This window comes from Triturus cristatus, chromosome 1_2 (genome assembly GCF_964204655.1).
Source record: "Triturus cristatus chromosome 1_2, aTriCri1.1, whole genome shotgun sequence".
Taxonomy (NCBI): domain Eukaryota; kingdom Metazoa; phylum Chordata; class Amphibia; order Caudata; family Salamandridae; genus Triturus; species Triturus cristatus.
The window spans coordinates 366,263,465-366,407,643 of NC_140580.1; positions in this window are offsets into that span (position 1 = coordinate 366,263,465).

The window sequence follows — 144,179 nt, forward strand, 5'->3', positions numbered from 1 at the left end:
TCTCTCCCTTTCTCTCTCTCTATCTCTCTCTCTTTCTCTTTCCGCCAGAGAACAACTGCTTTTCAAACCAGGGGTGGTACCCTCTGTTTTAATAATCCGCAGGGTGTCTCTCATCGGGGTCACTGCTGTTCCTACCTCTGGTTCTCTTCTATACGGGGGTGGTCTTTTATAGAGCATGTCCTCTAAGACATCGTCATCAGACTCATTTGCCCCATATCTCCTGGTCTCTACATTATGTTCTTTCTCTGTATACTTTCTCCCTTCTGACTCCTCTGCTCTTCTTACAGGATATAATCCCTCAGTCATACTGGCATCACGCCACCTTCTCATCCGATCATGATGAGTTTCACGATCATACTTTCGCCCAAACATATACCTGTAACTACCCCCACCCCTCTGCTTTTCTCGTTCATGCATTTCATCTTCCCATTCCGTCAATGCCTCAAACTGCGTCGGCCTAGGCCGAGGCTCTAGACTCATCATCCGTTCCCGTAAGTTCCTCAATATGGCCAGATTAAATGAGCCATGTTCCGGGAAAGCTAAAACCCCATCCTCTCTCTTATACTTCACCCAGTTATCCAACCAAATACAAGTATGATACCCATACTTCGCAACCATCAAGGATGCGGGGGTTCTTATCAGGGGCAGTAACTGTCATTCCCTAGTCACAATATCCTTATCCTTGTCAAACCAGGTCTTAACCTTACTAAACAAGGATTTCTTTTTCTTTTCCTCAGCGTGGTAATACATTTTCTTATTCTCCACAAGCTGTTTGTCCTTTCTACAACTGTACGATCTCCTGTCCAATTGCAGCGCAACTCACACTAACGCACCAATCCTGGAGCGTCTACGTCACTGACTCAGTCCACGAATCCCAGCGCGACTCACACCAGCGCACCAATCCTGAGCGTCTACGTCACCCTGTATGTCTCCCAATCCCAGCGCGGCGTACACTAGCTCACCAATCACCGTACTTTCCACCGTTCTAACCCACTGTCCAATCACAGCGCGGTCTCCCTGACGTCAGCAGTCGCTGCAGCAGCTTCTGCTCCTGTCTCCTGTCTCTCTCGTCTACCCCTCCTTTACAAAACTACTCAGTAGACTTTGTTTCAATTTCTATGAGTCTGTTAGTTACAACATACAAACATCTCCATTGTCTGCTTCGCTAGCCACAGAACAGCAAAAGACCTTTCCCACGAGAATTCTGCCTTTCCCGAGAGCAGCGCTTACCTCTGCCCTACTACAGAATCGTTACTTCCGTTGATAAAGTAGCACATCCCTCTACTCTATCCTTCTAACAAGCACCAATTAACTGTTTTCTCCGGAATGCTCCTAAGAGTTTCACAATTAACCAGAATGCCTTCTCATTCACGCACTTTCACACCAGAAAATGTAGTACATTCACACAGAATTCTGTCTTTCCCGAGAACAGCGAACAGTCTGTCCTACTACAGAATTATATCACACGTTAACAAAGCAGCGCTTACCTCCTTCTAACAAGCTCAGAGAATATCTATTACCTTTCTAATGATAGGCGTTAACGGAATGCCATACGGACCCCTGAGACCTAAGACCAGAACTTCACAGATAACCTTCGCTATCATATACACTTCTCTCACACAGAAAATACGTTTCTAATGGCAACACACAGCGATGCTACCTCATCGAACCCTGACAATGCGACGCGCAACTTCAATTATCGCACGTTTTTCCCTGTCTGCATACAGGGCCAACAATCCCGCCTTTTTCCGAGAGCAGCACTCCCTCTGCCCTACTACGGAACTGTCACCGACTCCCTACATCCCAGAAGCCGTTCACAATACATAAAACTCAACACAACTTCAACATACAGTGTTAGTAAAAATATCAATCAATAATCAACAAGCCTATATACACGCAAATTCACCAGATCAAGACAATAGTAAACCATCATTCTGCTACCAAGAAACTGGTGCAGATCAGAACTTCCGAATCCCCTCAACTTCCACGGACGGAGTGATCTTACAGTCACACACGCACACACACATCACACGCTGGTGAGGCCCATTACACCAACTTACATCCTACCACTCTTATCCGTGCCATGCATAAGGGGAAACACCTTCCTTATACCTATCCAATCTGCATGTACTTTGAGGTCAATAGCATCTACTAGTTGCTTTTAAATCTGGCAAAACATTTCAAATAATATGCAAATAAATTCAATAAACATGACAAGAAAATAACCACCCGACACAGAGATTCAAACAGAATATTTGTTTATCTAAAATTGTAAGAAAAGCCAAATTAAATGCAAATTCATTTCTCTCATATTTACCTATTCTGTCTAAATGTCAGATCCTAAGTCAGAACCGGTCCTTAGTAACAGATTCAAAGTTTCTGGCCGTCATGTAGAGTCACCGCCCTCTCCGTCAGCATAGGGACCTCGGATCATCAGTTCGGGAAGAAGTGGCGCTATACCTCTCTAGTCTACTAATATTTATACCAAAATTGCATTACAAAATGTTACAATCCTCATCCGTTTAGCAGGAAAAGATGTCGTCTTGATACATTAAGAAATTTTCCCATGTATTGATAACTTCAAATTCTGAATAGAAATTATAAGTCCATAGCTAATTCGTTACCTCTACGGATGTCTCTTTTGGATAAATTTGTATCCAGTTGTGAGATCATTACAAGTTCACAAATTCAATATTTCGGGATTGCAACAAACTGCATGTTCAGGGGCACTTGGCAGATTTCCTGGGCTTGTCGTCATGATCATGGCTTTTCAGTTCATCAGAAGTGCAAGGTCACAGGCAGCGCGAAGTCTTTTTGCAAAATTTCCATCTACTCGAATGCAGGCTGCGGGTGGTAGCCATTTTCTGGTAGGCCACATTGGTCAACTTAAGTGAAAATAAACATAAAACAGAATTACTGCACGGAAATGATTATACAGTGTTATTCCCCTGCTAATACCCTTATGTGTATGTATTTATCTAGCCATTTGCGACATCAAAAGCCATTAATGCATATTAATTATAAGCGCAAAACACAATAAGCAACATCTATTTCTGTCAGTTTGCTCACCAACTTAGTTCACTTATTATTGTAGCCATGCAATAGCATTCCCACGTGTAATTCTTCTGTTAATAAGGTTGGTTAGACACGACTTTGACATATCTTTAGTAGTTAATGTTTAATCAGTAGTACTTTTAATTATAACATGCGAAAATGAAAAAGGTATTCGGTTTTAAAGAAAAAACCCTGCTCCATCAAAAGCATGCAGGTGTGAGGGGAACACAGTCCCTGCACATCTCACGCACATGCTGGATTCAAGCACTGAAACACCCATGTAGCCTGCCCACACTCCAGTCCATTTTTGGCTTGAGCAACACATACATCACATGTCGACCTGTGTTTGGGGGTGGACTCACTGTGTCCAAGACTGCGCAGCCAGCAATGTCCCTGTACTGTGAATAGTTGAATGTGTCACATTGAGGGACATGATCACACAAATACAAAATGCCATTCACAAGGGCAGTTGTGCGCAAAATACAGTGCTGAGATGGCCCATAGCTGGAGTGAAACGTGAAAAGACTGATGTCATGCTCTGTAAGTTGAGTGAGGTGTCCTTGTCTTTGTAGGCAGGGACTCTGCAGGCCAGCTGGGCTCACACTGAGAAGGACTACAGGGGCACACACAGCCATCCAGCCAAGCAATCACTGTCCTGACTTCAGCATGAACAACCTTCTGTGTCACTGTATGGCTGACAACACAACAGAGGTCACTCATACATACATGTGAAGGGAGGGACAGCTGTGGCATTGGGTACACACACCCTCCCACTGGAGACAGCATGTCAGGCAGTGCATGACACTACCCCACACTCCCAGGCACCAACTGCATCAGCCCAACTACATGTGTGGCCTCCCTGCCCTACACCACCACTGTTGAAGACTTACCATGACATTTGGGGCACCATATAGCCTTGGGTACTGTGTGAGCACCTCGTCCACCAGGACTTCCGGCTCCTCGCTCGTGAAGGGACTTGCACGGATCTTCACTGTCCTTGCCATCACTGTGGATGTGAGACAACAGCGGCGGAATTGAGTGGTGAGGGTTCTCAGGCAGCAGTCCCTGGAGGCAGCAGCAGGTGAGGGGTCTCAGGCAGCAGTCCCTGGAGGCAGCAGCAAGTGAGGGGTCTCAGGCAGTAGTCCCTGGAGGCAGCAGTAGGTGAAGGGTCTCAGGCAGCAGTCCCTGGAGGCAGCAGCAGTTGAGAGGTCACTGGCAGCAGGGTCTGGGAGCAGTGGAAATGTGAGGCTCACTCCCACACATATATAGCCACCTGGGGTCGTTTCAAAGGTGCCAAGCTGCAGCAATTGGTGGTCCAGGTCTGCCTCTTTCAAATGCATCCGATGACCGCCTCCGCGGTGGCGGAGCACGCCTACCGCGATCTTCAAAATTGCATCATGCCACCGCAATCATGTCTCCCATTGGCTGTATGGGCATGCTCCATGGCGGTGACACACCGCAGGGGCCCGGGGTGCGCTACCACGATTTCAGTGCCAGAGCATGCCAACCACCATTTCCTCATGTCTCCATGCCTCTCACTACCGCACTTGTGTGAATGGGGGAGCTGGTGACACACCGCCGGGGCCAGGCGGTAGCTACCACGATTTGGGTGCCATACATTGACACGAGGCTCCGCCATTCAGGTGGCGGAGCATGCCAACAGCCATTTCCCCATGTCTCCATGCCACTCACTACCGCACTTGTGTGAATGGGGGTGCTGGTGACACACCGCCGGGGCCAGGCGGTAGCTACCGCGATTTGGGTGCCATACAATGGCAATGGCCATCTGTCAAACATCAACAGTGCACAGTGCCAACATGTTCAATGGCACATCATTGTGCACACAATGCCAATGCTCAATTCACTCCACTGATGGCTATACATGCCATGTTTGTGTGTGTGTGTGTAACGTAGATTTGCCTGTACCCACTCACATGTCACTTATGGATTTGATGTTGGTGTAGGCAGGACAGTGTTGTTCTGGACTGTACAATATGTACACATGTCAATGTGTTGAGGTCCAGTGGCAATCCCAGCGATGCTCGTCTCAATGAATGATGATCTATTTAGTATTGCCTCTCATGTCTGCTCATGAACACATTCGTCATTCCAGCGCTGACTGTGGTCATTGTGTGGTGGTAGTGTGCCAGGTTGTAATGACGCATTAAGGTGTGACAGGTACAGCAGCTAGTTATGAGACAGTGGTTTTGATTAGTTACACATATGCTGGATGCTATACTCCCAGGCGTGCCCATGTGAACTGTGGCCATATCCCTATGTGCATTCACATTGACCAAGGTGGTGTTTGAGGTAGTTTAGTTTAATAGTTTATAAAGCGCGTGAATCACCCCCAGGGGGGTCTCTCAGCGCTAGTGGGCAGTGCGGGGCGGCTGGGGAAAAATCATTCTGCAAAGAGGGTTGTCTTCAGTATCTTTCTAAACCTAAGGTAGTCGGAGCATTGCCTTAGGGGAAGGGCGAGCTGATTCCAAATCATAGGAGCTTGATAGGAGAAAGATTTACCTCCTAACCGAGTTCTCTTAATTCTCGGAATAAGTAGCAGAGATTTAGAGCCTGATCTCAAGTCGCAGCTGGGAGTATATTGATGGAGTCTCGCAGCTAGATATTGGGGGCCGGGACCCCACAGTGCTTTGTGAGTCAGGCAGCAAAGCTTAAACGTAATCCGTTTTCGCACTGGCAACCAATGAAGTTGTTGGAGCAGTGGGAGTGAAGCTGATCTATATGGGGCATTGGTGACTAGTCGTGCCGCGGTGTTTTGAACCACTTGCAAATGGCTAAGAGCGGATTCATTCGCGGCAACCAAGAGGGCATTACAGTAATCCGACTTATTCAGTACTAGTGCCTGCACTAGTGTCTAACGGAGCGAGTCTGGGAGATAGGGGAGGGCTTTCCTCAAGAGGCTCAAAGTAAAGAAGCATGCGCTGGCTGTGTAGGATACATGGTCCTTCATAGACAGAGCCTGGTCAAAGCGCACACCCAAATTTTTTGCTGTTAATTTGGGCGGAGGAGCAGGTCCCAATTCCGATGGCCACCAAGCGGGAGACCACAGGATGGGGGCATCACCGAAGAGGATGATCTCCGTTTTATTTGCATTCAATTGGAGGAAGTTGTTACTCATCCACTGCGAGATGGCCAACATACCTGAGGCAAAAGATGAATGGGCTGTCAGAGAGGATTTATTGAATGGAAAAATAAGTTGGGTATCATCCGCATAGGATACGGGGATGAACCCAAGAGATCTTAAAAGAGAAGCAAGGGGGGCCACATAGATGTTGAATAATGTGGGGCTTAAACAAGAGCCCTGTGGCACACCCTTGGACAGACTTTCGGTGGTAGAGCGGAAAGGGCCTAAATTAAGTGTTTGTGTGCGATTGGAAAGGAAACTGGTAATCCAGTTCAGCGCCATTCATCCGAGACCAGTCTCCTTTAGCCTTCCAAGCAAGGTCGGATGGTCCACCGTATTGAAAGCCGCGGAGAGATTTAAAAGGACCAGGATGGCAGACTGTACCTGATCAAGAATAAGTCTAATGTAGTCGGTTACGGCTACCATGCAGTCTCCGTACTATAGTTTGCGCGGAATCCTGATTGAGACGGGTCCAAGTATCCGGTTGCTTCGATATGGTTGGAGAGATGTCTATTCACATGCTTCTCCAAGACCTTGCTCAGATAGGGCAGAAGAGAGATAGGACGGAGGTTAGAGAGGTCATCCATTGGAAGATTCTTGTTTTTCCGCAATGGAATGACATGGGCTGCTTTCCAAGTGGAGGGGACCAGACCGCTATCAAGGGAGGAGTTAAGAAGGGGGCTAACAGAGTCTGCAAATCCATGTGCAAGGGGTGCCGCAGTTTTTGCAGGCATAACATCTAAAGGGGAGCCAGATTTGACATTGCACAGAAGTGTGATGGGTTCATCCCTAGAGAGGGGAGGGAAGGTCGATAATGTTGTAGTGGTGGCATTATGGGGTGTAAAAGTGTCATCAGGCAAGGGTGCGTGACAATTACTGGCGAATTTATCATAGATAGAGTCAATTTTTTGTATAAAAAAAGAGCTAATGTTATTGCAGAGGGACTGGGATAAGTTGTTATCCACTTCACAGGCTTTAGGACATATAAAATCTTGCAAAATTTGGTGAAGAATTTTGGGAGAATTACCTGCCTGTTTTAGTTGTTGGGCTATATGCGATCTACGGGCTTGTTTAATTTCATTATGGTAAAGGGTAAGTGCGGCTCTGTAGTTTGCTTTATCCGTGTCTTGGTGAGTGCGACGCCACCTTCTTTCCAGTTGTTTGCAGCGGCTTTTTGTCGTGCGTGATTCGGGGGTAAACCAGATAGCTAAAGTGTTCCTAGGGGCTGTGGTACACGTCTTTACAGGGGCGATGGAATTAATGGTTGCTAGGACCGAGTTGTTAAAGATAGTGAGATTTCCTTCGATATTATTAGTCAGGGGATAGCTAGGGGGTATGAAAACCGATGAGAAGGACTCATGGTTAATTTTATACCATTGTCTGTAGGTAAGTTGTGTGTGTGCTGCCGTTATAATGGGCATCTGGGAACACTGCACTTGAAAGTTAATAAGTGCATGGTCCGTCCAGCACATGAGGCGGGGGGCACCACAGGTAAGCCGCTCAGTATTGGCGCAGATAATGTCAAGGGTGTGGCCTGCTGTGTGTGTCGGGCCATCATTCTTTTTTGTGAGGTGGAGGGTAGAAAGATCAGCAAAGAAAGATGATATTTCGGGAAGCAAAAGATTTTCACTATGTATGTTAAAATCTCCTAATAGTAGGAAATTATTAGAGGCAATGACATGAGAGGCTATTATTTCCATTAGTTGTGTGGAGAAGTTCATAAAAGGGCCCGGGGGTCGGTCCACCAAAGCCCCTCTCCATAGGTCGTGCGGACCGATTACCATCTTGAAGACCAAAATTTCAATTTGGGGGTTGATACGCCGATCAAGCATCGTGATTTGTACATGCTCCTTATGAATAATTGCAACCCCCCCCCCCCCCAGTTTTTTGCTGCCGATCAAGCCGCAAAATCCTGTACCCTTCCGGAATATCGATTTTAATATCGGGGCGGCTGGAGGGTTTCAACCAGGTCTCAGTCAGGAAACCCATATCAGGAGAGTCAGTATTTAAAATATCCCAGATCTCGAGAGCGTGTTTTGGAAGCGACCTAATATTACCCAGAAAGCCCTTCAAGGAGTGGCCCTAAGTGGTCTGAGGGATCGGGATATTGCCTGCAGTATTAGTGTCTGGGGGAGCCGAGAGTATAATATCACACTGTCCAAAAGCCGGTGGGTTAAGGGCAGTTAGAGGGGTTTCAACATCGCAATTGCTTTGAAATTTGCAATGAATACATGAAAAGGGCCCTTCCAGTGGATACAGCCCCCTATAAGGGCAGGTCAGGCGACACTCACCTTGAAGAAGCTCGAGTTCAGACCTACTGTATGCATATATGCATTTCAAATGGTTATGTGTCGAGTTTGCATAGTCCCTGGCGGCTGGCGGCGTCCTGGCACAGATGGGCGCAGATGGGCTTGCCTTTGGCGCGCCTTCGGCGTGCCGCCGGAGTGCCCGCTCCGCGCGTCCGCTGCGCGCCTGCGCCATAGCCCTCTAAGGAGTGTGTGGGAAGCAGACACTAGACTGCTCCCCACGTTACCTCCAAGATGGCGGGCGGGCAGCCAGGAGACGTGAGTACAGCGATTGAGATGTCTCGGGGAGGGGGAGCAAGAAAAACAGTTAGTATGCCTTGAAATTATACCTTAAAAGTGAGCCAGTAAAATGTTTAAAAAAACGAAGAATAGCAGTCAATGCCCACGCTAAAAACGGCAGTAAAATACAATAATAAAACAGCCACACAGCAAGAGAGAACCTCCAGTACCCCACGCACTGTGCAACAGCCTCGATCTCCCGGCTCAAGCCTCAGGAGATGTCGAGGTACTTGTCTTGTGTAAGTTGACAAGGGTGCCCTTTGTGTAGCTGAAGGTGTCATTCCATGTAAGCTGGTCTGTTAGTCACTATAGATGTCAGTCATTGTTGTTGTTGTGTCATCCAGAACATGATATGTTGTGCACATCTCATGAAGTATTGCATTGACATGTGTCCACTATCATCTCAAATAGGAGGAGGCCAAATTTGACTCGTCACTTGACGGTGCTGGAGGACATGGAGGATGTTGCGATCATACGGGAATGCCGCCTGGACAGAGCCACCCTGAAAACCCTTTGTGATCTTTTGGAGCCCCACCAGCAGACCCGCAGGGCATATTCAACAGCTTTCACCCCACTTATAAGATGATGGCAGTCCTGTATTTTTTTGCCACTGGATCGTTCCAGGAGACTGTGGCCAGTGCTGGTGGGATGTCACAACCGATGTTCAGCATGCTGCTGTGTGATGTACTGTCCGCCATGATGCTATACAAGGACAGATATATCCATTTCCCCATGGGGGCTGAATTGCCAGCTGTGAAGGGAGACTTCCCTCCCCTTGGACACATCCCCAATGTTGTTGGGGCCATTGATTGCACCCATGCTGGTCTTGTGCCACCACAGTCAAGTGGGCACATTTACCGCAATTGCAAGCATTACCACTCCATCAATGTGCAGGTGGTGTGTATGGCAGATATGACCATCTCCCACGTGTGTGCCAAATTCCCAGTCTCAGCCCATGACTCCTACATCCTGCAGAACAGCATAGTGCCCCAGCTGATGGCTAATCTTCTTCCCGAGCGTGCATGGATTGTGGGTGAGTATGCCTAGTCGTGTGGCGTGCTGTGTGTGTGACCTGCTGCCCTGAGCCTCAGCGATGTTGCAATGTCTATTTGTGTTTGTCATACCTAGGTGACTCTCCATATCCCAACCGTCCCTGGTTGCTGAGCCCACTGCGGAAGCCCAGGACACCGGATGAAGTCCGCTACAATGAGGCCCATGCGAGGACACGTCGTGTGGTGGAGCATACTTTTGGTCTGCTCAAGTCACGTTTCTGCTGCCCGGACAAGGCCGGAGGTGCACTGGCATACTCGCCCAGGAAGGTGTGTCAGATTGTTGTGGCATGCTGCATGCGCCACAACCTAGCCATTCGCAAGGAGATTCCCCTGCTCCTGGATGATGGTGAGGACCCAAGGCCCCAGCCTGCAAACCAAGCCATGTCCAGTGATGAGGACTGTGGAGAGGAGGAAGGTGTTGACCTGTGTGAACAGCTCATCGCCCGCTACTTCACTTGACGGTGGGTGTCAATGTGCAACATACCCATTGTCTGCTGATATTGCTGTTGTCGTGAAGGAGCATGTGAGAATTGTAGAATCAGCCAGTTGTAGACTCAGTGGTGGTTGGAAATGTTTCTGGGACATGTCATTTGGGAACATCAACAGGACGTGTATGTTGACACTTGTTGGCCATTGTGACATGTGCATGTTGGGTTATCCTGATGGTAGGGGTTGTGTGATGTCTGTGATGCCACACCCAGACCAGTGACAGTTGTTCTGTTGTGTTTCCCTAGGTGCCTTCAACTTCTCCTTTCCTACATACAGCCCATGCTCCTGGTACATTGTGATCATGTTGAAGACTGTACATCCTGCAATAAAGACGGAGCAGATACACCATCATGTGTGTGAGGATATTTTATTTACAATGGTGAGATGCGAGGGGGGTGTACATTTCATTTGGGGGGTGGGGTGGAGCAGTGAGTTAGCAGTTGTGGTAATGAGATAGTCGAATAGTCACCACATTGCTGGGGTGACCCAGTCCAACAGACAGATGCCATTCACAAGACAGTGTGGGAAAGGACAGTCCAAAAAGTCAATGCAGTGGTGGAGAGGGTTGCTATCATGGCTGGCTCCGTGACTGGCGTCTGGCAGGTGCTTGGCCTCCAGGTACTCCCAGGGTCTTCTTAGGACGGCCACTTCATCTTTTGGCAGGGGGGGCCCTGCCGCAGGGCCTGTGGGGTCTGAGGACTCACCCCTCTCTGTGGGCACAGGGGAGGATTGTGAACTGTCATTGTGCAGCCCACCAGAGGGAGGTGGAGGTGTTGTCTGTGGCACATGCCTGTTCCTCAGTACCGCCACTTGCTGGCCCAAGAGGTCCACGATTTGTCCCATGTGGGTGTCGATGGACCTCATCAGCAGGATGAGCTTGTGCAACAGTTCGTCTGACCGGCCCGTTCGTCCCTGGGCCTGTACGTATGCACCCAGGACTCTGGTGATGTGTTCCAGGGAGTGGGTCCCAGCCTCCTGGTGTCCCTGGGTGACCCTGTCCCTTCCACCTGCCCTGCTGCCACGGACCTGTTGCCTCACCACTGTGGGCACCCTCATCCTCTCCCTGCCCTCCTCCGTGGATGTTGTGTGCTGGTCATCCTCTGGGACAGGGAGAGTGTTGCAGGCAGCACTGGTGGTGGTGGTGGTGGTGGTGGTGGTGGCCGCACAGGCCGTGACAGCAGGGGTCTGCTGTGGAGTTGTTGATGGCGCAGATTTGGTGGGGGGGAAAATAGGGTCCTGGAACGTGTTGCTCCCTGGCACACCAGATGGGCCGGCCTCGAGCTCAGCGTGCATGGAATCCTGGGAGTCAACATCCAAGAGTCCTTGTACCGGGGCTGGAGACTGGCTCTGCAGGTTACTGGTATTGTCCTCTGCAGTGAGTTCTTGGTCACCTGTGAGTCAGATGTGAAATGGTCATTGCAGTGCACCCAGCAAGCTTTGTGTTAGCTGTGTTTCATTCACTTTTTGTACACTGCACAATTGATATATCATCACATTGTTGACTATGTCCAGTACTGTGCTTCCTGACATGATGCAGTGGTACGGGCATTACTTGTCCATGGTGTGAGGTGTCAAGGCATACCATGCGACCCGTGCACAATTGAGGTTTACACAGACTTGTTGCCATCTAGGGCCTGGCACAACATGTGTTTAATTGAGAACTCATTGTTTATTTGTCTGACCTAGAAGACGTCACATCTGGCCATGGACTGGCCATTGTCATCTCCTGCATCCCTTTGTCCTGTCATGTGCATATCTTGATTTGTACCACCACACATGCTTTCTTATTTTTCGAATGGTCCTTGTTGCACTTGCCCCATGGTGATGCACATGTAACTAGGTGCTGTGCATGGTTGTACCCTGACTTTCTTCTACTTATGCATTGGTGTGTCACACTTTGGTGGCTGTGACAGTTTCCTTAGCTTACCTATGTGCACACTGTGCTTGGCAATGGGGTAGGTATGCCTCTTTGTGCAATGAGAGGGCTGGTGTTGTCATATGGCACCATGTAATTTTTGAAAAATGGGTGGGTGCACGTACTTGCTATTTACCTGTAAGTTTGTTTGGTGTACTGCAATGGCTTCCAACTGCTCCTGGGTGGGGGAGTGCTCCATCCTGCTCAGGTGTGGGACCGAGGGAATGTTTGGAGTAGTGGTGCAGGCCACCCACCCACAAACACCCTCCCAGGGAGGATGGCTACTTACCTGTAAGTTTGTTTGGTGTACTGCAATGGCTTCCAACTGCTTCTGGGTGGGGTGGGGAGGGCTCCATCCTGCTCAGGTGTGGAACAGAGGGAATGTTGGGAGTAGTGGTGCAGGCCTCCCAGGGAAGATGGCTACTTACCTGTAAGTTTGTTTGGTGTACTGCAATGGCTTCCAACTGCTTCTGGGTGGGGTGGGGGAGGGCTCTATCCTGCTCAGGTGTGGGACACGGGGCATGGTGGGAGTAGTGGTGCAGGCCTCTCCCCCAAAAACAGCCTCATTCTGAAGATGGCTAAATACCTGTACGTTTGTTTGGTGTACTGCAATGGCTTCCAACTGATTCAGGGGGGGGTGGGTGAGGGATCCATCTTGGTAGGCTGTGGGACAGGGGGTATGGTGGGAGTAGTGGTGTAGGCCCCACCCCCAAGCAGCCTCATTGTGAAGATGGCTACCTACCTGTGAGTTTGATGTGGGTTGTGTAATGGCTGACACATGCTTCTGGGTGGGGGGAGGGATCCATCTTGGAAGGCTGTGGGACAGGGGGTATTGTGGGAGTAGTGTGGCAGCCCCCCCAACAGCCTCATTGTGAAGATGGCTACCTACCTGTAAGTTTGTTTGGTGTACTGCAATGGCTTCCAACTGCTTCTGGGTGGGGTGGGGGAGGGCTCCATCCTGCTGAGGTGTGGGACAGGGGGCATGGTGGGAGTAGTGGTGCAGGCCTCCCACCCCCAGACACCCTCACTGTAAAGATGGCTACCTACCTGTGAGTTTGATGTGGGTTGTGTAATGGCTGACACATGCTTTTGGGTAGGGTGTCAGGGGAGGAATCCATCTTGCTGATGCTGTGTGCCAGGGGGCCTGGTGGGAGTTGTAGTGCTGTCTGTCTGTACACATGCCCCCATGGTAATGTTGGTAGCTACGTTTGGGGCGAATGGAAGTGGGTGAATGTTGGATCTGTGAGCCATGTTTTTGTTAGTGTGTGGTGCAGATGGATGGTATGTTTCCTAGATGGTGTAGCTTTGTAGTTGTGCAAGACAGTACATAGCAGAGTGGCGATAGTCATTTGTTTGTACTTACCAGCCTCCACTTCCCCGGCTACTCCTGTGAGACTCTCTGGATGCAGTATGGCAAGCACCTTCTCCCCCATGGTGTGAATGGTTTTTGTGGAATGGGAGGGCCACCGCCAGTCCTCTGAGCCAATTCACCGTTCTTGCTCCTCCTCTCCTTGACCACCCTCTTCAGATCATGCCACCACTTCATGATCTCCTTTTTGGATCTTGGGGTGGCCCCTACTGCATTGACCCTTTGGACTATCCTTACCCACATTTGTGTCCTTGTGGCTAATGGTGTCTGTTGGACCAGGGGACCAAAAAGCTGTGGTTCCACTTTGACTATCTCATCTACCATGACCTTCAACTCACTCTCAGTGAATTTGGGCATTTTCTGTGTGGCCATGGTGTGTGGTGTGCAAAGTGATTGTGGGTGTAGGAGTGTGAGTGGTGGTTGTGGTTGTGCTGTGTACGGTGTATGTTATGCAGGGGGGTTAGTTGTGCTGGTGTGGAGGTGTTGGTGATGCTATATGTGTGGTATGGCTAGTGATGTTGTGTCCTTTGTTTTTCCTGTCAGTTGTGGTATGTGTCCCTTCTCTCCTGGTGTTTTGCAAGGGATTGTGGTCAGGGAAGGGGCTGGTTTTATACTCAGCTATGTGGGTGCGTCCAATTGGGGTGTTGCTGACAGGTGTGTTGTCCTGGCATTTGTATTTTTCGTTTTGCCATGTGGTTGTGTCATTGGGGTGTTTATTGTGTATTTTGGTGGCATGGCTAGTTTTCTGTGTGCACTTTTTGGCCTTCTTGTGGGGATTTGGCTTCGTCCGCCATATTTTTTACAGTTCGTCCGCCGCGGTGGCTGTGCTTCAGCTCTTCCACTAGCTCTCCCATTCATCCCATTGTGCGACCGTGGCGGTCGGAGACGGCGGTACGTCCCGCGGGACCGTCGGGGATATCCTAATTTACGGTGCGGTGTCTCTGCTATACTTGCAGCGGGTTGGTGTTTTTTCCGCCGTGATTCCGACCACCGCGGACGGATTTTGGCCATCTCTGCCCGCTATGGGCAGTTTTTCTTGGCCTCGTTCCGCCGCGGTCTAATTATTTTGGCGGTTAATCCCAATTTGGCTGCCGGTTGTCCCACGGTGTCGGCGGGTGGTTGTTTTCCGCTTCCATGGCGGTCGGGGTGTCTTTCTGCCATCCTAATGGACCTCTTAATATATATAACTTAGTATTCTCACTCCAAACTACATTCAACCAGGGTAGGTGCAGGACTCTAAACATTTATAATTTAATATCTCTACTTCAAACCACACTAACTCAAGGAAGGTGCTGGACATTAAACATATATAATAAGATATTCTCACTCCAAACCACATTAACCCTGGAAAGGGGCTGGACACTAAACATATATAATTTACTATTCCCACTCCAAACTACATTAACCCAGGGAAGTTACTGAACACTAAACATATATAATTTATTATTCCCACTCCAAACGACATTCAATCAATGAAGGTGCTGGACATTAAACATACAGAATTAGCTATTCCCACTCCAAGCTACATTAAATCAGGGAAGGTGCTGGACACCAAACATGTATAATTTACTATTCCCACTCCAAACTACATTAACCCAGGGAATGTGCTGGACACTAAACATGTAATTTAATATTCCCACTCCAAACTATGTTAAATCAGGGAAGGTGCTGGACACTAAACATATATAATTTAATATTCCCACTCCAAACCACATTAACTCAATTAAGGTGCTGGACATTAAACATAGATAATGCGCTATTCCCACATCAAACTACATTAAATCAGGGATGGTGCTGGACACCAAACATGTATAATTTATTATTTCCACTCCAAACTACATTAAGCTAGGGAAGGTGGTGGACACTAAACATATATAATTTAATATTCGCACTCCAAACCACATTAACTCAAGGAAGATGCTGAAAATTCAACATATATAATTAGCCAGTCAGTCAAACAAGCTTTATTCGACAATTTGTCATAAAAGTGAAATACAGAACGTATTACTGGAAGGATATTTTGATATCAGTAAACAGAATAATTAAGCATGATTGAAAGACTGCCTTAAAATACAAATTTATCTTCATGACATTGTCTTAAAAACCATAAAACAATGCTAAAATAGCATTAATAGCTTAAATAAAGGACAACCATTAAAAAACCATTAAAAACAATATATAATTAGCTAGTCCCACTTCCAAACTCCATTAAATCAGGGAAGGTGCTGGACACCAAACATATATAATTTACTATTACCACTCCAAACTACATTACCCAGTGAAGGTGCTGGGCACTAAACATATATAATTACATTTTCCCAATCAAAACTACATTAAATCAGGTAAGGTGCTGGACACTAAATATATATAATTTACTATTCCCTCTCCAAACTACATTAACCCTGGGAAGGTGCTGGACACTACATATATCTAATTTACTATTCCCACTCCAAACTGCATTAAATCAGGGAAAGTGCTGGATACTAAACATATGTAATTTAATATTCCCACTCCCAACTACATTAACTCAAGGAAGGTTCTGGACGTTAAACATATATAATTAGCTATTCTCACTCCAAACAACATTCAACAAGTGAAGGTACCGGACACCAGCACACTAAAATATTAAAACAAAATAAATAATTACATCATAAATAACAATTTTTAACCCATGTGCATTTATAATTAAAATATACAAATAAATAAATTTTTACCTTATTATTTATTCAAAAAAACAATTTAAAAAAAAAAAATTAAAAACCAAAATGACAAAAAATTAAACAAAAAATAACACAATTTTCTAGAAAATGTTCCTTTTAATTATTCCCTAAAATAATATTAAAAACAAAATCAAGAACACAACCTAACAACAAATTAATTTAGGAAAATTGAATTTTCTAATTTAAAAATAAATAAAATAAAAATAAATAATTTGCAATGTTTTTTTATAGATTTTAATATTAAATTTTAGTTATAAATACCAATCATCCCCCATAACTTTAAAAATAAAAATTATCACAACATTGTACCCTAAAAACCATTATTAAGTAAAAATAAAAAGTGTTTATTAAATAATAATTTCTCTTTTTTATCTTAAAATGTTCAAATAACTCCCACCCTTATCCCTTATAAACACAACATCCCTTAATAAAAAAACTTATAACAATTCCTTTAATTTTTACAATTTTTATATACATATTTTAAAAGACTCCCCACCCTTATCCCCTATAAACCCAACATCCCATCCCTAAAAGTAATTAAAACTTTTTTTTATAATTGTTACATTTTTCACATTTTTCTGTATATATTTTAAAATACTCCCAACCCTTAAACCCTACAAACCCAACATCCGCTCCTAAAAATATTCAAATAAATAAATAAATACAGTTTTATATATTAAAAATGTGTATATACATATTTTAAAACACTCCCCACACTTATCCCCTATAAACCCAACATCCCGCTCCTAAAAATAATGAACCAAAAAAGAAATTAAAATATTTCAAAAATATAAAAAATAAACTACTATATAAAAAATAAAACTAAACAAATAAAAATATATAACATTGAAAAACGATATTTTTAAGAACATTTTCTACATTGATATTTTTAACATTGATACTTAATACAACACATAAATTATATATTCCTGACCTCGATATTAGATACCACGATATTTTGAAAAAAAGATATTTAAAACACGATATTTATGTACAACGATATTTCAAATTCTATTTTCTGTCTAAATACACTAGCTCACAGTGCCATTATATGTACTCCTTAACTGAGTAAGGTATCAAATGGTTTGGGCAACCTCAGAACATGACAATCCTGACTCCCCACGGAATGGTGGCAACATATCTAGAACCTTTTCGCTCAGTCACTCGTGCTTACTCAGAAAGATACACAAAGGGGGCATTTCAATATTTATTTAACCGTTGTGATTCTTGTATAAAATATTTGAGCTGCAATAATTAAGAAGCAGAGAAAGGTGATTAGCAGTCTAAGAACAGTAAGAAGGATGAATGATTTGAACCATTGTGTTAAAACAGTGTACGTATGCGTCATATAAGTATTGGGTATAGTGTACTCCTACTATGCGCTACCCTACTCAACTTAGCTAGGGCAAGTGTTCTGCCAAAAATCCCGTACTGGATGATCTAACTCCCCATTACCTGAAGGCAAGGTATGTAAATCCCCGTCTTGGTCACAATGGGACATCCCTCCTCAAAGAGTGTAAACAGAAATCATCTGGGATGAGACTCTGACATAGCGATGACCTTGAAAGGACAGCAGAGGGCTCTTCTAATTTGAGCACGGAAATGCATGTGTATTTTTAATAACATCATCCGTGCTTCCATGTCGAGGCTTCAGCTGGGCCGACATATATTTTCTTTGTGATAGCCATATTGACTCATAAATGAATAACAAACAACATTTGCACAGTGTGGGCCCGATTCACAGAACTAACTTAAGACAAAATCCTAAACTTACTACCATTTTGGTATTCACAGAAGGCACTTACTCATTTTGGTATTCACAGAAGGCACTTACTCATTTCGGTATTCACAGAAGTTAGGAGTCCTAACTTTAGGACTCCTAAATGCCTTCTGTGAATACCGAAAGTCTTAAAATTAGGATTTTTCTCAGTTTAGTAGTAGTATAGTTAGGACTCCTAACTTTAGGACTCCTAAATGCCTTCTGTGAATACCGAAAGTCTTAAAATTAGGATTTTTCTCAATTTAGTAGTCCCAAATCTAAATTTAGGACTACTAAATTGAGAAAAATCCTAATTTTAAGACTTTCGGTATTCACAGAAGGCATTTAGGAGTCCTAAAGTTAGGAGTCCTAACTATACTACTACTAAACTGAGAAAAATCCTAATTTTAAGACTTTCGGTATTCACAGAAGGCATTTAGGAGTCCTAAAGATAGGAGTCCTAAATTTAGGACTACTAAATTGAGCAAAATCCTAATTTTAAGACTTTCAGTATTCACAGAAGGCATTTAGGAGTCCTAAAGTTAGGAGTCCTAACTATACTACTACTAAACTGAGAAAAATCCTAATTTTAAGACTTTCGGTATTCACAGAAGGCATTTAGGAGTCCTAAAGTTAGGACTCCTAACTTCTGTGAATACCGAAATGAGTAAGTGCCTTCTGTGAATACCAAAATGAGTAAGTGCCTTCTGTGAATACCAAAATGGTATTAAGTTTAGGATTTTGTCTTAAGTTAGTTCTGTGAATCGGGCCCGCAGTGTTCAGGCCTTGTACTAAATGTTCAAGGTGTTGTGATAGTGTACTTAGGAAGTGGAAATGTAAGCAACGTGGCTTCAGAGAAACTAATCCTGTACTGTCATGTAAACAAATGTGTGCCAAAAGCCGTTGTGTAGAAAAGAAGGCAACATAAGAAATGTGCACATGTAAAATGGCAGTGTTTCTTTCCAGGCCTAACCTAGCCACGTGACACTCTGAATGCTGACAAATGTGAATTCCACCAAAAACTTTTGAAATTCTTTGGCCATGTCTTTTCTGATGGGGGTGCTGGAGCAGAGTTTTCTTTTAGAAAATTCTGGGGCTTTTGAAGCTCTGGCATGTCTATGCGTTTTATTAATTTATTAATAATTAACAATTAATTATTTGTCTTGTGCAAGTGTGTTTTACTAATCAACCCGTTTGTCCTAACACAAGAGAAGGTTACATGAGGGTTAGCTTATTTGTGCTGTTCTTGTATTTACAATAACGTGCAAGTTTGTATGTTTAAACGTTGCTGTGTGCTATTTATTTTGAGCACAAAACGCTGTCTGAATTAATGCTTTTTATGTCGCAAAGCTAGATAAATGCATACACATAAGGGTATTAGTGGGGTTAACACTGTTTAATCATTATGTTGTAGTAACGTTGTTTTTATTTCTTTTAATTGAGATGGTCTATTGTGGCCTATGGAGGCCTAATCCATGATGGCTAATTTTGAGAGCCTGGCCTCGAGTGAATATGTGAAAGACGTGACGAGAGAGACCCCTGCTGGAAAAAGGTCGAAGACAACTGACCATGGTCCTTCTATGAAATTTTCCATAAGGACGGCAGCAGCTTTGGGTGTACTCCAAGAAAAGTGAAAGTGTCCTTGGCAATCTCGAAAGACAAAGGAGCCTTAGAGGGAAACTCTGAACTGTGGCTCGATGGCCGAGGAGAAACCGGATTAAATGTGTTACATGTTTTATTTTCTTGGTTCCTGTTCCGTAGTTCACGTCTTGTGACTTTTCCTGAGCGGAGATTTCCAGATGTAGCAATGTTACATTTCTTCCTTCTCGTTCTGCTCAGTGATACAGTTTATTCGGCCAATTTTATGTGTGTTTCTATTGTATTTTTTCACTATAAAAACTGTTAGTTTAGGGAGGGCTCTCCCCACTCTTTTGGTCACCTTCACGCGTTGCTGAGGATTGATGCTGAGGACTCTGTCTTGACAGACTTTACCGAGAGACTGGTCCTGACCCGTTCTGACACTTAGTTAGAATAGGTAACTATGAGAAATGATTTATTCTGATTTACTTTGACTAATTTTAGATAAAGCAATATAACTTTAAAACATGGTGTTGAATATTCTTTCTTGTCAATTATTGAGTATATTTTGATTATTGTTGTATAGATTGTATAGAGTATGATTAAGGATAACCACTATAATTAGGTCCTATCGTCCTAGATATAGATGCAGGGTTTTCTTCCCACAGGTCTTATGCTGGTAGAGTATTTGAGCGTATGTTAGTGTAATGGGCCCTAGCGTATGATGAATGTATGTGCGTGTAACTGTGAAATTACTCTATCCGTGGTAGTGGGTTTATTTTAGGTACCCTGATCTCTATCAATTTCTCTGGTAGCAGAGGATGGTTGTAGATGGTTGTCTTGATCTGATAAGATAAGATTGCTTATAAATTAGCTTATTGATTATTGATTTATTTTGATGTTGTTGGTATATGTACTAATACTATATGTTGGAGTCGTAATGTTGAGTTATATGTAGTGCTTCTGGAACTTGGAAGCTGGAAGCAGTTCCGTAGTAGGGCAGAGGAAGGTGTATATGCTGCTCTCGGGAAAGACGGGATTGTAAGGAATTACGTGTGACAATTGAAGTTGCGCGTTCACATTGTCTGGGTTCGGAATCGGTGACATCGTCGTATGTTACTATTAGATATTTCTGGTATATAAGGAGTGTGTATCGTAGTGAAGGTTATCTGTGAAACTCTGGTCTTAAGTCCCAGGGATCCGTAAGGATTTCCGTTAAAGCTTATCGCGGGAGGAATAATAGGTATTCTCTGAGCTTGTTTGAGGAACTGGGCAGAGGTAAGCTGCTTAGTTGTTGAGTTATAATTCTGTACAGAGACAGATTGTGCTGTTCTCGGGAAGCAGGATTCTGTGTGCATGTACTATATTTTTCTCGTATGAATGTGCGTGAATGCATATACATTTATTTACTATAAGACTCTTTGGATAAGTCCTAGAGGAAACAGTTATGCGATGTATGAAAGTTGTTGATTCTTGAGAAATAGACTCTCTTTTACTATTCTGTGGTTAGCGAAGCAGACAATGGAGATGTTTTTATGTTGTAACTAATAGATTCTGTAGAAGTTTTGACACACGAAGTCTACTGAGAGTTTTGTAAAGGAGGGGTAGACGAGTGACAGAGACAGGAGACAGAGACTGCAGCGACTGTTGACGTCAGAAGGTCCGCGCACTGATTGGATAGTGAATCAGAATAGGGTTCGCGCTGGGATTGGAAGAGCTGTTTAGTGACGTAGACGCGCTAGGATTGGTGCGTTAGTGTGAGTCGCGCTGCTATTGGTTGAGAAGCTTGTATTGTATATTTATAATACGGAGAGAGTAGAGAGTTTAGTAAGCGCTAAAAATGTATTATCAAGAGGAGAAAAAGAAGAAAACCTTTTTTGGAAAAGTTAAAAAGTGGTTTAGCAAGGATAAAGAGGTTAAAACGAGAGAGGGTGAGTTGTTACCTCCAGCGAAAACACCTGCATCCTTCATGGCTGCGAAATATGGATTGCATACCTGTATATGGTTGCAGAATTGGGTTAGGTATACTAAAGAAGATGGTATTCTAGCATTTCCAGAACATGGTTCATTTAATTTGGCCGTGTTGAGAAACTTACGGGAAAAGATGTTATGCTTAGACCCGAAGCCGAGACCTACACAGTTTGAGGCTTTAGTGGAATGGGAAGAGGAAGTTCATGACCGAGAAAAGCAAAGGTCTGGAGGGTATTACAGGTACATGTTTGGGAGGAGACATGATCGTGAAACACATCATGATCGAATGAAAAGATGGCGAGATGCTAGTATGACAGAGGGATTATATCCAATGAGAACAGTTGAAGCTTCTGCTCCTTCGACAGAAAGAGTTTCTGAGTCAGATATGAGAAGATATGGAGAGTATGAGGATGAGGTCTTAAATGATATGATTTACAAGAGACCACCTCCATATAGAACAGAACCAGATGAGAGTACACCAGTTGTTTCTCCGATAAGAGATACAGTTGAGAAAGAAAAAATGACACCTGAATCAAGAGGTAGTAGTTCTTTCAGGGAGAGAGAGAATCGAGGTAGTGAGGAAAATGCTAGAAAATTAGCAAAGACGACAACAGAACTGACTGAGAAAATTAGGGAGTTAACAAAGAATCTGGAAGCTGTTACGGTGCCTGTAACAATAGGTCCAGTTATGCCTGTGTTTGATAAACAGAGAGCAGGTGAGAAAGGACTGGTAATTCCATATATTGCAAATGAATCGACAAATTTAGTTGGTCCTTCAGGAGATGCAGATAAAAGAACAGGGAGAAGTGACCTGAGACAAACCAGACATGACACATGTAGTGAACTATTGGATGTTAGTGAACCTAGTTGTTCAGGGATGCCGATTTTAGAACCGCAGAAAAAAGTGGTTCCAGTGAGAAAAACTGCTGAAATAACAGTTGATGATTTGAATGATTGGATGAAGGTTCTTCAGAAAAAGGACAAGGATTCACAAGTTATTGATGTGGTTAAGTTATGTATAGAATTAGAAGAGCTTGTGACAGGAACAGTTCCAACAGAAATCCTGAAGAGTCATCATGATGGTGAGCTAATGTTCATGTGTAAGAGCATAACATGGAGAGCAAGAAATACTCATGATAGACTAAGAGCAATAGCAAATGAGCAAGGAGTTGACATTGATAGAGTAAAGGCTTTGCAGAAAACGTACAGGATGGAGTTCACAGAAAAGGACATAGAAAATTTGAATACTTCTGGTAGAACAGGACAGATTAAAGAAATGGTGGCATTATTGCGAAGATGGGGTGATGTAGAAAAGTGGAAGGATAGGTGGTATAAGAAAAGAGAGGAATCTGAAGATAGAACAACTTATTCAGCATTTCCAGTGAGAGAAAAAGAGAAACCAGTGGAGAATTATCCCATGAGAGAAATACCTGGAGGAGGATATGTACATGTTCCATGGACCAGACAGGATATTTTATCATTTACGAATGATTTCCCTCGATTGAGAGAAAAGCCCGTCGAGTGGTATAGGCAGGTAGATAGGTTTGTGAATTTGTCAAAAGTGCTGTGGGTTGACCTGAATAGTCTGTTTGATATAATTGTTCCAGCAGACTTGTGGACTGAGTGTAAAATAGTTGTGAGTTGGCCTACTGAGGAATATCCAAGAGATTCAAGAACAGGGGCACCAGATCCAGAAGTAATGAGGAAGTATGATCAGGTGATGGTATACCTGAAGAGTAAAGTTCCTCCAAAAGAGACAGACTGGGTTAAGATAGATCGAACACAACAGGAAGCAAAAGAATCAGTTCATGCTTTTTACGAAAGGCTGATACTGGCTTTTAAACAATTCAGTGGAGATGAACACCTGGGTGACAAAGACTTGAGTCACTTTGTATACAGATTTGTATATGGCCTAAGACCTGAAATTGGTGAGAGAATTCGTGAACATACAGTGGATTGGCAGAGTAAAAAGGTAGATGAGATTCTGAGACATGCAAAATACTTTAGTGATGAAATTGAAGCAAAACAAAGAAAGCTGAAAGAGAAAGCGATGTGGGCACAAGTGAAAGTTGCGGAAAGACAGGAAGCACAGTTGGTGGAACAGGCAAATAATCCAGGAAATAATGGAGGAAATAGACCGAGATTTGCAGGAAAAGGAAGGGGAGGTCTTGAGGAAGCCAAAAAGAAGTTCCCTTGTCACAACTGTGGCCAGCTGGGACATTGGAGATCTGAATGTCCTAATCCACCATTAAATGAGGGTAAATCCTTAAATCAACAGGTGCAGAATGATGGGAATAACCAGCAGCAACAACAGCAGAAAGTTGTGAGACAGCAGAGTCAAGAGCCAAAACCGCCCTTACCGCAGAATAGAGGGGTACAATCAGGACTCAGGATTCTACAATGATGAGCAGGTAAACAAACCGAGACGTACTAACAAAGTACAGCAGTACTTGTTAAAAAGTGAAGGGAGTGAGTCTGAGGGTGATTATTGACGGTGCCGAGGAGAGGAAGAAGAGTGCATACTTGGTGCAACTCTAGAAATAGACAAGGCAGGACCATTTGTGGATGGGAAAATAAATGTGGAGGGTGTTACTTTTTTGGTAGACACAGGTGCGACAAGATCAACTGTCAGGTCAACAGATGTTAAAAATCTTCCTCTCTCGGATGAAGCAATCCAAGTAGTTGGTGTAGCCAATACACAAATCAGAACACGTCTTACTGAACCAGTAAAAGTACAGATAGGGAAATTTTCAGACATGCATAGATTTATTGTCTGTGACACGAGTCCAGTGAACCTGTTAGGTAGGGACCTATTGTGTAAGATGAATTGCACAATTTTTTGTACACCAGATGGAATAGCTTTTGAAACACCAGATGATGATGTTTTCTACCGAATGACTCTAGAAAATAGAGAAAATGAGTTAATTGGTGCATTTCCAGTGTTAAATCCGGAGGATTTGCCTCAAGTGCTGAGGGACACAGTGAAAAGAGCAGTTTGGGATTTTACAGGAGAGGATGTGGGATTGATGAATAATGTAGATCCAGTGAAAATTGCAGTGAAAGAGGGAATTACATATCCTAACATTCCTCAGTACAAAATGACACCAGAAATAATTGAAGGGATAACTCCTATAATTGAGAAAATGATTCAGCAAGGAGTCCTAAGAGAACTATTGAGTAGTCCGTGTAATTCACCGATAATGGGACTGAAAAAGCCCAATGGCAAGTTCAGGATTGTGCAGGACCTGAGAAAAGTTAATCAAATTGTGGTGGCATGTTGTCCTATTGTGCCAAATCCATCAGTGATTTTGTATCAAATTCCACATGATGCTGAATGGTATACAGTGATTGATTTGTGTCATGCGTTCTTTTCAATTCCATTGCATCATGACAGCCAGCCGATTTTTGCATTTAGGTTTGGCCAGCGTATTTTAGCATGGTGTCGTATCCCACAGGGGTATACGGAGAGTCCTTCGATATTCAATCAATTATTGAAAAAATCGTTGGAAAGTCTAATCATGCCTGAGAGCTCAGTGCTAGTACAATATATTGATGACCTACTTGTGGCATCAAAGACACGTGAAGCTTGTGAAGTGGATACCATAGCTTTACTGAATCATCTGGCAGATGGAGGGTTAAAGGTATCTCCAGCCAAATTGCAATTTTGCAAGAAAGAGGTTCATTATCTTGGACATAATATTGAAAAAGGTCTGAGAAAAGTGACTACTGATAGAATCAGAATATTCAGAGAAATGAAAGCTCCAAAAACCCAGAGAGAAGTGAGAATGTTCCTGGGTATGGTGGGATATTGTCGTCAGTGGATAATTAATTTTTCCCTGATAGCAAAGCCATTGATTAAATTGACAAAAAGTGAAATGACAGATCCGTTGGATCTGGATGCAGAACAATTGGCAGCATTTGAAGAGCTCAAAACTAAAATGTGTGAGGCCCCAGCTTTGGGTATGCCTGACTACGAAAAAGAATTTGAATTGTACTGCAGTGAGAGAAATGGATGTGCACTTTCAGTGTTAATCCAGAAACATGGACAATTGAGAAGGCCTATTGCATACTTCTCATCGACACTTGACACTGTAGCCGTGGGGTTACCAGGTTGTCTGAAAGCTGTAGCTGCGACATGCAGAAGTCTGGAACAGAGTGAGGGGATCATAATGGGGTATCCTGTAAGGGTATTCGTACCTCACAATGTGTCAATTCTTTTGACAAGAAGCAGAACTCAGCATATGTCACATAGTCGGCTGACTAAGTATGAAAAAGTGATACTGGGAGCATCAAATGTGACTCTTGAGAGATGTGTGAATGTGAATCCAGCGACACTCTTGCCGGATATTGAAAATGTGGGTATAAAGATGGAAGATGATCATGATTGTTTGGATGTGCTTGAGTACTGTACAAAACCGAGACCAGACATAAGGGATCTTCCCTTACCTGAGAATGACCATGTGTTGTTTGTGGATGGATCATGCCTGAGAAATGATAATGGTGTGTTATGTGCAGCATATGCAGTGTGCAAAGTTTCAGAAGTCATGGAAGCATCACCATTGAAAGGAGTGAGATCTGCGCAAGTTGCTGAACTAGTGGCATTGACAAAAGCTTGTGAGATTGGGAAAGACTTGAGAATAACCGTGTTGACAGATAGTCAGTATGGATTTGGAGTGGTGCATGACTTTGGCCAACTGTGGCTACAAAGAGGTTTCTTGACATCGGGTGGGACTCCGATAAAGAATGCTGAGTTGATTGGAAAATTGCTGCACATGGTTCAGGGGATGATTTTATCACTGTTGGTAACAGGTATGCCAACGATGTGGCGCAGTATTGCGCCAAAACAAACCAATCGATTAACAGGGATAGGATGGAAGAAATGTCTTTTCTTTCTGTGATGTTTACTAATGTCCTAGAAACGTGGGATGAAGTAAAGCAGTTACAAGATGAGGCAGGAGAGGAAGAGAAACAAGATTGGGTTAAAGCAGGTTGTGCTCCAAGAGAAACAGACCATGTTTGGGTCTACAGAGATGGCAGACCAGTAATGCCAAATTCAATTTTGTCGTCAATGGCAAGGATGTATCATGGCCAGGGACATCTGGGGAGGGACGCGATGGTAAGGTCCTTTAAACAAACCTGGTACAATGCAAAGTTTAGGACAATTGCGGAGAGCATCTGTCAAAGGTGTTTGATTTGTCAGCAATTCAACACAGGGAAAAAGACAGTGGTGAGTCTAGGGACAATTGGCAGAGAAGGAGGTCCTTTTACAAGAATGCAGATTGATTTCATTGAAATGCCCCAAGTGAACAGATTGAGGTATGTTCTAGTGGTAGTCTGTTTGTTTTCAAGGTGGGTGGAAGCTTACCCGACTAGAAGAAATGATGGATTAACAGTGGCAAAATTACTGTTAAGGGAATTGATTCCTAGGTACGGGTTTCCAGTTACAGTTGAGTCTGACAGAGGTAGACACTTTCAAAATGAACTTATTGGTTTGATTTGTGAAGCATTGAAAATACAGCAGAAGTTACATTGTGCATACCGACCAGAGGCTTCTGGTGTGGTTGAGCAGATCAATGGCACAATCAAGAATAGAATTGGAAAGATGTGTTTAGCCACTGGCATGAAATGGCCAGATGTGTTACCTCTAGTCCTGATGACAATGAGATCTACTCCAGATAGAACTACAGGTTTGAGCCCGCATGAAATAATTATGGGGCGTGCAATGCGCCATGCATTCGTGCCTGTAAATAAATTGGTGGCAATAACTGATGACATGATTTTGGATTACTGTAAAGGCCTGGCTGACGCAGTTCATTCTGTGTTTCACCAGATTGGAGAAGAAGCTACCACACTTGAGAAGAAGCAAGCCCATGATCTGAGTCCAGGTGACTGGGTGAGGATTAAGGTGCACAGAAGAAGAAATTGCTTGATTCCAAGGTGGGGAAGGCCGAGACAAGTCATTCTGACTACAACAACTGCAGTAAAGTGTGCTGGAGTGAAGCACTGGGTACATGCAAGTCATACTCTGAGAGTTCCAAGCCCGAGAGAGGGAACTGGTGAAGAGTATTATGAAGAGTCAGATTCCAGTGATGGTGAAGATCCTGAAGATACGGAATCAGTGAGAAAAGAAGCAGAGAGAGCTTCAAGAGATTCACTGCGAGTATCAGAGGGAAAATCAAATTCTGTTACAGAGCCTGAAGTTTCGAGTAGCAGTGGAGAAAAAAGAAAAGAAAAGAGAAATAACACAGAGATTACTCCTGAATCAGAAGAGGAGGAGATTGAAGAACCACTTGAGATTATTCTTGAAGAAACAGGGTCAGAAGAAGATAGAGACTGGGACAGATTGCGGAAGACCCCCGAGGAGGTGTAGGGAACATTGATGAGGAGCTAGGTGAAGGGACAAGTAGACAGCAAGAAGATTGCGTGTCGGAGACCCGAGGAGGGACAGAAGTAGGGAAGTCTCAAACAGTGGTGAAAAAATCTGTGGAGAAAAGAAAAGCTACTGGGAAACGGAAACAAGAGGCACTTGAAACAGATGATGAAGATGAACAAACAGAAAGTCGAGTTCTGAGAAAGAGAACTTCGATTGGAGAGAAGAGTGTTAAAGAATTGAGGCCGAAAAAGGTTGTGAAAGGAGATCGTTGGCCTAACAACCGAGTGAAAAGGGTGAGATACAGAGTAATAAGAGCAAATTCATCAAAAGCTGAACAGGTGAATGAAGTATCAAGCCAAACTTCGAGAGCTGAAGAAGGAGAATCAAAGAAATCAAAAGAACCAGTAGAAATAAGAAGAGTTAAAAGACCCAACCAAAAGTACAGATCACCGGAATGGTCTTATGTGACACTGTCTGAAGAAGGAAAAGAAGAAACAGTGACTCGAGATAATCCGGAAGTGGTCTTGAGAAAAGTGGTTGAGGAAGATACTGGTGAAATTCTGAAAGTACTCTTGACTGACATTGGAGAAGAGTCGAGTACTGAGGATTCCGACGTTGGAGATCTAATACAATTTGATGTTGAAGAAATTGAGGTGAAGAATGACAAGTATCCAAACTGAGTGAAAGAAGGATTCACTTGGATCAAGCGAACGAAGAGATCATTTGGATAAACTGAAAGCTGAAGAATTGTTGGAGAATTGAAGAAGTTCGAACAGTAGTGGAGTAGTAGAGGCTAAACTAAAATGGCTAACGTAGAGGAAAATAGAAATAGATGTGCCTTTTTTAAGATGTGGTGCAGAATGTGCTGCTGTTGTACTGGATTATTAATGCTTCTATGGGGTGTTTTAATTTTATTAGTAACTTTTAAGGTTGAATTTGGAATGAACACAGAAAACATGACTAATATAGAGAGGAATTCACAAAAAGTAGTTCCAATTAGAAGTAGTAGTTACATACACAAAGATAGGTGAATTAATAATTTTTCTAGTAATGTTTTTTCTAAACTGTTATATGAATATGTGAAGACGATGGAAGTGAGGGATTGCTATGTCTGCATGCAATTACCATTTATTTGGAGTTTACAAGAGCGACCCTTGTGTCCCTGCGAACCGGGTAAGTACAATGTACTGTAAGACAACGTTTACAAGGAACTCATTTACAAATTTTTTCAATAATGTACAATCTCAATGATTGCCTTGAAATTAATCTCATACCAAGAAGTCAAGAAATGAAGAAACTCAATTATTTCAAAAGAGAACAAATCATTAATCAACACAGTAAGTCTGCACAGCAACCTTGTAACACTACTGAAATCTACTAAGCCTCAGCCGAGGTCTTTATTTATTAATCACTTTTTTATATCACAAATAAAACCACATTTTATATATACACAAAATCTCTCTTATATTTACAGTGAATGGTGAGCCCCAGTGAAACAAACCATAACCTTATACAATGTGACAGAACAAAAAAGATTGGTAAAAGGTTATTGGAAAAAACATATATAAGGACAGTTTATATACAATATACAGTGATTCAGTCTAGGCTGTCTCTTATTTTGTTGTCGACGGCGTTTCGACCCACTTTGAAATACCGGGTCTCATCAGGACTGTAATTCTAGGGGCGGTTTAAAACATACAGTTGTCCATGTAGGATCCAGTATGTATAGAGATGAGATGGATGACAATTGTATCCAAACTTAGGTTCTTTTCTATCCTCCAAAGATAAGAGGCAGTACTACTCCAGGTATAATGGGAGATTTAGAGTGTTGGTATGACACTTATATTCAGTGTCAGAGGAACTCATATACTCAATAACGGTTCTTCTGTATAATCAATAAGGCAGTGTTTTGATAGCACCACGGTCGATAAGTGTTCTCCACGCAGTGTGCTCAGCTGAATTAATCGAGCCCTTACCTACATCCGTTTCAGAGGGTGTTACTTATCACCATTTGCCAGCTACATATGGTATTTCTTGTAGTATTTTAAGTAGTGTTTTTTATTTGTTAGGGAAAATAGATTATAAGATGTCTAACAGAGATAGTATTTTTGGGCACTTGCCAATGAACAAGGAGCTGAATCCAGCTAAAGAAGCTAACACTTTTGGTGAGATTTTTATTGAAGAAAAAGGATTAACATTAGATTACATTTTTAAGAATAATTTAACTTGCAGTTTGAAAGAAGAGGAGAGAGCTTTCCTGGATATGGTAGAAGAAAGGAGAGTGAACATGCATGAGAAAGGGGGAAAATATGAAGGGAGTGAGACAATTTGGGACATGGAGATGGGAAAAGAGTTAAGGAATGGGGCTAGTCCAACTTTGGCTCTAGATGCACCGCAGAAGGGTAAACTATGCATTACCAGAAGGAAATCCCAATATGATACATATTTTGTGGGAACTAGTGAGTGCCATGATACATACTTCATTGCGACAGGTTGGGGTTTCAGAGGTGGAGAAGATACGATTTTTCCAGGAGTGTACTATGTTTGTGGGAATAAGGCTTATTACAAGTTGCCTGACCATTGGTATGCAACGTGTTATGTGGGCCTGGTTTTTCCTAAAAATTTTCATACAGATAAAGTAAAAGATGTAGAAGATATTAACTTGTTAACACGTTTTAAGAGGGAAACTTGGTCTGAAATTGTGGGTGATATTTTTGGGGTTTTGATTCCAGCAGTGGGAATTTCTTTGAATGCTTATGGAATTCGGAAACTGTCCACAGTGGTTGATCGCTTATCGACAAATACCGCAGGAGGGTTTCTTTTGGTGAATACGGAATTAAGTGCCGTACGTGCCATGTCAATGCAAAATCGACTTGCCCTTGATATTCTTTTGGCCAAGGAGGGTGGAGTCTGTGGAATTTTGAAAGTTCAACATTGTTGCACTTACATTCTTGACGAAAGTAAAGACCTGAAGGTCTATATCAAAAATATTACTGATTTGCATGAAGAATTAGTACCACTTGAGACTGGGAGTTTATGGACTAAACTAGCTAATAAAATGATAGCTGTTAAGGATTTTATTGCAAAAATAGGTAGTACTATTATAGGTAGAATATTGTTTCCTTTGTCTTGTATAATTGTTGCTTTACTGATACTAAGATTGGTGTGTGTGTGTTGTAAAAACAGGAGAGGGAAAGAGAAATTGAAAAATGAAAAGAAAAACAAGAATTCGAAAATTTCAAAAAGAGAACCAGAAGAGATTGAACTAGAAGAATTGAGGGAGAGTGTTTATTTAGAGACAAAGAGAGATGATGAAAGAGTGACTGGTGTTTAATGTTGTCTAAAGGGAAGAGACATTTCTGATTTCCTAAAATGGGACTACATTTTCACTAATTTTTTTTTTTGGGGGGTTTATTTGGTGATAAAATCACCAAAGGGGGGATTGCTGGAGCAGAGTTTTCTTTTAGAAAATTCTGGGGCTTTTGAAGCTCTGGCATGTCTATGCGTTTTATTAATTTATTAATAATTAACAATTAATTATTTGTCTTGTGCAAGTGTGTTTTACTAATCAACCCGTTTGTCCTAACACAAGAGAAGGTTACATGAGGGTTAGCTTATTTGTGCTGTTCTTGTATTTACAATAACGTGCAAGTTTTCATGTTTAAACGTTGCTGTGTGCTATTTATTTTGAGCACAAAACGCTGTCTGAATTAATGCTTTTTATGTCGCAAAGCTAGATAAATGCATACACATAAGGGTATTAGTGGGGTTAACACTGTTTAATCATTATGTTGTAGTAACGTTGTTTTTATTTCTTTTAATTGAGATGGTCTATTGTGGCCTATGGAGGCCTAATCCATGATGGCTAATTTTGAGAGCCTGGCCTCGAGTGAATATGTGAAAGACGTGACGAGAGAGACCCCTGCTGGAAAAAGGTCGAAGACAACTGACCATGGTCCTTCTATGAAATTTTCCATAAGGACGGCAGCAGCTTTGGGTGTACTCCAAGAAAAGTGAAAGTGTCCTTGGCAATCTCGAAAGACAAAGGAGCCTTAGAGGGAAACTCTGAACTGTGGCTCGATGGCCGAGGAGAAACCGGATTAAATGTGTTACATGTTTTATTTTCTTGGTTCCTGTTCCGTAGTTCACGTCTTGTGACTTTTCCTGAGCGGAGATTTCCAGATGTAGCAATGTTACATTTCTTCCTTCTCGTTCTGCTCAGTGATACAGTTTATTCGGCCAATTTTATGTGTGTTTCTATTGTATTTTTTCACTATAAAAACTGTTAGTTTAGGGAGGGCTCTCCCCACTCTTTTGGTCACCTTCACGCGTTGCTGAGGATTGATGCTGAGGACTCTGTCTTGACAGACTTTACCGAGAGACTGGTCCTGACCCGTTCTGACACTTAGTTAGAATAGGTAACTATGAGAAATGATTTATTATGATTTACTTTGACTAATTTTAGATAAAGCAATATAACTTTAAAACATGGTGTTGAATATTCTTTCTTGTCAATTATTGAGTATATTTTGATTATTGTTGTATAGATTGTATAGAGTATGATTAAGGATAACCACTATAATTAGGTCCTATCGTCCTAGATATAGATGCAGGGTTTTCTTCCCACAGGTCTTATGCTGGTAGAGTATTTGAGCGTATGTTAGTGTAATGGGCCCTAGCGTATGATGAATGTATGTGCGTGTAACTGTGAAATTACTCTATCCGTGGTAGTGGGTTTATTTTAGGTACCCTGATCTCTATCAGGGGTATAAAACCTGATTCAGCAAAAGTGCTAGCATTGTCTACTGCAAATACCCCACATGACATTTCTATGTTACGATCCTTCATTGGACTGACCAGTTACTGTTCGAGATACGTACCAGACTCTGCTATGATCAGTGCACTATTACAAGAATTAATGAAAAAAAGAGTATTTTTTCATTGGTCAAATGAGTGTGAGAAGAGCTTCCAACACATCAGGCAGGCCATTGAGAGTGCCACTCACATGTCTTACTTTGATCCCAAACTGCACACAATGGTTGTAGTTGATGCTAGCCCTGTGGGATTGGGTGCAATCCTTTCACAGCCCAGAGACATATCATGGCATATGCCAGTAATAGCCTGTCACAAACAGAATGTGCCTAATAGCAACCTGAGAAATAAGGTTTGGCAGGGGTCTGGGCTTGTGAATATTTCCATGTTTTCTTGTACGGAACCCCTTTCACTGTAGTGACTGATCAACAAGCACTGTTGATGGTATTTTACAGTCCCAAGGCCAAAATCCTTCCTCAAACTGAATATTGGGGTTTAAAGTTACAAGAATACAACTATACGTTTAGTTATCGTCCAGAGAAAGATCAGAGTCCGGCTGATTATTTTTCAAGAGTGCCATTAAAATGCCCTGGTACCCCGTCTAAGATAGCAGAGGCCTACATCAATTTTATTGTGAAATCGAGCACACCAACTGCCATGTCTTTAGAACAAATTGTCACTGTCACGAGCGAAGATAGTGACATGTTGAAATTTTAAAGACATTATTGCTCATCCACCATGGAACTAGCACTCCAGACCTTTCACTAATAACAGTGAGGATTTGAAGTTCAAAAATATAAGAGATGGACTTTCAGTGACTTAAGAAGGCCTCATTCTGCAAGGAACATGAATTGTTATTCCTGAGAGCCTACAACAACAGATAATCGATGTCGCCCAGGAGGGACATAGAGAAATAGCTGTCTCCAAGAGAGCTCTGCCTGACAAAGTCTTGTTTCCGTATCTGGATGAAATGGTCATAAAAGAATTAAAGACTTGTCATTTATGCTACTGTCTTTCATCTTAAGTCATTTGACACCCTTTGAACATGTCAGAATTTCCGCATCATGCTTGGGAGAGAATTGCTATTGATTTCTTTGATCCTCTTGAGAATGGTCATCATCTTCTAGTCATTGTTGATGAATACCTCCGTTTTCCATTGTTGGAAGACATTTTATCCACTACACATGAAAAGGTCATTCAAAAACTAGATGGCATCTTTGCGACATAGGTTGAACTTGCAGTATTAAAGTCTGAGCACGGCTCACCTTTCAATAATCAAGAATTTAAAGACTTTGTAAACCACCTCAATATAAAGCATCAGAAAAGCACTCCTCTTCGTCCCCAGGCCAATGACCTGGCAAAAGGTGCATGAGTACTCTAAATAAAGCTGTTCAGGGTGCTCCATTAGAGAAGCTCGACCTCAAAGCTGTTTTTAACACTCTTATTCAAGGTTACCATTCAACCCCTCACTCAACGACAGAGGAAAGCCCTGCAACTCTCATGTTTGGAGGACCAATTATGACCAACTGACCCAATGGCCCAACCTCAGATCTAAGAATGAGGGAGACATTCAAACTACAGACTTTGGTCACTTACAGAAGATGAAAATATATGCTGACCGATGACATCATCCAAAGTACATCCCTTTTATAAGAGGAAATTGAGTGCTTGTTAGACAATACAGAAGAAGTAAACCTGATGCTCCTTTTGAAGTTGAACCCTTTTCAACTACCAACACCAAAGGACACGTGGTGACTGCCCAGCATCCTAGGAAGTCCCTTATCAGTGATTCCTCTCGTTTTCAACATGTGGCCCATCACTCACCAAACATCAATGCCAATTTAGAGACTGGGTCTAGACAGACTGTTCTTGACTGTCTGCTGATAATTCCCCATCACCTGTGCTGATCACTGACACTGCGACTGCCTGTTCCTGGTTTCCAGTGACCTGATCAGGACGTGTTATTCAGGCACCACAAGGCTTAATTAAAGAATTGCAATTGCTTGGGTATCTGTGTATTTATTTGTATTTTTATTTATATATTTATTTAGTTACCTAGTTTTGTAAGTTGTGACTTTTTTTTTTTTAACAAACCGGGAGATGCATTTTCTTGTAATAAAAAGAACGCTGGTACTATTTGGTTCCCACTGAACACCGCGATTAGGGGATGAGTTGAAGACAGGCATAGAATGTTGAGTTTTGATTTACATGCAGCAGAATAAAGATGTGTGTAACTACTCTGCTTGTTTGGTGTACTTATTGGTGAAGGCCTAGGCTGGAAAGATGCTACAGAAGGCATGAAAACCACAGGTGAGTCAGATTGCAATACTTAATAAGAACTCATCAGTTAGATTAATAAGGAATAGGCAGTATAAGAAGGAAACCCTTCAGAAATGGGTCAGAAAACCATGCTAAATGGAGTAACAGCTTAAGTATGAAACAAGTTAAATGGAGGAAGACAGTCAGTTTGGAAAGATAAACTCATGGATAATCTAGGTAAGAACAAGCTGAACTCAGGATTTAGGGTAATGGCTAGTAACCTGCTGTCTTTGAAGAATACAGGTAAAAAATATGAATTAAAATATTATGGATCCATGATGTCAGGAGGAGGCTTAAAACAGTGCAACCTCAGAAGCCACAAAGCTACTGTGAAGTCAGCAGGCAGGTGGACCGAGGGCTGCCACATGTTTCAGAGAAAAATACCAGCAATTTGTTCATATTTTTGCATTCTGGAAAGTGAAAGAGCTGGAACTTGCAAAACACTTAAGTAAAGTAATCTGTAGTGTTTTCTAGCATTGCAATTATGTGCCATTATACGTAGAGTGTAGTGATGCAGAATAGAATGGTGTGGAGTGGAGTGGAGTGGAGTGGCGCAGACTGCATTGTTGTAGAGTGCAGTAGAGTTGAATAGAAATGGGTGGTGCAGAGTTGAGTGCAGTGGCATAGAGGGCAGTGTTGCAGAGTATATTGGCACAGTTCAGTGGCATAGAGTGCTTTGTCATAGAGTGGTGCAGAGTAAAGTAGAGTGGCACAAAGAGCAGTGGCATCGAGTCAAGTGGTGTAGAGTAGAATAGAGTGCCATAGAGTGCAGTGACGTAGAGTGCATTGGTGTAGAGTGCAGTGGTTCAGAGTAGAGTAATGTAAAGTGGAGGGGCATAGAGTGCACTGGCATAGAGTGCCGTGGCACAGAGTGCAGTGACAGAGAGTAGAGTGGGGTAGAGTGGAGTGTCACAGTGTAGAGTGGAGTGGTGTAGAGTGGAGTAAAGTGGCGTAGAGTGCAGTGCTGCAGAGTAGAATGTTTGAGGGTAGAGTGAAGTGGCATAGATTGGAGTGGTGCAGGGTAGATTGGAATAGTACAGGTTAGAGTGCAGTTGCATAGAATAGGGTGGCATAGAGTACAGTGACGTAGAGTAGAGTGGCGTAGAGCAAGTGTTGCAGAGTGCAGTGGTGCACAGTGGATTAGACTGGCATAGAGTGCAATAGCATAGAGTTAAGTAATGCAGAGCCGACTGGCATAGAGTGTAGCGGCATGTAGAGCATTGGCGTAGAGTGTAGTAGGCTGGACCAGAAAAGAGTGGTGCAGAGAAGAGGACAGTGGCTCAGAGTACAGTGGTGTAGAGTGGTGTAGATTTCAGTGGCGAAGAGTACACAGGAGTGGCATAGAATTCAGGGATGTAGAGTAGAATAGAGTGGTGTAGAGTGCAGTCGTGCAGAGTAGACTGAAGTAGCATGCATTAGTTTTCAGTAAAGTGGTGGAGAGTGCATTGACATAGAGTGCAGTGGTGTAGAGTGCAGTGGTGAGAGTGGAGTGGTGTAGAGTGGAGTGGTGCAGCGTAGATTGCAGTGGTGTAGAGTGCAGTGGCATAGAGTGCAGCGGTGTAGTTCTGAGTTGCATAGGGTGGAGTGGAGTAGAGTGGCGTAGAGTGCAGGGTGTAGAGTACAGTGGCATAGAGTAGATTGTTTCAGAGTAGAATGAAGGGACATAGAGTGGAGTGGTGGAGGGCAGAGTGCCGTGGCATAGAGCAGAGTGGTGTAGAATGCAGTGGTGCAGAGTGGAGTAGTAGAGAGTAGAATAGAGTGGCGTAGAGTAGATTGAGGCAGAGTGTACTGGCATAGAATGGAGATGTGCAGAGTAGAGTGCATTGGCATAGAATGCATTGGCAGAGAGTGGAGTATTGCAGAATGGAGTGGCATAGAGTGGAGTTCTGTAGAGTAGAGTGGAGTGGCCTATACTGGAGTAGTGTAGAGTGCAGTGACAAAGAGTGCAGTGGTACAGAGTAGAGTAGAGTGGCGTAGAGTGCATTGGCATAGAGTAGAGTGGTGCAGAATAGAGAGGCATAGAGTGGAGTGGCGTAGAGTGGAGTGTCACAGAATGGAGTGGCAAGGTGTGGAGTGGTGCAAAGTAGAGTGAAGTGGTGTAAAGTAGAGTATGCATGGTGTGGCAGAGCACTGCCATTGCAGACAATACATGTTTAAATGAACTGATCATTACCTTTGCACAGACATACAGTTTTACTGATAAGAGTATACAGCATAACAACGATAATGTGTGGAAATATCATCACTTAGTGTATTTATTTGTTTTGATCGTACGAAAATATTTGTTTCCACCACACCTCAGGATTAGCAAAACATGTGCTTCATTTGTGCTTTCCTAATTCTGATACATTCTAAAAAATCTGCACAGTTCATTTGCTGAAATGTCAATGTTGTTGTGTGCAAGAAACAAATAACATCTTACAGTGCTTCCCCAGTAGCCAGCATGTTTGTCACATAAATCTTGTCACTTTGAAGTCTGAGGAAAAAAAGGTAAACTCCAAGCTTGCTTGGAAAACAGTGCCTGTCATTTGACATCTGTCTTTGAATGCACAGCATATGTGACAAGATAAGAACAAGATTTAAAGGCCTGTTTACAGAAATTGAGCACTGGTGGAAGGATTTAGTAAGCAAGGAGTGCCCTACTGGTGGGACGAACTCAAACTGGACTTCCGACAACAAATGAAGCCAGCATATATAGAAACCAAGCAAAGGCGAGTTGCAAACCACAAAGTCAAGTCTGGCATTCCCAGAGAAGCTTTCCAATTGTTTCTCCAAGATGTCTAGGCTTCGACCTAAAAAGCAAGAAGAAGCTCTAAAGTGACAAGCCCAAATCATGAGTGGGATTATTAAAGAAAATCTGTGCACAAGCCAATCAAGATCATTGCCAGAAGAAAAGTTAAAAGTTAATATTCTGTGAATCACACTCAATCACCCAGGGGGTCACCCTACAACGATGATGGAGTGAGCTCGGAAAGACAAGGCAAGGCACACATTCGTACAGTTCTATAGAGAGACTTCCAAGGAATTGTAAAACAAAGCGAGTACACGGTGCCTAAGGCTGAGATCATGGGAACAGAAGAAGACGACCTCCATTAAAGTTAAAATATTGTAAACTCTTTTGTTTTAGCAAAAAGAAAGTCATTTCTTGTCTCGGGACCAAAGATACAAAAGTGAATGTCTAAAGGTTACAGACAAGTGCATCCCTTAGGCATGGATCAGAATGAGCAAAAAACATGTCTGAATCATTTATATTTACGCTATGACAATAATTCACATTTCACAAGACTTAATCTGCCAGTTGGAACTCTTATTAGAAAATTGTTTCAGAAGGCAGGGGAGCCCCGCCCACGGCCTCCCAGATTCTGTTGTAGTGTTACTCTGCAAAAAGGTTTACGTTGCAAGAATAAAATATCATAAAGCACAGGTGCAAACAATGCTCTTTATGGGAATAACAGAGGATGCATGCTTCTTCTAATTAACCTTAAAAATAAAAAGCGAGCAGGGAATTGTGAGGACTCTCTAATGTACTTTTTTCACTGCATCTCGCAAAGCATTTCTGTACCTATTTAATGGCCTGAATTGAATTGAAACGTCGTTATATCTTGCAGCTGGGCATTTCAGAGTATCGCTACGCCCACACAATGTATCTTAATGCATCGCTCTTACTGAGAAAATATGAGATTAAATCGCAGCGTACATCAACTAGATATTGGTGCCTAACTCCTGATCTAAATAAGGTGAATACTTTAGTTATTTTGCTTTCATATATATTGTTACAGACATAAAGGAATGGTGCCAATTTTAGAATGGGATATGGATGCCAGTAATGCCAGGCTCTGACGTGTATACAGAGCATTGTTCAATGACACCTCATGCTTGCATATGACAATTACATGTGTGTAGGAGGAAACATGTTTATAAACTCTGAAGTTCCACAAACAAGTTGTTGTTAATGTAGTGAAACTTGGCGGTCACCAAACTGCCATTGATGTTCCAGTGATTGAGCGAATGGAAATTCCAGATCTATAAAGTGTGTTGCAATTTCAGAAAATGAACAGTTGAGAAGGAATGAGTTACAAGTGTTGAAGTCAAAGATTTATTGGAGAAAAATCATATATATATATGCAATGCATACAGCACGGTTTTATTTTATTGTATTTATATGTCTGGTTTTACACATGAGGGCAGTCCTGTTTGGGTGATTGGTGCCATATTTTTTTATGCATGACATGTTCCCTAAATAGGCTAATGATATATATTTTTTTCTCTGCGATTTTCTGTGTACATGTTTAGACGCGTATTATACCAATTGAGTGTTACTTACATCCAGGCTGGTTACGCACTTCGCTGTAATTTGGTGTATAATCTGCTGTACTATGCATCTGAGTAAATATATATATATCATGTAATTACATGTTTGACCAGCCACCTTTCCTGGCATTTTGTCATTATGTCAGGATATTGTTTGCACATTGCAAAGGGTCTATATTGGTGCACTGTTGAAACATATAAGTATTTTCCTTATGTTTATTGATGCCTAAAGTGGGACGGGCTATAAATAACTTACATGTATTTGGCGCCAATCAGATTGAGAAAGGCTTCTGCGAAGCGAAATGCGTCTCTCTAACAGCGGGGGTCGAGGGTGACCCTTGATAATAAAGAAGCCCTATACTTACAGCCTTGAGTACGTGCCTTCTTCTCTTCTGGAGCATGATTGGGTGTTTGATATATATATATATATTCACTGAAAAAAACCATAGGTTTCAGGCACGCTATAGTTAGAAATTATTATTTAAAAAACCTTACAAATTCGCTGAGAAAACCATAGGTTTTCAGGGACGGTGTAGTTATTTGGACATTTAACTCGTACAAACCATAGAAATTCCTCTGTTATAGTTAGTTCAGCTAACTATAACTCGCACCCCGCAATGCACTGTTGATGACGTCACATATTACATCACTCATGACATGGTCAGTGACATGGTCAGTGACATCACTGATGACATCATTGATGGGCAACTTGGTGGAAGATGTGTACGCGGCACGTCCAAGCCGCGAAGAACTGCACCACTTTCAAATTCATGAATTGACTTTGGGGGCTGGAATTATCTCGAGTCCTGTGGCAGCAAAGCAGCGTTTGTTGAATAAACCATTGCATACATGCCTGTAGCCCACTGGAGGGCAATAAATTAGCAATAATTTCCACAACTGAAACGGAACCTACTAAAGAAAGAAATGGCGGATTAAAACCACGAGTACCAGCATGCAAAGCGGAATGAATTACTCACCTGAGAGACATTACCGTTGTATTAAAAGGACCCACTGGAGGGTTGAAATTAATGTATGCTACTTTGCGGAAACCCCAACAAACAATCTGTTCTTTTGTGGTGCACGCCTCTGAGAAAGGAGCTGGGGGCTCCGAAACCGGTCAGGCACGAGCATTGCAGACATGTATGCGTTGGTTCCTCCAATAAAATTGTCCTGTGAATCCGTTACTGCGGAGTGCATTCTTAAGCTGTTGGGCAACTTTTATCAGAGGGGACAAGCTTGGATTTTACAAATGAGACTCCCATCTTTACCATGTGCCTCTCAAACAGCAAAGATGACTGCTGCAGGTCGAATGCTCTTGCATCTACTCTACAGCTTACTGCAATCACATCTAAAAGTAGCTTTCGACCAATACTTCCCAGAGTACCACTGTGCCCTCACAAATTTCCTGATGCAGAGATAAGTGGAAGCCATAGATACTGTCTTCTTAAGTAAGGACACTCTCAAGCCATCATCATCCTTGACCTTATTCAGTTCATTGTTTCAATACTCCACATCCCCTGGTTCATTCTCTTTTGCATACTTGATGGGGCATCTGGTACGTCATCTGACAAATTGGCATAAGGGCTTTTGTAGCAAGCCTCTTGTAGACCCAACCATATTCCAGTTGCTGGTGAGTGTGTGTTCCAAAGATTGCAAGCCTCTTGTAGACCTAACCTTATTCTGGTTGCTGGTGAGTGTGCGATCCAAATATTGCAAGCCTCTTGTAGAACCAACCTTATTCTGGTTGCTGGTGAGTGTGCGTTCCAAATATTGCAATCCCCTTGTAGAACCAAACTTATTTTGATTGCTGATGAGTGTGTGTTCTAAAGATTTCAAGTCTCTTGTAGAAACAACCAATATATTAGTTATTTGGGAAACTGATGTGTCTGAATTGAGCTGCAACTGTAACATACAGTATATCAAACATCAATAATGGGAGCTGTTGAGCATCTTAATTTTTGTGGGTTGCATTGACAAGTAAGAAAACTTTGCATGGTGAATTCTTTCACGAGCTTGTCACGTTTTACCATCAGATCTCTTAAAGTGCTTTTCCGGGACAATTATTATCATGTAAAGTATGGAGTAATTCTGAGCTTTCCAAATGGGGCCACAGTTTCTATTGTACATCGCAACTAAACAGCAATAATGAGAAAAAATCCATTCCTACAAGAATCATACAAGAAAAATCGCAACAAATTTTGGTTATTGGAAAATGATTAGAAGAACCAAGAGACTCGCAGCTCAACTGAGGTCTCGTGGATTACGTTCTGTGCTCCTACCCTCCACAATGCCTGCCCACTCAGTCATGAATGTTATACCCTGTGTGTAAGAAAATTAACTTAATCTGCAACCACATGACTGCAGATGTCAACCCTTGATTCTAAGCTGGAAGTAGGTTATCCCCATGCATTACTAAGCTTTGAAACCCACTCTGGCTAAATCAACACGCAACTGAGTGCAGATCATGAACATTGTGAATTTAATGGTTCTCATTTTGCACCATGTTCACATTGAGTTGTGCTTGAAAACCCTTTTCTTTGACTTATTTCCCTCCGTATTCTGCTGGTGTGGTTACTGCCTAAAAAGCTATAGACTCATTGAACCTCACATATACTTAAGACAAAGAGAAATCAATAGGTGAGAGCCTATGCCATATTCTTTTTTCTGACCTCTATTGTAACACCACCTGTCTATGACAAAAGTTTGTAGAACAAAGCACCACAGACTAGCTCCTCACAAATAGTTTGAGCCCAATCACAAATGGAGAGACTATAGTGGGACTCAGCAGTCAACCATTGATGCCAATCAATGGGTAAAATAATTATTTAAAGAGATTGGTCTGAAAATACAAGCAATGCTACAACTGGCTCATCAGCTTACAAATATTCCAACTCGGTAATACAGATAAAAACCTAGTTCCCCAAACTCTCCTAATTTCCAAACCCTCTTTGGCCTACCAGCCCAGCTTGTCACTTTTCCTTATGGTCCTACTGGATGTCCTTCTAAATTTTGAATCTCCAGGACCTACTTCCCATTCTGGAGATACTAGTGTACATCACACCATCTCTTAATCAGTCTATTCAGTAGCCACAAGCCCCATGCAGACAAATGAAGTAAGGTTAACCTTCCTAATCCCTTCTTCTCTGAAAAAACAAAAACTAATAATAGCCTACCGTAGTACAAAACAGAGGTGAACAGCATTTGCACAACCACAAGCACACCAGCCCAAGGCCTGCATTTGGTGCAGAAGTTCCAAAATGGCTGCTTTTGCCAATTGAGCACAGGGCCCATCTAGATTCCATGGTGGGAGACAATGCCAAATTTTCTTCCCATACCTCTTATCTACTCATTTAGAATTAATTTAATTAATTTCCATTTAGCTCTTATACTTGCTTCCAAAACATTCCACTGGCATTGGTCTGAACTTTAATCTAACTGGATAAAAAAAACTGTCATACATAGAGCTCAAGACACGGCTGTTTGACACCTCCACAATGATACGCTGGAAATGGAGCATTTGCACACATCCATCACTTGACTATTTTTGAGTGCGTTCACTCTTTAAAAGGTCAAAATGTAACTTTGACCTAAAAAAAAATCAAGCCTTGTAAAACCACAGAATGCATAGGAAACACATTTTAATAAAATATGCTGAAAGAAAGGCTCATCAAAAGGAATGAATCTTGCATTTAGTGTGTACTGACCTAAGACTCAGACCTACCCTGGATGCAAAAAGATAGTTTTCATGTTACACATCTGGGGCTGCAATGGGGAATTGCTGTCTTTCCGAAGCAAAGCACATATATTTATGGTAGAGAGAAGGCATAAAGGCAACAACTTGCCCCTACTAAGCAAATCTTGATTCTGGCTTTGCAGAACACATAAGGTCAGAGCAGCACAGTTAGAGAGGGGTTCATAGTCCCAAAGCAGGAACCCCAGGAATGAGGATGGGATGTTTGAAGCAGCATGTAAAAATATAATTTTGTTGCTGTTCAGCTCCCCATCAAATTAATTGCAGTTTTTCAGTCCTTTTTTTCCCTTGTAATTTGGCGGCACCTGCGAGTGGCATGCTAACAGTGGTTGAAGTGCATTAAAAAAAGTATGGGAACTGTGATGCTGCATGCAATGGGGCTGAGGACAGTAGGCATGGGTGCAGGGTCAAAGGTGTGGCTAAAAAACAATACATTGTGTACGTTTTTTGGGTCTTTCACCTTCAGGTAGCTACATTTAAAATAATGTGCTGCTTAAAAGAGAAATAAATAAAAAAATGTTCTTAATTAGTGGGAAATGTATTATAGTACATTATGAAACTATTAGTTAATGCTCTGCAGAGGTCTGTGTGTAACCATGGAGCCACAGGATTAAATCTTGGTTGGTGCAGTGGGAAATAGAGACTTGTGTATTTTTAGCAGTAGGAGGGGTCCCAGCATGCAACAGAAAGCACTGTAACTATATTTAAGTCATTGTTTTAAAATAGCACTCCACAAAGTATAGGATAGACTGTAACAAAATGCACAAAAAGTTTTAGGGTGAAATGGTGATTCCAATATATAGATGTTAGAAAAACCCAGACATAGGTAATGCAATTTTTGTTCCCTAAAACCGCACACACTTCACAGCTCAGCTGATAACTCTTGCACTACTATTCAAAAAGATTAAATCTTTGTCATCACAAAGCTTTCCGTGATTTTATCAGTTAATAAAAGTACCGGCTCCAAAGCACCTTTCCCATTCGTAGATTGGCCAGTAGCACACATTTGCATTTCCTTCAGGGAAGGGGGCACCCTGGCAGGAAGGCTTGTGTCTTCTTTAGCTGCCTTGGGTTTCACAGCACAGGAAAGTCCCTGAATGACACTTTAGCTGGGGCATTTAAACTATGGGTATTACCTGTCACAGGACGGTTGCCTTATCAGTAGGGAACGGTTTTTCATAGATGAAAAAAGTATGGACATGTCCTGCCCCTCAGATCCCGCGCATCTCGACCTCTGCCTGCTAAAGAGGCTACCTTACGTCACCATTTCGAGGCGTAGACTCCGAGAGACCCTGCTTTACTCAAGCTGATGGCTTCCGGACAGAATGAAGGGAAACTCTTCGCGGGGCTTTACTGCAGACTGAAAACGATAATTTGATGGAAAGACGAACATCTGCTCACCCTCGCACGGAAATGCCTAGTTGAAGTGTAGTTGTAACATTTGGGATCTTAAATTCAAGCTTTCATCGAGGAGAACCTCATGGTTACAAAGAACGGGGTCAGACCTCATGAATTGATGACAGCATGCACTTACCTTTCAATTTCCGATCATACTCGATTCTTACTAACAGCATGTCCGTCTTGTCCTGACTGAGCTTCAACCATTTCTTTCTCTTTCATCCAATTAAAAGTGGGCGAGCTAGAAATTTTGCACTTGAAGTTGAAACTGGTGTGTGTAATTTTGCTCCAAGAGCCACACAGCAGGCCAAATCATGAAATGATTTATATCTTAAACCTGCCAACAAAACACAACATACAAAGAGTCAAGTAGTGCAAGAACAGCATTTTTGTTATTTCCATAGTACCCGCACAACGTGCCACTCGCACCTCCCATAACACCCCCAGCTGTGCTGGCATGCTCAAGAAATATTTTATTCATGTTATGGTTGTCCAAGGGGTACCCTTTTATTTACATCACACAAGGTCATTCAAACCAAGACGAGAAAGAGAAGTATTCTTATACTTGCATTCATTTTTTACAAAACAAACATTCAGTGGCATCAAAAGGTTAAAAAAAGCAATAAGGAAGATAAGCACATCATTAAACATGACCGTTACATTCTAGGCACATCCAGCCCCTCTTGTGTAACATCCGCAGCGCACATTGTGCCAGAAGATTCCAATGCGCAGCAGCCCTCTCCCGGTTCCATCCAGGACAACCATGCAGAACCATGCTGCACCCTTCAGTGAGCCCTTGACAGGAAGATGATTGCACTACTTGAAATCCAGCGCACTGCATAGCAACACTGGCTCACCAGGGTACCTGAACACAGGCAGCCTCCCTAAAGTTCTAGTCAGTCCATACATCACGGGTTAGGGCAGGAGAGTACAGGACCGCCAGCCGGTCAGTCCACCCCCCGTCTGCCCGGTGTACACACGAATCATACCACCTCCTGGGGTCAGTCCAGTCCCTGAATCTCCATTCTTGTGCATCCCCATTTATTATTATCTGCCAAGGACTCGCCCTTCTGACAGGGTGGGTGGGTGGTTGATGACGCGCTGCTGCTGGCTCTGCTTCCAGGCAGGATCCGAAGTGACAAAGAAGCCGGAGACCCTGGTGCGCTGCCTTAAATGGCCCCCCAGGTTTTCGCTGCGCCTTAAGATGATGTCACTGCCCAGCCCTACATACCCTACACTTCCTGTGCCAGGTGGGCTCTGGCCTGTGATTCGATTAAAGGTGCCCAACCCCTAGGCGGGTGGGGGTGCCTGTTCATTAGATTAAAAAAGCTTGTTTTTAATTTTGTAATTCAAATTGAAAAAGTTGTAGTTTCAGTTTCAAAGCTATAGACTGCCTCTCTCTCTCTCTATGCATAAAAGGAAAAGCTAGCCCAGTATGTGGTTTGAGCTGAGTTTGCTTTGTAATTAACTTACCCACTTCTGCATTTGGGTGTTGAAGGTTCTTTTTATGTAGTTTGGTGTTGTTTTGGTAGTTTAGTGTTTGTTGTGTTTGACGTAGTTTTGCAGAGTATTAGAGGGTTACATAGTGTTTGTTATGTGATGTTTAATTATGTTATGTTGTATTTAATGTGTGTGGGTTTGTATATGTTATTGTAGGAGGGTCTTGTGTTTTTTTTGCATGTTTCCTGTGTCGTTAAGGTATGGTGCAGAAGACGCGTTTTTTAAATAAAAGGAACATGTATTTTGTTTTTTTGAAACAAATTCGTTTTTTACATTTCCTTTTATTCTTCAGATTTGTTGGAGCATGTTTTTTTTAAAAACTATTTTAATTTTGAATTTCTCCTTATTGAGAGGATTGCGTCGTTAGAGCCTTTTTTCTACAGTGTATTTTTAAATTTTTTGGGGCATTCCTTTTTTAACGGATTTGCCTTTTGTTTTAAACACTTTGGGGCTCATTACGATGGCGGATGGACTTCTGTCCGTCCATCCGCCATCGTTTCGGATTTGGGACCGGCCACCCATGAGGCGGTCTCCCCATAATCCAACTGACGATGTGACCGCCACCACGGCGGTCGCATCACCTATACTTTGCATTGTGGTGGGGATGCGTTCAACAGCTCCCCGCCGCAATGCAAAAATAAAGGCTCTTGCATATCCCTGCCCTATGTGACAGGCACCAATGCGGTGCCTGCCACATGGTGCAGGGATATGTAGGGGTGCACCATAGGTGCCCCCCAGTGCCCTTGACCCAGTCCCAGGGATTAAGGGGGGCTAGCTACGGGCCCCCAAATCCATTTCCACCATTCATTTTGCTGCAGTTTGTCCGCCGCAAAAAAAATGGAGGAAAGGGATATCATAATCCCTACGGCAGTGCCTGTTTTTGTTCCGACAGGCGGTCGGAAAATGTCCACCTGTCAGAACCGTGGCGGACGGTCTTTACAATCACCACGCATACCATGATAATATGGCGGGGGGAAAACAGCAGTAGGATGGCAGATGGCCCGCCACCGACCGGCTGTCGGTGGCGGGTCTTCTTCCGCCATCGTAATGAGCCCCTTGTTCGTTTTTGAGGACCATCTACTGTGACACAACAGTATGTTATTTTTTATTACTATGGGTGAGAAACATGTTTTGTTAACTTTTGGTTTGCTTGTTTCTTTTTTATTTTAATAATTATATTATGTCATACATTTTTATGTACGTTTTTAATTTTTAATGACATAATTATAATTTAAATAAAAAGAGTGGAAATATGTTGTTTAATTGTTTTGTAATTTTCAAATGCTGCATGGTGTTTGCTATTGTTTTTTGTTCAATGTATAGATTTGGCTATTGTGTCCAGGTATTCTAGTCCTTTGGTGTTTGGGTAGAGTCTAGTTTTGTGTTCTAGGTATTCGTACATTGTTTTTGTTTGTTTACTAAGTTTATGACCTATTTTAGTGAGGGATTGTTCTAGCCTTAGTTCTTGATAACTTTGAGGGTCATTACAATAGTGGACAGACTTTAGTCCATCCACCATCATGTCGGGAAGTGGGATCGCCCACCTACATGGTAGCGGTCCCACCGGGGGTATTATGATGCAACTGCCACTATGGCGGTCGCATCTGCTAGCTGCAGCACCCGCCGCAATGTTAAAAATGCACTGTCTACATTTCCCTATACTGCGTAGCAGGCACCATGCGGTTCCTGCCACTTGGTTCAGGGAAATGTAGGGGGGCACCATAGGTGCTCCCAGTACTCTTTTCCCTGGCTACAGGCCCTGAAATCTGTTTTCCGCATGTCGTTTCGTGGCAGGTTGACCGCCGCAAAATGACCGGCCAAAAAGGGACATCATAACCCCTTCATTACCAGCATCATATTTTGGCGTCAGTACATTGATGACATTTCGATGATTTGGCACAATAATGTCGAAACCCTCAACCAATTCTTACACAGGTTGAATAATAATTGTCTTGGCCTTAACCTCACCCTCACACATGACCCATCATTGATTCCTTTCCTTGATCTCACCATTTACCACTCCAATGGCGAACTACTAACCAAGCTCTACAGAAAACCTACAGAGCGTAACACCTTACTCCGTTACGAAAGTAATCACCCACGAGCACTACGTGACTCTTTACCATACTCCCAATTCTTGCAGATAAGACGCAACTGCTTCACCAAAGATTACTTACGCGAAGCCACAGTCTTATCCACCAAATTGAAAGCGAGTGGCTATCCCAAACGTTTGGTGCGCATGGCACAGAAACGAGCCTGGTATTGCCCTAGAGAGATCTTGCTCTCCCCCAAAATCAAGTCTGATAACAATCGCATAGTTTGTGTGACCACATTCTCTCCTATCTCTAACCCCATCCTCAAATCTATCATAAAACACTGGCCCACTGTGAACGCAGGCAACCTTAGCATTGAACGACCACTCTTTGCTTTCCGCGAATGCCGCAATCTTAAAGACCACCTTGTACATGGCAGCTCTACCTAACCCCCAGCCAGCCACCACCCTTGATGCACACTGGGGTCTTGAACCACTAATTGGACACGCTAAATGTGGCAATTGTAATGTCTGTGATTTTACCATGCAAGGTAAAGAATTCACCTTCAATAATGTGATAATCAAATCAAGATCATTCTCAAACTGTAATACTTGCAATGTTATATATTTGATTCAATGTCCCTGCCTGCTTATTTACATTGGCCAAACAACACAAAAAGTGAAGACCCAAATTGGACAACACCGGAGTAGAGTGCGCTGCCAAACTCCCAACGCGCCTTTAGTGGATCACTTCACTGAGGCCGGCCATAAGGAGGATGACATCAAATGGACAGTCATTAACGTTGTGAAACAACCTCCAAGAGGTGGAGACATTGCGCAACTCCTGAATAAAGAGGAGCTTAGACTGATCATCCGCATGAACAGCATTAGGAATGGACTGAACCGGAATGAGGATTGGACCACTCTGCTCTAGACCTCTCCATTGACCCATAGTATGGTTCTAACTCTGAATATGGTTTGCTGCCAGCGTGCCACGTTAATACAATCTCATTAACATGTTTATGATTTTAATCGTTCACTCACTATGTCACTTTTATGCCATTACTGCAAATTCACTTGTCACATACGGTTTTTATAGTGGCATAAATTGTTTTAAACACTTTAAATCTATGGCTTTCCCTGTTCTCTGCTCAATAATTCGTATTTCCAATTGAATCTGCCCTGAGACACTTCTAACTAACACCCCATGCGTTCTTATGGCTCAACCCTGAGCGTCTCAAATGAAGCAAGGGCTCGATTCACTCCACGCGGATTCTGCTCCCTTTATTATGATTGTCAGCAGTATTTTATTAGTACCATTGAGTTGGGTTAACTAACCCTCTATCAAACCATGCAACCGATTGGCTCTCTAGTCTTATCTCTGCCGTGGATTGTCTGTCCTCTTTTTTCTGCATAAACCCTCACCCAACATAGCCGCCAATACGCTGAGTCATTGTTCCCTATAAATACATGCAACATTATTGGTCGGCTGGTTCCCAGCTATTGAGCATCGGATCTCACATCATTCTGGTAAGCGTGCAGTCCTGTTCAGTCACCTGACCCCCTGCTACTCCTTGTGATATGGGTCCTAAACATTTTTTTCCTTCCTTACCTTGCAGTGCATCGCCACATGCTAATTTATTGAATATACTATCACTCCCGAAAATCTTCACCACCTTATCCACAGGTGAGGACTTTCGCATAGCTAATCACGTTTTTACACAATATTGGAACAGCCATCACAGCACCTAACGCATGGTTCGCCATTCCCTTAGAACCATCATTTCTGCGGCTCCGGCCCCTCCTGAGTCTGCGTACGGCTATCCTTTTCCCGCAAGCACTATCAAGGTGAACCTTACCCTTAATCCACTATTGTTCGCCCCTATCACTAGCGTGCTACATTCTACGCCTTCTGCCTTGGGCTTATCTTCACCCCACCCGGCATACCCGTATTTGTGCAGAGTTCACACCATTAATCGCTCTCTTGTACCCTAGCGCATCTGACACTGCCTGAAGTTCTCCTTGCACCGCTTGGTGCAACTCTCACGCTCACAACCAAGCCCTCAGGCTATCAGCCACTCGTACCTTCTGGGCAGAAGTACCACGTGCAAGATATCACCCGTCGTACCCTTGCGCAGCCCACACTGCCTGTCGTTCTCCGCTTCCCGCTTGGCGGTGTTCACTCGCTCACAACCAAGCCCTCTGTCCATCAGCTACTCGTACCTTCTTGGCAGACGTACCCCGTGCATGTTGTATATCTTTTGCTGCAAGCATTCCGGTGATTTTATCCTTTATCCTTTATATAGGCACTTCATTAATTGTCACCGTGCATCACCTTCCTAAGTCTAACCTTTCGCCATTTCATAGTTGGAGTGCACTTAACCACGTGCATGTTGCGTATGCTTCACACCTTGACTGGCCACGGCTGGCACAATGTTTTACGTCTCTGTATTAGATGTTCCCTAATCTCCTTCCCTTTTCCTCATTTTCCACAGGCTATTTCCATTGATTCAGGCTTGCACCTTAACTGTCCTGATGATGATCCTATTATTGTTTTTAAAGGATCGAAACGTCCTCGACTAATGTAAACAGTTTCCACGTTAATCGCACATGATAAAAAAAGTGCAGTTACTGCTTCTCTAAGCATGTTAGTAATTGTGCTCAATATTCCACAAGCTACCCCGTCTTGCCTGATATGTTTTTGTTCTAAATGTATTTGTCATGTGTTCATATAGGATGCAGGATTGTGTCCCACGTAATTTGTATTTTTGTTCTTTGACAGTTTTGATTTATTAAATTGATTGTCCGGCTGGACACTCACATTATAGTACTGATTCAAGTTTATAATTATCATATTTACTCAAGTGTTGTGTTTAAGGACCACTGTTTTAATACTAAATCATAATCCCGATGGCAGTGCCTGACATGCACCTCTGCCATGCTGGCCTATGCAGCTGCTCCAACAGGCGGTCAGAAAATGACTGCCTGGCCGGAACCGTGGCAGTCGGTCTTTCCGACCGCCACGTTTCCTCTGCCGCCTGCGACATGGTGCAGGGAAATGTAAGGGGCACCATAGGTGCCCCCCAGTGCTCTTTCCCCTGGCCCAGGGGCTTGAGTACAATGGTGGAAGGCCCACCACAGACAGCCTGTAGGTGGCCGGCCCTCCGCCATTGTAATGTGGGTGTGCGCCTGCCAGATTACCATGGTGGCAGAAACATGGCGGTCAGAAAGACCGACTGCCGCGGTTCCGACAGGTGGTCATTTTTTGTAGGCGGGCGGTCCCACTTCCAGACACGATGGCGGATGAACTGAAGTCCGTCCGCCTCCGTAATGACCCCCTTTGTTCTTTCTTGATGGCTTCTATTAGTTTGTGTAAAGTTGGTTGTCCTCTTCCTATTGTGGCTTGGAAGGCATTATGCCATCCTTTCACTTCGTTATTTGTTTGAGCTTTTTGTGCTAGGGTGCTTTAATAGATGTTCCACTAGGGGATTTGGAACTTGGGTTGTCTTTGGTGCCCTGACCTATGTAGTCTTCCCAACCAGGTGTCTTCAAATTAGTCAAGGAAGGATGTTAGCTTTGTTTCGTTGCCTTGGTAGAGAGGACTTTCAATAAGTATATTATAGTGGTCGGCTACTTTTGTTGTTTGTCCATAGGCCAGGGCTATTCGTTGTTTGATTTGATAAGCAAAGTTCCTGTTTGTGGCATAATCTATACTTAGGGTAGATTTTTGGAGATGTCTCCAGATACTTTGGTTGAAATGATAATAGTAACCTTGTATTGCAGTATGTGGATATATTTTTTAAATTGCCTGAATCATTGCGTGCTCGAAATCTATTCTTATTTTTTGAGGGAAATAGTTTTCTCTCTGTTGTTTTATTATTGTATATATAGCTAGTATTTTGTTTGTTGGGGAGTAGTGTGTATATGAAGGGGATGTATTTCTTGAATATTCACCATGGACGGTATAGTGTTGATAAAAGGGCTTAGGGCAAACTTTAAATGTGCCATCCATCATCCATGTTTCACATTACTTTAACTTTTGAATGTTGGTGCTGGTGGCAAAGGTGAAAATTCTTTGTTCATGGCAGTTATAAGAATGAATTGTTCATCTTTGTATGTGACTGTGTATTCTTGTAAGATTTTGATTTCTACAAATGTTTGGGGGATGGGTGGTGTTTGAGCAGTAGATCTTTTAGTTCTGGCTATCACGCGTTTTAGAGTTGGTATGGAAGGTAATTGTCCTGTTACATGTTCAGGAGCCCTAGTTAGTACATTTTTAATATATGGGTACTGGTTTGTTGGAAGCTGGCGCTTGCTTCATTGATGGCTTCTAAAGCATCTCTCACCTAAATGTCTGTGACGTTGGGGGGATGGTTGTGTTTCCTAACATTATTAACTTTGTTTCTATTATTATTGCTCTCCCATAGCAAGAATTGGAGTAGTATTTACTACATTTCCAATGGGTTTTATTTTCTGTTAGCTTTTCTTGTGTATATGTATAGCCCATGTAGCACAAAAGTAGTTTTCCTTTTTGTGAAGGGATGAACTTTGCCCCTTCTGTCATTTACTTTGTATATCTGTGAATGTATTTATTTATGTGTCTTTATTAATTATTAATTATTGAAAAGTAAACATGTTCATATAATTATTACATTTTAAAATATACTGACTTATATCTTGTTTTGCTTTTCTTGTTGGTTACTATGTCGATGTTTTATTCACAGGTTTCTTTTTTTTCTGTTGGTTAAAAAAGAAAATGTTATTTAATTGAAGTGTTACATTTAGTTTGTTAGTTTTGTTTACTTAGTCTCTATCTTTATTTTAGTTGCTTTAAGAAAAAATACTTACTATTTTTAGTTGATGTTGTTTATTTCGTTGATGTTGTTTTGTTGAAGTCTGTAGAAGCAAATACAATTAAAGTGTTTGTTAGTTATGTTTTGCTTTTTTTTTTTTTTAGTTTAGAAAGCTTTATTGAATATAATAAACCAAGTAAAACATCAATATAGAAGAGAATCAATAGGCAATAAGATAAAACAAAAACAAAATCAATTGAATTCATACAAGATATTAAAGAATGCCATAAAGGAAATAGGGAATATACTTAGGGAAAAATCTTTTTTTAAAGATATTATGTTTGGTATGCGAGGGAAGGCAAAGGGGAAAAAAAAGGAAGAAAGGTAAGGGAGGGAGGGAAAAAAGCATTCAATATACGGAGTAGATTATCTTGTAAATAACCTAAGCAAGTAAAAATATATATAAGGAAAACTAAATAACAGCTATAATTAGAAAATAGTGCAAAAATAAGGTAGTCAAGGGACAATTCGAGAGAGAAAATTGGTTAAGGGCAACCATAACAAATCTTTTTTGATCAAAAGAAGTACAGTGGTAGCAAAAGCACAATCAAGTCTATGGTGATGACACAATAAATTCCACCAGGCATTGTATGAAATCTTCGAAGTGTCCTTCCAATTGGTAATAATTATCTGTAAAGAAATGGCTCTGTTTAAATCTATAAATTTGCGTGCATTACAGTGAACATTCCATATAGGTGAGGCAACACCCAGAAAAATATGTACAATCTCAAAGGAGTGGTCAGTAGCTAATATTTAATTTATTTTTAACCAAATACGAGACCAAAGAGATTTAACTAATGGGCAGTGAAAGAACATGTGAAAAAAAACACTATCAGTATGAGAACAAGACCAACATTTTTTGGAATCAGACAATTTGAAATTATGTAAGTCGGACGGGGTAAAGAAAAGTCCATTGTAAAAAAAATACAAAGTCTGTGTAGTACTAGCAGAGCGGGAAACAGAGTGTAATTTAGACCATAAGGAATTCCAAACCTGAAGGGAAAATTCTTGAGCTAGATCCTTTTCCCAGGAGAGTTCAAGTTTAGATTTATGTCTTTCAGCAGAAGGGCAGGAAAGTAGTTTATAAATAGCTGCAGCCTTGAGAGGAATAGAGAAATCTGGTAATGATAGGGGAGGGGATGTCAGTAGTGGGCAGAGAAGCAATATGAGAGATAATGAAAGCTAGAGAATTTTTAGGCAAGGGATATTGAGAGGAGTGTGCATTGGAAAGGTGAAAGGAGGCACGAATGTCAGAGAAATCTCGTAAGGAGTTATTGACAAGTAAATGATCGAAGGTAGTAATACCTTTGTCAATCCATTCTTTCCAAAAAAGTGCTCTGTTATTTATCTTTACGAATTTGTTATACCAAATTGGAGCTGAGGAAAGAAACTCCGACTGCGAAAGGAAGGAGCGAAACACTAAGAGAGCAAATGCTTTGGAGTGCTTAAAGATATGGGGAAGAAAACGCGGCAGTGGCTGAGATAAGCGAGTAGCCGTATTGAAGGAGAAAGGTGAAAGTTGCGCAAGTTCTATGGAGCTCCAGGCAGTTAGAGGAGGATCAGATGAATCAGATAGAAAAGGCCAGATTTGTTTTAGAGTAAAGGCAGAATGAAAGCGAGTGAGGTTGGGAAAGTTGACTCCACCTGAATCTTTGGGTTGTTGGAGACGAGAAATAGAGATTCTAGCTTTGCGTTTATTCCATAAGAATGAAATGAAAATACGGTTTATAGTTTTAAAGAAATAGAGTGGACGGGAAATTGGAAGCATAGAAAGATAAAAATTTACAATGGGAAGAAGCATCATTTTGTTAGTGGCTAACCGCCCCCACCAGGATAGGAAAAGGGGAGACCAGAGAAGAGAGCTTTTTAACAATATCTTTCTGATTAAGCTTGATGGTTTCTCTAATATTGTTAGCATATAGAATACCTAGGCACTTAATATTACCAGACTTCCATTCAAAGCCTGAACCTTGAAACATATGAGGAAGGCAAAATGTATTAAGGGGCAAAACCTCAGACTTGTCTATATTAAGTTTATATCCAGAAACCAGAGAGTATTCTTGCAGCAATGAAAAGAGTGAAGGTAAAGAGGTGGTCGGATTAGAGATATAAAGTAAAATATCATCTGCATAAGCGGTGAACTTAATATGAATATTACGAAATATAAAACCAGTATAGGAAGATGAACGTCAAATTTTTTCTAAAAAGGGTTCTAACGCAAGAATAAAAAGAAGAAGGGAGAGAGGACAACCTTGTCTGGTGCCTCTATGGAGAGAGAAATAATGAGATTGAGAACCGTTAACCCAAATAGAAGTACAGGGAGCAGAATATAATAATTGAATGTGTCGAGTAATGGAAGGGCTAAAGCCATGCCACTTCAATGCACCAAACATAAAATCCCAGCACACTCTATTGAATGCTTTCTCAGCATCCAATGTAATAGCGGGAACCGGGGAGTCCATCTTTGAGGCAAGGTGAATGATATTGAGTAAGGTTCTTGAATTATCAGTAATGGACCTGCCTTTGACAAACCCAGATTGATAGTAAGATTACGAATGATTTTATTAATACGAGAGGCCAGAATGTTAGTGTAAATTTTACAGTCAATATTAATTAAAGAAATAGGTCGATAGTTTTTACAGAGGGAGGGATCTTTGTCCTTTTTAGGGATCAAACATAACCTTGCCTGTGTAAAGGAACCTTTGGATTCTCCTTGAGCAAGGAAATAGGTAATCAAAGAAAATAGATGTGGTAAGAGAATATCCTTAAAGTGCAAATAAAAACGAACCATAAAACCATCTGGGCCAGGTGTTTTATCTTTGGGGAGAAGAGTAATAGCATTGAGTATTTCTTTTTCTGAGAGGGGGACATCAAGGGAAGAAAGATCAGTAGAGCTATCCGGAGATCTGGAAATAGACTGAAAAAAAGTTAATTTGAGCTTGAGAGGGAACGAATTCTGGGGTATAAAGTGAAGAGTAATATTGAACAAAACAATCAAGGATTTTGTCATCAGCATACTGATGTTTCCCATGTGAATCAAAGATATTATTTTGGATTTCTGCTTTTTAATTTTGAGATAGTTAGCAAGAGATTTTCCAGCTTTATTGCGGCCCCCGTACATTTTAGCATGGAAGTTAAGAAGGTTGTTACACGCAGAGTCCCAGGAGTGTTTAATATATTGCATTTTGGCTTTAATGAGGGAAGAAAGAGCTTCTGAGTAACTTTTGGTGAAGTAAAGATGCTCCAGGTCTTTAATTTGTTTGAGAATTTGAGCAAACATTGATAGGGCCTTTTTCTTTTTTCTGGATACAAAGTCAATAATAAATCCTCTGGCAGCAGCCTTAAAAACATCCCAAATTAAATGAAATTGATAAGTAGAATGAAGATTAGTTGTGAAGTAATCCACCGCAAAGATCTTAAATTGTTCAGTAAACTGTGAGTCAAGTAGGAGCGAGTTATTAAAGCGCCAGCGCCGAGAAGTATGAGTAGGTGAGGGAAAATCCATGTCAATTATAACAGGGGCATGGTCAGATATAAGAATAGAACCTATTTCTGAATTAGTCATAAATTGAAGGGCATGTTGGGTAAGAAAAATATAATCAACACGAGAGTGAGAAGCGTGTACTGGGGAGAAAAAGGAAAATTCTAAAGTGTCAGGGTGAGATAGTCTCCATGAATCTATAAGACCTCTAGAGGAGATGGCTTTAAAAAAGGACTTTTGCATCTTATTAGGTACATATCTGGTGAGTGATTTACGATCTGGAAAGGGATCCATAAGTTGGTTGCAGTCACCACCCCTAATTAAGTCATCAGTCGCATGAGAAGAAAGAAACATGGAAAAATCATTCCAGAAAGTTAAATCTACACCATTAGGACCATAAACATTACAGAAAGAAAATTTTGTATTATTAACAGTTACATCTAAAAACAACCATCGACCACAAATATCATGAAACTCATTCTGTAACTGAACAGACAACGATTTATGAAATAGAATAATAACACCATTTTTGTTGTTTACTGCCGGAGAGCAAAAGGCCTCTCCAACCCATTGCTTACGTAATGAGGACAAATCCTGTGAATTAAGGTGAGTTTGTTGTAACAATGCAACATGACATTTCAATCTTGCTAAATGAGATAAAACACGCTGTTTTTTAACAGGATTTCGAATACCTTTAACATTCCAAGAAATAACACGAAGACCGTTCATTTCTGGAAGTAAAATAAGAATAAGCAAAAAGAAATAGAGAATTTAAAAGAGAGTGGAAAAAGAAAGAAAAGAGGAAAACAAATGTTGAATAGATGTAAATGACAGTGAAGAACCAAGAACAAGGAAACTAAAGCATATGTCCACCACGGAAATGGTGACAGGAATAGAGGAAAAAAACAACGGAGTACCATAAACCAAAATAGGAGAGAGGAAAATATAGGGTGGGGTAGGTAATGTAACAGTTGCCAGAAAAATAGAGAAGAAGGGGATAAAAAGGAAAGGAAAGGTGAACTGAGGGTAGAAAAAAGGAGAGGAGAGGGAGGGGGAAGGGAAAAGAGTAAAAAGGAGAATAAAGGGGAACAAAGTCCCCCAGAAAGTATCAAAAGGAGGATGGCAAAAAGCCAAAGGGCTTTAGCCACAAAGAACAACTGAACAAAAAACATTAATGTGAGAGGGGGCAACGAAAAACAAGACAGCCGGACTAGGAAGAGACAGCTATAGAAAGCGGGCTACCCTAAAAAAGGAGAAGAATGACTGTGAAGTAAAATACTGAACGAAAGGCAACCACATAGGATAAATGAAGGAACTTACCAAACATCTAGGGTGAAGAAAACAGCAGCGGGATGAGACGTACAGTGAACACAACAGAGCAGTATGAAGGGTGACATTGACAACAACACCGGAATAGGAAGATCTGCAAGAAAAAGAAGGAGTGAACAAAGGAAACATAAGAGCGAAACTAATACAACATAGAATAGGAATAGAACAAGACTTGATACTCAGACATTAATAAAACAGTTAGGGTTTGCTCAATTCCATGAGTTCTCCTTTGTGAGTGTGAATGAACTTCTTCAAGTCTGCAGGGTCTTCGAAACTATAAGTTCTGTCATTATAAGTCACTTTGAAAAAACAAGGATGGATTAGACCGTATCGTGCATTCATGGATCTCAATGCAGGGCGTAGGTCCAAAAATTCCTTTCGACGAGAAGCAGTAGGTTTGGAAACATCCTGAGTGAAAAAATCTTTGTGACCAGACCAGATCATTTGCTTATGCTGTTTTGCAGCTTGGAGTATTGTCATAAGGTCTGAGTATAGAAGGAAATATGCAATGATTCCCCGAGGTTTAGATGTAGATGTATTCCTTGGCCCCAGAAGATGGGCACGTTGTATGTTGAGGTCTGAAGATTTTGGGAGACCAACAATTTGAAGAACTTGAGTTTTCAATAATTGGATCATGTTCGACCCCTCAGAATCCTTCGGAATACCATAAATGCGAAGATTATTGCACCTATTGCGATTTTCCAAATCTTCCGCAACCCTTTTAAGCTGGCTGACGTCCTTGGTGAGTGTGTCAACTCTGGAGACCACATCTTGAGCATCACTGATCCTCTGCTCTACTTCAGAAAGCCTCGTATCTAGGCTAGACCTTTTATCATCCAGCCTCTGAAGTGTAGTAACAGTGTCTGTCATATAGGGACGAATAAGACGTAGCTCCTCCATGATGTCCTCGAGAGTGAGAGGCAGCAGAGATTTATTTGGGGAGAGCGGGTCTTTTTTGGTACGTTTGACAGAGGAGGCGTTAGAATCTTTACGACTTCCTGAGGGGCCTGCATGAGATTTGCTTGAGTGCGCAGTATCCATATTGAAGGTGTCGCAGCAGATAATGACAGAAGATGGCAAACAGGGAGAGCAGGCATAACAACAATGATGGAGAAACAGCTGTGATAAAAGTAAGTATGGCGCAAAAAAAAAGTGACAGGACCCAACACAGCACAGTGTTGAAAAGCGATGAATGTGGGGCACTAGAGAAGTGCCTCAGGGAAACAACCAGTAGTCAATGAGAGCAGAATGAAGAAACCATCAGCCTCAACAGCACCAGAATAATCATGTAATAGAGAATAAAATTATATTATTGGAGCAAGCTGAGGGCGTCACTTGATAAGCACATGCTATAGTCTCCTTACGTTATTTATTTAGGAGGTTAATATAAAAAAATTACTGTAGAGGCACTGAATGAGTCCAAAAGCATCAAAAACCACAGTGAAGAAAGTCTTGCGATAAAAATAGACATTCCTTTCAGTAGTAGCGTATAAGTTGCAGAAGAGAATGAGCCAGAGAAAAACATAAATGCAGCAGAAGAAAAAAATAAAAAGCTGCAAAAGAGACAAAATGGCAGCCGCTTGTCTGAGGGAGACACGAATCAGCAATTAAAATGACAAAAAGACCGCATTTCGGTCTAAAATCTTGCCGAGTCAAGTATTAGCATATCCGGCATTGAAATCCATCCTTTTACCCTACGTAGCGCTGCTGAGGTGAAAGTTCCTCCTGAAAAGCCGGCTCGATCGAGCGGAGCTTTTCACATGGCGGCCATCTTGATTCGCCGTGCCGCGCGCTCCCATGTTTTGCTTTTTTAATGTGTTAGTTTTAATCAGTTAACTCTATTAGTTTATTAAGATATAAACTTACTTAGTTTTATATTTTTCATTAATGTTGATTTTGTAGTTCTGTTGGAAGTAAATCGTTGTTTTGAATTTTCTAGGTGGAGTTTTAGTTAAGTTTAGGCGGTGAAATATAAAGGAAAACATATTATATTTTAAGTTAATTTGTTTTGTTTTTTTAAGCTAATTCAATTTATTTATTTAAAAAGTTTTGTTTTTACCTTTAATGAGAGTTTTTCTGTTTAGTTGTTTGTGTAGTTTGTATTGTTTGTGTAGATGTTTTTTGTTCTGTTTTCTGTCTCGCAAAGTTTCGTCCTCATGCAGTGTTTGTCAGTTTCACTGTAAATTTTGTGCTAATTATTTTATTGTTTTTATAGTGTTTATTTAATTAGAGTTTTCTATTGGTTTGTGTTGGTGTATTTTAAACACATTGGTTGAGATAGCTATTTTTGAATTTTTTGGCAGTTATAATTTAATTTGTTTAATGTTAATTATGTTTATTTAATGTTTGTTTAGTAATATAATTATAATGTATGCATTAATAAAAGTTATATATTTTTATATATGTAATGAATATATGTTTATTTTTGATAGTTGTGATATATTTTTATGTTGTAGTGTTTATTTATTTATTTGTTTATGATTTTTAGGTGAATTTATTTGTGTTTTAATTTATTAATTTTGTGTTTGTTTTTAATGTTATTTGTTTGTATTATTGAGAATAGTTTATTTTTATGTTTAAATAGTATTTTTTGCATAGTTTATATGTATTTTATCGATCTTTGTGTTGTCGATATTCTGCATGTCGATGTTTTTGTTGTAATATATATTATGTTATTTTAATTTTATCTATATTTTTGTTTTCTTTTTTTGTTGTCAATATTTTTGTCATCACATTTTTTTTAATGATATTTGTTTATCGATGCTTATGTCATTTTAGTTTTGAGTATTGAGTGGCGATATTTTTACATACGATATTAGTGACTCGATAATTTTGTAGATCGATATTATAGGAGTCAATGTTGTGTCAGTGATCCCAAGAATGATGCCTAGAAACCTTTAGAGTCCGGAATGAAACTCCTGCTGGAATCGGTCTTCGTGGGCCTGTAGCAGGCCCAACCTCACCCAGGGCCCTCCGCATCAGGCCCGTGGGGGTACCCATGGGTTTCCTATTTCTCAACCATGCACAGTGTGGCAAGCACCATGGGGTGCCGCCACAGGATGCACGTTTTTCCCCAGCCACCCGTTTCTTCAATGAGAGCCTGTGTTCATGTTCGAAGCACAGGCTCTCATTGAAGTCAATGGGAGTCCGACCGAATCGGATCTGGATACATACAGATGGATCATACTCGTCCGGCTGAACTCTCCCAATCTGAGTCGTATGAAATGTATTCCGGAACTGATTTGGTCGGCATGCTTTCTGAACGAGATAGTAATCGGTCCCTAAATATTAGATTGGAAGCTTATTATATGAAGGATAGTTATCGATGAGGATTTGTACTTACTGGGTGACATCATGTCTACATATAACACAAACTATTTCTGGAGAAGACAGACTGGAATTATTACACACTAGGAAGAAGATAGTCCAATGTAAAAGGGTCCATACCGTGAGGTCCAAGATCACCAGTTGTCTGGGAATGGGAGGCTGTGCCGTGTGTTATCTACAGGTTTGTTTAAACATCTAATATAGTGAGGCCACGGTATGAATGTGGAATGTGTGATATGTTAGGGCTTGAATTGAGATTCAATTTTTAGAGGATGAGTTGCTTCTCTAGTTCCTCACCTTGTAGATACATGTTGTGGCAAAATCTAATAAATAAACTGTTGGACTAAATACTTATACTGTCATCCTAGAAACAGGGGCAACACTTTCATTTCAAAATTACTGTATTCGGCATAAAACAATACCATAAAAGTACAATATTAAAAAGGTATCTCAAACTTTTTTTTTTTTTTGAAACCATGCTAAAAATCTTTTTACCAATAATACATAAAGTATAATTGATTCCACACAAGGTTCATCTCATGGAGCAACCATAAAATGTCCTAAAATAAAAATAATTCCTCCACAATATAATACAATGAGCAATTACAGAATCAAGACACCGATAAACCATTTTCAATATCTGAAGGATACCCTTCCTTTCTCAAAATGGCATAAAGTAAATACACAGACCTTTATTCCTCCCCTCTGCTGGTTCTAAATCTCATTGCCAATCAGAAAATTGATTGTACAGAAAAGCGTTAGAGGCTCTGCAGACAATTTCAAGAACAATAGGGCCACCTTAGCATGTTTGAACTTAGCGTTTCTTAAAATATCTTTTAAAAATAATCGCCTAGGGTGAGCATAAAAAGGACAAAATAAGACAAAATGAAGCGTGTCCTGCGGAGACCGTTGGTCGCAGCCGCAAGGATCCTTCGACTCCAGGAACGTTATATACCCTGCTCGAACTGCCAACTTATAACGTAACAAGTTTAGCCTGAAGCGGGTCATAAGAAATCTGTCCTGGGGATTATAAATAAGGTACAGATATGGTTCCAAGCCCAAACATGACTTCGTTATCTGGTGTGTTCTCACAGATAACTTAATCAACTCCCTATCTTCCCTATTAGATTTTACTCTATTTAAAAATTCTAACTTAATGGGGCCCTTGTCCTTAGATAACAATTTTGTTGGGTGCATAAAGTGTTCAACATGACCCATGGCCACCAGGTTTTCCTTAACATATTTGAGCCACGGAATATTATGGCCCTGGGCCCGGGACATGCAGTCCAATATTATCTGCTGGCTTAACATCGCCTCTGGGTTTGTCCATATTTTGATCCAGCATGCAAGGGGTTTCCACTGCAACCTGTCGCACAAATGGGCTATGCCCAGTTCCTCATAAACAACATAAGAAGACGTACTCTGGGGGACCTTCAATACCCGCCTCAGGTATTTATTTTCCTCTATTTGTAACTTACGTAGGTCTATAATGCCCCAAACTTCACTACCATATAGGATTTTGGCACAACTTACAGAACTGTAAAGGTTCAGGATTTGCTCAGGGGACCACCGGCCTAACCTGTTTGGAAAATTCATAGTTGCCCCTGTGGAGTTAAATAGTGTATGACATTTCTCCTCCACAAGGGCTTTGAAGCTAAGTCGACTATCAAATAAGATCCCCGAATATGAAAATGACTTGACCTTCTCCAGTCCATGTGTGCCTATTGTGAACTTAGTTTTCCTAGTTGGTCCTTTCCCTATCTCCGTAACACATGATTTAGTAAGGTTCGGTGACAAATCTAGATTATCCATAAACTGGACAAAGCCGTCTATAAGACGCTGCAATCCACGCGCAGTGCGAGCCAAAAGCACAGCGTTGTCCGCATACAATAACACGGGAATCCCTCTCCTTCCTATCTGTGGGCAGTCCACCCCTAAGGCTACCAGCGCCTGTGCTAAGCCATTTATATATAGAGTAAATAGGAAGGGGGCCAGAATACACCACTGCCTCACTCCTCTTGAACATGGGAATCGGTCAGTAACATTTCCCTCCTCATCATATCTGACCTGTGCAGAGGTATTCTGGTGCAGTGCTCTTAGTATATATACCAGTCCTGGGTCGACTCCCAAAGCCCCCAATAATTCCCACAATTTCTTCCCATTTACCCGATTAAATGCCGCCGTGAGATCCATGAAAGCCAAGTACACTGTCCCCTCACTAGCCACAGTGTACTTGGCTGCCAGGAGATATAAATTGAGACATTGATCTGTAGTGGAGCGGCCATGCCTAAAACCATACTGGGTATCCGTGATAATCTCATGTTCCTCCACCCAGTCCAGCAATCGGTTAAGAATGGCCCTACCTAAAACTTTCATGGTAACATCGATAAGTGAAATTGGCCGATAACAATGTGGGCTATTTCTATTCCGTTTCTTAAATATGGGGACCATTGTGGCCGTAGACCAGGACGCTGGCATTGTTGTCTCCACTGCGGTGTTTATTATTACCCTGGTCAATATGGGCGCCCAAAGTTCTTTCTGGCTCAGGAAGAGGTCTGGGGGATCCCGTCAGGGCCCGGCGCCTTATTACGTGTCAGCCCATCAATCCCCGCCTTTATCTCTCCTAGGGAAAAGATAATCTGCGATGGGCTCACACTTTCCTATTCTGCTGTGATCAAATCAGCAGTAGTACCATAGTTATAAAGGCCCCGATAGTGCTCAAGCCAGGTTTCTGGGAGAATATGACAGGCCAACTTGGGTTTATTTAAATCCTGAAAACATGGTTCATTGATGACTTTCCAAAAGGCAGTCGAGTCCTTTGTCTCGGCTGCTTCTCTCAGGTTTTCCCATGCCTGATTCTGCAGTGCGGTCTTATGGCATTTCAGTGTCTTATTATACCGTGCCCTGCACCTCAACACTTTCATCCCATCTTTGGGTACACATTTCAGAGCTAACTTCAATTTCCTCAGGGCGAGGGTGCAGTCATGATCAAACCACCCGGGGTTACTATGGTCCCTTTTAATCTTCCTACCCCTAAGTAAACCATCAATTTGTAGGGCAACGTCCTCAAATGCCCTGATCAGGTCTACCCCCTCGACTTCTAGGTCCAGACACTTCCAGACATCGGATTCATCCTGTGTTAGTAAGGTTCTGTAAAATACTTCGCTGTCAATGTTGACCCACCTTAATCTCCTACCCTGGTCAGTGGCTTTCTTTATGCCTCCGGCCTCCCTTTAGCATAATTGGTTTACCGAGTTTGGATCTCTAATACATAAGAGCAGCAGGTTGTGGTCACTAAAAACACTGACCTCTATTTTGAACCTTATGACTTGACACTTTAACGTGATTGTGACAAAAATAAAATCAATTATAGAATCCTTTCCCCTACCTTTAAAGGTTGGGGTAACCAAGGTTGGGGTAACCATACTGTTTCCCTCCCCACCAATCAAATCCATGGTGTGTGTGAGTGCATGCCTGCCTAAGACCTTGTTCAGCGCTCCTCCATCCCTTGTATGACTCAAGTGCCACCCCTCTACCATCGGGCAGGCCGACCAGTTCCCCCAATTCATACTTAAAAAGGGGCACTGGTGACAATTAAAGTCCCCCGCTAATACTAGCTGGGGACTTGATGCCCCTTGCTCCTCCATTCCTGCCAGCCGGCCCCCAATTCAGTTAAACATAAGAGGGGTTGTCCAGGGATAATAGCATTATAGAAGTTAATGAGGGTTAGATTAAGACCCTTATTGCGGTACGTAACCCCCAGTATACAATCCGAAGCCCAGCTTAATTCATCCCATCTTCGACAGGTCGACATAAATAGTCAGCCCACCTTTTGCCCGCCCCGAAGTTGACTTACGTGCTGGGACAAAGAACATTTTACATCCTTCTATTGCCTGGGCATTACTTTGTACCTCCCACGTTTCTTGTAGGAGGATTATCTGGTGTTTCTTTATATAAATTAGCCAATTATGGTTTTTGATTTTTGACAATAGACCCGCAATGTTCCAGGATATTATCTTAATCTCTCCCACTGTTTGGTTACCTGCAATATCAATTGTAGACCTAGAATACATTGCAGGAAGTTCACCCAGTATGCCCTCATTTTCCCCTGGGCCCCTTCCGCCGGGCTCTTTACCTCTCACATTAGAGTTGGAATCATCCAGCTGTATGTCACCCTCCTCATCATTTCTTCCTAGATGAAACAGCCCCTCTGAATGACTTTTTTCCCATATGACAGCCTCCCTGTCAGTCAGTCTATTTCGTTCAGGGCTGAGGCACAGTGAAGAGGAGCATATCGGTTAGTTAATGGAGCTATCCAATCCTCCCCTTGTGGTGCAACCCAGTTCCGCCTATGGTCACCTTGCGTATTCCTATGCACCGTATTCCTATAAAAAAGGCCAGGGGGAGGATTCTGATACTAGACCCTCCCTCCCCTCGGTATTGACCCCTCGATTGGTTATAGAGGAGGTCTCTAACTAGCTCTGAGTGTCTGAGATTTAAAATCACACAGTCACCCGCAAAGCTCTTCCTACTGGTTCCAATCCAGGCCACCCTCCTTGCCATCAGGAAATGCCTGTGTTGTACGATATTAAAACCTATATTTGTAGCTAACTAATGGGCTGTCTTATTAATTAGGGTACGCGGGGTTTCTTCCCTATCATCCCCGCAAATCGGGACACCTACTGAGAATACCGTATAGGGGCATGAGGTTGGCGGGAGATACAGTGTTGGTAGGCCCCGGGTACTCTGCACAGGGTCGGACAATTTTGGCCCTATATCACTTTCTGTTGCCCTTCTTCTCTCAGTGGCCCTCTGGGCTGTGTCAAGGTGAGACATATAGGTTGGCCCAGTTCTACTTATGCCTTGATTAATCCCACTCGATGTTCCCAGCAAAGGGCCCTTATTGTTGACCCCACTAACTTTAGCAGACTGCCCACGTTCACTTATCCCCCCTCCATGGCTGTCATTACTTATGACTAGCTTTAGATGTGGTGCGGCCTCTATTACCCCTTCTTCTAGCCCCATGATTCTACTAGGCACATTTCTGTGCTGATCACAAAACAAGGAAAGTTTTTCCTCAATCGCCTTAATGTTCTCCAACACCGGCCCCAAGTGAGTGACAAAGAGCAACTCTAGCTTAGGCCATAATTGGTGTTCCGCTCCCTGGTCAACCTCACTCTTCCCACAGTTTGAACAATGTGCACTATCTGTGGGTCCCACTGAGGTTTTGGCCCCACTCTTCTTTACCACACCCCTCTATTTTGGCTTATGTCTTGGTGGGTGCTGACCCCTCCCCCCCGATCGTGTACCCCGATTCCTTATGTCAGCTGACGGTGATACCAACTGTGGGTTGCCTACAGCTTTTATAGCTCCCTTTGATCTTGTGACCACCTCTCCACCCTCCCTGGCCGTGGTCCCTGTACCTAATTTGGCCCTGGGTACTGCCAACTTTGCTCCCCCCCGTTCTCTCCCATCAGTCAATTGTGCGGTTGGGTTAGAATACCCCTCCGCCTCTTCGACGATAATCTGGGACTGATCTGAATCAGAGATGGGCATATCAACAGGAAAAGTAGGTGAGCCAACCTCCTGTGCCATGAAGAGCACGTGAACTATGGCACTAGCACAGTTACTACAGTCTTCTTTCGGTTGGCATTGATGAATACCTTTATTTGGGGATTTAGACCTAGCTATAGCACCCATAGATGATCGCTTATGATCTAGAAGTGTATCTAGCGACAATCTTTTTTCTGTGAGTTGGATTTCATGAAGTAGCAGTGATTCTGCTCTCAGCAGAAATGCATCAAGAGTCCCCTTTACACCCCTCCCTACCCCTGCAGGTTTCGCCTTCCGCTTACTCATACTGGTAATTGTTTGAATTAAACAACAACCTAAATATACTTTAGAACCTAGTCTAGCCTAATCAGACACTGCACAGAGCACTAACGACTAGGCTAAATTCTACAAAGGCACTGACTCCGGGTCGGTTAATCGACTGGTGTGTTCTAACTCCAAGCCCCGGACTGTCCTCCTATCAAGACGGGGCTCGACCACAATATACACAAATAAGTCCGATTTTACCTCTCAGAGTCTTCCATTCGTCCCTTTCGAATTGTCCCAAATATAAGTACACGGGGTGGCCCATCCCGGCCTTCGACGGGCATGGACGGGCCCACCCGCAAAGTATGCTGGGTATTGGGGTCTCCTGGCTCCCCCGGCGTTAGTACAGGAATGTTGGCCCTCGGCGCTTGGCACGAGTCCTCCTTCCTCTGTGGGCAAAAACAGCAGACAGCATACCAGGTAATTGGCAGAAAATGACTCCCGCACTGCAGGAGCCCTAGACATGCATGAGGTGAGGTGTATTCCACCTGAAAGAAAACTGGGAAGAGAGGTGAGGGAAACTGAATCTTTTTTCACTATGAAATAATCCATTATTTACAAATTACACCTTGAAGTCATCCCTCATCCTGCCATATCCACATCCAACGACACCTTTCTAAATGACTTCAGTGCATTTCTGGAAATTCACATGTACAACCAAACTCCCACCTAAAACATGCATGTGCATGTGCAAGCCGAACCCTACAGCATCCTGCTTAAAAATTGTCAACAACAAGCGCTTCATACACAGACAGCAGCGACGGCCCGTATAGGGCGTGTTACCGGGGCGGTGACATGGGGCAGAGGAGGGGCAGGGTGGGGGGTTGCAAAATGCGGCATACGGCCGATTACAGGTAAGTTACGAAAAAAAAAAAAAAACGATTTTCGTTGCGCGCATCATCGCCAAACTGAAAGCCTTAATTGTAATCAACCTATTTTTCAATTTAAAAAAACTACCCATCAGACAACACATTATCAACAACAGGCCTGCATTTAGTCTGATACCGACCCCTCTTTATATTTCAAAATGGTTGTCCTTCAGGCTCACAGATCGTGTATGCCTCTCCAACATACTCAACTTCTTCAAAGCCACCTTGCATGAAGAAGATGTCTTACCAGTGCTTCATTAATGGTCTCTTTGGTGAATCTCTCTCCCTCCTACTTACCATCATCAATGCCTCCCTCTGTTAAAATGTCTTCCCAGAAGCTCTAGAGACTGGCCAGACCTTTTCACCCCTGAAAAAATACGAACTAGACCTTGATGACCTCACCAAACGCCAGCCAGTCACTTATCTACAATTCATCGACATGACCAATGAAAAAGCAGTCTATGTACTTGTCACAGATCACGCTAGTGCTAACAATTTTCTGCATGACTCCTAATCTAGCTTCAGATAATACTGTAGAAAAGATACTTCTACATTACAATTCATGCATGATATCCTCCTACCCACAGACAATGATGCCACTTGACTACTTTTATTGATGGACCTCTCAGCCACTTTCAACATCATTCATCTCTCTTTCATCGACACCCTGAAGACATGAATGGGATTTACTGACTATGTCTTTACTGGTTCTTGCCACACCTATCTAACCAACACCAGTTCCATCACATTTACTCCGTGAGGTCTCCAGCGGCCCTATCATGTATCGAGTTCCTCAGGGTGCCATTTTGTAGCCCATCATCTTCAACCTCTAACTGGAGTCCATTGGGACTCTCCTCAACAATATCTGCTTAAAAATGTACCAATACATAGACAACACTCAACTCTCCTTAAATTCCGACTATTCGCCAGGAACAGCTTTTAACAACGCCATCAATCACCCAGTACTAAGTTACTCAGATTCACCCTGGAAACCAACCACACCCTTGAAGAAACACATCGTCAAGAATAACAAGACAGCCTAATATTTTCTGTCGCTACTAGAAAAGGTGAACCACTCCTCTCAGGCAGCTAATTCAGAGCAGCCATCCAAATCCTCGTACTCTTGCATCTGGATTGTGGTAATGCCTTCTTCTACAGTCTCCCAAAGTCTGCACTGGCCATTACTAAGGGCATTCTTCATGACTGAGCATGCCTGCTCGAGGGCTTAAATAACTATGGTATCACCTACACACACTGATCGAACGTCACAGGCTGCCTATGCTGCCTGCATTAACTTCAAAACCACCTGCATCATTTACAAATCCATCAAAACCACCACCACTGCATATCTTGCTGCTGAGCTCTCCACCTCCTGAGCACAGTAAAAAACAGGGAATATGCCTTCTGCATTAACGCACCCAGGATCTCAAACAGCATCCTTGCATCCATTAGAACAGCCCCAAACCTGCTTCAATTTAGGACAGAGCCTAAGACATCTAAAAACAGCCTAAAAACTCTACCACAGGTCAAAGTAATAATCCACTTCTTCTCTCAGAACATAGCCTCCCCTTTAATCACTCTTTGACGGCATCCTTGAAACTGACTATGAACACCGCTCAGCTTCCTTTTGGTTAGGATTGTGTAATATAAATATCATGTATATGCACATGTACATACACAAGAGTTTGACTAAAACTATGAGAATTTAAATGTATTATATTGCATGCATGTGCACACATCACTTACACAACTCATGCTAAATATATATAGGAGAGGAGACTCGTTGAAGCAGAAACTATCTCTCGCATACATTTTTACCCTTCCCACAAGAAATTTCCTGCTCAAACCAATCTCCTGCCAGCAAAAAGTACATGGATTAGGCCAGCTGGGAAATTAAAAAAATTGCAAAATTCATGAAATTCAAATAGCACAAAATATGCACCGTAGCCTGACAGGGAGCAAGCCATCACATGAATGCCATGATGTTTGTAACTCTGGGATTTTGCAGAGTCCCGGAGCTAATTGTTTTGATAGATGCTAAGGTGGCATGTTGCATGTTTCTAGTGGTTTTCAAACTAGAGCACACCACAACCAGGCCTGCACTGCCTAACAACAGTGACTGGGGTTCTCTGTAACCAAGGTTGATCCATAGGACAGTGAAGGAAGTTGAAAATCAAAATATGGTAAAATAAAGAGGAGTGGGTGTTTCAAAGACTAATTGGTACCCAATGGTTGAGTCTTGGAAGAAAGCAGTGAATTGTGTTTAGTCTAGACTTCTTGTTCAGGGACTTGTGCGAGAAAGTTTGGGTCTCATCATCAGTTGGCGAAAGGAGATGAGTGCTAAGATTGGCACTGGTGGTTCACTGACAGAATATCGAGGAAAAAAATACAGAAGCAAAAAATGTCTAGTAAAAAATATAGAATACAAAATAGGGACTGCCTATACTTAAAAAGGTAAGAACTAAAATATCGAAAAAATATATAGTTTACAATTATATAGTTGTGTTAAATATCGATTTTTAAATATATATTATTTAAAATATTAAGATAAACATAGAATAAATACTAACAGTAATTTATAAAAATAAAATATATTTAAATGTATATTTTAACAAATATAACAAATAAACTTACTTTAAAAAATGTAAACACACATATATATATTCACAGAAAAAACCATAGGTTTCAGGGGTGTTATAGTTAGCTGGACATTTCACTCGTACAAAACCATAGAAATTCCTCTGTTATAGTTAGTTCAGCTAACTATAACTCGCACCCCCGCAATGCACTGCTGATGAAATCACATATTACATCACTCATGACATGGTCAGTGACATCACTGATGACATCACTGATGACATCTCAAATGACATCAGTGATGACATAATCCAGTGTCTGTGTGTTTCTGTAATGTTTAAATATGTTTATGATATATAGGGAAAGGCATATTGAAGAATGAGTGGGTGTATAAATGTGTGAATAGATGATTTTGTAGGTGTGTGACTGACTCTATAAGTGAGTGATTAAACATATCATACTGAATGCATGGGTTAGTGACTAAACTATGTGAATGTCTGTATCCGTCTGTCTGTTGGTGTGTAAGCGGCTGCATGGGTTTGCAAATAGCTACATGAGTGTCTATATGGGTTATAGATTGGTTGTCTGAGTAACTGTATGGGTGCCTGAGTGTTTGTGTGGGTGGGGTGTGTATGACTCTGTGCATAGATATGTGACTGGGTGATTCACTGGGTGCATGGTTTCAAGAGTGCATCTGTGATGGACTGTATGGGTGGGTGAGTGTGTGTATGGTTGTGTTAGTGAGTGAATGTATATTTCAGTGGTACATGTGTGAGTAGCTACATATGTGAAAGGCAGTATATATGTGTGTTGGAGTACATAAATGGCTATAAGTGAGAGTGTGTGATTGTGAGAGTGGCAGTATGGATGAGTGTGTGCTTGTATCATTGATTGTATAAGAGCGTAATAATGTGCTAGTATTTGTATGAGTAATTGAGCTGGTGTGTGTATAACTGGATAGGTGAGTAAATGGCAGTGTGATTAATTATTTGCATGACTGAGTAGGTGTGTGAGTACCTCTATGGATGAGTGGCAGTGTGTGAGTATCTATATAGGTGTCTGAGTGCATATGATAGTCCTGTACTGAGTGACCATAAGTATGAATGACTGTACCGGTGAGTGAGTGGATGCGTGTGTAGACCTAAGAAACAGTGAGTGGGTATGTAGTTATTGGTGTTGGAGTGTCTATGGTTTTGAGAATGGCAGTCTGTAATTTAGAGTGGGTGTATCAAAGGTTATATTAGGGTGTGCGAAGATGCATCAAATTATCACATGGATGATGTCATCACTGATGTCATTTGAGATGTCATCAGTGATGTCATGAGTGATGTCACTGACCATGTCATGAGTGATGTAATATGTGACGTCATCAGCAGTGCATTGCGGGGGCACGAGTTATAGTTAGCTGAACCAACTATAACATAGGAATTTCTATGGTTTTGTACGAGTGAAATGTCCAGCTAACTATAACACCCCTGAAACCTATGTTTTTTTCCGTGAATTTCTAAAGTTTTTTAAATGCTAATTCCTAACTATAACGTGCCTGAAACCTATGTTTTTTTAAGTGAATTTGAAAGGTTTTTTAAATGGTAATTTCTAACTTTAACGTAACTGAAACCTATGGTTTTTTAAGTGAATTTCAAAGCTTTTTAAAATACTAGTTTCTAACTATGCCTACAGAGGTAGGACACGTGAAGAAAGAAGAAAAAACACACAGAAAGAAGAAAAAGAAATGCAGAAAGAAGCTACAGAAGTCCTCAAAGACGAAGAAAAGTGCAGGAAGAAGGAAGACAAGCAGAAAGAACAAACAGAGGAGCAGAAAGAGTGTTTGTTCAAAATCATCCTGTACCCTCAACTTTTTCAGATGGGTACTGGTGGTAACTGACTCTGACTAACCAGTCCTAGAGCCAGTGCTATGCTAAAAGACACTTAAAATACAGTTAAAACACCTACATACACTAGGGAACACTATGCGTTGGGGTACCCCTGTTATTAGCATGACCTCCTCTGTAAGCTCCTAGTTTATAATAGGGCAGGGGTATTAAAACTACCTCTTAAAACGCGCCACAGGGCGCGTTTGCACACTGGTGAAGGGAGGGGGGCTGAGCTGACGTGTGCAAACACGCCCTATGGCCATTTTAATTTGGGCGATAAAGTCCCCTTGAATCCTGAGTGTTCCTTGGGTACATCTAGCCCATCAGGTATCTCTAATTAGCACCACAGAGCTGCGTTGCAGAGAAAGTGGGCACGGCCTGGAACACCTCTCTGCAACGCAGCACAGTGGTGCTTACTGGAAGCACCTGGTGGACTAGTTGGCCCCCATGGGCCCTCGGGATTAAAGGGGAATTATTTCCCCAACTTAAAACGCGCCATAGGGAGTGTTTGCACACGTCACCTCAGGCCCCGTCCCCTCCCTTCCCCACTGTGTAAACACGCCCTGTGTAGCCATTTTAAGTTGGGAGATTAACTCCCCTTGAATCCTGAGGGTCCCTAGGGGCAAATTAGCCCACTAGGTACGTCCAGTAAGCACCATTGCAGAGAGGTGTAAAAAGGGCCACAGCCTGCACCACCTCTCTGCAACGCAGCGCAGTGGCACTTACTGGAAGCACCTGGTGGGCTAGTTGGCCCCCCGGGGCCCCTTAGGATCCCTTAGGTGCCTTGCATAGAGGTATTCAGAGGCAACACCCCTTTTTACAACACTCTGCAACGCAGCTCCGTGGCGCTTACTGGAGGTACCCAATAGTAGCATAGCCCCCGGGATTTGCCCCCCCCTGGGGGCAAATTAGCAACGAAGCGCCCACGCTTCGTATTTTTTTTTTATCAGCAGGATCCGTGCACCCAGCGCGGATTTTGGTGATTTTTAAAAAACAAATGTTTTTTGGGGCCTTGGGGGTTCTTGTGGGACCCCCTAAGCAGGCCTAGGGGGTCAGGGTGTTTCTACCCTGCCCCCTTTTTGCGTTCTGCGCATTTTTTCTTCTGTTTTCTTGTGCCTCAGTTCTCTGCCAACACTTCCTGGTTTGGAGTGTTGACAGCCAATTAGCATACAGCTCGTGCTCGGCATGGTGCGCGGATCCACCGCGCCCATAGATATATCTATGATGTTACTTTTGATTTTCTCAGGAACTACTGAACGGATTTACACCATTTAAGCAAAAGGCACGAGTGTGAACCTAGGGCTATCTTTTTACCAAATTTGGTGTAATTCCGTTCAGCAGTTCGGGCTGTAGCTGTGATGAACGGTTCCTATAGAAAATTGCATGGGGAAAACATGTTTTGGGACCCCCCTTTTTCTCAGCCCCCGCTTAACGAATCACCCCGAGACTTTCAGGATAGGAGCAGACCGGAGCGCCCCATCAGTTTTGAAAATTTTGCGAAGATTCGTCAACCGGCGCCAAGGTTATTCCAAATAGAATGTTGCAGATTTCCTATTGATAATAGGTCCTAACTATAACTACCTACTGGCGACCAGTAAGTAATATATACACATATATATATATATATATATATATTTACATACATACATATATATATAAAAAAGGAATAATTTAAATAATAACATAATTTAGAAAATCGTATATAATATATTATTATAAATAATATATTGATAATATATTATCAAGAACATGTAAACATATTCAAATATACCACACACATAAAATATTAAAAAAGAAAAGCAATTTTATTTCAAATAAAAAGTAAACACATATTTTTTTAATTGAATTATGAACAATTTACAAAAAGAAACATTGAAATGTTTTAATGGTGACTGCCACATAGTGCAGGGATGTTTACAAACATGCCTCGTAGCATTGAGTCTTGTGCTGCAGCCCTTTTTCGGGCCGCAGCACAAGCCTCAATGCTATCAGGCATGTTCCCGACCTCCTCTACAGTGGTCAGATCGTAATTGGCATGAGAGGACCGCCGACTCCTTGTAGGACAGTCCTGTTCCCGACAGATTGGCGGTCGGACTCTCGCCCAACCACCATCATAATCAGGTCCTATGTGGAGAGATTTACACCTTATAGGAGGAGTTCAGGTCCCCAGCCCCTAACATGAGGGGTGAGAACATGTACACCTCAAAATAAGACAGTATTTTAAATTATGGTTGCATTTTAAGCACAAATCTACCAAGTTTAGTTCCCCCCAGAGTTGTCCGAGACCTGCAAAAGCGCTACATAGAACTATAAATTGGAAAGAAAAGGAAACTAAAATCAATTGGGAAAAATAACACAATCCTGTCAAACATTATTATTTGAAACACATAACTAGAGTGTCTTTTGATTTTATTGCTGATACCATTATGAGAAATTCTTATCATACCCCGAAAGCTGCTCTCCGTTATTAAACAACACTGTCACTGAAGCCAATTACTGCAAAGTCATTACACCCCTGAGACTGGCGCTTCAGATATTGCTGGAATAATAATAAGCAAACTTTAGAAAATGTGTTAATTAACTGATCCATTTAGATTAAACAATGGGCATTTAGCGGCTGCCTTGATGATGCAGTGATAGTAAGGACTTTTATCAGCAGCTAAGTTTCTGCTGCCTGCAGTGCCTCTGTACTTCACAAGAGCACAGGAAGCAAATAGAAAATAGTGGTTGGTGTATATGGACAGCCTTTACCTACAGTATTGATCTGCTTGTTTACATTCAGCCTAGTACAGTTGTGGGCACCCGTACTTCATCATAGGAGTGGATTGCGCAACAAGGACACCTACGGAGTTGCTATGGAAAACGGTGACATTTAAAGATGGACAAAGATTACTTTCCAAATATAACATATTCTAATTAACAAATCGATGCAACATATTTCTTACACAAGTCTTTATTTAGTACAAATCACTCCAACTTCGTTAGCCTCACGACTCCCAGTGAGAAGACATGTGCACTCAAACCTCATGGTCTCTACAACTACCCCAGCCCTCAAAGTCAAACATCAAGGCTCAAGTCCACCTTCAATCACCTTGAATGAAATTCCCCTTCTTTCTCCAATAGGCCCTAAAGCCTAGATATTTTCCCATGTTGACCTTGTTCTCTTTATGACCTAATTACCATATATGGATAAATGTTGTTACTCTGTCTGTTGCATTGCTTTTGAAAAAAGCTTCAAACATATGGAGTTTTTGCTGACTTTGCTTTTCGGAAACTCGCTTACAATTTCCTCAACTGTTCAAAAAAAATGTGTGCCTCGATAATTGATAGCTGGACCCCCCTTAATATCTTTTTTTTAAAACTGCGACACCCTATCGTAATATTTTTACACAAACACTCCTGTCCCCATTTTCTGCAAAGTAACTTCAGCCTCAGGTTTAACATCTTCCTAGGTTTGTTTAGGGGTGTCTTCTTAGCACAGTAACCTATTTTGCCCTATTTAGTTAGTCAGCCAGAAACAACTTTATTTCCCCAACACAATGATGGCATAAAACGTATACTACAAATAAAGCATTTGTCATTATTGCAATAAGCTTAAAATACAAGGGTTACAGCAAAATTACCAAAGAAGGAAACACGTTAAAATATATTATTCCTATTACAGACGTAAAAAGAAGAAGTTCATAAACACACACAGTTATTTACACAGCCCTATTTAGTCATTTATGTTATTTAATGCCTTACCTCCCATTCACTAAGTAGGCAACTGGTACTTAATTGATATATTTTTATGAACCTACTATTTGGCCAACAACCTATTATTGATGTGTGTTGGTATGGCAAGAATGGACATGCATCTTCCACACTATTGAATTTGTTATAATATAAGTATATAATATTTAAACCAATATAGCTAAAGCAAACAGAAAACACATGCATGCACACACACATTCACACATCCACAAACATTACGGGCCCTATTTCAATGTTGGTCAGAAAGCCCCCGACCTCAGTTTCACTTTCGACTGCCGCATTACAATGCCAGTGGTCGAAAGTGAAAGCGAACGGTTATTCCGATGCGTTCAAGCACCCAGTTGGCCAGTTGGAGGCTCCATCATAATCCCTATGGACGGCGTTTCCTCTGTTGGGATTATGATGTCGCAACAGGCTTTCAAAGTCAGGCTTTCCGATATGGAAAGCCTGTCAGAAAGTGACTTTGGGGGTCCCTAGCCGAGCCCCCTTCCCCTGCATCTTCCGGTTGGGGGCCGAGGGGGCCCTCTGCTAAACCCTGCACCACATAGCAGGCACTTTAAAGTGGTGCGAGATTAACAGATTCTCCCATTTCTCTATGGGAGCTTGTGCTGTGGCCAGTTTACGGCCACAGCGCAAGCTCCCATAGAGAAATGGGAGCATGCGACCACACCATGTGGGGTCGCATTGTAATGCTTCAGTCAGGACCTCCAAGCAGAGGTCGGTCGGTCCCGATTTTTACATCGTAATGAGGCCTTGAGTGTTTGGGTACTTTTACTGCACAAAATGCGGGGGTGCAAAGCTAATATTTCACATGAGCCATAAATTACGAAAAAAAATTCATTATGTCTTGCAAAATATGGATTCCGTTATCATAATAACTAGTCCCAAGTGACTCTGCAGATCTTTATTATTGCCAGAGCTACTAGGTTTATGCATCATGGAGGACCAAAATATGCTGTTGGCGATCTAAATTATGTTGCAAAAATGCAAATTATGCATCACAATCTTTGGCAGACTAATTTCCATTCATTCTCTCTAGAGTCAATATTTGTGGAATTTGCTGTCAAATGTGGTATTTACCTAAAAAGGGTAAACCCAAATGTAATCTCTGGTACCTGGGTGCAGAACAGTACATAGGAACAATGGTCCCAGAAAACAATTATACAACACACGTAATTCACATGGATCAAAACTGTTACATCACTTACGCCGGGGTCTTCCTCAGGACAGAGGTGAGCGGGAAGGGATGGGGAGTAACCTAGGGATAAAGCATAAAACACCTTAAGACTGGGGTCATCCCAAAGGATCCAAATGTAAAAAAGGGCCTATGTCCAAAACGGTTATTACCATGTAAAGCCTTTCAATTAAGGCTGAGGACGGAGAAGGGCGCGTAGGCTCCTAGATCACGAGAGTGAGACCAGGAACCTGAAAAGTTAAGGTGCAGTATCATGATAAGAAACCCATAAACTGATTTGGGGAAAAATACAAACCAGAAACGGTCACTTACTTTATAGAGAATTAAACGTTAGCTGGGCCATGCTGGATTAATCGGCTGGACCTGACATAATTAATGAAATCTGAAAACATAAATTAACAAGCATTGGCATAGCCAATAGGTCTCGCCTTTGGGACCTTATAAGTGTTTAGCCATGCAACAGTTGCATAACTAAACACTTATAAGGTCCCAAAAGCGAGACCTATTGGCTGTGCCAATGCTTATTTTAACTGCTGCAATCTATTGAAGCCTCACGGAGAACATCAAAGCAGCCCAGCGGCCGCAAAAGTGATCGCGATTAAATACCATAGCGGCCGCGAAAGTGAAAGTAATCGTGGTAAAGCACGACGCGCGCTCCCGCGCACATGCACTGTAGCTCTAGGCTGGCCTGGTAGCACTTTTTGGAGCCCTCACAAAATGTCTCAACAGACCAGCGCATGCGCTGGGTCAGGCGAGACCTAAAAAGCGCTATTAAGGACCTAAAATTTGACATCACCACAATAGCTAAACCGTATTGTATTACAACACGCGCTGCAAAAGGTGGTGAAATACCTGAGTTATTTAAAGCAGTTAGGCAGAAAAGTCCCTTGTTCCGAGTGAATCTATCGACATATACAGAAAAGGTCACGGTTAAAAAACTGAACAGTAGAGGGTATTGAGAACATACGAAGCAGCTGTGCGCAAGGTAAACGTGTCGCATGGTGCGCCTTGTATTCAGCGAAGGTTTAAATTACCTGAGCTTAAAAGTGGAGGCCAAAATAGTCCTGTTTCTCCTACGACTAGAATGGTAGAAACAAAAGGGTTCCAGTTAGTAATCCTGAACTTCGCACTCAGAGTGTGCGAGAAAGATGATTAAAAAGCCGAACGCTTCATGATTACTCACCGCTGCTCGTCTGGGATGTCTCCGTGCATGACCAGCGAACCAGAGCTCAAAACCCAGCTGTTTAAATAGAGCCGTCAGCCACGTGTGGCAGTCAACCGTGCAGACGCTCAGTGCTAGGCAGCAATGACAAGGGGGGAGTCAGTGATGAAAGACTCGCGGTGAATTACTGAAAGGGAAAGATTCTTCTGTGGGATACCGTGTTCAATACTAACAAGCATTTACAATGCAATGGTCTCGGCATTGTTAAAGTTAGAGCTATTGGCATTGCTCATGACATTATTTTTGTTCATGTTTTTGTTTTTAAAACATTTAACCCTTTCGCTGCGGCGGGAATTCCGCCGCAGCGCTGGGGGGTGCGGGGGGCAGCGCGGTGGCACTGTGCTCATGACGGAGCGGCTCCGTCATGAGCGGGGAAGGGGTTAAAGAAACTGCATTGTTATTTACAATGTCAATAGCTTAATCACTCTCAAATGCGAGACCTATTGCATTTGCACCCACACACAAAGCCACCCACACACACAGAGCTATGCTCTGCACCCGGCGAGGCGGATATCGGGGAAAAGGGTGTGTGGCCAGAAAGTCCATGTCGACAAACGACCACATCCGGTGTGAAAAGGCTGTATGAAGTGCAGGCCACAGGGACATTTTGGATGCAAAACAAGGGAGATATGAGTGCAAGGGAAGAATAGTGCCCTGCACACCACAACACGCAGCACTGCCACCGGGTGTATCGAAGAATGAGGTGTCTGACGTGGTGCACAAAGGAATGAGGTAGCACACAGAGAAACAGTGCAATGGCGAGTGCTGTTCAGTGCAAAAAAAAAAAGTAAACAGGCTGTGTAAGTGGGTCAGGGTTTTGGGCAGAGCTATATTTGTATAGCGCTCCCCCCCTCCGTAGCTACAAGTAAGAAAATAACAGAAGATGAAATAAAAATAGCTAGTTCGGTAACCTTCCTTCAGTTCATTAACCACCAATACCACTTACACATTTTACTTGTGCACACATAACCTGCCAAAGCTGGAAGTTAAACTAAAACATTTTAGCTGAAACCAAGTCATAAAGCAACGCTTGCATGTTTTGTATTAAGAAAGCAGCTTGGTGGCATAGTGCTCCTTTATAATGTCATGAACCCAATAACGCTAATTCCTGAAGTTTCAGCTCCCTCGAGGACTGTTACCGTACCAAGAAAACTAATTGCGTTTCTTTCAGTTATCCCTCATTTTGTTGATATACGTTTGTATTTGTGTCTACAGGAAGGCATAATTAATTTTTAGTGAAGACCTCAAATGGCTTTGGCGGTTCTTAATACTTATTGGAATCAATTCTCTGTTTTCCAGTTTACTCCTAATGGTTACATCACTGGTTCTGGTTACAGAAAGCCGATGTGACAGTTAACACTTATTTCATACGGGCGCAAACTAACAAGTGTCTATGGAGGAAAGGAGATGGCCCGAGCAGCAGTGTATTAGAGATGTGCCTACTACTGATCAAAGTCAAAAGTGGATTTGCAGAAGGGGAGGGGAGTTCGATCGATATATATATATATATATATACATACATACGCACACAACAATTTTACAACCAGACAATATTATTGTCTTTCAGCAAAGATGGTCGAGAAATGTAAATGCCCTAGAAGAGAAAGATAGTGTAGCTGTCCTGATGCATCCTAGGGCAATGTTCCACTTTGTCCAGTTTAAGTTTCTACCTAGAGTATAGTTTGACAGAGTCAAACTGTATAAACTGGAGAAAGTCCCCAACACCTACTTGTCTGAGATGCAGCAACGCAGAAGGCACCTTTCTTCATACAATATGGAGCATCCATAAGATCCAAAGATATTGGTATATGATATAAGGAGAGTTGAGCGATATTATCTCCCCCCATTGTTGCTCCCGAGTGTGCCTGTCAACGCTGATCTTCAGATAAAATTATTCTGTATGCTGAGTTTAGTAGTGGAGCTACTCACCGCAAGGTTGAGGAGTGGCAGCACAGGGATGGCTATATGTTTGTGTAACAGAAAAGTGGTCTTTGGAAACAGGGGGTGCCCCAGAACTTTGAGAAAGTATGGGGGCGATTTTAAGAATTCTATGTATGAAAACATGACGGTATCAACATATTAACACACTCAAAATTGAACTGATGGTTGCAATGAACACAATACCCGACCTTAGGTACTATCCTAAAGTGGCAGATTAGACAGTCCACACTTGATACTGTACACTTGAAATGTAAACATTGTGTTAAATGGTTTAAAAGACGTGGTCACTGCCCTCTGACATGAAATGTTATGAAGTGTGGTGCTTTGCCGCCACTAAACCCAGCAGACAGAATTGTTTTTTTCCTGAAGGTAGTTAATGTTCACAGGGATCTATGCTCGTTCTGTAATATACTGACTGTCTGATATGAAAAATACAAATAAAAACAGCTATAAAAAAGGGAAAAGTAATGGAGAATTAAACATCATAATTCATGCTTAGGATACAGACCGAAATTAAGTCTCATGGTGATATTGGCACAGCAGGTATTTCAAGTTTGCCGTTACTGTAGGTGGGATGACTGGCAACTCAGTAAGAATACATATAAAAGTAATAAGTGAAACTATGTTCCAAGAAGTATTATGTACTGTTGCAAATCATAAGTAAACTCCAAGTGAAAACACATAGTTTAATGTCCACCCATCAAGCACTATAACCAGCATGAAATCTCAAGTAACCAAGTGGTGGGTGGGACAGCCTGGACACTCTTGGCCTGGAATCCTTTGTGCTACTCAGTCGTGGAGAACCCCACTCACCTCACTCGCAGTGGTCTCGGGTAGCAGCGCACCCCTGGCCTGGTCGTGTGACAGCAGAGTAGGAGACGGGCCGTCCCGGCAGGGGTACCGCGGAGACCAGTCCGCACTCTGCGCACCCAGAAGCTTTCACAACAGCAGCATTCGGAGGCACAGAGCAGAGAAAAATGTGCAACTGGATAAAGGGCCTACGAGAAGGCAGGGAGTCACAGAGCCCTACCCGTGCCCAGGGAACCACTCACAGCGGCGGCGGCACAGCATAGGGCGGGACGCAGAGCGGAAGAGACCATAGGACCGGAGGTCGGTAGCCGCGGGAGGGAAACAGGAGATGACGCGTTAGTGACGAACGTATCGGTCGGCCGGCTCTCCGGTGGCGGAGCGCGCCACAAAAGCTTCTGCGTGGCTAAGCTAAAGTCCAGTCAGACTAAGCCTGTTGTGGTGACGAGCCTAGTTGCCTGCACTGTTCACATATGCACGAGGGGAAGGTGTCTCCCAGATGGTCTCACATACGGGTGCTGGCTGTTTCGCACCGGTAGGCACACTGGGCCCGGGACGTAGGTTTTCTCACACAACAGTCAGTCACTCAGTAAAAGGCCAGGATCTCAGCCCTCGCGTCGATGAAGCCCGCCCACTGACGAATGGCGGGACGTGCAGCAGTTCTCTACGGAGTCCCACAGCCAATGGAAAACTGATGGACGGTCCACTAGCCAATGCGAGGGACGATGCCGTCTTCATGGCCCCATAGCCAATAAATAACAGATGGCAGCTGTGCTAGCCAATCGTTGACCGCTGTGTACTTTCTGGGGCCCTATAGCCAGTAATCAACTAACAGAAGTTCGAACAGCCAATACTGTCACCCGCATTCTTGCAAGCAATCTCCTTTCACTACAATGTTAGCAGTGCTAATAGAGTACGTTTCCTCTGAACTGATTGGCTTGGAGCACTTGGGTGTCCCAGCGCTGGAGGTGCGGTTCGCTTAATTACCGTAAGGGACAATAGCCGTCAGTAAGGGTGCATTGGTGTCCAACTTGTTTAAATCTCAGCTGAGGACTGCGCAGGGAAACTAGACACAAGTGATCCTGTTATTTAATTTGGGAAACTGACTCAGTTTAACCACCGCCTTTCTCCGAGGTGAAGCAGAAATGCCTCGGAGAAAGGCAGCGGCGGTTTCGGATTCGGGGGCGTGTTTTTCTTTTTCTCTCCTCTTGCCATTGGCTGGAGGAGAGAAAAACACGCCCAGCGAAAAGTAACAAAAAAACACACCCCCGAATCCGAAAAGGATGGGGCTTGTTTTGCGAGACAAGCCTCTCCTCCAATGGCTGGCCAGCATTTAAGAGGCCAGCCAATGGAGAAGAGGAGAGAAGAGGGACGGGTTAATCTCGCGAGCGAGACTGCGCAAGCACAGCCTTCGCTAGCTGAGACCTAAAAAGGGGGAGCGCCTGCATACCCATCACTATAAAAAGAAATAACGAAAGTGGCTACGAATGTTTGAACATTTACATACATGCTCACTGGAAAACTCGCTGTGAAAAGGTGTGGACACGTCTATCGATCTTAGCATATTTGGAAATACAGATACATTGTTTAAATAGAGCACGTGGCTGAGGAAGACCCCGGCGTAAGGGATATAACAGCTTACATTGTTCTTGGGGTCGAAACATCGACATCTATTTTGTTAGCTTGAACAACAGAGATTCAAAACTGTGTTATTGTTTAAAACTATGGCTATTTATTGTTTTGATACATTGTGAACAATAGGCTCGAGAAATGAGCCGCGTGTTTTTCTAAGTAACTGACTTGTGATTTACACTTGATTCTGCATTCACTTCCTTACCCTCACTTGAACCACAATCACCCCACTTCCCTTCTCTCCCTTTCCTTTCTAGGGGCACTTTATTTGCAATAGTGTTTAAATGATGATATTAATTGACCTATGTCCAGTGTGATAAAATAACGCAGAGTACAACAAATATCTTTTATGCTTTCTGAATTTTTGTTCTGATCCATGTGAATTACGTGTGTTGTATAATTGTTTTCTGGTACCATTGTTCCTACGTACTGTCAAATGTGGTATGTCCGGGGCCAGTGGAATTATGTGATAGTGCATAACAAATGATTTGCAGCATTTGCCACATAATCCATCCATCGGCCACATAATCGGTAGATTTTAACACAAAAAAATTGTTTTGTAGCTCAAACGGTTCAAAAGTTACTAAAAATGCAGCAACACGTGTTGCCGTGTAGTGAAAGGCCCTTAGCAAAGCTGGACTTGTCACCTTTCTGCTGCTTATTTCTGTATGTGGGCCTTAATTTTGTATAAATGACCTTCAACCAATGCCCATGCAGTTACCAACTTTAAAATTGACAACATAATGAAGCAACACTATTACTAAAAGAGCCACATTTTGCTGCATAATTTGCCTTTTCTTGCTGCTTAGTTACTCAACCCTGCCACAGAATTTGTCCCTCTCTTGCTGCAGAATTCCAGTGGCCCTCTGTATATCCATACTCATAGAAGAAAAAAACTGTTGCAATACTCACTAGGCCTAGCTACCTTAATTTTTTTTAGTACATTCTGGCTAAGGGAATTTTGTTTTATATATATTTACTGCACAAGAAAAGCATAATCTCAGAAACCATACATTCAGATCCACTGGGTTCAATTTGCTATTTGTGACTAATAATGAGAGAGAAAAAAGTATTATGCCCTACTTTAGGCGTCTTCGCCCTTCCCCACACTCCACTTCAACCTTTTAAATAAATATACATATATATGATTTATTTTAAAGTCTAAATAAGATGAGATGTTTTCAAAAAGCTATCACAGCCCAAGAAGAGTTTTTATGCCCAATTTATACTGGAATCAACTAATTCTAACAACAAACATTTTGAATTCTTTATAGAAATGTGCTACCTAAATTTCCTGGCAAACAGGCCCACTCCTTCAAACCAGGTATGTAATGAAATAATTACATTTTTTAGGAAGAACATTTCCAAAACTTATGACAAAATAAATAGTATGCCTGAAACTTCCAACGTTCTAGCTCCAGTCGCTCTGCCTCTCAGAACATCATATGGACCTGGCCCAAGTGCAAGAATAAAGCCTTCAAGTTATCTCACCTACCTTTGCACAGCTTAGTGGATAAGAGGTTCTTCCTTTCATTGGCATCTCAAGTGACAGAAATCATCAACACCTCCATTGACAAGATAGAGTACCTGCTATGTTAAAACATGTGCCAATCATTTCCTTGCTAAAGTAGATCCTATTGTACTTTCCCGCTAAAGAATAATTTACAATCTGCTACTTATCATCAAAATTTTAATTAGAGAAGTTACCCCAAAAAATTAGATATTAACTGAAAACTAGCATCCTTCTGCATGAACACTAACAAGGCGTTAGTCGGAAGTCGGAGTCGGAAACATTTATGACCGGCTGATTACAATAGAAGTTACCCGTTCAGTCTTTCTGAATCGGTTCCATCCGGCATTTGGAGACTCTGAGTCGGTCGAAGTCGAATCGTACATCTTTATGGACGGCGTTTCTGACCGACGTATTACGATGTCAGATTTGGACAGCCTTTCTGAATTGGTCTGTCTGACATGGAACGGCTGTTGGAAACTGACTTTGGGGCCTGTAGCATGCCCCCCTTTACCTAGAGGCATCCGGTTGGGGCCTGTGGGGGTACCCATGAGACCCCTCTTTACAACCATCCACAATGTGGAAGGCACCATGGGGTGCCTGCGAAAGGGTGCAGGGTTTTCCACAACCACACCTTTTTTCAATGGGAGCCTGTTGTCGGCCGGAACACATGCTCCCATTGAAGTCAATGGGAGTCCGACCGAACGGTGTTCGGAAACATCATAACAGGTCGGTCAGACTCGCCGAACTCAAGTCGGTCTGAATTGATTCCAACAAGGAGTCGGCAGAAATACTTTCCGACAGACATCGTAAAGAGGCCCTAAGTAAAGTAGTTCACTTCACCCCATAGTTCTCTTAACTGAATAGATGAAGTGATGGCTGGCATGGATGGTAGTGCACTAACAGGGAAGGCATCACAGCAAGGTCCCACTCCCACCTAGGTGATCCCCAACTGTAGGATTAATCAAAATGATCACAGGCAACCTGATTGAGAGAAAAAACAGGAGTTAGTAGGCTATGCATCTACATTTATATTATAGCTTCAGAAAGACTCAGGACAGACTACTACCACCATGACACATAAAAAAAGTCCACATATTAGAACAAAAACTAGCAATAGTAAATTATTCTGAGCAATGGTGAGCGTGGAATTTGAAAACCAAAGATATTAAATCCTCAATCCTTAGGAAAAATGTACTTAAAGACAAGGTTAAGCATTTCATTATGAAAAACAAAGGCCTTATTGATGATGTTGACGTTGAGGAATGACGTTCTTACTTATACGTGGTTCTGCAAGTGGAGCTGTGTGGGCTATTGCTCACGTAATAGAAGATCCCACAGTGAGTGGGCGTTGCATTTAACTACAAGTGTGTGATCTATTTGGTGTATATTATGACACACCTCCAAAATAATTACACAGCCTGGGTGAAGAGGGTTTAGGGTTTGATGAATGGATGGGAAAGGGGATTTGTGGCAAGGGGTGACAAACACAACACAAAAACAATATTCATGAGGGCGATGTGCAGCACATCATCATCATCATCATAAATCTGTTGTGGAAGGAAACGAAGGAATGAGTATTGGACAGTACAGTTAAATGCATTGCAAACAGTCCTTCTGTCCCAGAGACCCAAATTATGAGATATCTAAATGTTCTATCTTCTAGGTTTGAAAAAATCTAATCATGGAGGAGTGAATTGAACCCACCCAGTTCTAAACATATAATTGTTAAAAAGAAAATTATATTGTATTGCCAAATCGGGTGGTGCATCTGCATTCTCCTCAGGAATGTCCAACACTCTTGAGTGCCTGTCCAAATCAGTCTGGTAGTTAAGCTGGAATATTGAGCTCTGCTTCTGTCTTTTGTTAGTGCAGGAAAGGAGAAGGCCTGCAGATTGCAAAACAGAAACTGTATTGTAGAGTCAAGTAAGCTAAACTTCATGAAGAGTGTACCAAGAAGAATCAGAGGCAGAGCAAAAAAGAAGAGGACTCGTTTTCACTTTTGGCACCAGGGCCACACACACACTCAGCAGCTTTCCCAAATGAACACACCTCCCTCTATTTCACATAGCTGAGTATTAGGCCTCAGAGTCATGGTTTCCCTTTGAAGTTGATAACCTCCTTTTTCTAGCTGTTGATGAGGTAGACCCACCCGAATTCTTCCATCCTCCTCCTTCTGACTCCAAGTTCCTCCTTCCCAGTCTCGACCCAAGCAACATAGACGTGTAGTGCACTGCTGTCGAAGAACAAGTAGGGAAAAAGAATTACATTATTTTGTATAGATTTCTGTTTGTTGACTAAAGTGACTGGACTAGTCTCTGAAGAACCTGAAAAAAAGGAGTTGACCACACAGGTAAATTTTCACTAAATAAGTTTGTAAAGGCCGATCACCTTCAAGAGAAATGATCACCCATCAGGCACCAAACATTGTGATTCATCAAAATCAACTTTACTAATAATTGAACACCCTCTCTCACTGTTTGCCACCACATAAATCATCAATCATCACTCCCAATCACTCATTCTTTGTTGCATTAGTTGTAGTTACCTCTTTCAATCCAAACATGGGTAGGTTAGGTAGTAGTTACACAATTGTATCTTTGATGCAGGCAACACATTGCAATTCAGTATTGGTACTCTTGTAACTCAATGATCCTCTGGGGCAACCCTGCTAAGTGATGTAAAAAAAGGATAGGCATGTGAGGGAGGCTGGCATTGTCTCCAATGTTTATGAATGAATTGTAGAGGCTTCTTCCCTGCCCACTGGTCTAACTCCAATCTGGCCATATATGGAACAAAAAATGGCGGACAACAAGCCATAATATACATAATAATTAAAAAAGCACATACAAACTAATTAATATGCATAAAAAGAGCCACCAATATAAAATTAAAAGAATAATTCCTAAAAGGGAATCTTACACAAGACAACAATTGACCTATATTTATTGACCACAGCTTATTCTAAGCCTAAGAGCAACTCTTAAAAAACAAAGAACATTAAGAACACTATCTCCCGAGGGCATTTGTAAATAAATAAATGCCTAACAGACCTGAGTAAAATGTGTCCTTTTTAAAATGGGGAGGGTATAGATCTTGCTGGGCTCCACATAAAAACTATAAAACATTGCTAAATGTAACATGTCCTATGGAGACTTACTGTCGCAGCCACGCGGTGAGAGGTTATGGTCGCTATTCATCCCATTAGGGTAGGCGAAAAGAAAGGCAAATAGGTCCAGTCGAAACCTAGTTACTAGAAAGTGATCATATCTGCTTTTAATCCACAGAAGATAAGGCACCGTAGTGGGCACAGTTTTCAAAATGGCATATCAACAGATGCTGGACTTCATCAGAACGCCTTCTTCCCTATCCAACAGTTGCCTTCTAAAAAAGTGATCTTTCACCCAAATGTAATTCTTCTTGCAAATCTTGTTGGATAAATCACCCCTGCCTAGGTTAAAAAACATTCCCTGATATATTTAAACCAGGTAATGTGATGGAATTAATCCAGGGCCAAACAGTCCTTTAAAATCTCTTTGCTTTGATGATTTTTGGAGTGACCAAATTTTCAGCCAAAGGTAAAGGGGATGAAAAGCTGTAATATTGGATAAATAGGTCCACCCCCATTTATTTATGCACTACAAATGTGGGAGTACCTTTTGGAACACACAGGAACCATTCCTAAAAAGCATTTTCAATATTTTTTAGCTCATCCTAGGTAATGTATCCTCATATCTCACTCCCATAAATTTCTTTGAAGATAAACTTAGCCCTTTAAATCTGTAAAATGGCCCCAGTCGGTCTACTGCCCAGTCGTGAACCAAACTTAAAAACAGCATTGTTCGCCTGAACGAAATCCTCTTTTTCCCATGTACCACGGGACGCCAATTCTTGGTAGAATTGAACAGAACTCTTGAGTAAGATAATACATAGGTCTTTGGCACTGAGGCTGGCCCGACTTTAAAGGTATGCGATTTGGTGGATCGAGGTCCCACAGCCATCACATAAAACTTGTTATTATGAATCAATAGATCCAAATCCTTTATAAAATGGACAAAAGTGTTCAGCAGGGCCTGCAAGCATCTGGCTGTCCGGGCTTAAAGAACTGTGTTGTCTGCATATAAAAGTACCAGCAGACACCACTGTCCCACCTGTGGACAATCTACTTTTAAGTGCGATAAAAGCTGCCATAAATTCTTAAAATAAAGATTAAAAAGACATGGGACCCAGATACAACCTTGCAGGACCCCTCTTTGTAGGTGGAACAGCATAAATCTGAAACAAACATAATTTTCCAATAGCTACTTTTTTTGCACAGAAAGAAGCTCAAGGAGAAATAAATATATTGTATGGTGACACTGGCATACTTAGTCTGGGAAGTAGATTTGTTCTCAAACTCAGGTGGGTCACCCATAAAGTTGTTCAGCTAACACACTTGTTTCTGACCAATCATCTCCCTCCTCCTGTGCTGTTTCAGGAAAGTGTAATTGTGTGGTATGACATGTTAGCTCATTTTGATGATGGTCAATTTCTCCACATTTTGAGGCGAGAGACATTCATAGAATAGCGTGTAATGCCGTGCTTATTAGTACGTTTAATCAGCAAGAGTGGCAGATTCAAACATTTCCAGCACATGAATCGCATGAAGGGGTAGTTCTCGTGGTCTGGGCATAACTTATAAAGTAGTGCAAATACATGCCATGCCGACATTGATAAATGAGAACGCCTAACCTATGGGGCAACTGCTTTTGAAGTCTTGTTGTGAAAATTGGTGGGTGTACAATTATGAAGTCAAGCCCCTTTTCTTGCACCGTGATGGCAGGGGCATGGAGCAAGGTATTCCGTTTACTTGTATTAATTGAGCCTCACGAGCAGGGGGTGGTCATGTGACAGTTGTATAAATAATTGGTTTCATTTGTGATAGGTTCTAAGACAGCCTAGGGTTTTTGAAACTGGTGTGAGAAACTGCCATCTTTCCAACTCTATGTTTAAATACTAGATAAACCACGACAGGACAATAATTAGGAAAGAGTTTATTTACAAGGAAAGAAAAGGGATATTTTTAAACAGTTTACAGGCACCCATCCGGACCAATCAAGAGTTGATGCATGTAATCACATCTGGACCTAACACATAGTGGAGACTGCTTAGTCCCACACAATCTAGGTATAAGGAACTGCCCAAGAAATACCAGGCATATGATCCTAATATGCTATCAATGGGGGGAAGGTCTGACATTTTAATGGTATCCTGATAGTTTTTTTGCAAACACATTTTTGTTTACCATCCCAAAGTTTGCAATAAGGATCCACATGTTTATGGGATCACTGGGGAACCTTTACGAAGAGAAAAGACCTGAGGTTTCACCAACAAGGAGCAGTGCATGCTAAGTACCACCCTTGAACTATTGGCGTGTAATTCCACCTTTCTTTACACATTGGGATTGAGACAAAAAAAGAGTATAGATAGGTGCAATTTTGTTGTGTGAGTGAGGAGGCATATGAGTAATTTAACATGTGGAGATTGGACTGACTTCTAAAATGGATTTTGTTTTTCTTTATATGTTCTGTGACAGACTTTGATTATGGTTGTTTGGTTTGTAGTCAGCTCAGTTTACTTGAAGTGTTTACATCTGTTTACACCCAAAGGAAATCTTTGGTTTTGGCACACATATAAGTGTGTATGAACAGGGTTTTAACCCGCTGTGCCTTCAAAGTGGTGGGAAGATACACCCTACTTCCCTTAGTACAATCCTAGGCTTGAACAACCATGGTTAGCCTCGTGAAGCATTTATGATAATAGTGCTGCAAAAGGCACAAGGAACAGATGACCTCTGGCACAGGTTAACTCACGCCATGCAGGAGGTTTGATTGCCGAATAAAGTCAGACAGAATAGCACTGATGAAGTCGTAGGAATACTTCCCAGAGACGACGAAGCACGTGTTGGCTAAAAGAAGGTCTAACGAAGAAAATAAAGAACGGCAACACCAGACAAGATAATAAATCTTTCGTGTTTATTATACTATTTGTCTGAAATATATTGATTAAGAACAAATTGAGTGTGCTTCATGGGGGTAACCTTTCCCTGATTGGTCATTGGTGCTGCCGCTTGCTTGACCTCTTTTGCCTTTGCCTCTGAACTGGACATAAGACCTGCCACTTGAAACCAAGCCAATACAGAGGTTTGGTCCAATTCTTCTGTTGGCAATGTTTTTGTTGCTGTAATTGGCTGCTGTGAGACAAGACTGCCCTCTCTGAAAATTAAAGGTGGCACCCCAGAACTGTGGAGTGGAACTAAGTTCCATCTGTTCTGCTTCTAGGTCTCCAGCTTGCTCAAAAACCCACCTCTTCTTCCAGTTCTCCGGCTTACTCATTAATCCACCTCCTATATTTTGAAACATCCCCTTCAGAAAAGGGAATGAAAGAGGGCAGATTTTTTTTGTACCATGGATCATGTAGTGTGGAACCGATGTACTCTTTGGATGAGATTATGTCATTTTGCAGTCTTGCATTACAAGCTAAGCGAAAGATTAAGCTCTCAACCAAGGCTGATAGCCTTGACTATGTTGCTGCCATTGTTTGTGGCAACAAATCCTGTTCTGAGACCTCTGGGTCTCAGCCATTCAGACACCTTGCTGTTAAATTCGACCAAGATGTTTGCAGCCCTACTGATTTCTCCATGGCAAAAATGGCTACTGTTGCATGCCGCCAAACGCTCTTAAAACTTTTTTCGGGGCCAAGACCTGTAGATAGCTTTTGCTTTACCCCTGCAAAAGAGATCCAGTGTGCAGTGATGCACATGTAATCTGTCACCCAACAACTGCACTACATGTCTGTTGCCAGGTGGATAGTGTGAGCAACACTTTGCTGCAAAGCTGCCCAACCAATTGCAGCCCATCATGATGCAGTGCTGGAACAGAAACTCTGGCAAAATAGGTCTGACTTGGAACGTTCTATTTCGGGGCAGATGGCTGCCACAAATCCTCAGAATCCCACTTCTTCCACAAAAGTAAAAGGGTGGCGGTCCAGCGCTAACATTGTACAAACGCGCTGTTGGGTGGTTGCACTTGTAGGGCTTCTCCTACCAAAACTTGCCCATATTAATAGTTTGTATTTTCTTCTTACCTGGGGCCACTGACACAGGCAACTTTTGAGAAGTAGGTAGTGGTAGACTCAGTGTGCATCATGGTGGAGCAGTCACAGTATGCTGAGGTGTCACCATCTGACTGGAAGTCTTCTTGTGCCATTGTGAAGTCACTGAGGTGGGTGAATCTGCTGGTGCACTGCTGGGGACAGGGCTGCTTTGCATGAGGATGACACCCTCTTCTTTCTCATTACCACCCACCGTGATTCAACCTGTAGATGATGATTCCAGGCTCTTCTCACCTTCACCACCAAGACCACATTCAGCAATTTTTTTAAGGTAGTTCTCTCACTGGTTTGTGTGATGTTTTTCATGTGGACCATTGGGTCTCCATTACCAGAATGTGAAGCAGGCTTACCTAGACGAATAATTATGTCGCACATGGTTCATATTGCAATGTGCTCCTCGTGGTTAATATTCATAAAAAAGTCCCAAACTGGGGAGAAATACTTTCTTACTGTGCCACTGCCAATGCCTAAAAAAGAAATGGGGGTAGGTGGGTATGTTGTCGATTGCCTCTCTGCAGTGCATACTTCTACTGAGGTAGGGGTTGGTGCAGGTCTCAGCTGGAGCTTTGCAAATATGGGGCCTGGCAGTGCTACCTGTGCCACATCCCTCGGAGCATGTTGATTAGTGATGTCGGACTCCTCTGTGCCAGGTTCCACAATGACTTGCTCATCGTCATCATCTTCCTCATCATCCCCTTTCATAATTCCAAGGCCTTTAGTTTTTTTGATTTGCCCTTCCCTTAATTGATGTCTCCCGGACTTTGCCGCGGTCCACTTCATGCCCCTATCATCATCGTCAGAAGTTGTGCTTGGAAAAGATGGTGGAGTAGCACCCTTCCTTTTACTTGCAAGAGATCTGGGAGGCAATGATTCTAACAAGGGAGATTCTTGTTCGGCAGGAAGCTCAAACACATGTTTTGCTCTTGGTTCAGAAATAGCTACTATTGCTGGCTGCGACTGCTGTCCACTTTGCGATGTTTCCTGAAATGATTGGGTAATACTTTGCAAAAAGGACAAATCAAATTCAGCGTCTCTGCTCATTGGTGTTGCCATGATTGCAGTGGCTGCCTCACTGACAGACTTGTTCTTGGGCTTAGGTTGGGGTAGTGCTGTTGCTCCCAGGTCCCCCCCAGATGCAGGTCTTACAGGTACACGGCTCCCGAAAGAGGTCATGGTTGGCATGCCGCTAGTGAAAAGCTGCTTCTACTCACTAACCACTTTCTTGGGAGCAACTTTCTTTGGGGCCATCTTAAAGCTCTCAGTTGGCAGTGAGACTAAGCTGCACAAGTGGAAGACATTGGAGAAATGACATCCCTGTACAGACATTCAGTTTGGCACTGCTGTGGGCGATGTCTCTTCTTGTCTGTGCATTTAAAAGCAGACTAGCAAGAAAAAAAAAGTGTGATATGTGGTGTTATTGCAGCTTGAATTAGTACAGACAAAGGTAATATTAGTGTGTTTGGTTACTTGTGTAATAATAAATCAACCACTTTAAAGCCATACCACACCACCATACCATCAAATTTAATTTCCAATCACGATAACACAACATATAGATATAGCTCTTTGGTTTATGTCCCTCTGTTCTAAAGGAGATACCTATGGCACTCAGGAAAGTGTATGGGTAAATGGAATAATAATAGTTCAAAAAATGAAGATTAGTGTGTGCCTATGGCAGGCAATGTGGTCACAGGTAAATGAAATGATCATTAAAACAATGAATGATGCACCACAGCCAGAGTGTCCAGGAGAAAATGGAATTATAACTAAAAATACTGCATGCTGTTGCTTGGCTGTGTGTCTACTGTGTTTGGTTACTTGTGTAATAATAAATCAACCACTTTAAAGCCATACCACACCACCATACCATCAAATTTAATTTCCAATCACGATAACACAACATATAGATATAGCTCTTTGGTTTATGTCCCTCTGTTCTAAAGGAGATACCTATGGCACTCAGGAAAGTGTATGGGTAAATGGAATAATAATAGTTCAAAAAATGAAGATTAGTGTGTGCCTATGGCGGGCAATGTGGTCACGGGTAAATGGAATGATCATTAAAACAATGAATGATGCACCACAGCCAGAGTGTCCAGGAGAAAATGGAATTATAACTAAAAATACTGCATGCTGTTGCTTGGCTGTGGATGGATGGCTAGATGGATCAATGCAATATGCAAACAAGTAAATGAATAGAAACATTTTAAAAAAAGTAACAAAAAAGTACAAAATCCAAAATTATTTTTTCACAAAATAATATTTAAAAAGTTAAATTAAAGTAAACAGTAAAAAAAGTTAAAACCAAAAAGATACAAATAAAAAAATAAAAATTGAATTTTTGTTGTTGTTTTAGCTTTATTTTGACAGCGCATGTCATAAAAGCTATAAAAACACCATTTTATAAAAGATTTAAAATTGTAAATTAAAAAATTCAAATAAAATAAATTAGAATAAATATTCAAATAAAAATTAACTATTAAAATTAAAAGAAATAAAATTAAAAAATTCAAATTAAATCAATATTTTTTATATTTGTATGGGAGGATGAGAAGAAATCTAGTGTGGGGCTGTATAAGCACAATCATATTCATGATGTACATATATTCTAATGAGCCTCAAGCATATTTTTGAACTAGCATCATATCAATTCATGCAAGCCAATGACAAAGGCACAGTGGCTGGATGCACAAAATGGCAGATAGCCACATGGTCAAACAACAACAGCGAGCAAGAAGGCATGTGTAATAAAGAACACATGCAAGCCTATGGCAAAAACACACTAGCTGGATGCACAAAATTGCTGCCAGCCAGATGGCCAAACAACAACACTGAACAAGGAGGCATAGGGAACAAGGAACACGTTCAAGCGTATGGCAAAAACACACTGGCTGGATGCACAAAATGGCTGCCAGCCACATGGTAAAACAACAACAGCGAGCAAGGAGGCATGGGAAACAAAGAGAATACATTCAGGTCTATGGACACAAACTCCGCAAAATGGTCCCGGGACACATGGCATGTAGAACAAAGACAAATGGTGGCCTATGGCAAGCACAATTACTGGCCAGACAAAAAAAGCATGGTAAAACTCCAGAAAATACTATCATTAATTTAGCAATTTCCAAAATGAAAATTAACCGAGCTATAAAAAAAATTACAACACAAACCCTCCCAATACATTTAGGGTCCGATTCCGATTCCGGCCTCAAAAAGTACCGACCGACACGGACCCGGAACGGAGACCGACCGACACGGACCGACGCTGTACGACCCGTGCAGTACGATGTAACGCGTGAGAATTGCAACCGACACATACAGAATACAAGCCGTACGATCGAGCCATAGGGAAAACAGTGATTCACCCGGAAAACGGACGTGAGTAGCACCGACCGACACACACCAGGAATGAACCCGACCGACACGTACCCGCGATGTCCGATCCGCGCACTACGATGCAATGCGTGTAAAACCAGACCGACTTGCACGGAGCCCAAGCCGCATGACCGACACGCACAGAAAACTGGGACCTGAAGCAATAGAGATCTCTGCGACCGACGCTCAAGAAACACAGAAGAAAGTCAGCGTGAAAGACCCGGAGAAGCCCACACGAGCCAACATCAGTGTCCGTCTGGGTCAGAAGAACGTCTCATTCATGCCTAGAAAACCCAAAGGAAAAAATACAAAAAAAGGACCAAACAAGCAATGACAAAGTCAATAAATATATTTAAAAAAAACTTTGAGCAAAGACACACCCACAACTCCACCTATATAAAGGACACCAATCAGTACCATGATCCTTTGCAAATTCAAGACAAGAGCCAGCAGAGAACACCATCAGACAGCAACCACAGACACACCCACAATTCACCCATCATACAACTTTCACACCATTAGCACCTCACCAAAAGCACTCACACATACACCTAGCAAAACCGACACTCACCCACCCTCACTTGCACCCTCACACACACATCACTCACCACCACCACCCATCACCATGCCCCCAAAGAAGAATCCAAAGTTCACAGATAGTGAGTTAGAAGTGCTGGTAGACGAGATCATCAGAGTAGAGACACAATTGTTTGGTACATTGGTCCAAAGGACCCCCATATCACAGAAAAAAAAGATGTGGGCGAGAATTGTGGACAAGGTGAACGCACAAGCACCAATGTTGCGTACAAAGGATGATATCCAGAACAGGTGGTATGACGTGCGCAGGAGGGTCAAGAAACTCATTGAGAAAGATCGCACCTTGAGTCAGCGCACTGGTGGTGGCCCTCCTGCCAAACCAGTATACTTCAGGTCCTGGGAGGAGAAGGTGCGGGGCATCCTACCACCAGAGAGCATCCATGATCTATCAGACATACCAGAGTCTGGTAAGTACACAACTAAAATACTCAATATTGTGTGGCAAGGGGACAGTGAAACCATGCACAGTTAGCAAAGCCACAGTAACCAATAGATAATCATCCCAAGATGTGTATGCTAGTCCGACAAACACAATACCTGCCATCTCATAGTGACTTGTAACTGTGTCATGACATGTACAAACCTACCAACAAATAGAGCAAGGCAGTGGCACAAAGCTAAATAAACACTGTCAGACAGTTTGCCACCACAAACACACTACCTCACAGTGCATCTGACTGACAGGAAGGAATAGTGGGTATGCAGGTGAAGTGGGTGTATCCAAAAGCATGATGGGGTTTGTAGTCACAGATAATGCTCCCCCTCCCAATTGGCGCATCAAGACCTCTCTGAACCATGCCCACATCACAGGGAGTGGAAAATGACTGACAAGATGGCTGACACTGTGTCCTGCTGTGGGGAGCACAATGCCCTGGTAGGGGTTGTGCGTAAATCAGAAGCAGGACACCACTGCCTGACATCCTGAAAGCCAACTTGCACGCCCTCCAATGGAAGCACGTTTCATTGTGGGATGTTTGGCCGGGTGGGAAGGAGGACTGACAGCTCTGACCATACTTACCAGTATGTGTAGACACACACACCCCTCAACACAAACGCCACACAACTCACCGGGTATAATGCATTGACTCACACTGTAGTGAAATATCACCCAAAGATGCACCGCACTGGGTGCTGCCATGTGAAGCACAGGGGCTCTCTTTGGATTTGTAGCCAAACAAACACCAGGACTTCACAGTCAGTCATCTTGCCATTGCTGTCACACTCTCTCACAGGGAAGCAGAGTCAAAAGGAAGGAAGTATGGGCATGCTGGGAAGGCCGGCGTAGCCAAAAGCATGATGGGAGTTGCAGTCAAAGACATTCCCCACCCACCCACATGGCCCAGCAAGCTCACACTGAACCATGCTCACCTCACAAGGAGTGGGAATGGACTGACAAGATGTCTGACACTGGGCTCTGTTGTGGGGAGCACAAGGCCATGCTGGGAACTGGGCACCAACAAACACCAGGACTGCACAGTCAGCCATCTTGCCATTGCTGTCACACTCCCTCACAGGGAAGCAGGGTCAAAAGGAAGGAAGTATGGGCATGCTGGAAAGGGGGGTGTAGCCAAAAGCATGATGGGAGTTGCAGTCACAGAAATTTGCCACCCACCCACCCACATGGCCCAGCAAGTGCACACTGAACCATGCTCGCCTCACAGGGAGTGGGAATGGACTGACAAGATGTCTGACACTGGGCTCTGTTGTGGGGAGCACAAGGCCATGCTGGGAACTGGAGACCAACAAACACCAGGAAAGCACTGACTGACATCTTGCCATTGCTGTCACACTCCCTCACAGGTAAGCAGAGTCAAAAGGAATGAAATATGGGCATGCTGGGAAGGGGGTGTAGCTAAAAGCATGATGGGAGTTGCAGTCACAGACATTCCCCACCCACCCACATGGCCCAGCAAGCTCACACTGACCCATGCTCGCCTCACAGGGAGTGTGAATGGACTGACATGATGTCTGACACTGGGCTCTGTTGTGGGAAGCACAAGGCCATGCTGGGAACTGGGCACCAACAAACACCAGGACTGTACTGACTGACATCCTGAAAGTTACCCTGCACCCACTGCAATGGTGGCACGCTTCATGATGGGATAACTGGCCTGGGGGAGAAGGAGGTCCTGACTTGAAAACAAATAACACCGATGCTGGCCATACGCACACCTTCTATGCTAAAACACATTGCACACGTGGTACCAGTCACTCACAAAGATAATGCCCGGGCAAGATGTCTGACACATGGGCCTGATAAATGATGTGGCTGAAAATCACACATATGCACTGGCCAACCCAAACACGGTCACACACAGCCATTGCAACCGTATATTAAAACTCACTGTCTGGGGATGCAGTGTCCAGGGGTGCCCCCTGGCCTGGCTGTGGAGGTGTGTCTTGCAGATGACAAGTGTGGAGATCCATATATAGTACATTGCACAAAACACACAGGAACTCACAGATACATCATTGACAGGGGACATCTGACAGTGAATAGAATGGACACATCAATATAGCCGACACCATGGCATGGTCTCATTCACACTCAGTGCTGTTGTGAGCTGCATTCCACTCCTACATCGTGCTGCAACATATGCATCCTTCACACAACACACCACTCACTGACATAGACACTGTAGACACAAGGTCTTACCTGGACTGCATTGTAGGAGACATGCTACTCACAGCAGCCAAACCGCAACACACACAGCACCGGCTCTCACTGTCATAAGCATTGAAAAGCCAGAGTACTTCCTTGCCCAATTCATGTCACCATAGAGAACATTGACAAGTCAAATCACATATGCACGTTCACAACTCAGCACCAGACTCCTTAACGATGGTGACATCATCACTTGTATGAAATGAGATGGGAACTAGGAACACTGTAAAAAAACACTTTCTCCCAAGAGATCATAGGCATACCGGACTGTGACCATGTCGTACCAATACACCAATGTGACACACAAAGACTAGCAAAATCTGCTACCACACATGCCCCAATCTTACAACATATCCTCAGTGGAATTGCACGTATGTCCTTGTTAAAGGTCAAATGTGTACAGGGATGACACACCTGTGTCAGCAACGTGATCGCCCTTGAGTAGTAATGGCCATGTACAGCCAAATCTATACATGAGCTGGGCATGTACACACTTCGACATGCACATTGAAATGTTTCATGTTGGCTGGGTAATGTGCCACAACAATATAAATCTCTGTCCGTGACAACTTTGGACAAAGCAGTGTACAGGTACGCATCCTGACATACAGTAAGTAGCAAAGGTCATGTATGTGAACCATTGATGCCTGTAGAAACATAACTTACATTGTGTGTGTCTTCCAAACACTGGTGGTGCTGGGGACACAGCAGCAAATGAAGAGGAGTCCCTGTCCCAGACTCTGGTGGACCCTCAGCTCTCTGGTGTGGATCCGTCTCTGTCCTCTTTGGATGACGAAGAACAACCTGGCACCTCTGGTGTGAGTCATCATGCAGCACCAGCAGTACCAACATCTGCACCCCCTATACCCACGCCTCCAGCATCTGGCAACAGACAGGGCACCCCCGCCAAAAGGAGAGACCAAGGAGACAGAATACCGACAGCACAGGGACACAGGACCCCCAGGAAGCTACAGCCACCAAAACCAGCAACAACACCCAAGGGGTCCCAGTGTCACCTGTGCGTGCCCCCGCAGGTCCTGCCCGTGTGGCTAGGGGTGCTGGGAGGGGTGGTAGGCAGAGGGCGCGGATTGCAGAGGGGTCTGGACTGCATGATGACCCCCAACTGGCACGCATCATAGATGTGTACCAGGATTGCACATGAGGATTCGGCCAGGTAGTGGGGCTGCCAAAATTGCATCAGATCTCTGATGAATGAACAGCTTGGGGGCTCTTGTATCTTGAATCACCGTTTTTTAATGTTTTGGAAACGATTTTTAAAACGGAACGTTTTATTGAATGTTGTGTATTCAATCTGCCTAATTTTAAAATATAGCATAGCATTTTAGAAATGAAATGAAAACCTTTTATTATTGAATTTCGTATTGCTTCTTAAAAAAACGCACTACTGCACCTTAAGCTAGGACTTTGGAAACCTGAATAATTTACCTCAGAAACGGTCCCGCGTTTTGCTAGCGGGCCGCCATCTTGGATTGGGGTTAGCACTCTAGTTTGCTGGGCTGCCTGTTTGACGCCACCATAAAAGGCATGCTCTCGCGACCGCGCAGCGCTGCCAAAATTGCATCAGATCTCTGATGAATGAACAGCTTGGGGGCTCTTGTATCTTGAATCACCGTTTTTTAATGTTTTGGAAACGATTTTTAAAACGGAACGTTTTATTGAATGTTGTGTATTCAATCTGCCTAATTTTAAAATATAGCATAGCATTTTAGAAATGAAATGAAAACCTTTTATTATTGAATTTCGTATTGCTTCTTAAAAAAACGCACTACTGCACCTTAAGCTAGGACTTTGGAAACCTGAATAATTTACCTCAGAAACGATCCCGCGTTTTGCTAGCGGGCCGCCATCTTGGATTGGGGTTAGCACTCTAGTTTGCTGGGCTGCCTGTTTGACGCCACCATAAAAGGCATGCTCTCGCGACCGCGCAGCGGACGCGCGCAGCGGGCGCGCCGGTGGCGCGCCGAAGGCGCGCCAAAGGCAAGCCCGTCTGCGCCCGTCCGCGGCCGGACTGCGCCGTGCGCCACCCCCCCTGGCCAAAACGCTTGCATTACATATGACTCTGCAACGCTACTAGAAATGCGGCATAACGCCATAAATGAGAAATGCTGTCCTATCTATCCTTTTAATGAACTCCAAATCGGTAGCTGTCCAGCATGTCTTTTTACCCTGAATAAGGAACATCACATCACCCATCTGCAGAAAGAGGTGGGTCACTCTCGGTCCGGCAAACATCTAGGTAATGAGCGTACCTTGATGGCTGTCCTTCTGAATGTTAGATCCCTGCCTAAACATAGTCACGAATTAGCAGATTTCCTAGATGTTCACAGGCCAGATATAATGTTTCTTACTGAGACCTGGACCCATAGCGCGTCGGAACCGGATTTAAATGTAGCAATACCCCAGGGATACAACATTTTTAGAATCGACAGGATAGGTAAAAGAGGGGGAGGGGTGGCTATTGTATATCGTTCTCATCTTAAAGCTACCTTCTCAGCTATACCTCAATTTGAAGAGGAGGCTATTCTTTTCTGTTTTAAGGCCTCTAATACGGATGTCTTCAATGGACTCTTAATTTACAGGCCACCTGGGCCAAGAAACACTTTCATTGGGGCCATCATGAGGATAATGGAATCATGTATGGGACAATCTAACTTTTCGGTGCTGGGCGATTTTAACTTCCACCTAGAGGCATCAGAAAACATAGATACCAAAGAGCTATTGGATTGTTTCTCTAGTCTAGGCCTGAAGCAAATCGTCACCTGCCACACGCACATGGCAAATCACACCCTAGATGGCTTTTTTACAAACCATAGCCAGATAAAACTGACTAAAACTCTTGCTCTACCCTGGACCGATCACAGTGCTGTCTTTTTTTAGGTCCCCATTAAAGGACTCCAAGACAGAACTGTAGGGTCAAAGAAAACAGGGTTTGAGTATGCCTGGAATCAAATAAATGGCCCAGTTCTTGAAGCTAGTTTGCTCTTACAGAAACCCAAAATGCTCTTTGGAACTGACACTGATATAGATAGAGAAGTAACTCTCTATCATACATGGATCAAACAAGCGATTCATAACCTAGGCCTGGAAACCCGGACGCGGACTAATATTAAACAGATCTCAGCCCCCTGGTATAATCCCGATCTAAAAAATCTAAAGAGAATATGCCGAGCCAAAGAACGACTCTGGAGAAAGGAATACTCAGAAACAGATAAAACATATTATAGAGAAGCACTGACAACATACAAGGAGGCCGTTGTCGAGGCTAAATCCAAATATTTTGCTGAGAAAATTATGGCTGCTAAAAATATCTCCGGTGAGCTGTTTAAGACAGTCACTAAACTGGCCACATTTGGAAATGCAAAGGTAGTAAAGACAACAAAGCAATTTTGCGACAAACTTGCTAATTTCTTTCACGAAAAAGTGACCAAAGTCTATGATGAATTCTCTATAGGTGGAGAGAATGTCAGGCAAGCCATGTTCATGATGGAGGAATCTGACAATAAAGTTTCTTTAAGAAACTTTTCCTCCTTTACACAGGATAGAGTTGAGAAAGCTATTCTTGAGATTAAATCAGGCTCTTCTCTGGATCCATGTCCCGTAAAGATTCTTCACATGGTCCCAAACATAGTAGCACAAATTTTAACACCTCTTTTGAATAATATTCTCATATCTGGGTATTTTCCAGTAGAGTGGAAAAACTCTCTGATTAGACCCATTATCAAAAAACCCACCCTTGATCCTCTTGAAGTGGCCAACTATCGTCCCATTGCCAGCTTACAATTTCCTTCAAAAGTATTTGAAAAAGTGCTAAATGAGGAACTTCGGTCCTTTGTAGAAGACAATAATAAACTAGATATAGCTCAACACGGTTTCAGGCCACACCACAGCACTGAGTCTGCATTAATTGCTGCGACTGAAAGCTTACGACTACACCTAGATCAAGGTGGAAAGGCTATATTGGTAATGCTTGATTTATCCGCCGCGTTTGATACGGTGGATCACCATATTCTCCTTCAGCGTTTGGCGGAGATAGGGATAAAGGACAAAGCAGCAGATGTTCTTCATTCCTATCTGAAAAATAGAAAGCAAGCTGTGGTATTGGACGAGCACACATCCTCTCACTTTGTAATGCCATGTGGAGTACCTCAGGGATCGGCACTTTCACCCACCCTGTTCAACATATACGTTTCTCCTCTGGCTAAACTAATTCGCTCACATGGCTTTAAGGCCGTTTGCTATGCTGATGACACACAGATTATTATCTCTTTAGCCACAAATCCTGAGACTGTGGCTGAGCGTTTTAAGTTCTGTATGAGCCAGATCATTTGCTGGATGCAAAATAACTGCCTGAAATTGAATACCGGGAAGACGGAGGTAGTTACGTTTGGAGGTGACATGTCTCTTTGGAATTCAAATTGGTGGCCGGAAGCAGCAGGACTCTGCCCCCAGCCAGTAAAGAAGGTAAAAAACCTTGGAATTCTCATTGACGACCAACTCTCCCTTATTGACCAGGTAAATAGCATAACCTCCTCCTGCTTTTACACAATTAAAATCCTTAGAAAAGTCCTTCCGTTTATTCCCATGCCATTGCGGAAAATGGTTGTAACAGCACTGATCCTGTCAAAAATTGACTATTGTAACTCACTCTACATTGGAGCCAAGAAGAATGTAATCCAAAAGCTCCAGACCCTGCAGAATGTTGCTGCCAGACTGTTACTGGATCTACCTAAATTCAGCCCTATTAGTCAAATTACGCGTGAACAGCTACATTGGCTGCCCATAACCGCGAGGATTCAGTTTAAATCAATGTGCATGATACATAAGAGCCTGCACAGGCTAGGACCGTCACAGATAGGTCAATACTGTAAACGGTATACCCCTTTGAGATGTTTACGTTCTGCGTCAGCCCACCTGCTTGTGGTGCCAAAAGTAAGGACTCTGAAGTGGGGGGGCAGAAGTTTTCGGCACCTGGCTCCTAAAGTTTGGAATACGATGCCGCTGCATCTTAGAATGCAAAACGATTTACTACAATTTAGAAAGGGACTAAAAACATGGCTTTTCACAGGTATCCCTACAAAATCGTAAGTTTATCTGATCTAGATGTAATGGCAGTAAGCGCTAAGACGCCACGGCAAACATGCGCTATATAAAAACCAATTTTCATTTCATTTTCATTTCATTCAAGGACATTCAACAGGAGCAGGCTGCCCATCATGCCCGCATGGAGGCAAAGTGGGATGCACTTACTGCAGTGCATCGGGACATACTCACATGCCTCCGCCAGATAAGCACCAAAATGTCCACACCTCCCTGTGTGGCCACAACATCTGTTGCCGCAAGATCTGCCAGTGCCACAGGGAGGGAGGATGACTCTGGCGGAGAGTCCTCTGCACCACAGACACCTGCACCTGAGGATCCCCACCCCCCCCGAAGAAGAAGAGGGGTCATTCGAAGGCGGACAAGTAAGACGCAGATGTCCATGCACAGCCCCCAGGGCATCTAAACCTGTTCTGGAAAATTTCTTTGTGCGCAAACCGTTCACTTTGTCGTATCTAACACAACTTGTCTACATGACATGGAGGGTTCATGTTGGTCCAATGTAGCAGATGACTGTGGAATTTACTCTGGACATTTCAGCTACCAACACTTCCAACTCTACTGTGAACCTTGGATTCAAAAAAACCCAATGTACTGCACACACCATCCTGTGCACTATCCTCACACATATTTGAAAATAAACTCACCAGTACACTATACTTGCCTCTGTTGTGATTCCAACTTGTTATGTGTCATGGAGATGTTAATCTGCTAAACAACACAGTGCATGCCAACTACTACAGCAATATGATCACCGTTATGTGAGTCATGGTGATGTGACACATGTGAGGGAGACACACCACTATGGCACCACAACACATACTCACCATGTCCATGTAACTCAACCCACACAATGATGTTGACCTGAAATACATTGGAATGCACAGACACCACACCTATCCACAGTCAGTGGTAACAATCCCACAGGTGTGGTAAGCAAATGTCAGTCAGATGTGGGAAGACAGACAACGCACATAACGAAGCATAGTGCAGGTTCATTACACATCAGCAACATGTTAATTCCACAATAGTTGCAAGGTAATTCTACGTTACAGTAGGTACACGGTCATAAAGTGTCGGAGAATTGAAGTCCAGGGGTGTGTGGTACATCACGCTGGTTTGGCATCTGTGACATCAGCGTTGCAATGCAACTACTCCTCATTATGTAGGCATTGTGCACAGAACCGGGGAAACGTGCACACACATGTGTGATACACATGTCCGCTAGACATACCACCAGAGCATTGATGGAGTGGAAATGTTTCCTGTTGTGGTATGTCTGCTCATGTGCCCATGGTGGTACCAGGGCCACATGTGTACCATCAATATATCAGATGACTTTCGGCATCCTCCCCAGTGTATAAAAGGCATCCTTTATGTCAGTGAGTTGACCTGAGAGGAAACTTGATGTACAGGTCAAGGAAATGCAACATCCCCTCCAAGACATCACGTAGCACACGAGTGAAAATAGTTTGGGACATACCACCAGCAGTAGCCACAGTGTACTGGAAGGTACCGGTAGCAAAGAAGTGCAGGGCTGACATCACCTTCACATCTGGGGTCAGTGTTGTCGGGTATGTCCGGCCAGGTAGCAGATGTGGCGCCAAATGCTCCGCCAACTCCTCAATCAGTGGCCTGGTGAAGCTGTACCGTTGGATGCATTCGCGTTCCTGCATGGGTTCAAGGTCTGGGAACAGTCTATGGACAGCTGGTGCCCTGCAGTACAGAGATGAACAAAGGAAGATTGTCGATTCATCCACCCATGTGGCTATGAACAAGCAAAATATCACATTATACATCATTACAATACACAATGTACTGAGGTGTGTGCTGTTGGGTATGGACACATATGTCACCTACATGCCCATCTTATCACATCTCAAGTCCACATGTCTCCATAAGTTCCATGTAGTGCAATGGCCAAGCATTGGACTGTGTCACAGTACCTTTGTACTGCTGTCACGTTCCAAACACACACCACAGTGAAAAGTGAGGCCTGATGTCTCCCAGGCAACACAGCTCTTTGACAGGCAGATACCCAGGGTCCCTGTATTGCCACATGGACACTTGCATGACATGGCGTATCATGTACACGCCACCAAACAACCATGAGTCCCACAGGTAGTGGCCAATGTTGTCCCTGCAGGCCCTACATGGACGCATCATAGACACACACACAACATCAATGTTGATTCACAAACCACATGGATGTGGAGACTGTCTCCCATTTGGCACATTTGCTCAGACACATCTGAGACACAACATGCACACAGACTGTGTGTGTACATCAGAATTCTAGCTATGGGTCTCACTGTGACGTACATACCATCCCACCCAGGACTCAGGGTGTATGTGACGTGTCCTAAACATATCCAATCTGCAACTTTGTCTATGACTCATGCCTATAACTGTACAGTTGCACATCACAGTGGTAATGTGCACAACACACAAAGGATTCTGCCCCCATGAACACATGCACAGCCTGGGAGTGGCTGCACCAAAGTGCCACACAACAAACCAAATTTTGCCCCCCCTAGACACACAGGTAATGCATCCTTACATGCCATGGGACACAGTGTGGCACATGCTGTAGTGTGGTAGGTGTGCACCTGAGTCCCTGGCAGGTAACTGTGTATGTAAGCCGTCAAAAAGTCACACCAATGTCAACCGATGCGGGGGACTTCTACAGAGATGCATTGCATAGCACGGGACCGAGCCGTGCGCACGCTTAGCCATTGACTGCAATGCGAACCGATGCAGGTGACTATCATGCATACGCGTTGTGCAGGCATGGACTGAGCCGTGCGCACGCCTTGGCCATTGATTGCAATGCGAACCGATGCGGGTGACTATCATGCATACACGTCGTGCAGGCATGGACCGAGCCGTGCGCACACCTTGGCCATTGACTGCAATGCGAACCGATGCGAGTGACTATCATGCATACGCATCGTGCAGGCATGGACCGAGCCGTGCGCACAGCTTGGCCATTGACTGCAATGCGAACAGATGCGGATGAATATCATGCGTTGCACAGTTCGGGACCGAGCCGTGTGCACGCTTTGGCCATTGAATCGTATGGAGACGGGTGAGTGTGGATTTTCAAACTACGCGTTGTACAGTCAGTTGACCGAGCCATGCGCACCGATTGGCTCGGGACTGTCATGGAGACAGACACGGATTCAAAACTTGTATGAGTCTTGCGCAGGAAATTCAGTTAGATGCCTACAACAATGTTGCAATTTCTAGGGTGTCATGAAAGTGAAGATTTGAACGATGCGGAAGACGTGTACGAGTCGTACAATTCCATGGATTGGCCAGATTAATAGAATACAATCGTGTTGGACCTATCACTTGGGATACATGGCACAGATTCTGCCTCTGAAGCACAGATATAAGGCTGGCTGGCCCCTAGGAAGCTCAATTGCCTGCACTACATGCTACTGGACCATATCTCTGAAACCACTGCTGCTGTCTCTGCATCCTCTGGCTACTGCTATTGCACGTACTCTGGAGAGGGCCCCAGCCTTCACTGAGGAGGAGAACCAGGCCCTGCTGCACGGGCTCCTTCCACAGTACAGCAAGCTGTATGGGAAACCAGGGGAGCAGGTGAGTGTGCAGTCCACTGCCTTCCTAATTGTTCATGTTGTCTGACTAGCAGTACTAGCAGTGTGTACACCAGTGGCATGCATACTCACTGACTACTTTCAACCCCCAAAGTGTGAAGGTACATGTGATGAACAGGTGTTCTGCAGCAAAAGTGCATTTGTGCAAATTCCAGCTTAACAGGTAATGTTAACATGTCAGACATGCAGGCCATTTGTCCATTTCCATGGGTGCACTACCTGTGTACCTCTTTTTCCTTTGTGATGACTACATGTATATCCAACTGTGTGCAGCACAAATATGTGGCATGTGTGTTAAAGGACTTTTAACTTTGTCATCCTCACAGGTTGATGCCCACCAGAAGCAGGAGATCTGGCTGACCATCGCCCGGGCAGTTTGATCAGTGGGGGTCTACAAGCGCCGGATCCGCAACTGCCAGAAGAGGTGGCAGGACCTTTGGGGCTGGACCCGAAGGATCGCAAGGGTCCAGCTGAAGCTGTTGCCTCCTCGCAGGAGGGGCGGACACCGGACCCTGACCCCCCACATGCTCAGGATTCTGGCAGTGGTGTTCCCGGACCTGGATGGGCAGCTGAAGGCCAGACAGCAGCAGGGAGGGGGTAAGTCCATGCCTAATCTGTGTACTATGTCTGACATGCTATTTGCAGTCTTTTGGTCTGGTCACACTTCCACATTACGTAGGTCTTGTAGTCCAGGACTCATGTCCCTCAATTGTGTGATGCACCCTCCTCATCTGATCCACAGGTGTGGACCCTACAGTCTGTGGCTTGTGTCACTAGGACACTGTGTCCCTGCTGTCAGCTATGCTTCAGGTTCCAGACAGCATCTGTCACCGTGACTCTGTTGTGTGTTTCATGGGTGGGTCAATTGTTTACCCAATGCCTGAGATCTGACATGTGACATGTCTGTGCCCTTGATATGTGTTCCAATTGCTGGTCTGACTCGCCCCATGTGCCTGGGATATTTCAAACACACCCATGCAGCAGGGGACTCCACAAATTGGGCCTCAGGAGTATGTATATCAAGTGTGTCACACTTGCTCAACCACCTGACTACTGTCCAGGGCTATACACTGTTTCACGTAGACCTGGGCAGTCATGCCCACTCCAGGGCATTTAGAAACGCTCTGTAATCCCACTCCTGTGTATCAACTTACAGGTTGTGCTTAGTGACATGTGCCTTCAGGTGTCTGCCCCTGTGTCATTGTGGTGTGGCTTCCCTTTCAGGACAACTGGGGTGTTCATGGGTTTGAGGGTCAGCAGGACATCTGAGATGTGACTATAGGAGACGACATCTGTGTGACATAGAGGTGTGTGATCACTTGACAGTACACAATGGTGTATGCAAATGTGGAGTTCAGGCAGCTGTGTTTCATGCATACCAGACTGTGAGGTGCTCATGTTCAGTGAGTTGTGTTCGCAGACACTCATATGTCTGATTTGTATGATGTGGGGTCATCTGGGTCAGGGATATGTTGTTTGCAGGGGGTGGACAAGTGCACTTGTCAGCTGCAGAGTTTGCTTTACCCATGACCTATGATTGTGACACAGTGCATACTGTTGTTGTCTGTATACCCTGCTTCTGTGACAGGAGACAGTGATGACTGACTTTCCAGGCATGCCTGTGCCATGGCATTTAACTTGATATGTGTGACCTTGTATTGGGGTCAAATGTGTTCCATGCACCCCATTGTGGCATTGACTATCGGAACATGAGAACATCATAGTGTGTGTTGCTGGTATGCATCACAAGCATGTGAAATGGGACTCTGGCCGTCCCTTCTTCCTGACACATGTACTGAGTTAGTGGCAAGAGATGTGATGTGTGTATAGTAACATACTCCTACATGTTCACTTGCATGTCCCACAAATGTGTAGGTGGTGCATGTCAGCACATTGGGGTATTAGCATCCAACATGCAACAGACATATGGGTGCAAGTCCAGGAGGGATATGAGTGCCATGGTTGATGGTGAAACTGACAATTGTCTTATTCAAAACAGTGTGAGCACTCTGAGCAGTGTTCAGCTGATGATGCCAGGGCTTGCCCTGTGATGTGCTGTACTCACTGTGTTGTGTGCGGTCAGTGCAGGTGACTGATGTTGTTCATTCTTTTATATTTATATCCAGATACATCCACGGCCACAGGAGGGGACAGCTCCACGGACCAGGAGGAGCCAGTGAGCCAGACTGGGACAGAGAGCGAGGAGTTGGAGGGACCCAGCTGCACGGAGGGCGAGTGGAGCCACACCGAGGAGTCCTCAGCACCATTCACCCCAGCTGAGGGCCTTAGCAGCTCGGAGGATGACTCCCCTTGTGGTGGCGGGTATCAGCAGCCACCAAACACCAGCTAGTGAGGCTATCCCCGCCACCCCCACCCCCACCCCCACCATCACCACCCTCCCATCGGCTCCCATCCCAGAGGTCCGTGGAGGATCCCATGTTTGGGAGCATGTCCCCGTTGTGCCAAGCACAGCACCCCCTGCCCCTGTGTCCCCTGCTGCCCAGAGTGTGGAGTCTGTGGACTTGCTTCTAGGGCATTTCATCAGACATGTCTGCCCTACAGAGGACCAATCAGTCCATGGCCTCCTCCCTGATGGCAGCAGTGTCCCTCCTCCAACAGTCCCTCACCCCTCCTACCTCTGCCCCATCCACGATTCCTAGCAGCCTACCTGTCCCAAGCACACACACACCAGGACATTCACCCAAACCCACAAACACAGGCAGCACACAAACACCCAAACCAAGGTCTAGACGTGCACACAAGCAACCTCAGGGGACTGATACCACACTCACAGGGGATGGTTTGCAAACACACACACAGGCATTCACAACCACTCCACAGTCCTCCGATACCTCTCCCTCCAAGACCCCTTCCCTTGCCTTACCTGCAGCCCCATCTCCGAAGCAGCTCTTCCTCTGTGAACTTGGCCTCTTCCCCACCTATCCTGCAGATCCAGCTTACAAGGAGAAGAGGAAGTCCCCACACACAAAGGGGAGTGCCCCTCACACCGGGACACCCTCCCCCAGGCGCAGTCAGACTGAGGCCCCCACCCGCAAGTCCCCCTGGAGCAGGAAGAGCAAGACCCCACCCCCACCCCACAGCTCCATGACACAGTCGCCGTCCTCCATGTCCCAGGCCACCACTCCACAGGTTCCCCCACCACACCCTGCCCCAGGTTCCCCCGTCCACAGATACACCATCCCCAAAATGCTCATGTCCTCCCCCCCTACCACTTGCTCTTCCACCCCCCCGGTCAGCCTGTTTGTGCCACTGGTGTGAGGACCGGGTCCCCCCTCTCTGTCCTGCCGACCTCACCTGAAACCCATTCTGCTCCCATGGAGTTGGGCACTGCAGTGGAGTCCACAACCACCCTGTCTGACTTGGGCACTGCAGTGGGGACCCAGTCCACTCCATCTGACCTGCCCACTGCAGTTGTGCCGGCACCCACCCCATCTGACTTGTGCCCCGCGGTTGTGACTGCACCCACTAATTCAAACACCTCCACTGCAGTTGCCAGTGACTCTCCTGCACCCCCCACCCCTTCACTGTCTCCTTCTGCTGAGCCCTGATCCTGTCCCTGCAGTGCCTGGCCTGCCCCCAAGTATGCCCCTCTGAGTGGATGCATCGTGTCCTTACCAGTGCTGGCAAGCAACGTGTGACCGTTGTCACTCAAATCACATAGTTGAGTTTTGGATATGGACTGGCCACTGGCCTTTGTTTTGAAATGACTTTGCTTTTGCATTTAAATCTGGCGGAATAAAGCATTTATATTTATCCTTGTGAATTTGATTTAGCTGTACATTATGTTGATGATGTTTAGCATGACCTTCCAGTTATAATGCTGGATTTCCAATGTTGAGTACTGAGGTGTTGATGTGATGTACTCCATGTGGCCCATGAGATATAAATACAAAAAGCGAGAGATGGATATGCTAAATTGATCTGCACATCATCACTGTACATTTTTCATCATAATTGGTTTGTCATAAAAAACAAATTAGTCTAGGGTGCTGATACAGTGCTCAATACTTATCCATCTCCCGTATTGTACTTTGCTTTATGACCACAATGTAGTCAAAAACCATTAAATTGATCCAATAGGCACGGCAGCACACCAAACTACAGTTAAATAATTTGTGGTCCAGATTAGAGAACTTCCTCATTGGTAGATCTCAATTTGTTCAACTCTGTCAAGTACCCAGAATATTATAGAAGATAGTCCAATTCCATGTTGTGATGTCAAAATATATTTTAATTCCAAAACCACGTGACAGCCGACGCGCTTTTCGCCCACAGGGCTTTTTCAAGGCTCCAGATAATTATTCCTTTGGACATAAGTCCTCCCTGAGTTATTCCAATAAAATCCTGTTATACATACTCTGATATAGTTTTTTCAAATTGAATTGTTGACATCAAACGCCACAAGTATAGGCTTATAAAGCCAAGTAAAGGACCATAATACGTCCTAATCTTCCGCTGTCCTGTATTCCGACAGCCACGTTCTCCAAATTGTTCCGCGTTCAACTTGGAGAACGTGGCTGTCGGAATACAGGACAGCAGAAGATTAGGACGTATTATGGTCCTTTACTTGGCTTTATAAGCCTATACTTGTGGCGTTTGATGTCAACAATTCAATTTTAAAAAACTATATCGGAGTATGTATAACAGGATTTTATTGGAATAACTCGGGGAGGACTTATGTCCAAAGGAATAATTATCTGGAGCCTTGAAAAAGCCCTGTGGGCGAAACGCGCGTCGGCTGTCACATGGTTTTGGAATTAAAATATATTTTGACATCACGACATGGAATTGGCCCATGAGCTATGTATCCGATTCTGTTCGGTATCCATGTCATCCTTTGCAGCTAACTAAGTGTGTCATGATTAACAATTTGTGAACATCTCTGTAAACATTTCATTTGCATGGTCACATATGTGGCTTGCACCCATGCACATATGATGTGCTTCCCAGTTTCCAATTTGTCTATTTCCCTGACTGTGGGCGCATCTCCACTGGACCTGCAGGTGTGGGCATCATTGGTGTGTGGGCAACTGGGTCCTCTGTGCAACTTGCTGGACATATGTATTGAGTATGTGCAGATGAGTTGAGGGACACTCCTGTACCCAGGCTGTTGTGACCAGAACCTTCATTGTGTGGTAACTGATGGCTGACTGACCAAGTGTTCTGCTGTCATGACTGAGACCTGCTGGGACTATGTTTGGCACAGCTAAGCTTTCACAGGAGTTGAGTGCCCTCAAGTAAGTGTGTTGTTCCGTGACATTGCCTGGGCCCATGGTGTGTGTTGTGTGAGCATGTGTGTGTATGTTCACATCCCTTTTTATACACAGGCAGTGTTCCCTTGATATGTTCCTGTTGTTGATGCTTGCAGATTTGGACTGTGTTCATCCCACATCTTTGTCCTGGCCTACCAGATGTGTGGGTGCATGGCACACTACTGTTAATTGATGTTTCATCATTGTGATTTGTCGGTTCTGAGTGGTGATGATGTGGTCAGACGCAGATGGGACACAGTCAGGGGTCCCCAAGGCACTTGTTTATTCTCAATATCATGTAGTTGTCCCTAGCTGGTACCTTTCGGTGATTGGGACATGTGTATGTGTGTGTGACTGCTCCCACCCGTCATGTTCAGGGCTGCAATGTTGGCAGGTGTCAGCATGTGTGCCTTGTGGTTCTCCTTGGCTTCTGCATTGTCCTAGTACTGTGGCAGGGATTCCGAAGGTTACGGGAGCTTTGACGTCATGGCCATGTACCACATACTGTGCAGTATGTCTGTCATTCACCAGGGTTGTGGAGTGTCCTTGTGTGATGAGTCTGTGCACCTTAGTTCCTCCCAACATCACTGTGTTTGTCATGGGTGCATGTGCAATGTCACCAGTCCATGTGGGCTTCACAGATGCACATTGGTGCAGTTCATGTTGTGTGGTGTTGAGGGTGGACAGATGTGAATGTTTGCAGGGATCGGCACCTACCTCCCATTTGTCCCTGGATGACGGGCCATGCTGAGTGATATGTGTTTGTGTAGGTTTGATGTACGTTTGTGGCACAGGACACATGTCTGGGTTTCACAGTTTGTACGACATCTACCTTTGTCATCACAGTGGATGTATCATGCATGCTTGTGTCACCCCAATGTATGGTCCCTGGTGGTAGTGCTGTTGTGTGTCAGTCTCTTGCTGTTTAATTTGCTGTTCATTCCAGCTTGTGTCACATGTGTCTGTTGGGCTCCCTCTCATCTCACAATGCCTGATTGCCCACTGAGAGGGGCCCAATGATGGGTTACTTTTGTATGGCACTGTGTCCAGATCTGTCTCACTGTGGTTCAGCCCCCCTCATGTGTTGTGTATTTGCCTGTGGATACTGAGACACACACATATGTCGTTTCAGATGTGCAGTGTGAGGTTCACTGTTTGTGTATCTGCACCAGTGCATTGGTATTGCTGTTGTGGGCCATTGTCTGGATGTTGTTTTGGTGATTTTGCATGCTGTCCCTGAAAGTCATATCACATCATTCTGCACATTCATCCTGGTTGTTAGGTCCCATTGCTGCCATGGAATGGGAGTTTGTGACCTTACACCTACAGTCTACACAGGATGTATTGAGTTGTGTGTCTATTTTCGAGATGTGTGTGTGCATTATGATGGTCACTTCTGCTTTTGTGTCATTGTACACTGTATGCAGTGTCAGCCCCCATGGGTGGTGCTTGTCTGCACATGGCCGAGAGTATGTTAGATTTTCATAGCACTGTTAGCCTCACCACATCTCTGTGGGTATGGGACACAGCCACTACTGTGCCACATAAGTGTTTCATGTGTTGGGACCAGAAATCATACATGCTGTTTGTTCTTTGCAGCTTTGACCATGATGTCACTTACCTTTTGGACACTGTGATGAGGGGGGTTTTAGACTCCATCACCACAATGCTCAACATTTGCTGCAGTTTGGAACCCCACACTTAACTTTTGTTCTACACAGTGATGGGGGTTTAGACCCCATTACCACAATGTTCAACATTTGCTGCAGTTTGGAACCCCACACTTAACTTTTGTTCTGCACAGTGATGGGGGGTTTAGACCCCATTACCACAATGCTCAACATTTGCTGCAGTTTTGAACCCCACACTTGACTTTTGTTCTACACAGTGAGGGGGTGTTAGTGCACATTGACACAGTGCTATTGTCGTGCTTGCCTTGTATAGGCCACACATGTGATGGTAGTTACATTGTATGTTTGAAGTCATATTCACAGTTGTGGGAATTTGTCACAGACTACACACTGTTTTCATGATGTTGGGGGCATGTATTTTGCTGACATACCTAATGTTGGTGTATGATAGATGTGTGGCGCATCACCCATCCTATGGGTGGGGGTGTTGATATTGATAGTCACACAGCACCCTATGGGTGGGGGTGGCTGTAGTGATGGGCTACATAACCCCTATTAGTGGGGGTGGCAGGAGTGATGGGCAACATAAACCCTATGTGTGGGGGTGGCAGTAGTGATGGGCAACAGGTCCCCTATGAGTGGGGTGGCAGGAGTGATGAGCAACATAAGCCCTATGTGTGGGGGTGGCAGTACTGATGGGCAACAGGTCCCCTATGGGTGGGGTGGCAGTAGTGATGGGCACCATAACCCCTATGAGTGGGGGTGGCAGAAGTGATGGGCAACATAAGCCCTATGTGTGGGGGTGGCAGTAGTGATGGGCAACAGGTGCCCTATGGGTGGGGTGGCAGTAGTGATGGGCAACAGGTCCCCTATGTGTGGGGGTGGCAGGAGTGATGGGCAACAGGTCCCTTATGGGTGGGGGTGGCAGGAATGATGGGCAACAGGTCCCCTATGAGTGGGGGTGGCAGGAGTGATGTGCAACATAAGCCCTATGTGTGGTGGTGGCAGTAGTGATCGGCAACAGGTCCCCTATGGGTGGGGTGGCAGTAGTGATGGGCAACATAACCCCTATGAGTGGGGGAGGCAGGAGTGATGGGCAACATAAGCCCTATGTGTGGGGGTGGCAGTAGTGATGGGCAACATAACCCCTATGGGTGGGGGTGGCTGTAGTGATGGGCAACAGGTCCCCTATGTGTGGGGGAGGCAGGAGTGATGGGCAACAGGTCCCCTGTGGGTGGGTGTGGCAGTAGTGATGGGCAACAGGTCCCCTATGAGTGGGGGTGGCAGGAGTGATGGGCAACATAAGCCCTATGTGTGGGGGTGGCAGTAGAGATAGTCAACAGGTCCCCTATGTGTGGGGGTGGCAGTTGTGATGGGCAACATAACCCCTATGAGTGGGGGTGGCAGGAGTGATAAGCAACATAAGCCCTATGTGTGGGGGTGGCAGTAGTGATGGGCAACAGGTCCCCTATGGGTGGGGTGGCAGTAGTGATGGGCACCATAACCCCTATGAGTGGGGGTGGCAGAAGTGATGGGCAACATAAGCCCTATGTGTGGGGGTGGCAGTAGTGATGGGCAACAGGTCCCCTATGGGTGGGGTGGCAGTAGTGATGGGTAACAGGTCCCCTATGTGTGGGGGTGGCAGGAGTGATGGGCAACAGGTCCCCTATGGGTGGGGGTGGCAGAAATGATGGGCAACAGGTCCCCTATGAGTGGGGGTGGCAGGAGTGATGTGCAGCATAAGCCCTATGTGTGGTGGTGGCAGTAGTGATGGGCAACAGGTCCCCTATGGGTGGGGTGGCAGTAGTGATGGGCAACATAACCCCTATGAGTGGGGGAGGCAGGAGTGATGGGCAACATATGCCCTATGTGTGGGGGTGGCAGTAGTGATGGGCAACATAACCCCTATGGGTGGGGGTGGCTGTAGTGATGGGCAACAGGTCCCCTATGTGTGGGGGAGGCAGGAGTGATGGGCAACAGGTCCCCTGTGGGTCGGTGTGGCAGTAGTGATGGGCAACAGGTCCCCTATGAGTGGGGGTGGCAGGAGTGATGGGCAACATAAGCCCTATGTGTGGGGGTGGCAGTAGAGATAGTCAACAGGTCCCCTATGGGTGGGGGTGGCAGTTGTGATGGGCAACATAACCCCTATGAGTGGGGGTGGCAGGAGTGATGGGCAACATAAGCCCTATGTGTGGGGGTGGCAGGAGTGATGGGCAACAAGTCCCCTATGGGTGGGTGTGGCAGCAGTGATGGGCAACAGGTCCCCTATGTGTGTGGGTGGCAGGAGTGATGGGCAACAGGTCCCCTATGGGTGGGGATGGCAGTAGTGATGGGCAATAGGTCCCTTATGAGTGCGGGTGGCAGAAGTGATGGGCAACATAAGCCCTATATGTGGGGGTGGCAGTAGTGATGGGCAACAGGTCCCCTATCGGTGGGGGTGGCAGTAGTGATGGGCAACAGGTCTGCTATGAGTGGGGGTGGCAGGAGTGATGGGCAACAGGTCCCCTATGGGTGGGGTGGCAGTAGTGATGGGCAACAGGTCCCCTATGAGTGGGGGTGGCAGGAGTGATGGGCAACATAAGCCCTATGTGTGGTGATGGCCGTAGTGATGGGCAACAGGTCCCCTATGGGTGGGGTGGCAGTAGTGATGGGCAACATAACCCCTATGAGTGGGGGTGGCAGGAGTGATGGGCAACATAAGCCCTATGTGTGGGGGTGGCAGTAGTGATGGGCAACATAACCCCTATGGGTGGGGGTGGCAGTAGTGATGGGCAACAGGTCCCGTATGTGTGGGTGAGGCAGGAGTGATGGGCAACAGGTCCCCTGTGGGTGGGGGTGGCAGTAGTGATGGGCAACAGGTCCCCTATGAGTGGGGGTGGCAGGAGTGATGGGCAACATAAGCCCTATGTGTGGGGGTGGCAGTAGAGATAGTCAACAGGTCCCCTATGGGTGGGGGTGGCAGTTGTGATGGGCAACATAACCCCTATGAGTGGGGGTGGCAGGAGTGATGGGCAACATAAGCCCTATGTGTGGGGGCGGCAGGAGTGATGGGCAACACGTCCCCTATGGGTGGGTGTGGCAGTAGTGATGGGCAACAGGTCCCCTATGTGTGGGGGTGGCAGGAGTGATGGGCAACAGGTCCCCTATGGGTGGGGATGGCAGTAGTGATGGGCAACAGGTCCCTTATGAGTGCGGGTGGCAGGAGTGATGGGCAACATAAGCCCTATGTGTGGGGGTGGCAGTAGTGATGGGCAACAGGTCCCCTAAAAGTGGGGGTGGCAGGAGTGACGGCCAACAGGTCCCCTATGTGTGGGGGTGGCAGGAGTTATGGGCAACGTACACCCTATGTGTGGGGGTGGCATTAGTGATGGGCAACAGGTCTCCAATGGGTGGGGGGTGGCAGTAGTGATGGGCAACATAACCCCTATGGGTGGGGGTGGCAGTAGTGATGGGCAACATAACCCCTATGAGTGGGGGTGGCAGGAGTGATGGGCAACATAAGCCCTATGTGTGAGGGTGGCAGTAGTGATGGGCAACAGGTCCCCTATGGGTGGCGGTGGCAGTAGTGATGGGCAACATACCCCCTATGAGTGGGGCTGGTAGTGGTGATGGCCAAGCGACCCCTATGGTGGCCTGTTGCTAGTGGACAGGATATGAATCCCCTAGGTGTGTGTGTGTGACATTGGGCGGGTATGTGTCGTTTGTTTGTGTGGTGGGTGTCTGACTTACCGTCTGCGCCGTCCGCGTCTGTTCCGGATCCGGTCATAGATGTACAGTACTGGTATGACCTCTGCGATGGGATTCATGATGTGTTCGTCTTGTACCCACTGCTTGTTGCTCCGTCTCGTACCCGTTGCTAGCTGGTCCGTCTCGTAGCCGTGGATTGTGTTCTGGCACGAATCGTACCTGATATGCTGCTTTCCCGGATGCTGTGACGTGCCGTACGAGGCGACCCGTCCGGCGCGTATGATTTGCGCATTGTACTAGTCTGGCCTGAAACTGCTGTGGGAACTGCTTCTGGGCGACTCGGTTCGGCGATCGGAGGTACGGCTCGTACGGAAAATGAAGCTTGAATCACAGCCTACGTGTCGGTCGGATTTGTGTCAGTTATGTGCATCGTACTTCATTGCCTGGATGGACCGGCTCCCGGAACGTGGTAAGGCTACGAACAGCTCTCGGAGAGCTGTCCGACCCGGATCAGAATCGACCCCTAAATATTATCCCACATATTCACTTTATGTACACAAAAAAAGTGAAATATAAAAACACCCCATTTAATCCAATGCTATTCCAGCCCTGAATGATGTTTTAAAACAACATATACCAAAGAAACAGTTGTTGTTTCATGCACTCCTGACTTGTACTGTCCTGGCCCTACTGGCTGGATGACCCATTGGCAGACTAGACCACATAGTAAAATAAATAAATTTAGCATACGTAACAAACATGGAGAAAATTTACTGAACTGTTGTAATTTGGTACTGTATGAGATATTGTATCCTTCTAGCTGAGGAGCATTATATGCATTGGCCAAATCTTAATTTAAATTGGTATGAGGTAAAAGGATTTGATAATTTTCTGTTTGTGAATAACTTTTATGACTGCTACAATGCCTCTGAATAATGTTTTGAATGTAATTTAATTTTCGTGATAAAGGCATTATTCAACTGGCTAATCACAGCAACAAAGATTGGAATACTGAATTAAAAATAATGTGTTGGGCATACAGCGTAACTCCACGTGATTCTATGTTTGAAAGTCAATTTGTCTTAATGAGAGGACACATACCATATTCAAAAGAAGATCCTGGATGGATGAAAATAAGTCAGTTGGTGGAATGTAATGCTGATGTGGGCAAAGGTGGCATTTTAGCTTCATTAAAAAAAATTTATTATGATGCTAAACATGATGTGAATGTAATTAATTTAAAGGTTGGATATGTTGTTAGAGTGAAGACTGATGGAAAGGTTGCAAAAGTTGAAAGCAAATTGTTGAGTTGAGTGTAGATACCTGTACTGTGGTTCATTTTTAAGTATAGGGTTGATATATTAAATTTGTGCAAATCAATAAAATGATCCATCATCTGCTAACGGCTACTACTGTTCCCAAAAAAAGAACTTAGGCAGTCCTGACACAACCATCAATTTCAAAACTACAGATGCAGGTTATGCCATTACAAGTGAGAATCCACCCAAAATATTGATTGTTGGTGCTCAGGAATGAGTAGTGAGAGGCATGTCCTACTCAAGCAGATTTTCCTTAAGAATAACACCAGGCACTGCAAAGTTGTATGAAAGTATTGTCTGAACATGCAGGTCATATCTGACCTATGCAGAGCTGTCAAGATCTTCTCTGAAGTTTCTAGAAAACTTGTTCCAATATGAATAAATCTGCATTTGTGGTTTACAGCTTTTACGTACTTACTGAGCTTGTGGGGTTACAGATGGGGTTTTGTTCCTCGTTATAGTCTATAAATCTATAAAGCTTTTATTTACTAAGGTATTCTAGGGGGTTACCCCATACTGCAGGAGTGTCTCACCCTGGGGTGCCTGGCATGGCATTGATTCCACACGGCAACCACAAATGGTGTTACTATTTGCTGCCACAGTATTAGTATGATCTTGTATACAACTGTTATGTAGAAGTTTGCTTGTCATTTTAACTTTACTTATTGTTGTATTTTAATGGGCTTTAAATTATTCTTTTTTTCTCTCATGTATATTTTATGTAAGATTTTAATTAATCAAACATAATAAATTACTTACCATATTAAGGTAGTTGATCATTTTAGCCAATATTTTACTGTTTCAGTAATGGTTTTCAGAATATTGACTCATAAAAGCCCCCTTGGACAGTAATACATACACCACTATGAGCATCATGTTTCACGAAGGACATATAATAACGTCAGGTCATTTCAAAGAATCTCTGTAGTTATAAATGTTTTAAAAAGTCAGGTATCCTTACATATTGAATATATATGTTTTATTGGGCTGTAGGGGTAAAAAACAATATAGGTTTCTAAATAAATACTACAGTGTTAGAAAATGTACGTTCTTCTGTACAAAGTTTATAGGAAATATTTATGGACTCACATTAATTTCCTTTCTCGTATGGAAAAATCAGAATATTTTTATACATATTTGAAAAACCGTAACTGCTTTTTTGTAGTTGTGATTTACTACATTACAGTTATTTTTTACACCCAGAGGGTTTTTCCCCTTGGTTCTGACTGACAGAATTCCCGGTAACATGTCCAATGCAGTACAGCAACACTTAATTGCATTGTTCAGTTAAGTGTTTGCAGTTGATAAAGCCCTGTCTTAGAACCAAACAACAAAGGGAAACAAACCAAATCTGAATGGAAAATGCATGAAAGTCCAAAATTTCACCAAAACTTACCAACAACTTTCTGGTAAAGAATATATCTTTACTAACACATGTTAAGTCTAAGTTTTTTTAAATGTTTGTGCATAATTAAAAAAAAAATGTTAACAATTGGTTTCCGGTTTAGTATATCATTTTGTTTTAATGTATATTGCTTTACATGTGCTTACAAAGTTTTTTCTCTAATGTTTCCTTTCCTTACCTCTTATGGGCCGATTACGATCTCAACAGGAAAGCATTCCATAGGAAATGGTCCCGGAATGCTTTCCGGATGACTCGGATCGGGTAAGTCTGAACGAGTGATTTGGATGTATCCGGATGCTTCCGGATACGATTTGGTTGAACTCCCATTGACTTCAATGGGAGCCTGTGTTCCGAAGGAGCACACAGGCTCGCACTGAAGTAAGGGTGGCTGGGGAAATCCCTGCCACACTGTGCATGGTTGGAAGGGGGGGGTCCCTTGGGTACCCCACGAGCCTGATTCGGAAAGCTCAGCAGGCCCCCAAAGACCGATTCTGCCTGCCGATTCGTTCCAGAGAAACAGATTCAGAATGGCTATCCGAATCGGTCATCCTAATCGCTCACTTGGAAAATGAGGCCTAAGAGCTGTACGATTCAGCTCTGAAAGACTCGACCTATCCGAATGCCTTTCGGAACTGATTCAGATAGCCAACCAGTTTACGGGCATCACAATTAGTCATTGGGAACTGTGTACGATTCGGTTGGCAACAAGGGATCCAAATCGGATTCGGCAAACCCGAATCCAATTCAGAGCCCTTCCTAACGGGATCATAATCAACCCCTTAGAGTGATATTAATCTTCAATTGTAAGATATATCATGAAGTATATGTCACTGTTTTAGTTTCTTCTTAGCGCTACCTTGCCAAATCATATAGATTTCCAATAACAAGGGCTCCAGGTTTTATGGTGTTTATTTTTTCAACATTTCCGTCTTTATTTACCTACATTTATTTTTGGGTCAATTTATCTGTATTTAATCCACATTTCTTTTTGTTTAAAGCAAAAATGGACATTGCAACTAGTATTAATTCACATTTATTTAAATAGATAATGCACACTTTCAGTTGTTATAGGTTTAGATATAATTAAATATACACCAAATTAAGTATAAACAATGCATTCATCTGAAAACTTTGCCATTGTACAATCACATGTTCATTTCAAGAGATTTTGAGGACATTGAGGCTCTTTCTAATTTGTTATTGAAATGAAGACCACTGAAACCTGTTCAGTTTTTGCCTATGATACTGAAAGGGCCATGAGATCCCAGTAAAGATTAACCAGTGTTGTCCATTCTTGCTTCTAAGAATGCAAGTATTTCATTGCACTGATCTCTTTTTGAGGAATAATGTGCATTATTCCGGCATACAATTTCTTGTAAATGCTAAAACTGCTGTTGCCCCAGCCCCTTTAACCTCCTTGAAATGATCCTCGTTCATGTCCCCTTTAAGCAGCCACACTGAATTCAATCAGGTGCTGATGTGCAGAGCATCCAAAAAGTATTCTTGAAGCTTTATTGGGCACTTTTCAAAAGTTCTCTGCTTTCAAAAGAGCCCTGAGGTCACTCCAGCCCAAGCCACTTCACAGCAGCAGAGTGCGTTACAGAAAAAGATTGTCTTTCCCCTACCACAGTGAAAGAATTTTGACACTCTTTGTCTGCAAACCTGCGAGTGTCCCGAAAGCCCTTTAAAAATAAATAGGTGAAAACCTTTCCCTTTAGGCCAAAAGAGTGAGAAGTGCAGCTTTAGAAAGTGAACTGCTAAATACTGGAGCATGTACCAAAGTGCTGCTAAAACCCCAAAAATTGCATGCAATGAACTGGAATTTTACATGTGCACTGACTCTGATGCACTTCACCCGGAGAAAATTTCACTGGTCATAAAGCTGTGCATGTCACTCTTTCTGCCATATGTCCAACAAAACAAATATATAATCCTTTAATTTCACAAATACTCACCTGTTTTTACATTCACAAAACATTACACACAAAGTCTGCTTTTTTTTATTAGGAAACAATTATCAGCACTAAACATAAATATACCAGCATCCCATTCTTTTTTGTTGTTGTCCTCATTCACCTATGACCACAATAGCCACTCCAGACGTCTGTACCCAAAAGCCCTGGAAGCAGGTATAGGAATCCTCCCACCTACGGGTACACCTACGCACAGGAGTGTACTGTCCCAAACGGGTAAAGTTGTTGCAGCGTGGAATGTCAAATCCTCCCTTCTTCACAGACCAAATATCGCAATAGCACATTAACTCAATAACATTCATTGGTGGGGCCCATAACAGCAACACTCACACTACATTAATCTGCTCTCCCGGGAGGGATAAGTTTCCATACGCTGACAATGAAAGGAATATCTTTTCACCTAAACCCTAATATACATTGAATACCTTTATTAACTTCAAACCTCGTGATATTCCCCTCATTTGGCGATGAATCAGTTAGTTGAATTTGGGTATTTGGTAATTCAATTATTTTATTTATACTCTTCTCTTAATCTAATTTCTTCAAAAAAATCACTCAACACATTTGTCTATTAATCAAAGCATTGTTTATCTAATTAATTGCAAATTTTTGAAAATCATCGACCAAACCGCAGAACATCATATTTACCTAATCTGGCTATTAGTCGTCCTCTAAGTCAATCAAGTCGTGGAAAAATTCTTTAATTCATCAAGTCAGGCCGCAATTCAGTCTGTCAAAGATTCATGGAAACAGCTGTCCAGCAGTGTCACCGTCCTCTCCGTCAGCATAACGTCAGGAAATTCGCAGCAAGACAAATCGAACAACGAACGCACAAACTCACTATTCTACCGACTTTTATAATGATTTTAATGTCAAAATGTATCAAGAATGAGTTTTAGACAGTCCTGGTTGGTGGGTTTGGGGCCATTCGGTGAAGTTCTCACATAGTCTATTCGATTAAGTCATCACACTTGCTGGTTCCGGTTTTAAAGACAGTCCTTTGTTTTGTGGTCCTGGCAACTCTCCCAGTACGACCTTGGTTTGTACATCTTGCCTGAGGTAAGGATGAGGCCATTGTTGCTTGCTGTTGCGCAGGCGCATTTCACCCGAAACCTCGTGAAACGGTAGCAGTCACGTCATGTCTCTCAGTCAGCCATCTTTTCTTAGGCGGAAACGGTCAACTTAAGCAAAATAAACACAAAACATAATTAAAACATAGAAATGGCTAATAAAATGTTAAAACCTCACTAATTCCCCTATGTGTATGTAATTACCTAGCATAATAGCAACATTTAAAGCGTTTATATTCACCCAGTGATGTCATCTGGTGCAATTTACAATTACGTCACAAAAGCAACATATATCATGCAATATTCTAATTTTCTACCATTTGTATGTGTACATATATTAGTATACAATTAGTTTAGCCATGCAAAATGCAAATCCCACATGTAATTCTTTTGTTAATAAAATTGGTGAGTTATCACTTCAAACGGATTAATAATATTACAATTAATAGATTATTCAGATTAATATACACATGCAGAATTGGGGGGGTATAAAATATTTTGTACTACCCGCTCCATCAATCCCCCCTTTGGTGATTATATCACCACACCAACAAAATTTTGAATCCCTTTTACGGAATTTCAAAGTGATTTCTTGTTTTTATTCATATTTCAATTTCCCCTGTTTCTACTCTTTTTGCTGATTTATACATGCTTTCCTTAAACTCCTCCAATTCTATCTCTTCAAAATCTCTTTCTTGTTTCTTATCTCTTTTCCTTAAATTTTCTCTTCTTAACTTTTTCTGATTTTTATCCTTTTTAAGACAAATACACCCTAATTTAAATATTAATACTATGAAAATCACACATGTTAATGGAAATATTATCTTACCTAAAAAGGTACTACCTAGTTTTACTACAAAATCTTTAATAGCTGATAATTTCTTTCCAATCTTTTCCCAAACACCTTCAACCTCCAGTGGTGCAATTTCGTCACGCAATTCTGTAATATTTTTTTTTTTTAAATTCAAATGTTTACTATTGTCAGGAATGTAAGTACAACAGTGTTGAACTTTCAGCATTCCACAGACTCCACCCTCTTTTGCCAATAATATATCAAGGGCAAGTCGATTTTGCATTACCATAGCATGCATGGCAACCATTTCAGTATTTACTAATAAAAATCCTCCAGCGGTGCTTGTGGAGAAGCGATCCACTACTGTTGAAAGTCTTCTAATTTTGTTTACATTCAGAGATATTCCCACTGCTGGTATCAATGCTCCAAAAATGTCACCCACAATTTCTGTCCAAGATTCTCTCTTACTATGTGCTAAATAACTACCTAAATTATGTACACCATCTTCTCCTCTATCCATATGAAAAATCTTTGGAAAAACCAGGCCTACATAACATGTGCCATACCAATGGTCTGGCAAATGATAATATGCCCTATTCCCACAAATGAAATATAACCCAGGAAAAACTGGATCTTTTCCACCTTTAAATCCCCATTCTCCCATGATTCGGTATGTATCAGGGCACTCACTATTCCCTACAAAATAATTATCATATGCAGTTTGATTCCTCCTAATACACAATTTCCCTTTCTGAGGCCAATCTAAAGCCATAGTTGGACTAACTTCACCTTTCAGATGCTTTTCCATTTCTACATCCCAGACTGTCTTCTCCACTTTTCCTTCAGATGCTTTTCTTTGCATTTTCAGTCTCCTTCTTCAACCATATCTAAAAATGTCTTTTCCTCTTTCTTTAGACTGCAAGTCAATTTATTTCTAAATATGTACTCTAATGTTAGTTATTTAGTCTGTAAGAAAAATTCACCTAACACCTTTGCAGATTTTACATTATTTAACTTGTTAATTGACGGTACGTTTGAAAATATAGTATCTATATCTGAAAAATAATACTCTAATTTCTCTGTTTGATAAAATAAACTAGCTATTACACTACATGTTATTCCATAAGTTACTGGAAGGTGATGATAAGTCACTCCCTCTGATACAGAGGCAGGTAACTGCATACAAACGTAGCAGTCCCTTACATCCATTGTCTTTACATATTCATACAATAATTTTGAAAACACATTATTAGAAAAATCAGTTATAGACCTGTCTTTATGTAAATAATTTGTATCTATTCTAGTCGGAACTACCTTTTGAATCTTCCCTATAATAGTTATGTTTTCACTATGTCCTTCTAATGTATCTATAGTAACTTTGAATGAGATCAATAGAGCAAGTATGCTCCATAGAAGCATTAGTAATCCTGTACAACAACAACACATTTTACACCATCTCCTCAAAAATGTACATCTACCTTTGCTACTATCTATGCTTGCCATCTTTGTTCAAATGGACCGTGTCTTTTGACTTAGCCTCTTCTACTTCACAACTAGTATTTCTAACCCAAGGCTCTAAGCACCTACTTGGTTCTACCAGTTTTTGTCTTTTTCTGGATTTTATTGTCTTTCCATCAATAGTTTTCTTATCTCATTCAGTTTGGCATTTCATCATCTTTCACTTTTCCTTCGTGATCTGTATTCAGAATGTCCTAAACATCCGCTTCTTCTCCAATATCGTACAAGATAACTCTCAGGATTTCCAATTCTTCGTCTTCCTCCACCACTTCTGGTACAACCACCTCTGGATTTCCTTGGCTATCCGCCTCTTCTTTTACTTCAGGCAGGGCCACATACGTCAATTCTGGAGATTTATACTTCTGGTTAGGTTTCCTTGTTCTTTTGCTTTCTTTAACTAAAATTGTTTCTTCTTCTTTTGATTTCTCCTGACTTGTCACTTCATACACCTGTTCTGCCCTTGGTGAATTTACTCGTGTCAGTCGATATCTCAATCTTTTTATTTTATTCGGCCAAACGTCGTCTTTCGCAGTTCTTTTCAATTTACTCCCTTTATCGTTCTTTTCAGTTCTCCAAGCTCTCTTTCTTAGAACTCGACCTTCAGGTATTTCATCTTCGTTTTCCTCTGACTCTGTTTCAAATTGCTTTTTACTCTCAACAGTTTCTTTTTCCACCACTTGTTTTGTTTTCCCTACTTCTATCCCTCCTCGAATCTCCGACACGCAATCTTCCTGCTGACTACTTGTCCCTGCTTCTAACTGGATGTTGGAGTTCCCTACACCTCCTCGGGGGTCTTCCGCAATAATCTTTCCCTCTCTCTCTGTATTTGGCACCTGTCCATCTAAATGTGTTGTTTCATGTGGAATTTCTCTTAATCTTTCATTTGGCACTTCCTTTTCATTAATTTCTTTTATCGTCTCTTGACTGTCTTTTTCTTTGTTCTTTCCTTGTTCTTTCCTGGAAGATTGTGCTTCTTGTTCGGCTTCTGAGTCTGAACTGGTATCAGAAATCTGTAACCTTCTCCTCAGGGAACTACTTCTGGGGACAAAAGTTAAACTTGGTTCTGTTTCCCCCCTTTCAGGGTTTTCTTTGGCTTTTGGCTCTCCGTCACCTGCCTCAGTACTAGATTCTGATTCATCAAAATACTCTTTTTCTGTGCTGTCCACTGGATTTGGAATTCTCAAAGTATGGTTGCATGGATCCAGTTTTTCAATCCAGCACACTTCACAGCTGTTGTTGTGGTTAAGATGACTTGTCTTGGTTTTCCCCACCTTGGAACCAAACTGTTTCTTCTTCTGTGGACTTTTATCCTTACCCAGTCCCCTGGGCTTAGATCATGGGCTAGCTTATTTTCAAGGGTGGTGGCATCCGCTCCAACCTGATGAAACACAGAATGAACTGCGTCAGCCAGGCTTTTACAGTATTCCACCACCATGTCATCAGTTATAGTCATCAGCTTGTAGACTGGTATAAACACGTGGTGCATGGCTCGTCCCATGATGATTTCATGGGGGCTTAACCCTGTAGTTCTGTCTGGAATTGATCTAATAGTCATGAGTACCAGAGGCAAGATATCAGGCCATTTCATACCTGTGGCTAAACACATTTTCCCTATCCTGTTTTTGATAGTACCATTCATCTGTTCCACCACACCAGAAGCCTCTGGTCGGTAGGCACAATGTAGTTTTTGCTGTACATTCAATGCTTCTCAAATCAGTTTTATGATCTCATTATGAAAATGTCCTCCTCGGTCTGATTCAATTGTTACTGGGAACCCAAATCTAGGGATGAATTCCCACAAAAGTAGTTTTGCCACTGTTATCCCATCATTTCTTCTTGTTGGAAATGCCTCCACCCATCTGGAAAACAGACAGACCATAACCAAAACATACCTCAGTCTGTTACAGGGAAGCATCTCAATGAAATCCACTTGCATTCTGGTAAAAGGCCCTCCTTCTTGACCTATTGTTCCTAGACTCACAACTGTCTTTCTTCCTGGATTGTATTGCTGACATATTAGGCATCTCTGACAAAGACTTTCTGCTACAAGTCTGAACTTTGCATTGTACCAGGTTTGTTTAAATTACCTGATCATGGCATCTCTCCCTATGTGTCCCTGACCATGATACATCCGTGCCATGGCAGACATCATGCTATCAGGCATAACTGGTCTTCCATCCCGATAGACCCACACATGATCCTTCTCTCTTGGTGCACATCCTGCTTTTACCCACTGCTTCATTTCCTCTTCTCCTGCCTCTTCCTGCAATTGTCTTACTTCTTTCCATGTTCCCACAGTGTTAGTAAACATCAAAGAGCAAGAAATCACCTCTCTTGCCTTAGCCCGATTAATTGAATTCTGATTTTGTGCACAGTATTGTGCCATGTCATTTGCGTATTTGTTTCCAGTGGCGATATAATCACCACTGTGACTGTGGGCAGCACACTTTACAGCAGCCAATTGCTTAGGCAGCTGTATCGCCTCAAGCAACTTTCCAACCACTTCAGCATTCTTAATGGGAGTTCCACTTGATGTTAAGAATCCTCTCTGCAGCCATATCTGGCCGAAGGCGTGGACGACTCCGAAACCATACGGGCTGTCAGTTATCACAGTCACTCTCACACTTTTCCCAATCTTGCATGCTCTCGTCAAAGCAACAAGTTCAGCTACCTGGGCCGATTTTACTCCTTTCAAATAGGATGCTTCCATTACTGCTGCAACTGTGCATACCACATATGCTGCACTTAACACTCCATCATCTGTCCTCAAACAAGACCCATCAACAAACATAACGAAATCACTTTCTGGTAAGGGTTCATCTTTTATGTCAGGTCGTGGTTTTGTACAGAAATCAAGTACATCCAAACAGTCATGATCTGCTTCATCTCTTACTTCCACATTCTCAGCATCAGGCAGCAATGTTGAAGGATTCACATGCAAACAACTAACAAGACTTACATTTGTTGCACCTAATATGACCTTTTCATACTTAGTCAACGACTATGTGTCATATACTGAGTACGACTCCTTGCTAAAAGGATCGCCTCATCATGAGGTACAAACACTTTCACAGGATATCCCATCACAATTCCCTCACTCTGTTCCAAACATGCAGCAGCTACTGCTTCAAACACCCAGGTAGGGCTACAGCTACTGGGTCCAACATTAATGAAAAATATGCAATTGGTCTCCTCAGTTTTCTATGCTTCTGTATTAGAACAGAGAGCGCACATCCATTTCTCTCACTGCAGTACAATTCAAACTCCTTTTCATAGTCAGGCATACCTAGTGCAGGTGCTTCACATAACCCATCTCTCAATCTTTTGAATGCTGCCAATTCTTCTTTGTTCAAATCAATGGGATCTTTCACATCACTTCTTGTCAGTCGTGCCAAAGGTTTTTTATCAACGAAAAATTGCTAATCCATTGACGACAATATCCAACCATTCCCAGAAACATTCTCACCTCTCTTTGGGTCATGGGTGGACTCATTCTTTTTATAATCTTGATCCTGTCTATCAGTATTTTTCTCAGTCCTTTTTCAATGTGATGTCCTAAATATTGTACTTCTTTCTTGCAAAATTGTAATTTTGATAGTGACACTTTTAATCCTCCATCTGCCAAATGATATAGCAAGGCTATCGTGTCTACCTCACAAGCTTCACGGGTTTTCGATGCCACAGGAAGGTCATCGATGTATTGAACTAACACAGAATTTTCGGGCATTTCTAGACTTTCCAAGGACTTCTTCAATAGCTGATTAAATATTGAGGGGCTTTCTGTATACCCCTGTGGAATTCGGCAACAAGCCAAAATACGCTTGCCGAAACGAAATGCAAAAATTTGCTGACTGTCATGGTGCAATGGGATGGAAAAGAAAGCATGGCATAGATCAATCACTGTATACCATTCTGCATCATGGGGAACCTGACATAAAATCACAGATGGATTCGGTACAATGGGACAGCATGACACAACAATTTTGTTTATCTTTCTCAGATCTTGTACTATCCTGAACTTCCCATTAGGCTTTTTCAGTCCCATTATTGGTGAATTGCATGGACTACTCATTATTTCTCTCAAAATTCCCTGTTTTATCATGTTCTCAATCACAGGAGTTACTCCTTCAATTATTTCAGGTGTCAATTTATATTGAGGGACATTTGGATAACTTACTCCTTCTGTTACTGTTATTTTTACTGGATCAGCACTTCTCATTAATCCTACATCTTCTCCTGTAAAATCCCAAACTTCTGCCTTAACAGATTGTTTTAATTCTTTAGGTCATTCATCAGGGTTAAATACAGCAAAGGTTTCAATAACCTTATTTTCCCTGTTTGTCATTGTCATTTTATACAACACATCATCATCTGGGGTATCAAATGCTATTCCATCCGGGGTACAAAATATAGTGCAGTTCATTTTGCACAACAAATACCTAACAAATTCACAGGACTGGTATCGCACACGACAAAGCAGTGCATTTCAGAAAATTTCCCTATGCTAACTTTCACCGGTTCTGTAAGGTATGTTTTAATCTGCCTGTTGGAAACACCAACTGCTTGGATCGTTTCATCCGAGAGAGGACGATTCTTAACATCAGCTGATCTGACAGTTGATCGAGTAGCACCAGTATCAACTAGGAAAGTAATATTTTCATTATTAACTTTTCCATCTACAAATGGGCCTATCTGGTCTACTTCTAGAGTTGCACCAAGTACGCACTCTTCTTCCTCCCTTCGGCACCGTCAATAACCCTCTTCTGAATCATTCTCATCGTGTTGCAGCCAATACTGCGAAGCAGCGCCAGCGCGCGGCGGTTTATTTACCTGTTCTCCGTTGTAGAATCCCGTTTCATTACTATACTTCTGGGAATTTTTGCTCTGTGGAAAAGGTGGTTTTGGCACCTGATTCTGTTGTGTTACAACCTGCTGCTGTCGCTGCGGTTGACCATTCACCTCATTCTGCACCTGTGGATTCAATGATGCATTTTCATCGTTAGTACTTGGGGGAAATTTACACTCGGATTTCCAATGCCCTATCCTACCGCAATTATGACACGGAAATTTCTTCTTAGCTTCCTCTATATTTCCTTTACCTTTCCCAGGACTAAAATTTTGTCTTGATCCTGTATTATTCGCTTGTTCTGCTAATTGAGCTTCCTGTCTCTCATAGCCTTTTCTTTCAATTTTCGCTGTTTTGCTTCAATCTCATCACTGAAATATTTAGCATGTCTCAATACTTCATCTATTTTCTTAGTTTGCCAATCTACAGTATGTTGTTTTATCATCTCACTAATTTCTGGAGGTAGACCATATACAAATCTGTATACAAAATGACTCAAATCCTTTTCACTCAGATTTTCATCTCCACTAAACTGTTTAAAAGCCAAGATCAGTCTTTCATAATATGCGTGTACTGACTCTTTGCTTTCAAGATGTGTTCTGTCAATTTTCACCCAATCTGTCTCTTTAGGAGGTACTTTGTTTTTCAAAAAACTCAATAACCTGTTCGTATTTCTTCATTACCTCGGGGTCTGGAGCCCCTGTTTTTGGATCCCTTGGGTATTCTTGTGTTGGCCAATCTATCATGATTTTGCACTCTGTCCATAAATCTGCTGGTACTATTATGTCAAACAAGCTGTTTAGATCAATCCACAATACTTTGGACAATTTTACAAATCTGTCCACCTGTCTATACCACTCAACGGGTTTTTCACGTAGTCGAGGGAAGTCATTTGTAAATGACAAAATATCTTGCCTAGTCCATGGGACATATACATATCCTCCTCCTGGAATTTCTCTCATAGGGCATTCTGTTACTACCGTCTCTTTTTCTCCAACAGGGAAAGCTGAAAAGGTTTTATCTGAAACATCATCTCGTTTTCGATACCATCTACTTTTCCATTTGTCCACATCTCCCCATTTTCTCAACAAAATAATTATTTCCTTAATCTGACTCATTCGTCCTGTGGTATTCATATTTTCAATGTCCTTTTCAGTGAAATTTACTCGATTTGGTTTCTGTAGGGTTTTTACCTTTTCAATATCTATACCCATTTCATTTGCCACTTCTTCTAATCTTTCATGGAGACTTTTTGCTCTCCAAGTTATGCTTTTACACAGAAATAACAACTCCTCATCCTGGTAGGTTTTTAACTTCTCCGTAGGGATAGTTCCTACTATTAACTCTTCCAGTACCAATCGTAGTTTGGCCACATCTATTGATTGAGATTCTTTGTCTTTCTTTTGCAAGCTTCTCAACCATTCACTTAATTCTTCTGTAGATGGTCCAACTGACTTCTCTACATTTCCATTGTACAGAATCCTTTTGTGTTTCTAATATTGACTCCACTGTTGTTATACATCTTTCTGCACAATTCTGGCCTACAAACTGATTATTTGAAACATTTGATTCAATCATACTTATTGTCTGTCTCAATGGATTATCATTTTGACTCAGTATTGGTTGTTCAACCTGTTTATTGCTTTTATAAGGGACCGTTAAACAATGTTCGACATCTTTTTGTTTATCAAAAATAGGCATTACTGGACCTATCGTTACTGGGACTGTTACCGCTTCCAGATTTTTGGTTAATTCTCTTATTTTCTCTGTTAATTCTAAGGTAGTCTTTGCTAGTTCCGCTGAATTTTCACCATCTATTTTACTGCCGGACTTCCTTTCTACCTCTCTAATGGAATTGTTTTTCGTACAGTTCCTTTCATTGGGGCACTTGGGGTTAATATTTCTGGTTCTGGCCGATATGGGGGTGGATTTTTATAGAACATGTCATCAAGAACATCGTCCTCTGATTCATTCACTACATACCCTCTTGTTTCCACATTATGTATTTTCTCTACGCATTTTCTTCCTTCATTGTCCCCTGCAGTTCTTACGGGAAACAAACCCTCAGTCATACTCGCATTCCGCCATCTTCTCATTCGATCATCATGATTCTCATGTCCGTACGACCTATCAAACATGTACCTATACCTTCCGCCATTTCTCTGTCTTTCTCGGTCATGCATCTCATCTTCCCATTCTGTCAATGCTTCAAATTGTGTCGGCTTATGTCTTGGTTCTAAATTCATCATTTTCTCTCTTAAATTTCTCAAAACTGCCAAGTTAAATGAACCATGTTCTGGAAAAGCCAGAACTCCGTCTTTTTCAGTATACTTGACCCAATTGCCTAACCAAATACAGGTGTGATATCCATATTTTGCAACCATAAAGGATGAGGGGGTTTTCAGTGGAGGAAGTAACTGTCCTTCCCTTGTCACAATCGGTTTGTCCTTTTTAAACCACTTCTTAATTTTCCCAAACCAGGACCTTTTCTCCTTTTCTGGTGGATCGTAATACATTTTCCTGTCTTCCGTGTATCGCTAGTCTCTCCTTACAACTGTACCGCTATTCTGTCCAATCGTAGCGCGACTCACACTAACACACCAATCCGGAGCGTCTACGTCACTTTTGCAATTCTCCAATCCCAGCGTAACTCACACTAACGCACCACTCAGAAGCGTCTACGTCACCCTGTGCTTCTCCACTCCTAGCGCGGCGTACACTAACGCACCAATCCGGAGCGTTCTATGTTTCCGACTGACTGGCCACTCCCAGCGCGGTCGTTCTGACGTCAGCAGCTGCTGCCGCAGCTCCTGCTCCTGTCTACCCCTCCTTTACAAAATCCACTCGGTAAGTTTTGTTTCAAATTTACAATTCCGTTAGTAACAACATAAAAACACTACCATTGTCCGCTTCGCTAACCAAGGAATAGCAATAGACCTTTCTCACGAGAATTCCGTCTTTCCAGAGAGCAGCACTTACCTCTGCCCTACTACGGAATCGTTACTTCTGTTGATAAAGTAGCACATCCCTCTACCTTAGCCTTCTAACAAGCATTAGCTAACCGTTTCTCCAGAATTAAGACACATAGTTGAAGACCCAATGCTTCTGAGAAATAAAACTAGAGTTTCACAATTAACCCAAATGCCTTTGCTGGAGCAGAGTTTTCTGTTTGAAAATTCGCTGGTTTTTGAAGCTCTGGCATGTCTATTTGTCATATTAATTTTATTAATTATTAATAATTAATTATTTGTCTTGTGCAAGTGTGTTTATATTAATCAATCCGTTTGTCCTAACAAGAGAGACTTACACGTGGGTGCGCATAAATGTGCTGTTTAACAAATAACGTGCGTGTTTTCATATTTAAACGTTGCTATGTGCTGTTTATTTTTGAGCACAAAATGCTTTCCGAATTAATGCTTTTCTATGTTGCGAGTGCTAGATAGATGCATACACATAAGGGTATTAGTGGGGTTAACACTGTTTAATCACTATGCTGTGGTAACGTTGTTTTTGTTTCTTTTAATTAAGATGGTCTATTGTGGCCTATGGTGGCCTAGTTAAAGATGGCCGATTTTGTAAGCCTGGCCTCGAGTTGAAAATAGAAAAACTGTGATGGAAGAGAGCCCTGCTGAATATGGTCCTAAAGTCAGCTGACCACAGTCCTTGCTTGCCTTATGAAATTTTCCGTGAGGACATCAGCAGCCGGGGTAATCTTCGAGTGAAATGGAACGTCCTTGGCAACCTTGGGAAACAAAGGAGCCTTAGAGAAATACTCTGAGCATTGGTCTCATTGCCGAGGAGAAGTAGAACTAACAGATACATTTGCGATTATTAGTTCCTGTTCCGTAGTCTTTATTTTGTGATTTTCCTGAGCGGAGATTTTCGAATGTAGCAATGTTACATCCTTTCCTTCTCGCTCTGCTCAGCGGTCCAGCGGACATTACAACTTTTCTTTGTATCTTTCTTTTGTTCGATTCAGTATAAGAATTGTTACCCTAGAGAGGGTTTTGCCACTTGCCATTTGCCTTTGCCGCGTACTGAATCTACGTTGCTGAGGATTGATGCTGAAGGGACTTCGTCTTGAGAGACTTTACCGAGAGACTTGTCCTGACCCGTTCTGACATTTAGCTAGAATAGGTAACTATGAGAAAAATGATTTATGCTGCTTGATTTCCATTTGACTAATTTTAGATAAAGCAATATAACTTGAACATGGTGTTGGATATTATTTCTTGTCAATTATTGTGTATTATATTTTGATTATTCGTATAGGTTGTATAGATTATGTTTATGGACAGTCTCAATAACCAGGTCTTATCGACCTCGATATAGATGCAGGGTGATTAGGAGTTTTCTTTCCACAGGTTTATTGCTGCTGGTAGAGTATTTGAGCGTATGTTAGTGAAATGGGCCCTAGCGTATGAAGAATGTTGTGCGTGTAACTATGAGATTACTCTATCTGTGGTAGTGGGAATATTATACACACCCTGATCTCTATCAATTTCCTGGTAGCAGAGTAGGATGGTTATTGATGATTGTCTTGATCTGATAAGATTGCATGTACATTAGCTTATTGATTATTGATTATTGATTGATGTTGGTATATGTACTAATACTATATGTTGGAGTCGTAATGTTGAGTTATATGTAGTGCTTCTGGAACTTGGGAGCTGGTAGCAGTTCCGTAGTAGGGCAGAGGGAAGTATATGCTGCTCTCGGGAAAGACGGAATTGTAAGGAATAACGTGTGACAATTGAAGTTGCGCGTCACATTGTCTGGGTTCGGAATTAGTGACATCGTCGTATGTTACTATTAGATATTTCTGATATATAAGGAGTGTGTATGATAGTGAAGGTTATCTGTGAAACTCTGGTCTTAAGTCCCAGGGATCCGTAAGGATTACCGTTAAAGCTTATCGCGGGAGAAGTAATAGGTATTCTCTGAGCTTGTTTGAGAAACTGAACAGAGGAAAGCTGTTTAGTTGATGTGATGTATGTTATAATTCTGTAGTGGAGCAGATTGTCTGTTCTCGGGAAGCAGGATTCTGTGTGTATGTACTATATTTCCTTGTATGAATGTGCGTGAATGTTTGTACATTTAGTTGATTGTAAGACTCTTTGGACAAGTCCTAGAGGAAACAGTTAATTAATGTATGTTAGAAGGGCAGAGTAGGGGAAGTGCTACTGTGTCAATGAGATTTTTTTTGTGAAATAGATTCTCTTTTACTATTGTGTGGTTAGCGAAGTAGACAATGGAGATGTTTTTATGTTGTAACTAATAGATTTTGTAGAAATTTTGACACGAAGTCTACTGAAAAGAGTTTGTAAAGGAGGGGTAGACGAGTGACAGAAGACACGAGACAAGCGACTGCAGCGACTGTTGACGTCAGAAAGACCGCGCTCTGATTGGGTAGTAGATCAGAATAGTGCTCGCGCTAGGATTGGTGCGTTAGTGTGAGCCGCGCAAGGATTGGAAGAGCTATTTAGTGACGTAGACGCTCCAGGATTGGTGCGTTAGTGTGAGTCGCGCTGCTATTGGTTGAAAATTCGTATTGTATATTTATAATACGGAAAGAGTAGAGAGTTTTTTGTAAACGCTAAAATGTATTACCAAGAAGAGAAAAAGAAGAAAACATTTTTTGGTAAAATTAAAAAGTGGTTTAGCAAGGATAAAGATGTTAAAACGAGAGAGGGTGAGTTGTTACCTCCACCGAAAACACCTGCATCCTTCATGGCTGCAAGACATGGGTTTCATACCTGTATATGGTTGGAGAATTGGGTTAGGTATACTAAAGAAGATGGTGTTCTAGCATTTCCAGAACATGGTTCATTTAATCTGGCCGTGTTAAGAAATTTACGGGAAAAGATGTTATGTCTAGACCCGAAACCGAGACCTACACAGTTCGAGGCTTTAGTGGAATGGGAAGAAGAAGTACATGAGAGAGAAAAACAGAGATCTGGAGGGTACTACAGATACATGTTTGGGAGGAGACATGATCGTGAGACTCATCATGATCGAATGAAAAGGTGGCGAGATGTTAGTATGTCAGAGGGATTATATCCGATGAAGACAGTTGAAGGAGGAGCAGAAAGGGTTCCTGAGTCAGAAATGAGAAAATATGGAGTTAATGAGTATGAGGATGAGGTCTTGAATGACATGATTTACAAGAGACCACCTCTATATAGACCAGAACCAGACAAAAGTACACCAGTTGTTTCTCCGATAAGAGATACAGTTTGTGTTAGTGAGACAGAAAATGAGACACCTGAGGTAAGAAGTGATTATTACCTTGATGAGAATGCCAGACAATTAGCCAGAACTACAACAGAGTTGACTGAGAAGATTAGGGAGTTAACGAAGAATCTAGAAGCTGTTACGGTGCCTGTAACAATAGGTCCAGTTATGCCTGTGTTTGACAAACAGAGGACAGGTGAGAATGGACTGGTGATTCCATATGTTGGGAATAATTTGACGAATTCAGTTGGTCCTTCAGGAGACTCAGGCAAAAGAGCAGAAAGAAGTGACCTGAGACAATCAAGACATGACACATGTAGTGAAATATTAGATGCTAGTGAAGCTAGTTGTTCAGGGATGCCAATTTTAGAACCGCAGAAGAGAGTGGTTCCAGTGAGAAAAACTGCTGAAATAACAGTTGAGGATTTGAATGATTGGATGAAGGTTCTACAGAAAAAGGATAAAGATTCACAAGTAATTGATGTGGCTAGGTTACGTGTAGAACTAGAAGAGCTTGTTACAGGAACAGTTCCAACAGAAATTCTGAAGAGTCATCATGATGGTGAATTAATGTTCATGTGTAAAAATATTACCTGGAGAGCAAGAAATACACATGACAGGCTAAGAGCAATAGCAAATGAGCAGGGAGTTGACATTGATAAAGTAAAAGCTTTACAAAGAACCTATAGGATGGATTTTACAGAGAAGGATATTGAGAATTTGAATGCTACTGGTAGAACAGGACAGATTAAGGAAATGGTAGCATTATTGCGAAGATGGGGTGATGTAGAAAAGTGGAAGGATAGGTGGTATAAAAAAAGAGATGAGGCTGAAGATAGAACAACTTATTCAGCATTTCCAGTGAGAGAAAAGGAGAAACCAGTGGATAATTATCCTATGAGAGAAATACCTGGAGGAGGATATGTACATGTTCCATGGACCAGACAGGATATTTTATCATTCACTAATGATTTCCCTCGATTGAGAGAAAAGCCCGTCGAGTGGTATAGGCAGGTAGATAGGTTTGTGAAATTGTCAAAAGTGCTGTGGGTTGACCTGAATAGTCTGTTTGATATAATTGTTCCAGCAGACTTGTGGACTGAGTGTAAAATAGTTGTGAGTTGGCCTACTGAGGAATATCCAAGAGACCCAAGAACAGGGGCACCAGATCCAGAGGTAATGAGAAAATATGATCAGGTGATGGTATACCTGAAGAGTAAAGTTCCTGCAAAAGAGACAGATTGGGTAAAGATAGATCGAACACAACAGGAAGCGAAAGAATCAGTTCATGCTTTTTACGAGAGGCTGATACTAGCATTTAAACAATTCAGTGGAGATGAACACCTGGGTGACAAAGATTTGAGTCATTTTGTATACAGATTTGTATATGGCCTTAGACCTGAAATTGGTGAGAGAATTCGTGAGCATACAGTGGATTGGCAGAGTAAGAAAGTAGATGAGATTCTGAGACATGCGAAATACTTCAGTGATGAAATTGAAGCAAAGCAAAGAAAGCTGAAAGAGAAAGCAATGTGGGCACAAGTGAAAGTTGCGGAAAGACAGGAAGCACAGTTAGTGGAACAGGCAAATAATCCAGGAAACAATGCAGGGAATAGACCTAGATATGCAGGGAAAGGAAAAGGAAGTCTTGAGGAAGCGAAAAAAAAGTTTCCTTGTCACAACTGTGGCCAATTGGGGCATTGGAGATCGGAGTGTCCTAATCCACCATTAGTGAGTAATGAGAATAAATCCTTAAATCAACAGGTGCAGAATGAAGGAAATAATCAACAGCAGCAACAACAGAAAGTTGTGAGACAGCAGAGTCAAGAGCCAAAACCGCCCTTGCCGCAGAATAAAGGGTTACAAAAGTATAATCAGGATTCAGGATTCTACAATGATGAACAGGTAAACAAACCAAGACGTTCAAACAAGGTACAACAGTACTTGTTAAAGAGTGAAGGGAGTGAATCTGAGGGTGATTATTGACGGTGCCGAGGAGAGGAAGAAGAGTGCATACTTGGTGCAACTCTAGAAATAGACCAGGCAGGACCATTTGTGGATGGGAAAATAAATGAGGAGAGTGTTACTTTTTTGGTAGACACAGGTGCGACAAGATCATCTGTCAGGTCATCAGATGTTAGAAATCTTCCTCTCTCGGATGAAGCAATCCAAGTAGTTGGTGTAGCCAATACGCAAATCAGAACACGTCTTACTGAACTTGTAAGAGTACAGATAGGAAAATTTTCAGACATGCACAGATTCATTGTCTGTGACACGAGTCCAGTGAACCTGTTAGGTAGGGACTTATTGTGCAAGATGAACTGTACAATTTTTTGTACACCGGATGGAATAGCCTTTGAGACACCAGATGAGGATGTTTTGTACCGAGTGACTCTAGAAAATAGAGAGAGTGAATTAATTGGTGCATTTGCTGTGTTTAATCCGGAGGATTTGCCTCGAGAGCTGAGAGACACAGTGAAAAGAACAGTTTGGGATTTTACTGGAGAGGATGTGGGATTGATGAATAATGTAGATCCAGTGAAAATTGCGGTAAAAGAGGGGATTACATATCCTAACATTCCTCAATACAAAATGACACCAGAAATAATCGAAGGGATAACTCCTATAATTGAGAAAATGATTCAGCAGGGAGTCCTGAGAGAACTACTGAGTAGTCCGTGTAATTCACCGATAATGGGACTGAAAAAGCCTAATGGGAAATTTAGAATCGTACAGGATTTGAGAAAAGTTAATCAAATTGTGGTGGCATGTTGTCCTATCGTGCCAAATCCATCAGTGATCCTGTATCAAATTCCACATGATGCCGAGTGGTATACAGTAATTGATTTGTGTCATGCGTTCTTTTCAATTCCATTGCATCATGATAGCCAGCCGATTTTTGCATTTAGGTTTGGCCAGCGTATCTTAGCATGGTGTCGAATCCCACAGGGGTATACGGAGAGTCCTTCGATATTCAATCAGTTATTGAAGAAATCGTTGGAGAGTTTGATCATGCCTGAAAGCTCAGTACTAGTGCAATACATTGATGACCTACTTGTGGCATCAAAGACACGTGAAGCTTGTGAAGTAGATACCATAGCTTTACTGAATCATCTGGCAGATGGAGGGTTAAAGGTATCTCCAGCCAAATTGCAATTTTGCAAGAAAGAGGTGCATTATCTTGGACATAATATTGAAAAGGGTCTGAGAAAAGTGACGGATGACAGGATCAGAATAATCAGAGAAATGAAAGCTCCAAAAACTCAGAGAGAAGTGAGAATGTTTCTGGGTATGGTGGGTTATTGTCGTCAGTGGATAATTAATTTTTCCTTGATAGCAAAGCCACTGATTAAACTGACAAAAAGTGAAATGACAGATCCATTGGATCTAGATGCAGAACAAATGGCAGCATTTGAAGAGCTCAAAAATAAAATGTGTGAGGCTCCAGCTTTGGGTATGCCTGACTACGAAAAGGAGTTTGAGCTGTACTGCAGTGAGAGAAATGGATGTGCACTTTCAGTGTTAATTCAGAAACATGGATTACTGAGAAGGCCTATTGCGTACTTCTCATCGACACTTGACCCTGTAGCTGTGGGTTTACCAGGTTGTCTGAAATCTGTGGCTGCAACATGCAGGAGTCTGGAACAAAGTGAGGGAATTATAATGGGATATCCTGTAAGGGTATTCGTACCTCACAATGTGGCAATTCTTTTGACAAGAAGCAGAACTCAGTACATGTCACATAGTCGGTTGACTAAATATGAAAAAGTGATTCTGGGAGCATCAAATGTGACTCTTGAGAGATGTGTGAATGTGAATCCAGCGACACTCTTGCCGGATATTGAAAATGTGGGTGTGAAAATGGAAGATGATCATGATTGTTTGGATGTGCTTGAGTACTGTACAAAACCGAGACCAGACATAAGGGATCTACCCTTGCATGAGAGTGATCATGTGTTGTTTGTGGATGGTTCATGCCTGAGAAATGATGATGGTGTGCTATGTGCAGCATATGCGGTGTGTAAAGTTTCAGAGGTTATGGAAGCATCACCATTGAAAGGAGTGAAATCTGCACAAGTTGCTGAATTGATAGCATTGACAAAAGCTTGCGAAATTGGGAAAGATTTGAGGACGACTGTGTTGACTGATAGTCAGTATGGATTTGGAGTTGTGCATGACTTTGGCCAGCTTTGGCTACAAAGAGGTTTCTTGACATCGAGTGGAACTTCAATAAAGAATGCTGAAATGATTGGTAAATTGCTTGAGGCGATACAGCTGCCTAAAGAGTTAGCAGTTGTAAAATGTGCTGCCCATGGACCAGGAGAAGATTTTATCACGGTTGGAAACCGTTACGCCAATGATGTTGCGCAATACTGTGCTAAGACAAATCAGTCCATAAATCGGGACCGAGAGGGGGAAATGTCTTTTCTCTCTGTGATGTTTACTAATGTCTTAGAAACCTGGGATGAAGTGAAACAGTTGCAAGATGAGGCAGGAGAGGAGAGAAAAAAGATTGGATTAAGGCAGGATGTGCTCCAAGAGAAACAGACCATGTTTGGGTCTACAGAGATGGCAGACCAGTAATGCCTAACTCCATTTTGTCGTCAATGGCAAGAATGTATCATGGCCAGGGACATTTGGGGAGGGATGCGATGGTAAGGTCATTTAAACAGACCTGGTACAATGCAAAGTTCAGGACAATTGCAGAAAGCATCTGTCAGAGGTGTTTGGTTTGTCAGCAATTTAACACTGGGAAAAAGACAGTGGTGAGTCTGGGAACAATAGGCAGAGAAGGAGGTCCTTTTACAAGAATGCAGATTGATTTCATTGAGATGCCCCAAGTAAACAGACTGAGGTATGTTCTAGTGGTAGTCTGTTTGTTTTCAAGGTGGGTGGAAGCTTACCCGACTAGAAGAAATGATGGAATAACAGTGGCAAAGTTACTGTTAAGAGAATTGATTCCTAGGTACGGGTTTCCAGTAACAGTTGAGTCTGATAGAGGTGGACACTTTCAAAATGAACTCATGGGTTTGATTTGTGAAGCATTGAAAATACAGCAGAAGCTACATTGTGCATACCGACCAGAGGCTTCTGGTGTGGTTGAGCAGATTAATGGCACAATCAAGAACAGGATTGGAAAAATGTGCTTAGCCACTGGCATGAAATGGCCAGATGTTTTACCTTTAGTGCTGATGACTATTAGATCTACTCCAGATAGAACTACTGGTTTGAGTCCGCACGAGATAATCATGGGACGTGCAATGCGCCATGCATTCGTGTCTGTCAATAAGTTGGTGACAATAACTGATGACATGATTTTGGATTACTGTAAAGGCCTGGCTGACGCAGTTCATTCTGTGTTTCACCAGGTTGGAGAAGAAGCTACCACACTTGAGAAGAAGCAAGCCCATGATCTGAGTCCAGGAGACTGGGTGAGGATAAAAGTTCACAGAAGAAGAAATTGCTTGGTTCCAAGGTGGGGAAGGCCAAGACAAGTTATTCTGACTACGACGACTGCAGTGAAGTGTGCTGGAGTGAGACACTGGGTACATGCAAGTCATACTCTGAGAATTCCAAACCCAAAAGAAGGGACTGGTAAAGAGTATTTTGAAGAGTCAGATTCCAGTGATGATGAAGATACAGAATCAGTGGGGAAAGAAGTAGGAAAAGCTTCGAATGAACCACTGCGAGTATCAGAGAAGAGATCAGATTCTGTAAAAGAGCCTGAAGTTTCAAAAAGCAGTGAAGGAAAAAGAAAAGAAAAGAGAAATTTCACAGAGACTACTCCTGAATCAGAAGAGGAGGAGATCGAAGAACCACTTGAGATTATACTTGAAGAAGTAGGGTCAGAAGAAGATAGAGAGGGACAGATTGCGGAAGACCCCCGAGGAGGTGTAGGGAACATTCTTGATGAGCTAGGTGAAGGGACAAGTAGACAGCAAGAAGATTGCGTGTCGGAGACTCGAGGAGGGACAAAAGTAGGGAAGTCTCAAACGGTGGTGAAAAAATCTGTGGAAAAGAAGAAAGCTGCTAGAAAACGGAAACAAGAGGCACTTGAAACAGAATTGGATGATGAGAATGAACAAACCGAGGGTCGAGTTCTGAGAAAGAGAACTTGGATTGGAGAAAGAAGTAATAAAGAAATAAAGCCGAAAAAGGTGATAAAAGGAGATCGTTGGCCTAACAACAGAGTTAAGAGGCTGAGATACAAAATAATAAGAGCAAGTACATCAAAAGCTGAACAAGTGAATGAAGTTTCGAGTCAAAGTTCAAAAGCCGAAGGAGAAGAATCAAAGGAGTCAAAAGAACCAGTGGAAATAAAAAGAGTAAGGAGACCCAACCAAAAGTACAGATCACCGGAATGGTCTTATGTGGCACTGTCTGAAGGAGGAAAAGAAGAAACAGTGACTCGAGATAATCCGGAAGAGATCTTGAGAGAAGTGGTTGAGGAAGATACTGGTGAAATTCTGAAAGTACTCTTGACTGACATTGGAGAAGAGTCGAGTACTGAGGATTTTGATGTTGGAGATCTAATACAATTTGATGTTGAAGAGATTGAAGTGAAGAATGACAAGTATCCAAACTGAATAAAGGAAGGATTCACTTGGATTAAGTGAACGAAAGGATCATTTGGAAAAACTGAAAGCTGAAGAATTGCTGAAGAATTTAAGAGTTCCAAACAGTAGTGGAGTAGTAGAGGTTAAACTAAAGTAGTAAAATGGCTAACATAGAGGATAATAGAAATAGATGTGCCTTCTTTAAAAGGTGGTGTAGAATGTGCTGCTGTTGTATTGGATTATTAATGCTTCTATGGGGTGTTTTAGTTTTATTAGTTACTTTTAAAGTAGAGTTTGAGATGCATACAGAGAATGTGACAAATATAGAGAAGAATTCGCAAAAAGTAGTTCCAATTAGAATTAGTAATACTTACATACACAAAGATAGGTCAATTAATAACTTTTCTAGTAATGTTTTTTCAAAATTGTTATATGAATATGTGAAAACAATGGAAGTAAGGGATTGCTACGTCTGTATGCAATTACCTGCATCTGTTTCAGAGGGTGTTACTTATCATCATTTACCAGCTACATATGGTATTTCTTGTAGTATTTTAAGTAGTGTTTTTTATTTGTTAGGGAGAGTAGATTATAAGATGTCTAACAGAGATAGTATTTTTGGGCACTTGCCAATGAACAAAGAGCTGAATCCAGCTAAAGAAGCTAACACTTTTGGTGAAATTTTTATTGAAGAAAAAGGATTAACATTAGATTACATTTTTAAGAATAATTTAACTTGCAGTTTGAAAGGAGAGGAGAAAGCTTTCCTGGATATGGTAGAGGAAAGGAGATTGAACATGCAGGAGAAAGCAGGAAAATATAAAGTGAGTGAGACAATTTGGGACATTGAGATGGGAAAAAGAGTTGAAGAATGGGGCTAGTCCAACTTTAGCTTTAGATGCACCACAGAAGGGTAAACTTTGCATTACAAGAAGGAAATCCCAATATGATACATATTTTGTT